The 144,179-nt window shown below is 35.8% G+C and overlaps 6 protein-coding genes, 1 long non-coding RNA gene, 3 other non-coding genes and 1 pseudogene across 26 annotated transcripts; 8 read left to right on the forward strand and 3 right to left on the reverse strand.

Annotated features, from left to right (window-relative positions):
- Positions 1-3,574: 3,574 nt before the first annotated feature.
- Positions 3,575-8,561, forward strand: LOC124841364 (YTH domain-containing protein ECT2-like). Of its 7 annotated transcripts, none has more exons than XM_088113630.1 (9): positions 3,575-3,741; positions 4,500-4,573; positions 4,645-4,753; positions 4,842-4,921; positions 5,580-6,152; positions 6,948-7,517; positions 7,607-7,819; positions 7,900-8,046; positions 8,288-8,561. In XM_088113630.1, the coding sequence occupies exons 1-9, from the start codon at positions 3,708-3,710 to the stop codon at positions 8,315-8,317; spliced, it is 1,830 nt and encodes a 609-aa protein (XP_087969756.1). In that variant the 5' UTR covers positions 3,575-3,707; the 3' UTR covers positions 8,318-8,561. The 7 variants fall into 7 exon arrangements, with proteins under 7 accessions (XP_087969756.1, XP_087969752.1, XP_087969754.1 ...); XM_088113626.1 differs by having other exon boundaries at positions 3,576-3,741; positions 8,239-8,561; XM_088113628.1 differs by having other exon boundaries at positions 3,576-3,741; positions 4,854-4,921; positions 8,239-8,561.
- Positions 8,562-20,607: 12,046 nt separating this feature from the next.
- Positions 20,608-21,251, reverse strand: LOC148200633 (uncharacterized; annotated as a pseudogene).
- Positions 21,252-51,749: 30,498 nt separating this feature from the next.
- Positions 51,750-53,378, forward strand: LOC148200634 (uncharacterized). The gene is made up of 2 exons (XR_015785555.1): positions 51,750-52,455; positions 53,096-53,378. It is a non-coding gene; the product is annotated as an uncharacterized LOC148200634 (long non-coding RNA).
- Positions 51,955-52,061, forward strand: LOC124847697 (small nucleolar RNA Z107/R87). Its single transcript, XR_007029642.1, has one exon. It is a non-coding gene; the product is annotated as a small nucleolar RNA Z107/R87 (small nucleolar RNA).
- LOC124847696 (small nucleolar RNA R30/Z108) lies at positions 52,161-52,263 on the forward strand. The gene has a single exon (XR_007029641.1). It is a non-coding gene; the product is annotated as a small nucleolar RNA R30/Z108 (small nucleolar RNA).
- Positions 52,637-52,762, forward strand: LOC124847698 (small nucleolar RNA U19). Its single transcript, XR_007029643.1, has one exon. It is a non-coding gene; the product is annotated as a small nucleolar RNA U19 (small nucleolar RNA).
- Positions 53,379-79,334: 25,956 nt separating the features above from the next.
- LOC148200635 (uncharacterized) lies at positions 79,335-84,723 on the reverse strand. The gene is made up of 6 exons (XM_088113011.1): positions 84,714-84,723; positions 84,529-84,571; positions 83,122-83,188; positions 82,978-83,028; positions 82,571-82,667; positions 79,335-79,926 (listed from the first exon to the last, which is right to left on the reverse strand). Exons 1-6 carry the CDS (start codon positions 84,721-84,723, stop codon positions 79,508-79,510), a joined length of 687 nt encoding a protein of 228 aa, XP_087969137.1. The 3' UTR covers positions 79,335-79,507.
- A 5,952-nt stretch (positions 84,724-90,675) lies between these two features.
- On the forward strand, positions 90,676-100,016 carry LOC124848756 (T-complex protein 1 subunit theta-like). Its single transcript, XM_047326531.2, has 13 exons — positions 90,676-90,975; positions 91,326-91,588; positions 91,684-91,830; positions 91,917-92,078; positions 94,483-94,560; positions 95,383-95,516; positions 95,637-95,709; positions 95,787-95,864; positions 96,072-96,194; positions 96,595-96,689; positions 97,684-97,890; positions 98,152-98,209; positions 99,670-100,016. Exons 1-13 carry the CDS (start codon positions 90,828-90,830, stop codon positions 99,736-99,738), a joined length of 1,635 nt encoding a protein of 544 aa, XP_047182487.2. The 5' UTR covers positions 90,676-90,827; the 3' UTR covers positions 99,739-100,016.
- Positions 100,017-102,692: 2,676 nt separating this feature from the next.
- On the forward strand, positions 102,693-120,305 carry LOC124848754 (Pentatricopeptide repeat (PPR) superfamily protein). Of its 10 annotated transcripts, none has more exons than XM_088114563.1 (9): positions 102,693-102,997; positions 103,079-106,261; positions 106,473-106,574; positions 106,730-107,141; positions 116,904-117,106; positions 117,304-117,361; positions 117,828-118,377; positions 118,503-118,588; positions 119,812-120,305. In XM_088114563.1, exons 1-2 carry the CDS (start codon positions 102,878-102,880, stop codon positions 106,151-106,153), a joined length of 3,195 nt encoding a protein of 1,064 aa, XP_087970689.1. In that variant the 5' UTR covers positions 102,693-102,877; the 3' UTR covers positions 106,154-106,261; positions 106,473-106,574; positions 106,730-107,141; positions 116,904-117,106; positions 117,304-117,361; positions 117,828-118,377; positions 118,503-118,588; positions 119,812-120,305. The 10 variants fall into 10 exon arrangements, with proteins under 10 accessions (XP_087970689.1, XP_087970690.1, XP_087970686.1 ...); XM_088114564.1 differs by having other exon boundaries at positions 119,825-120,305; XM_088114560.1 differs by having other exon boundaries at positions 117,828-118,588.
- A 10,210-nt stretch (positions 120,306-130,515) lies between these two features.
- On the forward strand, positions 130,516-133,326 carry NDF5 (NDH-dependent cyclic electron flow 5). The gene is made up of 3 exons (XM_047302743.2): positions 130,516-131,116; positions 131,955-132,380; positions 132,947-133,326. The coding sequence occupies exons 1-3, from the start codon at positions 130,595-130,597 to the stop codon at positions 133,145-133,147; spliced, it is 1,149 nt and encodes a 382-aa protein (XP_047158699.1). The 5' UTR covers positions 130,516-130,594; the 3' UTR covers positions 133,148-133,326.
- Positions 133,327-133,759: 433 nt separating this feature from the next.
- LOC124829273 (protein SINE1-like) lies at positions 133,760-137,386 on the reverse strand. 2 transcript variants are annotated; one of them, XM_047302744.2, is made up of 3 exons: positions 137,231-137,386; positions 135,364-136,702; positions 133,760-134,522 (listed from the first exon to the last, which is right to left on the reverse strand). In XM_047302744.2, exons 2-3 carry the CDS (start codon positions 136,693-136,695, stop codon positions 134,034-134,036), a joined length of 1,821 nt encoding a protein of 606 aa, XP_047158700.2. In that variant the 5' UTR covers positions 136,696-136,702; positions 137,231-137,386; the 3' UTR covers positions 133,760-134,033. The 2 variants fall into 2 exon arrangements, with proteins under 2 accessions (XP_047158700.2, XP_087968641.1); XM_088112515.1 differs by lacking the exon at positions 137,231-137,386 and adding an exon at positions 137,111-137,131.
- Positions 137,387-144,179: the final 6,793 nt, after the last annotated feature.

The following is a 144,179-nucleotide window of genomic DNA, read 5'->3' on the forward strand; positions in this document are numbered from 1 at the left end:
AGCGAAGAGTGACTTAGTTTTTAAAGAATTGGGGTTTAAGCAATAGTGGTTTGTTTTTGAAAGAATTCTTGTCTAAGTTAATTAGGAGTGACTATGGTTTGAGAGAATACTTATGATTTTTATCTAGGAGTGGCTAAGTGTCAAAGAATAATTTATAGGGTTAGCCAAAAGTGATTATTATTGGTACTGTTGGAGTTAAGCTAAATTTGATGAATCTAACTATACCTTGAAGCTTAAAGATTTATATGTGTTTATAGAACATTTTGTGTTGATTTGGATTGAATATAAGTTCCTCGTTTGATCTTTCAATAATTATTACAAAGCTATTTCAAATTGTTTTAAAATTTAGGTGATAGGAAGTTTTAAATTGATTAAAAGATGTTAATATATTAAGTAAGTCGTTCATTTGAGTATGGAATGACTACAGAAACTAATTTAAATGATTATATATATTTTGTAATTAAGTAAGACTACTTATAACATGAGTAGTTTTGTGAGATTGTTTTTAATTTGTTAAAGCAGTCCTTAATAGATTAATTTTTCCTATGCTTCATAAGATTTTAAGCTACTCTATTTTATTTTAATATGTTAAAATAAATTTTAATCCATTAATTTCATGAATAAGTGAAATTAACATAATAAAGCACAATTTTAATTCATTTAAAATAATTAGATTTAAACCTCAGATGATCTTCGTATTTGTATGAGAATCTCAAATGGGTCCTCGTATTTGCAACTGTCTCAATTGGGTCCTAATATTTGAAAAATTGAGCCAATTTTGCCTTGCGTTAAGTGTTGACAAGCAGCGTTAAAATTTGTTCATCTAAAAAAAATTCCACGTCAACAAATTTTAACGCTGCTTGTCAACACTTAACGGACAAGGCAAAATTGGCTCAATTTTTCAAATATTAGGACCCAATTGAGACAGTTGCAAATACGAGGACCCACTTGAGATTTCCATACAAATATGAGGACCATCCGAGTGTTTAAACCAAATAATTACTTAAAATATAAATAACTTTCTCATTCTTACTATTATTGACATGATTTTTGAACTTACATTCTAAAATTGTTTTTACTATTAAGAGAGAGTTATTACCAAGTTGATAAGAGCTTTCTTTGAATGCTTTCAAGATCATTCTCTCTATGTAAGAGAAAAACATACATTTGAATTTGAATTTTCATCTAATGTTTGTTGTGTTTCAATTAAATTCATTCCTTTGTATTATCTTAGTTTTGTGTTGTTATATCTCGTTAGGGTTTCAAGTCATAAATAGTCTTTTTTTTACCTCACTTATTTTGCTCAAGCTTCCCTTCCTTTGATCGCACTAGAACTCATGCAACATCATAGTCTCTAAGCATGCAACTCTTCCCTAAACCATATTTTGAAATAGGGTAAAGAGAAAGTTACTCTAAAACAACTTTTAAGCAAGATGAACAATTCTTTTATAAACAAGTTTCTTAAATTTAAACACAAGGTATAAAAAAATGTGTTAAAGATACATTTTATCTAAAATGAAACTAAAATAATTAACCATTTCAATTTATAAGTTTTTTACTTAAATTAAAATATTCATACTTCATCTCATTTAAATCACTTTCACTCTTAAACTACATTAAAAATGTGTTTTGTAAAATTAAGTACTAACGGTTAATAGTTGATAAGTTAACTCGACAAATTTTTAATTTATAAATTTTGATACATTATATTAAAAATGTTTGGTGGAATTAACTTATTAAAAACTATAAATTCACATAAAACATTAATCAAATATATTTTTATTTATTCTTTTTCTCAATTTTAACTCGTCTTACATAATGTGTTTTGTTTTCTAATTCTCATTATGTGTATTTGTTTTAGATGATATTGTCTAACGAAACATTACTTGTCCAATGGGTATGAAATATTAAAATAACATGTTTGTCCTAATGATTATGTTTTGTACATAAATGAGTTTGCTTCACTAAAATTGTGTCCACCTGCTAAGGCGATGTGGTGTTTGCCTATAATACCTAGGTTGAAACGATTGTTTTCAATTAAAGAAGATCCAAAGAACCTTAAATGACACGTTGACGGAAGAAAGTGCGATAATCTTCTTCGACACCTAGCTGATTCCTGTTAAGATGTTGACAATTGTACTGAATCATATCAAGTAATATAAAATTGTAAGACTAGGTATCATATCCTAGAGAACTACACTAATTTATTTATTCTTACCCAAAAAATTCATACCCAAAAAATTCATACCCAAAAATTAATCAAATTTATTTTTATTTATTCTTTTTCTCAATTTTAACTCGTCTTATGTTTTCCAATTCTCATTATGTGTATTTGTTTTAGATGATATTATCTAACGAAACATTACTTGTTTGAATTTTGAGAAATTTTTAACGTGAACTACTTAAAAACTTTTAAACATAACTAAACACATTAATAGCCGTTGTAAAACTAAGATGTATAAATAAATATTAAAAAATTAAATATATTTTTAATCATGTAAAAATTGAAATTTCTCAATATTAAAATTTTTATACATTTTTATTCTCAAATTAAAAAAATATAATAAAAAACTTAAAAATAATAAAAAATATATTAAAACATGATAAATATTTATATAAAGATTATGTAAGTTACACATTACTTGAAATAACTTAATAAGTTAACAACTCTTAAATTAAATTACTTGAAATAACTTAATAAATGAATAACTCTTAAATTAAATTACTTTAAGTACCGCACTTAATATTTTTAATTAATTAAATGATGTTATAAACGAGTCAAATAAACTGACAAGAGAATAAGATGAATATTTAAAATCTTGTTATCAGTTAAAATGTTTTGTTGATGAATATTAATTGAAAACTTTATCGTTTTAAAATAATACTTTACACAGATAAAAATGCGTTTTTAGTTTTCTATGAAAAACACGGTCAACTTGAGTCACATCCCTTCCAAGAAATTTGTCTGTTCTTAATTTCTTTAATTTGAAATACAACATTCTTCATCTATTATAGAGACATTATTAGCATGATGAATTTTCTTCCTTTCATATGTCCATTTAGAAATCACTCTGAAAATAAAACGAAATGAATGTTAACGTTAAAAATTTTAAATTCTTAAAAAGTAAAATCAAATATTGTACATTTTAAACATATATTTGTGAAAAATAATAAGACTTATTTTGAAATATTAAGTGTAGGTAATTGTTTCTGAAGATTTTACATCTGATCTAATAATTATTTTTTTTATTTTTGGTTCTGTTAATTTTATTTTATATTGGATCTATATCTGTATCTTACTTATATTAAGAAAACATATCATGATGAAAAAAATAATAAGAAAAATCCAGATAAGAAAGAAAAATATAAAAATATCTCAACAAAATGTCTAAATATGATTTAAAAAAATAAAAACAAAATGTATGAATATTTCAATATTAAAAAAAAGTTTTAACCATAAAGAAATTGGTAAGCGAGAGGTTTCTGGAATTATTGAAGCGGGGTGGAATTAGAATTTTGAAAAGTCACGCAACCAAAAACTAGCAGGTTTATAAATACCCTAGTTAGCTGCTTTGCTTATTGTGAAACTAAAAACCCAAACCAAAAACGGTGCCTGCGGCGACCCCTTCTCCAAGCTTCTCTTTTCGTTATACATATATATTCATATCTTCTTCTTTCTCGTAATAATCTTCACCTTCAATTGGATCATGGAAACCCTCACTCCTTCCTCTGACACCAAAAGTATACTCTTTCACTCTCTCTTTCTGTTCTCGCAAAACTCTTTCTGATTCAATTGCGTTGTTTTTGTGCATGCCTCCTGTCTCTCGTTATTGTTTGTTGCTTTTGAAGTGTTCGTTGTCTGTGTTTGTGTTTGGGACTAGAGTGTGTTTGTGATGTAGAATTATTCCTATCTTTCTCTCTGGTGTGTGGTGGATTGGCTCAAAAGTAGGTCTTGCATGTGTGGAATTACGGAAGTAAAAATTATTTTGTTGTTGTTGTCCAATATTTGTGAAATTTGACTGTAATACCCTTGGTAGTGGTGAATAGTTTGAATTTAATGTTCAGATTAATAGAAATATCATTTATGGGAAATTATTTGAAGGGTTTAAGAGTGCTTTTACTTGTTGTACTGCTCAAATTTTCATTGTTTTTTTTTGAAGAAAAAGAAATATTTTATCCTTTTAAATTTGGTTACTGGAATTGCTTTTTTTGTGTTTGTGTAAAGGTTGTTTGGATGACAAGTGGATCTCATAGAAGCTAGTAATGGTTTGAAAGGCTTTTTTTTCATTTTATGAAAACATGTATACGCTGTTGTAATTTAAACAAATAAATACGGAGGTTCATTTGACATCTAGTTAACCTTTCCGTAAGACGATTTATAGATACCGGTGATGAGCTGATGAAATTTATCCCTTTTTGTTTTTAATTTTAAGTTTATTTTTGTTTGTTGGAGAAACTTTTCTTTTTAATCATGAGTTTTCTTTACCATTTTAATGCAGAAGCTGCAGATTTACTGCAGAATTTATCCTTGGACTCTGAGCCCAAGACCACTGTAGTTCCGGAGCCTGCAAAGGTGTGTATTTTTACTATAGAATCTATACATTAGAAACTTTGGATTTGTGGTGTGATAACAGATTCTTATAGTCTGCTTCTATACAGAGTGGGCACGCCCTAGCTAAGGTGTCCAAGCCATTTAACCTGAATGCAAGCTTCACTCCAAATGGACATCCATCGACTGCTTACTATTATGGAGGTAAGGTAAGCTGTTATAACTTCAGAGAATGACGTGGAAATTGTTGATCGAATAACTTGTCCTTCTAGAAAATTGATGGTGACTATAGGATTCTCTGCAGGTTATGATGGGCAAGGTGATTGGAACTCTTACTCCAGATATATGAACCTTAACGGAGGGATGACGCAAGTAAGTACCACCTATAATGTTTACTACTGCACTTTTGCGAAGCTGTCATAATTTTAACAGGGAATTCTGACTAAGTTCCATTTTGTGCTGGCTAATTTCTGCTATACGGTATAGTTAACTTCAACACCAAACTATGAAATGTGGATGCTTTCTACTTTCTAAAATCATGCATGATATCATCAAGATGATATTAAATTATTTTGCGTAAACATTTTTGTTCAAATTTTAAATAGTTATTTGTAATTTTCTAGTCAATATTCAATCCTAAAATAGTTAGGTAATTTAGCTTTAGTTTTGATCACTTCGATGAGCTTAAAGTCATTTGGGGTAACTATAAGTACCTCCCCTGAGGTTGGTACTTCAATATTGACAAATCAAATTTTAAGGGCATAATGTAAGTAGTGTGGTTGAACTTTCCCTAACAAGGAGGGTGCAAGTGTCATAATTCTTATCCTCTAGGGAAGGTAGCCATAATCATTTCTGTCTTTTGCTAATTTTCTTAGATGTGTGGTTTCTTATCTTTCTTCTTCCACTTATTGTTGTAAGTATATGATTTTCTTCTTAATATTTTAAATAAAAAAAATATAGATTTACTCAATTGTTAAACGTGAGACAGTTTAACAGTGTTCTCTTTTGTGTGTAATGAATTAATTAACAGGGTGTTTGGGGGGATGGCTCTTCTTATTTGTACCATCAAGGTTATGGTTATACACCATATGGAGCACCCATGCAACATGATGATAAGTTCTATGGGCTGCAACAGTACCATTACCCTTCCTACTACCAGTCTCCAACTTCTGCTGATGGGTCTTTTGCTGCTAACAAAATCAATGCTCAACCAGGGAAAATATCAACTGCAATCAGTGATGAACATACCCTTTCATCTGGTGTTATTAATAATGAAAGCAGTGTTGGTGTAGTCAACGAAGATTCTACACATAACAATGGGTTGAAGGATTTTTTGTCAAGTTCCAAGCCCTCATTGTTGAATTCAAATGATTCTACTTATCAAAGGGCTGGTTTTCCTGTATATGCTCCTTTGCCAGGACATCAGGATCCAAGAGTAGTTCTTCATGGGACTCAACCCGCATTACCTGCAGAGGCCTTAATATTTTCTGATAAAAAATCCTATGATGGGGCAAAAATTGGATTATCTTCTCCAGCTGTGCCTGCCAAGAAAACATCCTCTCAACGGAATTCAGCTATTCCTCAGCCACTTCCACAGTCCATGGTATGGTTGATCTGTCAACCCATCCTGTTTATGTGCTTCAGACAGGATTTAAGTATTTAAATGCATTTGTTTTGCCCTCTACAACTTTAGCTTGCATTTGTTTTCAATACTTCCTTGAAAATTTTTCCAGGAGAATATGTTTTCCTCAACCAACTTTCTATTCATATTATGGCAGGCAAGCCCAATGTTCTGGTCTCTGTTAGTTCAAGGAGTTAGTTAGTTAGAATACAGAATTTGCAGGTAATCCATAGGAGACGGGGTAGAAGATTAAGACTGATCTGTTCAGTCAGAGATCGGTTTTGCGGGTGAAAATGTCAAACTCTTGAAATCCTTAGAAGAGCAACTAGTGTTCATTCCATCTCTCCCTATTCCTGTTCTGGATTCATCACTGGTCTGTGGCCATGGGTGATTTCATGAAGGAATTCCTGTCTATTTTGTCATTCTTTATAGAATATCAAAACCAGTATCTATCATATTATTTGGGTTTGTTTGGGTTTATTATAGAATATCAAAACCAGTATCTATCATATGATTGATTATTTGGGTTTGTCGTATGTCATTCTGAATTATTAGAATCGGTATTTATCATATTTCTGTCATATATGATTATGGGTATAACAATTCTTGTGGTTATGCATGTTCTGATAATTTCTGCTTAATTATCCTGCCACATCGTCATGATTCTTTGTATACAACTTGTCATATGGTTGATAGCTTGATTTTGGTTTGAGCACAATACTATTATTTCCAATAGTAAAATGGACTCAACTTTCTTAAACTGATTCTTCGGTGCAGAACTATGGTTCCTTACATTCATCTGGACTAGAACCTTTCTATGGATTCATTAATGGGATATACCCAAGCAACACAATGTACAACCAATATGGAAACACATATAGACCTAATTCTCATATTGGACCTTCTCCGTATGGATTTAGAATGGGGTCCGTTGATAACAAGCTTAAAGTTGCAAATGGCCGTGTGAATGATCATTTTAAAAGAAATATGGATGGTTTTGGTGAGCTAAGTAAGGGACCAAGATCTGGCAATGGTTCGGATGATAAAAGTATGAAAGGTCCTGGACCTGTCACACCATTAACAGAGGGACAGAATCTTCGAATTAAAAGTGATAATAAAAAATTGCTTCTCATTCCTAATAAGAAACAGTACGACGGGGAAGATTTTTCTGAGAACTATTCTGATGCAAAATTCTTTGTCATCAAATCTTATAGTGAGGACGATATTCATAAAAGCATAAAATATAATGTTTGGTCAAGCACCCTTAATGGCAATAAAAAGCTGGATGCCGCATATCATGAAGCCAAAGAAAAGCCTGGTGACTGTCCTGTATTTTTGCTATTTTCGGTGAGTTGCTGACTTTATATGGCAATTAGTTTAATTAATTCTATGTTTTATGGATTTTATTAAACCTCGTGCTGTTTCTTGGTGGGCAGGTCAACACTAGTGGACAATTTGTTGGTTTAGCAGAGATGGTGAGCCCAGTTGATTTTGGTAGAACGGTGGAGTATTGGCAGCAGGATAGGTGGACTGGTTGCTTTTCTGTGAAGTGGCATATCATAAAGGATATCCCGAACAGTGTGTTGAGGCAGATTACTCTAGAAAATAATGAAAACAAACCTGTTACCAATAGTAGAGACACTCAGGAGGTATTCACTCTGTAACTTGTTTCATCCCCTTGAATCTCTTCCCCTTTCAACTCGCTGTACTCATCTATATCCTTATGCAGGTTAAGTTTCAGAAGGGTATTCAAGTTCTCAAAATCTTCAAGGAGCAGTCGAGCAAGACGTGCATTCTGGATGATTTTGGCTTTTATGAGACTCGTGAAAAAATGATTCAGGAAAGAAAATCTAAGGAACAACAGCTTCCAAAACAGGTGAAGCGAACCTTCAAATCACATATTAAGAACAAGTTTTGGCATTTGAAATGTTCCTGCAAATTTTTTCCCATATGATTTTTTTATTATTACTATGCACTTAATAAATGTTGGATCCTAAGCTACATTCAGGTTCATGCCTTTTTAGGTTGCCTCTTATGCTCTGATTTCAAATCCTTTGTGCTATTGTAGGTTAGCAAGTCTCATGATGAAGCCTTGACTAATGAATCAGCTACTACAGGTGAAGCAGGACAAAAGGAGAATCTGGTAGAAGAGAATGGATCAACAGCACAAACAATTGAAGACTGTTCAAACAAGTGTTAAACCTGTGACAGTGGTAGATTTGTAGAGTGGTTAAAAATGTAGTTTCGAGTTCCCCCACCCATCTTTCAAATCTTTTTTCCTGCACTCCTTTTTATATTATGGAGCGAGTTTTTGTCTTTTCGTTTTGCTAGTTATACCTGCTTATTTTGTTTGACCTTGGTATTTTAGTGAATGTAGTCTTCTTGCATGCCTCTCTTTGAAGAAAAATTATAAGTGACTTTGAAAATAATGAGGTTAATTAATTTCGATACAATATAGTTTTTAATAAATTCATCAAATTAAAATTTATCACTTATATAATAATTCATTTCTTTATAGAACGAAAAGAAGTTATACTATTATGTGTATGCCTTTACATTTCCTCCCTTTCCCGGCACTTTCGATATTTCTTAACATGTGTACATTGTCAAAATTCGCACTTATAGTTATAGTTTGTCCATTATAGCCGAACACGTTCAAAGACCTATTCATTTCTTCCATCTGTGTTTTTCGGTGGATAGAAAGTTGGTTTTTCTTGGGTCTAGAGATTTATGTTCTTTTAAAAGGAATACACTTAATTTACACCGATAAGTTTAAAAATTTGTTAAATATACAGAACAATAATCTTTTACTAATGGTAGTATTTCGTACTTGCTACAAATGGTAATTCTTTGAAATTTCTGTTGCTCTTTTCAACTAAACAGGTTACTTGATAATTACTTTAACAAATGTTGATATAATAGACTCAATTTTTCGTTCTACAAATGTTTTTATCAAAATATGTTTTCACAACTTTGTTTGATAAGCGAAAAGTTTGGGTAAACACTGTTAACATTGAATTTAAGCATTTGTATTCCTATTAAGCATTTTAATGTTTGTTCTGTAAGTTTTGTTTTTTTTTCTTCTTTCAAGAAGATCTTGCTTTTAGGTCTCAACACAAAGATTTAACGTGTAAAACATACACGAGACAAAATTAAATAATATTTGTCTTATACTTTGCAGTATTTGTTCGTGAACAATTTAATATTAAATTATAAAGATAAAATTAATCTTAAACCAAATTGATTTCTAACAAATTAGTTTTTGTAAAAATTAGATAAATAAAATAATAAAAATAATAAAAATAATAAAAAATTTAAAATAAACAAAAGAAAAGAAATAAATTTTTAAATAGATTTAAAAAGATAAAAACAATAATAAAGAAAATAGATTTTTTTAAAAATAAAATTTATTATTGTTCAGTTAATTATTATCTTACATTTTCAAATTAATAAATTCTTATTAACTTAGATTTTTAAATTAATCAACCTAAATTCTCAATTAAATATATTTTATAATTTCTTTAAACTTTTATATCAAGTAAAAAGTTAATTAACTAAAATACATTATTGGTTAAATCATGTTAAAGTTCTCACCTTTAATCAAAGTACATTATCAATTATTAGCAAAAATCTATTCAATCACATGAAAATTTCTAACTTTAATCAAAGTGAATTCTCAATTAAAATTAAAAACATTGGACTCATATGATTGATATATTATGTAGATTTAACACCATGCTAACTTTGCAATGTAAAAATAATTACTTTTACTTGATTATGAAGCAAAAGACAAAAAAATAAATCACAAATATCAAAAGAACAAACAAATATATTCATCTAACCTTAGAATTTAGTTAAGGAATTACAACATAGTCAACCTTAGAGGCTTAACACTCCATGAAATGTAGAAATAACATAAAAATAGAAGAAGAGGGGTGGAAAACATGAAAGCAGAGAAGATGAAATTAGGCACCCCAAAGGGTTTCTCAACTCCCTTGATGTATTTTCCTAAGTCTCTTTATATAGAAATTGGATTGAGCTTTGTTTTAGGCTTTTTTGTTATTAGAATATTCTTTCGAATAATATACTCTCCTCAATTATCTTCTAGATAATCCAATATATCCAAGATATATTTATTGTTGTGGAGACCCAAAAATATTTGAGAAGATTTTTTCTAGATTCAAAAAGATTTAGCAATATTTACTGATATAGTTAAATAAGGTAATGTTAAGACAAGATCGTTATACTGTCTAGTAATTCATGTTTTAAAATTTAACATTCAATACTTAACGAAATATTGTTTATTGAGTGAAGTGTATAAAGATTGCCCTTGCCAAGAATAACGTTGAACAAAATATGTGTTGAATAAAACAAGCATTTATAACATTTTATAAAAATAATGTTTTCCAATATACATATATATATATATATATGTATATATATTTATATAAGATAATATTAAGACAAGATAGTTAAACGATCTAGTAATTCATATTTCAAAATTTAACATATAATACTTAACAAAATATTGTTTATTGAGTGAAGCGTATAAAGATTGTACTTGCTAAGAATAATGTTAAACAACATATGTGTTGAATGAAATAAACATTCAAAACGTTATGTGAAAATAAATTTTCACACACACACATGTATATACACACACACATGTATATATATACACACACATGCATATATACACACACATGCATATATACACACACATGCATATATACACACACATGCATATATACACACACATGTATATACACACACATTTATATATATATATATATATATATATATATATATATATATATATATATATCGTTTAACAAACAATATTTAATGAACAACATCTGATATATGGAAACGTCTAGTAAATGCTTAACTTAAAACTGAAGCTTAAGACTTTATATTCAAACAGTGTTAAATAGAAAAGCGTCTAAAGAAATGAATCATTTAGAATATCAGTTAAACGCATCAAATGAGATCAGAACATCTGATATCACAAGTGCGTCTATCGTATACATAAAAAACATTAAACGTTATAGAGCTCATAACATTGTGTATAATCGCAATATCATTTAGTAAAAAGGATAAATCATATGAATACAAGTTTGGCTAAACATAACTAAACGATGTTTTTATTTGACGAGCTGACATGTGCCAATATATTTTAGACATGCAATAACATTTATTGAATGTACGAAAAAGTGCTTCTTTGCTTGTATGTTTTGCTCTTTTTATCTGTGCAGATAATGACAACACAAAGACGTTAAGAGATAAGAAGACATTTTTGGAATCTTTCCTCAAAGCCTTAAGCTTTGAAGAACCATACAAGCTACTTTTGAAGAAAGCTCTAATAAAGCACAGTCACTCTACAATGTAGACCTGAGTCTGACTACCTACCTAAAAAGGCTATGAAGTCTACATGGAAGTCAACTCTATGTATAACTATTATCTATCAAAGAAGGCTATATATGGAGGACTCGCTAAAGAGAAGAAGAAGAGAGAACAATTCTTTGAATCCTTATGCTATTGCCTTTCATTCAAAGAGAAAGAACTTTTACATGTTTTCAGAAGTTTGGTGTATTATTCATATATCCTTTATATGAGAATTGTAGAAAAAATGATGACTTATATCTTAACCAAAAGAAGGGGGAGGGGGTGGTGAATTGGTTAGCCCTTTAAAAAATTGTTCTTTTCAAAAGCTTTTCATAATCTTTAAGTTTTCTTGAAATCAATTTGACAAGTATATGAACAACAATAAAAGAGAAGGAAAGAAAGATCAACACAAAGATTTATACTGGTTCGGCCAAGCCTATATCAAGTCTTCCCTCAACAACCTTAGTTGATGGGACCATTATAATGATAAAGCTATACAAGCAAGCATACAGAGAACTCCCTGTTAACACTCGACAAGTGTACCGAATCGTATCAAGTAATAATAAAATGGTAAGACCAAGTATCGTTTCCCAAAGGACTCACGACCTAGACAATTATGTGATTTGTGGATTAAATTAGACTTGTAAACGAAAACATTGTGTTTGAATTGCGGAAAATAAACATGAATGCAAGTTTTTCATCAATTGGATTGAAAGAAGCAAAATAGATTGATGTAAACTATGGAATGATAATGTTGTTGGGGTTTCCGATTTATCCTATCCACTCTCATGTATTCAAGAATTCATCTTTCTTCATTAATGTTGATGCCACTTTCTAATTTACCTTAAACCTGATGTCTCCATGAAGAAAGCCTACTCCTAATCACTAGTTTACAATGTCTTGTCTCCCTAGCAATTATTCATGCATTACATTCGCACAGAAGCTTAAAGGCAACCGATCATCCTATTCCTATGTCTAGGTAATATTGCTTCTGGGAGAATTTCCCCAGTTCTAGATTTACCTATATGTGTCCATATAGATAACATCAATGATCAGGCAATTGAATGAGTTAAACAAAGGATGCATAGAGTAAAGAGGGAAAACCCTAACAATTAATGAAGCAAAGCATATAAAATATAGAACCAATTCAATACATGAGAGTTTCAAAGGATTACATCGGTTCCCAACAACAATGGAGGTTTAGTTCACCATACACATGGTGAAACTAGATGAAAACAATGAAAGAATGAAAGATAGAACCCTAGAATTTGAAGAAAGGAGATTCTGCATCCAAAATCCGCCTCCAAGGGGTGAAGAAAGTGTGATTTCGCCTCTTTCTGTCCAAAGATACCAACTCTAGGTCGACTAAACCCTTATATAGTTTATTAAAAATTACAAAAAATAGGCCCAAGCCCAATTAAATGGCGCTCAACGACACTTTTGGCACTCAATGGTAAGTGCGGTTCTTCAGAATGACGCTCAGCTGCATTTCTGGCCCTCAACAGTGACTACGGTGCTTCAAAACGCTGCTCAGTGGTAAAAGTTGCGCTGACCGGTGAATGCGACTCTTCTTTTGTGCACTTTCATTTCCTTTCCTGAGTCCAGCTCATTACTACTTCAACTTCTTTCATCTAATTCATCTTAATTCTTGCCAAAACAAGGAAAACCAAGCATAAAACCTATCCAACTCTCTTATTTCCAAAACTTAAGCAAAAATATGATTCCAAGCTAGTTTCTAAGTCATAAAGGTTGTTTTCAATATCAAAATTAAGTATAAAAATAACGGTTTTTCAACCGTTATCACAACCCAAACTTAGAACTTTTCTTGTCCTCAAGCAAACAAGATGTAACTCAGTCTTCCACCAATCCATACAATGGTTCACCACATTCAAAAACTCTTTCTTTCATGACAACAAATCAGTTCATCACAAAGAATTCAGTCAAGATGCACACATGCTTTAATTCAATCAAACTCATTGTAGATTTCACATAGTCACATAGTATCCAACAAATGCTATTCTCATGAATGATCAATTAACTAAGCATAGATGTAATCATGTGCTCATGGAATTATTCCTCACTAGATAAAGTGTCTTACTCAATCACACAAGTGTATATAGAGGTCACTCATTCACTCTACTATCACAATGTCACATGAATCAACTTTGCCTTTCATTTAATCACAATTAAACACACTCACAAGCAAGCATCATCACAAGGACTTTTCTGTGGCTTATAATGTGGCTGGGCTAAGAAGAAAATTGGTTTTTCTGGATCACAAAATCCTTGAGTTAAGAGAGTTACTCATATAAACACAACCGTTCTTACTTATTTCCAACTTTTCTTTTTCTTTCTTTTCTTTCCTTTTTATTTTGCTTTTCACGTGCTTAGCTCAATGCTTGTTGTTTTCTCTTTTTAGACTTCCCAACAACCCTAAACTTGAACCTTTATCAATACCACAAGATATTCTCAACTCAACTCAAGGTAAAGATTTTCAAAAAGGGTTTTCACATCATATTTAAGGCTAAAGGTTCAAAGGATAGAACAATTTGTACTCTCTTTTATTGGGCTAAAATCATGCATTTGGCTAATAAAAGGTTATCAACAAATGGCCTTGATCATATGACATGTTAACCCTCGACAAGTGTAACCAATCGTATCAAGTAATAATAAATGGTAAGACCAAGTATTGTTTCCCAAAGGACTCACGGCCTAAGCAGGTATGTGATTTGTTGATTAAATTAGACTTATGAAAAAAGTTTTGTAGATTTAAATGCAAATACTAAAAAGTAAATATGAATGCATGTATTGATCAATTGAACCAAAGAAGCAAAACGTGATTGAAATATATGGAATGATAATGTTGTTGGGGGGTTTCAATTCATCCTATCCACTCTCATGCATTCAAGAATTCATCTTCTTCATTAATGTTAATGTCACTTTCTAATTTACCTTAAACTCAATGTCTTGGTGAAGAAAACCTACTCCTAATCACTAGTTTACAATGTCTTGTCTCCCTAGCAATTATTCATGCATTACATTCGCATAGAAGCTTAAAGACAACCAATCCTCTTATCCCTATGTCTAGGCAATATTACTATTGGGAGAATTTCTTCATGTCTAGATTTATCTATATTTGTCCATACAAATAAAATCAATGATCATGAAATTGAATGAGTTAAACATAACATGCATAGAGTATAGAAGAAAAACCCTAACAATTAATGAAAGAAAGCATATGGATTAAAGAACCAATTCAATACATGAGAATTTCAAAGGATTAAATTGATTCCCCAACAATAATGAACGTTTAGTTCACCATAATCATGGTGAAACTAGATGAAAAATAATGAAAGAATGAAAGATAGAACCCTAGAATTTGAAGAGTGGAGCTTGAGCATCTAAAATCCTCCTCTAAGTCGTGAAGAAAGTGTGATTTTGCTTCGTTCTGCCAAAAGATACTACCCTTAGGTCGACTAAAACCTTATATAGACTCTTAAAGATTACAGAAAAATGGCCCAAGGCCCATTAAAATACCGCTCAACGGTAAGTGTGGTTCTTCTATTTGACGCTCAACTACAGTTTTTCCCTTCAACAGTGACTACGGGACTTCAGAGTGCCGCTCAGCGGTAATTTCCGCTGAGCGGTACTTGCGACTCTTCTTTTATGCACTTTTTCTGACTCCAACTTATGGCTACTTCACTTCTTCCATTCAATTCATATTAAAACCTGCAAAAACAAGAGAAACCAAGCATAAAACTCATCCAACTCTTTTATTTCCAAAACATAAGCAAAAGCATGATTACAAGCTAGTTTCTAAGTCATAAAGGTTGTCTTTAAGGTCAAAATTAAGTATAAAAATAATGGTTTTTCAACCGTTATCACAACCCCAAACTTAGAACTTTGCTTGTCCTCAAGCAAACAAGATGTAACTCAATCTTCCATCAATCCATACAACGGTTCACCACATTCAAAACTCCTTTTTTCAATATAAGTAATTACTCAAATCAGCTCAACACAAAGAATTCAGTCAAGATGCACACATGCTTTAGTGTTCACATAATCACATAGTATCCAACAAATGCTATTCTCATGAATGATCAATCAACTAAGCATAGATGTAATTATGTGCTCATGGAATTTTTCCTCACCTGAAAAAGTGTATAAGAGGTCACTCATTCACTCTACTATCACAATGTCACATGAATTAACTTTGCCTTTCATTTAACCATAATCAAACACAATCACAAGTAAGTATCATCACAAGGACTTTTCTATGGCTTATAATGTGGCTATGCTAACAAGAAAATTGGTTTTTCTAGATCACAAAATCCTTGAGTTAAGTGAATCATCTAAACACAACCATTCTTCCTTCTTCCCAACTTTCCTTTGCATTGAGCGTTTCTCTTTTTCTTTCTTTTCTTTCCTTTTTCTTTCGCTTTTCACAAGCTTACCTCTTAGCTCAATGCTTGTTATTTTCCCTTTCTAGACTTCACAACAACCCCAAACTTGAACCTTTATCAATACCACAAAATATTCTCAACTCAACTCAAGGTAAAGATTTTCACAAAGGGTTTTCGAATCATGTTCAAAGCTAAAGGTTCAAAGGATAGAACACATAGTGCTCTCTTTTAGTGGGCTAAAATCATGCATTTTGGCTAAAAAGGGTTAACAACAAATGGCCTTGATCATATGACACATACAAGCAAGTGATTCAATAATAGAAAACCTGGGCAAAGTCATTCATGCTTTCAATGTAATAACATTCAATCAAAAACTCTGGATCTCAAAAACCTCACATATAGGTTCATTTAACCATTCCACACACACATCCTGCTTAACATCATAATCACAATCACAACATCATGCATTCGTTCACAAAGCTTGTGAACCACCACCTGTATATAAGCATATAGTGCATAATCTCAACATCAATCAATATCCAAGCATCATCAAGCAATACTAATCATCATGCATAAGTCACAAGCAAACCATCATAACAGATAAAGTTTCAAAGTGAGTACATCAAACCCTAATCTAAAAACAGAAACAAATAAGTTCAAGAAATTAGAACACTAGGTTGCCTCCCAGTAAGAGCTTGTTTAACGTCACGAGCCTGACCCAAAATCCTTCAACACCCTTTAGTAAGTGCAAATCTTTCTTACCAACACCCATCAGTAGGTGTAAGAAAACCTAGTATCCTTCAGTAGATACTCAACCACCTAGCATCCATTAGTAGATGTTATACCGCAAAATCTCAATCATAAATCAATGTCCACAGTTTATAAAATTACATAACCAAAATCAAAATTAATGTTCTGAAATCACTAGGGTGCCTCCCAGTAAGAGCTCTTTTAACGTCATTAGCTTGACCCAATAAGCTCACGTTCCATCTTCATTGTTGGTGTTCCTTTTTCTTTCATCACAACAACTCATCAACTGCTTCCCGTCCACCTTTTTGACTCTCCTTGAATATGGAGCTTCAATTTCTCTCACTCCATTCTCTTTATAGTCTTTCACAACCCACAACTTGTTCTTAAATCTTACAGGTGTACCAAGTTTGAGTTGTTCCTCCATCAAGTCATTATGAACCTTCCTTCCTTTGCCATCTTTTTCTTCTTCCCTAACCTGTGACAAGAAACAATTTTTACCTTTGAAGACCGGCTTTGCAACTTTTAAACTAGTCAAGGGTACATCTTTACATGTAGCTTTATGACTAGCCTCCTTCTCTTGAATATTCTGCTCCCCTTTGAAGACATTAAAGATCACCTTCTCTCCTCCGTCTTGAAGCACTATCATCCGTTCATCCACATTGATGATGACCTTTTCCGTTTTTATAAACGGTCTTCCAAGAATGATTGGGACCTTCTCATCCTCCTTCATCTCCATTACCACAAAGTCCACCAAGAATTTTAATATGTCAATGCACACCACAACATCTTCCACCACAACATCTTCCACCACACCATAGGGCTTCTTTAAAGATGCATCTGCCATTAGCAAAGTCACCTTTGTTGGCTTGACTTCAAGATCACCAATTCTTTCAAGCATAGATAAAGGCATCAAATTAATACTTGACCCTAAATCATTTAAGGCTTTCCTTATTTTCTCCTTCCCTATGACGCAAGGAATAGTAAAACTTCCTGGATCCTTCACTTTTGGAGGAAGTGACTTCTTCTCAATAACACTGCAATCTCCCTTTTCATCTAGAAATTTCTTCTTTATGGAGACTTGCTTCATGTGCTTTGCATAAGCTGGAATTTTTTGCAATGCTTCATTCACAGGAATTGAAATCTCCAATTGCCTGAAGATATCTTTAAAGCACCCATATTGTTTCTCTTTTTCAATCTTTTCACTCTCCTTAGGGTAAGGAAGAATTTTATCACTTTTCTCTATCTTTTTCTCTCCCCTCTTCTTGTCTTTCTCTTTTCTCTCATCCTCACCTATTATCTCTTCTTTTCTCTCAACTCTCTCTTTTCTCTCTTTTTTTTCTTCTTTTATTACTATCTCAACTCTCTTTTTTTCTTCATCCACCCTCTCATCATCTGCACTTACAATAACTTTGCACTCTTCCTTAAGGTTAACCTTAGTATTAGCCCCAAAATTCTTCTCAGGCTTCTCCTTTAAGTCCTTAGCCATTTGGCCAATCTGGATCTCCATATTTCTAATTGCAGCTTCAATACTGTTATGGTTGGAGATGGTCACATGAATAAATTGTTGAAGAGTTTCTTCAAGCTTTGTTGATTTCTCATTTAATACAGATATCTGTTGCGAAATTGATGGTTGTTGTTGTGCTCTATTGATTTGTCCTGCTTGTCCAGCTTGTTCATTCTGACCTTGACCCATGCTTGGGTGTGATTTCCACTCTTGGTTGTAGTTCCCTTGACGGTATGAGAAGAGAAAGAAAAAGAAAGGCCAAGGGTGGGAACATCATCTCATACTCACACTAGTGAAATTAAGTGTTTCAAGTGTCTTGGTAGAGGTCACATTGCATCACAATGCCTCACCAAAAAGACCATGATCTTAAGGGGTATTGATTTATATAGTAGCCAAGATGAGGAAAGTGATAGTGAGAGTGAGATAAGTGGTGCAAAGAAAGAAGAAGAAAGCCCAAGTGAGGATGCCCATCCTTGTGAGGGAGAACTTCTTATGATAAAAAGGGTTCTCCACAATCAACCTAGTTCACAAGAGCAAACATAAAAAGATAACATCTTCCACACTAGATGTAAAATCTTAGACAAAACATGTTCCCTTGTTGTGGATGGTGGCTCATGTTCAAATTGTTGTAGCACTAGGTTGATTAACAATCTTGGATTAGCTACTTTTCCTCATCCTTAATCTTATAAACTTCAATGGAACAATGAGGACAAGGAATTAGAAGTTAATCAACAAGTGATGGTCAAGCTATCCATAGGGAATTATGAAGATAGTGTGCTATGTGATATAGTACCTATGGATGCTTGTCACATTTTATTAGGAAGGCCTTGGCTTTTTGATAGAGAATCTCTACATAATGGCCACACCAATGAAATAACCATCACTGACAATAAAAAGAAGTTTGTACTTCATCCTCTCATACCTTCTCAAATGGAAGAGGATCAAGCACAAATGACAAAGAAAATAAAAAAAGAAAGAGAAAAAGAAGAAGTAAAAAGAAAATAAAAGACACATTTTGTTCTAAGTGTCAAAGCGTGGTGCACAACTCTCAAGAATGCCCCAACAAGAAAATTATGATGTTAAGGGCCAAAAGCTTGAGTAAAAGTGTAAAGGTCTCCTTGCCATCTTCCTCTAAAAGCATGGCAAGAAAAGACCCAAAGCATCATTGTGTGGGAAATAAAATTTTCAAGAAAAAGGCTCCTACTTTCCAAGACCTTAATCATTCACTTGATTTAAGTTGTATCCTTATTGGGAGCTACATCCTTCACATACTCTCTATTATAAAACTTGTTCTAACTTGTGTTATAAAATGGGTATTTGACCCTGGTGGAAAACTAAGGAAGAATTGAAGATTATGAAGAAAAGGAAGTTGCCTTTAGCCCATGTTGAAGATTTGAGGGCAAATCCTTTTCAAGAGGGAAGGGATTATGGCATACCCCTTGCCATAACCTAGGACATTAATGAAGTGTTGGAGACATCTATGGAATATGAGCCTAGACTCTTTTTCTTGGGCCATCTTAAGTCATCATGAAGATTTAGTAGAGTAAGAATAATTTTGGGCCTTGTATTTTGGGCCAAGTAGTTTAGATTTTATTTGGGCTTTGTATTATGAGCCAAGTAGTCTAGATTTTATTTGGGCTTGGTATTATGGGCCTAGTAGTGTAGCATTTCAATTGGGCCTTGTATTTTGGGCCAAGTAGAATAGGATTTTGACCAAACAAGTCAACAAAGGGTCAAGGCCCAAAGTTGACTATGCTTGGACCTCCAAAATGGGTGTGTTGACCAAGGGGTCAACATTTTGTCTAAGCTTGGAGAACAAGGGAGAAGAATTTCGTTTAGACATGTGAAAACTTCCCATTGGAGAGTTTTCCTCCTAGTTAGTAGCCATGTGTCACTCTAGGAATGGAGAGTTTTTCCATAGGTAGTGGGCACATTTCACTCTCTCATTTGAGAGGATTTTTGCCACTTGTCTCCCTCCTATTGGAGATGATTTCTCCTTGCTCTCCAAGACAACCAAGGTGGATCTTTTAGGTTAAAGTTTCAGCCCATTTTGAGACACCTTAGCCTATAAATAGAGGTGCTCTCCATCATGTAATCACCTTTGATTTAGAGTAAAGTTATGCTGCCATTTTTGTGTCATACTATTCTTTTAAGGTCACCCTAGGCTAGAGCAACCCAAGTGGCCTCCTCTAGCCACCTTCCTCCAAGAGTTGTCCCAACCTCTCTTAGAGAACCCTTAAACACATCTTCCCTTACCATACAACTCACTAAAACCACGAGCTATCAACACCTTTCACCACCACCAAATTCCACAATCTTCATCCAAGAACTTATGGCTTGATTGCTTCTAGATTTGGCTTGTCCTACCTAGAGCATTTGCCATCACTTCTCCTTCCTATGATACTTCTTTGGATGAGGAAGGGGTTTTTCATATGATTCTTTCTTTTTTCCTCTCGTCCTCTTTTTCTTTTCTCTCACTTTCTTTATATTCACACACATTTTCTTTTCTCTCACTTTCTTTTTTCCTTCTCTTTTTCCACTCACTTTCTTAATCTTCACACAAAGTTTCTTTCTCTCTTCTCTCTCAACCACTTCTCTTTCTTTTTCTACATCTTTATCTTTCTCACTCAACTCTTCTTTTTCTTTTCTCTCTATCTCTTTCTCATATAAAGTCTTGTCGCTTCCAGTGATAATGGCTTGACATTTCTCCCTAGAGTTAACTTCAGTTTCAACCCAAAAATCTTTCAATCTCTCAATTAAGTGACCAATCTGCATCTCCACCCTTTTACATGATGCTTCAATACTTTTCTGAGTGGAGATGGACTCTTGCATAAATTGTTGAAAGACGTCATCCATCTTTGCCATTCTTTCTGATAGAGAACTTTGTTGCTGCCATTGTTGTTGTGGTTCGTTCTCAAATTGCCCGAAAGCTTGCCAAAATTGACTTTGATCCATGCTTGAGTGAGATTCCCTCCAATGGTTGAGATTACCTTGGTAGAATTGAGTGCCCATATAGTTAAATTCTTGTCCGAATTGCATCCTGCAAGCATTAGGCACAAAACCCTAGAAAAGATTTCTTAGCACAAAAAGAAAAGAAAGATAAAAAGATGAAAAGATAAGAAGATAAAATAAAAAGATAAACTAAAAAGATTAAAAAGATAAAAATCAAGTCAAAGCTAATCAATAATCACAGAAATAGAACAATTAAACCATGAGTCCCCGACATAGGCGCCAAAAACTTGTTAACACTCGACAAGTGTACCAAATCGTTTCCCAAAGGACTCACGACCTAGACAGTTATGTGATTTATGGATTAAATTAGTCTTGTAAACGAAATCATTATTTTTGAATTGCGAAAAATAAACATGAATGCAAGTTTTTGAACAATTGGATTGAAAGAAGCAAAATAGATTGATGTAAACTATGGTATAATGATGTTGTTGGGGTTTTCGATTTATCCTATCCACTCTCATGTTTTCAAGAATTCATCTTTCTTCATTAATGTTAATGTCAGTTTCTAATTTACCTTAAACCCGATGTCTGGGTGAAGAAAGCCTACTCCTAATAACTAGTTTAAAATGTCTTGTCTTCCTACCAATTATTCTTGCATTACATTCGAACAAAAGCTTAAAGGCAACCGATCCTCCTATTCCTATGTTTAGGTAATATTGCTTCCGGGAGAATGATAACAGTTGAAAAATTGTTATTTTCATGCTTAAAATTGACACAAAAAGCAACCTTTACACTTAGAAACTAGCTTGAAATCATGCTTTTATCCATATTTTCAGAAATAAGAGAGCTGGACAGGTTTATGCTTGATTTCAGTGTTTTTGTGCAGGTTTTAAGGTGAATTTAGTGAAAGAAGTGAAGAAGGAGAGAGATGGAATCAGAAAAGACATCAAAAAGTGCAAAAGGAGAAGCCGAAGTCACCGCTCAGCGGCAGTTTACCGCTGAGCGGCACTCAGGAAGTCATGGGAGGTCCGCTGAGGGGCAAAATGGCCGCTGAGGGGAAGAAACGACTCACGCACTTACCGCTGAGCGGTACTTTACCGCTGAGCGGTACTTTACCGCTGAGCGGCACTTTTATGGGCTTGGACCTAATTTTCTGTAATTTACGAATAATATATAAGCTTTAGGGTTTCCTAGGGTTAGGTATCCTTGGCAGAAACGAAGCAAACACTCTCTCTTCCACCCCTTTGAAGGAGGATCTTGGATGCTCAGGCTTCCTCTTCACCTTTTTAGGGTTTTATCTTTCATTCTTTCATTGTTATTCATCTAGGTTCACCATGAATATGGTGAACTAAACTTTGTATGTTTGTTGGGGAATCAATGTAATCTTGTGAAGCTCTCATATATGGAATTTGTTTTTACATCTTTTATTTAAGACCTATGCTTTCTTTCATCATTAGTTAGGGTTTTTCCTCTTTGCTTAAAGATTGCGTTGTTTAACTCATTCGATGCATGATTATTGGTTTTGTCGATACGGGCACGTACGGGGAAGTCTAGATCCGGGGAATCTATCCCAATATTATATTGGTTGTCGTTAAGCTCCTGCACTTGATGAACTAATTATTAGGAATGCTAGGAATTGTATGAACTCGTAATTAGGGAGAAGCCTTCTTGAAAGGTACTTTAGAGAGTGACATTAACAATGATGATTTGAATGTTGAATTCCTAAAATATATGAGAGTGGATAAGATGAAATTGACCCCCAACAACATATTCATACATATATTTCATTGAAAGTGTTTATCTTTTGATTTTGCCATTGATCAAAACCTCATGCATACATGTTTATTTTCGTCTTTTGCATATAAAAATCCAAATATTTCGTCCTTAAGTCTTAGCTAATCAACAAACCACACAACTAAACTAGGCCGTGAGTCCTTTGGGAAGAACGATACTTGGTCTTACCAAGTTTATTACTTGAACGATTCGGTCATACTTGCCGATTGTAAAACAAGTTTGTGACATCATATTTTGGTGATCATAAATTTGTCCATCAGAGAATTTCCCCAGTTCTAGATTTACCTGTATGTGTCCATATAGATAACATCAATGATCATGCAATTGAATGAGTTAAACAAAGGATGCATAGAGTAAAGAGGAAAAACCCTAACAATTAACGAAGCAAAGCATATAAAATATAGAACCAATTCAATACATGAGAGTTTCAAAGGATTACATCGGTTCCCCAACAACAATGGAGGTTTAGTTCACCATAGACATGGTGAAACTAGATGAAAAACAATGAAAGAATGAAAGATAGAACCCTAGAATTTGAAGAAAGGAGCTTCTGCATCCAAAATCCGCCTCCAAGGGGTGAAGAAAGTGTGATTTTGCCTCTTTCTGTCCAAAGATACCAACCCTAGGTCGACTAAACCCTTATATAGTTTATTAAATATTACAAAAAATAGGCCTAAACCCAATTAAAGGGCGCTCAACGACACTGTTGGCTCTCAGCGGTAAGTGTGGTTCTTCAGAATGACGCTCAACTGCATTTTTGGCCCTTAACGGTGACTGTGGTGCTTCAGAATGCCGCTCAACGGTAAAAGTTGCGCTAAGCGGTGAATGCGGCTCTTCTTTTGTGCACTTTTACTTCCTTTCCTAAGTCCAGCTCCTTGCTACTTCAACTTCTTTCATCTAATTCATCTTAATTCCTGCCAAAACAAGGAAAACCAAGCATAAAACCCATCCAACTCTCTTATTTCCAAAACTTATGCAAAAACATGATTCCAAGCTAGTTTCTAAGTCATAAAGGTTGTTTTTAATATCAAAATTAAGTATAAAAATAACGGTTTTTCAACTGTTATCACTCCCCTCTCAAAGTACTCTCCTTTCCCAACTCAATATCACTTATAACATAAGATGTGAACACCTTACAATCGCACAACCCAGAAAGCAATCCCAACTTTATGTATACTGATAACGGTTGATTTCACCGTTATTTGGGATTAAATTTTGATAACAAATGAACCCTTTTTGACTTTAAAACTTGCTTGTTCTCTTGATTTTGATTTATTTTGGTGAATAATAGACTTGAGGTTGTACTTGAAGATTTTATCACTTAATTCCCTTGATTTTGTAGGAAATTGGGATGAATTTGAAGAGGAGTTGAATTGTTAAGAAGTTGGAAGTCAGATAGGACAGAAAGAGCACCAAAACAGAAAGCTGCAAGAGCTTGTGTTGGTGGATTGGCAAGTGTACCAAATCGCACAAGTAATATAAAATGGTAAGACCAAGTATCGTTTACCAAGAGACTCACGACACTAAACAGTTATGTGATTACTCAACTAATTAAGACTCTAAAGAACACATTTTGGGGTTTTTGAATGCAAATGCAATAAAATAAACATGAATGCAATTTGATCAATTGAGGCTAAACACATGAATGAATGGATGAAGTTGATAATATGAGATGAATATGTTGTTGGGGTTTAGATTTCACCTAATTTACTCTCATGTATATAAGAATTCTTCTTTATGCATTAATGTTAACGTCACTCACTAAATCACTTAAGCCCGATCCCTCGACGAATAAGCCTGTCCTTAATCACCAATTCATGCAATTCTTAGCATTCCTAGAGATTAAATGTGAAGATCAAGAGCTTTAAGGTGACCAAGACTCATACCCTCATCCTTGAGAAATATTACTCTTAGGAGAATTCAACAAGAAATTGAATTGTAAGGAACCTCTCGGCACTCATGCAATTCATACGTCATGCTAAGAATGGGTTAAGCAAAGCATGTAATAAGCACAGATGAATTAATCTAACAATTAATGAAAAAACATATGTTATTGAGAATCAATTCAAATACATGAGAGTTCACAAGGTTACATCATCCCCCAACAACAAATAGATTTTACAATGGAACGAAAGAATGAAAGAGATAGAAAAACCCTAGAAAGAAAAGAGGAGAGTTGTCACATCCCCAAATCTACCCTCAAGGAAAAGAAGAGCTGCCACATCCCCAAAAAATACCCCCAAAGGGCGAAAAGTGTGTTTCTGTGCTCGAGCCATCAAAAGATACAAAACCTAGAGCGCCGATATCCTTTAAATAGAGTCGAAAAAGAGTATAAATAGGGCCCAGTCCAAAAGAGTCGAAACAGAGCAAAAACTGGGCCTAATCCACGACGCACGACGCTCGGGCGCCCCTAGAAGGGCGCCCGGGCATGCTGCGACACTTTCTGGCGCTCAAGCCCTCTCTAAGGGGCGCCCAAGCCTCGCAGACTGCATTCTGGTTGACTTTTACGCACTTTGGTTGACTTTTCTGCATTCTGGTTGACTTTTCTGCATTCCAACTCTTTGGTACTTTAACTCTTCCTTTAAATCATTCCAATAGCCTACAAAAGCAAGGGAATTTAGTGATAAAATCATCCAGTATAACCTCAACTATCTTATTCACAAAACTAAAGCAAAAACATGAGTTAAAGCAAGTTTCTAAGTCAAAAAGGTTGCATTTAGTATCAAAATTACATCACAAATAACGGTATTTTCAACCGTTATCACAACCCCCAACTTAAAACTTTGCTTATCCTCAAGAAAAACAAAATGTAACTTAGCTTTCAAACAAGTACTACAATGAGTCAAAATATTTCAAAACTTTTCTTCCAGGACAAGTAATTACTTTAATCAACTCATCATAAAAATGTCAGTCAAGATGTACAGATGCCTCATTTCAATCAAGCTCACTGCGGTGCTTGTGACACCCGGGCACTAACGAGGGCGGGGAGTGATCATCGATGCAAGAGGCACGAAGTGCAAGGGGCACAAACAAGGAGCGGCTCCTGGCAGGCTTCCATGGAAGGGACACATGGATGAATCGAACATACACCGGAATGAGAGGGATCTAGAGACTGTATAGGTATGAGACTATACAGTTGAAGGATAAAGCACATTGGCCTTATGAATGATCAATCAACCAAGGAGAGATGTAATCATAAATTCAAAGGACTGCTCCTCACCAAGGTAAGTGTTTCACTCAAGCACTCAAACTCACAAGTGTATAGTGAGGTGTTTCAATCTGGTTAGTGATGGACAAATTTGTAAGCACCAAAATATGATGTCACAAACTTGTTTCACAATCGGCAAGTATGACCGAATCGTTTCAAGTAATAAACTTGGTAAGACCAAGTATCGTTCTCCCAAAGGACTCATGGCCTAGTTTAGTTATATGATTTGTTGATTAGCTAAGACTTAAGAACACAATAATTGAAGTTTAATATGCAAAGACGAAAATTAAATATGTATGCATGAATTGATCAATGACAAAGACAAAAGATAAACACTTTCAATGAAATATATGAATGAATATGTTGTTGGGGGTCAATTTCATCTCATCCACTCTCATATATTTTAGGAATTCAACATTCAAATCATCATTGTTAATGCCACTCTCTAATGTACCATTCTAGATGGCTTCTCCCTAATCAAATAGTTCATACAATTCCTAGCATTCCTAATGATTAGTTCATGAGTGCAGGAGCTTAAAGGCAACCAATATAATATTGTCAGTATAATATTGGGAGAAATTCCCCGGATCTAGATTTCCCCGTACGTGTCCGTATCAACAAAACCAATAATCATGCATTAGAATGAGTTAAACAATGCAAGCATTGAGCAAAGAGGAAAAACCCTAACTAATGATGAAAGAAAGCATATGTCTTAATTCAAAGATGTACTCAACAAATCCATATATGAGAGCTTCAAGAGATTACTTTGATTCCCCAACAAACATACAAGGTTTAGTTCACCATATTCATGGTGAACCTAGATGAATTACAATGAAAGTATGAAAGAATAAACCCAATAAAGGTGAAGAGGTAGCCTGAGCATCCAAGATCCTCCTTCAAAGGGGTGAAAGAGAGAGTGTTTGCCTCGTTTCTGCCAAAGATACCTAACTATAGGACGTGCAAGCCCTTATATACTAATCTAGAGTTACAAAAGATTACAAAAGTCCAAGCCCAAAAAGTGCCGCTCAGCGGTATTTACCGCTCAGCGGTGATTGCGCGTCTTCTTTCTTCCCCTCAGCGGCCATTTTGCCCCTCAGCGGTTCCAACGTCACCTCTTGAGTGCCGCTCAGCGGTAGTTTGCCGCTGAGCGGTGCCTTCGACTTCTCCTTTTTGCACTCTTTCTTGTCTTTTCTAATGTCCTCTCTCTTATTCTTCACTTCTTTCACCAAATTCTCCTCAAAACCTGCACAAAAACACTTAAATCAAGCATAAACCTGTCCAGCTCTCTTATTTCTGAAAATATAAACAAAAGGCATGATTTCAAGCTAGTTTCTAAGTCTAAAGGTTGCTTTTAGTATCAACTTTAAGCATGAAAATAACAGTTTTTCAACTGTTATCAGTTAGCAAAATCCTTAAGTTAAGAGAGACATTTATGATTTCATCATTCAAGCACAAATTTAATTTCTTTTTCCCAGCTTTCCCTTGCATTGAGCTTTTCTTTTCTTTTCTTTTCATTTTTCTTTTTCTTTTGCTTTTGCTTTTCATGTACTCACTGTTTAGCTCAATGCTTTTTCTTTTTTTTTCCTTTCTCAATCTTTCCAGCAACCCCAAACTTGAACCTTTATCAATACCTCACAAATGTTCTCAACTTAACTCAAGGTAAAGATTTTCAAAAATTGCATAAGGTTCAAGGTTCAAAGGTTAGAACAAATTGTTCTCTTTTCAATGGGCAAAAATTTATGTGAAGGCTACAAGAATAAGGGACAACAACAAAAGATGGCCTTGATCATATGAAACCTACAAGCAAGTAGTTCAATCATAGAAAATTTGGGCAAAATCATTCATGCTTCCAAAGTAATAACAATTATTCACAAAAAACTCTGAAGCCCAAATCTCACATAGGTAAACTCTCAAGTCCTAGAATTCAGAAAAACACCCTACTCAGAATCTCAATCAAGTTTTACCTCAAGCACCTGTTTCATACACTGTGAGCCATCACCTGTATATCAGCACATCATGCATCATCTCAAGATCAATCAATACACTAGAATATCACAAAGCAATACTCATCACAAAACAAGCACAGTTGAACCAAAGTAGTGTAGTTCATTTAAGCAAAGTACAATAATAAAACAGTTGACTAAAAGGAAAGGTTTAGAAAGTTGGGTTGCCTCCCAGTAAGCGCTTCTTTAACGTCACTAGCTTGACACCATCTTCATCATCATAGCATCCATCAGTAGATGCTGTCAGTAACATCCACCAGTAGTTGTCCAATCACATAGCATCCATCGGTAGATGCTAATATTTCTTATCTTCATTGGTATCCATCAGCAGACACCAATCTTTCTCATCTTCATCGGCATCCATCAGTAGATGCCTAATAACCTAACATCCATCAGTAGATGTCTAGTCACCGTCCTCTTCCATAACATCATCCATCAGTAGATGATGTCATTCATCATCCTCATCATAGCAACATCCATCAGTAGAGGTTGTAGAAGCGTCCATCAGTAGATGTTATCATTACTACCATCAAAAGCAACATTTAACCTAAAAAAAACTCAAACACACAAAGAAGAAAATCAAATCAAAACCACACAATTAAATCAACTAAAAAGAAAAGTTCGGAAAAATGGGCTATCATTCATTGTAGCAACATCCATTAGTTGATACTGTTATCTGAATCCTCTTAGCATCCTGATGGACAAATTTATGAACACCAAATTATGATGTCACAAACTTGTTTTCAATCGGCAAGTATGACCGAATCGTTCAAGTAATAAACTTGGTAAGACCAAGTATCGTTCTTCCCAAAGGACTCACGACCTAGTTTAGTTGTGTTGGTTACTGATTAGTTAAGACTTAAAAGACGAAATATTTGGAGTTTAATATGCAAGACAGAAAATAAACATGTATGCATGAAGTTTTGATCAATGGCAAAAATCAAAAGATAAACACTTTCAATGAAATTTATGTATGAATATGTTGTTGGGGGTCAATTTCATCTTATCCACTCTCATATATTTTTAGGAATTCAACAGTCAAATCATCATTGTTAATGCCACTCTCTAATGTACCTTTCCAGAAGGCTTCTCCCTAATCACGAGTTCATACAATTCCTAGCATTCCTAATGATCAGTTCATAAGTGCAGGAGCTTAATGACAACCAATATAAAATTGGGAGAAATTCCCCGGATCTAGACTTCCCCGTACGTGCCCGTATCGACAAAACCAATAATCATGCATCGAATGAGTTAAACAATGCAAGCATTAAGCAAAGAGGAAAAACCCTAACTAATAATGAAAGAAAGCATAAGTCTTAATAAAAAGATGTAAAAACAGATTCCATATATGAGAGTTTCACAAGATTACATTGATTCCCCAACAAACATACAGAGTTTAGTTCACCATATTCATGGTGAACCTAGATGAATTACAATGAAAGAATGAAAGAATAAACCCTGAAAAGGTGAAGAGGAAGCCTCAGCATCCAAGATCCTCCTTCAAAGGGGTGGAAGAGAGAGTGTTTGCTTCGTTCCAGCCAAAGATGCCTAACCCTAGGAAACCCTAAAGCTTATATATCATTCGTAAATTACAAAAAGTCAAGTCCAAGCCCATTAAAGTGCCGCTCAGCGGTAAAATACCGCTCAGCGGTGAGTGCGTGACTTGTTTTCTCCCCTCAGCGGCCATTTTGCCCCTCAGCGGACCTCACGTGACTTCCAGAGTGCCGCTCAGCGGTAAACTACCGCTCAGCGGTGAGTGCGTGACTTGTTTTCTCCCCTCAGCGGCCATTTTGCCCCTCAGCGGACCTCCCGCAAGCTCCTGAGTGCCGCTCAGCGGTAAACTGCCGCTGAGCGGTGACTTCGGCTTCTCCTTTTGCACTTTTTATTGTCTTTTCTGATTTCATCTCTCTCCTTCTTCACTTCTTTCACCAAATTCACCTTAAAACCTGCACAAAAACACTGAAATCAAGCATAAACCTGTCCAGCTCTCTTATTTCTAAAAACATGAAGAAAAGCATGATTTCAAGCTAGTTTCTAAGTGTAAAGGTTGCTTTTAGTGTCAATTTTAATCATGAAAATAACAGTTTTTCAACTGTTATCACAACCCCAAACTTAGAACTTTGCTTGTCCTCAAGCAAACAAGATGTAACTCTATCTTCAACCAATTCATATGATGGTTCACTCATTCAAAAGTCCTCTTTTTCAAGATAAGTAACAACTTCACTCAAACTTATGACCAAGAGTTTAATCAAGATGTGCACATGTTTTAGTGTTCACAAAGTCATTTAAATTCCAACAAATGTTATTCTCATGAATGATCAATCAATTAAGCATGGATGTTCATGTGTTCATGTAATATTTCCTCACTAAGTCAAGTGTTTCACTCACACTCAAGTGTATAAGAGATGATCACTCATTCACTCTACTATCACAATGTAACATGAATCAAATTTGCCTTTCATTTTACCACAATCAAAAACATTCACAAGCATGCATCATCACAAGGACTTTTCTATGGCTTATAATGTGGCTGGGCTAACAAGAAAATTGGTTTTTCTGGATCACAAAATCCTTGAGTTAATAGAATCATAACAACACAATCATCTTATTCATTCCCAACTTTCTTTTTGCCTTTGCATTGAGCTTTACTTCTTTTTCTTTTCTTTTCTTTTTCTTTGCATATTCTTACTTCTTAGCTCTTAGCTCAATGCTTTTCATGTTTTCCCAACAACCCCAAACTTGAACATTTAACAATACCACACAAGATCTTCTACTTAACTCAAGGTAAAAATTTTCAATCAAGGGTTTTCAGTGTATTTTCAAGGCTAAGGGTTCAAAGGATAGAACACACAGTGTTCTCTTTTAGTGGGCTAACTTTTACAAATTTGGCCAATAAAAAGGTTTCCAACAAACGGCCTTGATCATATGATGCAAAACAAGCAATTGATTCAATCATAGAAAACCTGGGCAAAATCATTCATGCTTTCAAAGTAATAGCATTCAACAATAACAACTCTGGAGCTCAAAATCTCACATATAAGCTCATTCACATTTGACATACACATCCTGCTTAATTTCACAATCACAATCATGATATCCTGCATTTGTTCACAAAGCTTGTGAATCACCTGTATAAGCATTTTAATGTGCACATCATCTCAACATCAATCAATCATAAGCATCATTCAGAATTACTTATCACAAAATCACAGTTAATAGCAAACCATCATAACAAACCAGGTTTCAAATAAAGTACATCAAACCCTAATCTAAAAACAGAAACAAATAAGTTCAGAAAACTTAAACCACAAAACATAAGCACATGATAGCATTCATCAGTAAATGCTATCTCAGCTCCTCATCAATCTGAGCTATCCTCTGTATCTTCCTCTTCCTCCTCATCTTCATCATCTTCAAATGCATCATCCTCATCAGCTTCATCTTCTTCCATATCTCTAGCTGAAGCTTCAGCTGCTTCAGCTGCTTCAGCTCCTCCTCCATGCACTGGTTCCTCTGGCCAAGCTACCACATTATGGAATTCATCCATAGTCCACCTGTGGGCTGGAGGTGTATCATACATCCCCACAATCATCTCAGCAGTGGCCACCTGCCCTCTGTGAATGGACTGCAACTGAGCCCCTATAAGAGACATATACATGTCCCTCATCTGGAATGGCTCTGCTTCATGTGTCTCAGCAGATGTCTGGCTCTGTGCTGGCCCTCTCTCTCTACGAGCACGGCGTGGTGGAACTGGCTGAGCTGCATCATCACCTCCACAGTACTGTCTATAGTAGGCCTCATCAATAGCTTTTCTTGGCCTCTCAAAAGGTGGAGCAGAAGTGTCCACCCCAGCTATCTTGCAAAGGTGCGTGATCAAAGAAGGATGTCCTAGTGGTGCTTTGTTGTTTGAAGTATTGGCGCACACACTAATCTCATCAGCTATCACCTGCCCAATATTAACATTCAAGTTTCTGATAGCACAGTAGATGAAGAATGCCCTGCTGAGAGTAATATCTGACACATGTGAACATGGCTGAATGTTGGCATGAGAAAACGCCATCCAATACTTTGCAAGAGGAGTCAAATCTGTCCTCCTAATGTTAACCACTGAGCCAGATCGATTCCTTTGGAAGTGTCCTCCAGGTATACACAGTACTCTCTCCACATCCTCATAATCAGCACCTTCCTCCATGCAAAGAGCAAACTGGCACTGCTCACCAGCCCATACAGTGTCCAGAAAATTATTAATTGAATCAGGATCATACCTGATAGCATGGCCTCTGACATAGCCCAAATAATTCTCAGCTGGATAATCACCAATCTTCTTTGCATTGGTGTAAAATTCCTTAACCACAGCTATGTTGGCAGGTGCAGGATAAGTGGCTAGCTTTCCCCAATCATTCCCTAAAACTTGCTCTCCAAATTGAGGAGCAAGGTTAGGTATCATTCCAACCTTTCTCTCCATCAGCAGTCTCCTGTCCTGAACCACTTTAAAGTGCTTCTCATGTTTCCTAGAGAGGAACCTGCTAGATTGGGGTTGCTCTTGTTCCTTTTCCTTTCTCTTGCTTGCCATGGTTTTCAATCTTTTTCCTGATGAGGATGCCATTCCTACATTCAAAACACAAATAGAAAACCACAGAACATGATGTTAATCATTAGTAAAACAAAGAACACAACTCCTTTCGAAGCTAAACCACCGCTGAGGGCCAGAATTTCCCCTCAGCGCCACCAGTACCACATTCCAGATCACAAAAAACCAGAAAAACCAAATCTGGCAAAGTGCCGCTTAGCGGCAGTTTACCCCTCAGCGGTAACTCTGCAGATTTTTGAAAAACCTGTTTTAAAGCTTTCCTAACTCCACCCAAATGCAATTTTCAGTTTTCCAGTTCATAATCATGCAGTTTAATCGGTTCAAACATCAAATATATCATCAAATCATGCCAAGAAATCAAAACCCCTAAATCTTCATGCTTTGACCATCATATTCAAAATCAAAACCCTAGAATGAACAAAATGCATTTTACTTACTTGGGTGGAGATACTAGATGCAATGAGAATGCTTCCAAGCTAGAATGCTCTCTTCCAACCCCAAACTTTGATGGCACACTAGTGAAAAAGTAAGTGGAAGAGAAATTTTCTTAAGAGGGAAGAGTGAAAAGATGTGGAAAACCTTGGAGAAGGTATGTGGGAGTGTTTGTGCAAAGAAAAGTCTGAAAGTGTGAAAGAATGCGCAACTTAGGGTTTAAAAATACCCTAATGGGCTCGGGTCCCGCTAAGGGGAACTAAAACCCTATTCTGCGAGAGTACCGCTCAGCGGTAAAGTACCGCTCAGCGGCACTTTCGTGATGTTTTCTTCTCCTTCTTTTCTTAACCTACGTGCCTCCTAGACATGCCCCTCACTGGCTCCCTGCAATTTAATGTTCAAAATGCTTATGCAAACCCTAACTAAAACAAACAAACAGAAATATTCAATCAACTGGGTTGCCTCCCAGGTAGCGCTTGTTTAACGTCACGAGCCTGACCCAAAATCCACCAACACCCATCAGTAGGTGTTACAGCCATTGTATCCTTCAGTAGATACTTAACCACCTAGCATCCTTCAGTAGATGCTATATCCAACAAAATAAATACAAAAATAATGTTCACAAATTAAAAATTACAAAACCAAATCAAAAGTTTTTAAATTCACTGGGTTGCCTCCCAACAAGCGCTCTTTTAATGTCATTAGCTTGACCCAATAAAGTTCAAGTTCCATCTTCTTTGTAGTTGATGTTGTCATTCCACCAACTCCTCAGCTGTTTCCTTTGAACTGTTTTGGTTCTTCTAGAATATGGAGACTCTATCTCTATCATCTCCTTCTCTTTAAAGCCCTTCACAACCCACAACTTGTTCTTGATTCTAACAGGTGTGCCAAGTTGAAGTCTTCTTTTCTTCCAGTCTCTAGGAATTTCTTCTCCTCTTCCAATCTCTTCTTCCTTGGGTACCTGAAACAACAAACAATGGTTACCTGAAACCTCAAGATTTTCATCTTTATGGCTAGTCATGGGTGCATCTCGAAATGCAGCTTTATAACTAGCTTCTTCCTCCTTTGCTTGCATCTCATCTTTGAAGACATCTACCACCACTCTCTCCTCTCTATCCTGGAGCACCACTATCCCTTCATTTACATCTATGATAGCTCTGGCCGTTTTCATAAACGGTCTTCCAAGTATGATAGGTATCTTCTCGGTCTCCATCTTCATCACCACAAAGTCTGCCAAGAACTGAAGTTTGCCAACACAAACTATAATGTCCTCTACAATCCCACATGGCTCCTTTGAAGATCCATCGGCCATTACTATTTTAATCTTTGCAGGTTTCATTTTAACATTGCCGATTTGCTCCAGTAAAGAATAAGGTATCAAGTTAACACTTGAACCTAAATCAAGAAGAGCTTTCTTTACCTTTTTCTTCCCTATAGTACAAGGGATAGAAAAACTGCCTGGATCTGATGCTTTAGGAGGGAATGACTCTTTTTTAACAGTTATACACTCTTTTACCTCCTCATCTCTACGTCTCTTCTTTGTAGAGATTTCTTCATCAGATTTTGTGTAAACTGCAATTTTCTGTAAAATCTGTTCCCAAGGTGCTTTATTATCCACCATTCTGAATAATTCTGTGAAGTCCATTTGTTTCTCTTGATTTATTGGAAAAGGAAAATTGTTTTTGCTCTCTATTTCTCTTCTTTCTTCTGTTTCTCCTTCTTCTAACTCAATTATCTCTTCATTCGCACTCTTTACCACTTTGCACTCTTCTCTAGGGTTAACCTCAGTATTAGCCCCAAAATTTCTATTTGGCCTTTCTTCCAATTGCTTGGTAATCTGACCCATTTGAATCTCCAAATTCTTTATAGCAGCTTCAGTGCTCTTTTGAGAAGATTCGGTTTTCTGTATGAATTGCTGAAGAGTTTCTTCCAAACTTGTTGATTTTTCATTAAGCATAGATAACTGTTGCCAAAAGGTTGGTTGCTGCTGCTGCTTATTATATTGATTTGCTTGCCCATTTTGTCCTTGACCAATGCTTGGATGTGGTTTCCACCCTTGATTGTAATTCCCTTGACGGTATGGAAATTGATTAGCCATGAAATTAACATCCTCCAAGGCTTCCACTGGAAAAGCACATTGACCATTGATATGATCACCTCCACATAATTCGCACAACTGGGTTTGTACCTGTGCAGCAGTTTTCAACTCTTTAGGTAATTGTGCAAGAGTTTTAGTCAGAGTCTCCAGCTGTTGAGTTAGAATTTTATTTTGAGCTAGCAAGGCATCATGTGTCTGTAATTGGAGAACCCCTTTTTGTTGCATAGGAGCTCCTCTTTCACTGTTGAGCTCATTACCACTAGTAGCCATGTTGTCAATGATTTCTATAGCTTCCTCTGGAGTTTTCCATTTAATATTGCCTCCTGTTGAGGCATCAAGCATCATCTTGGTTTGTGAACCAAGCCCTCCAAGGAAAGTTAAGACTACTTCCTGTTCTTCAAAGCCATGCGTGGGTGTTTTTCTTAGCAGACTTTTGTATCTATCCCATGCATGCCCCAGTGATTCTTCCATGCCCTGCTTAAATGAAGATATCTCTTGCTTGCCTTTTGTCACCTTTGATTGTGGAAAGTACTTGTTCAAAAACTTTGTTACCACTGCTTCCCACTCTGTGAAACTTCCTTCTGGAAAAGAGTTCAACCAAAGCTTAGCATTGCCTCCCAATGAGAAAGGAAACAAACTAAGTTTGATTGCTTCGTCTGGCACTGATAACAGTTGAAAAACTGTTATTTTTATGATTAAAATTGACACTAAAAGCAACCTTCACACTTAGAAACTAGCTTGAAATCATGTTTTTCTTTATATTTTTGGAAATAAGAGAGCTGGACAGGTTTATGCTTGATTTCAGTGTTTTTGTGCAGGTTTTAAGGTGAATTTGGTGAAAGAAGTGAAGAAGGAGAGAGATGAAATCAGAAAAGACAACAAAAAGTGCAAAAAGGAGAAGCTGAAGTCACCGCTCAGCGGCAGTTTACCGCTGAGCGGCACTCAGGAGCTTGCGGGAGGTCCGCTGAGGGGCAAAATGGCCGCTGAGGGGAGAAAACAAGTCACGCACTCACCGCTGAGCGGTAGTTTACCGCTGAGCGGCACTCTGGAAGTCACGTGAGGTCCGCTGAGGGGCAAAATGGCCGCTGAGGGGAGAAAACAAGTCACGCATTCACCGCTGAGCGGTATGTTACCGCTGAGCGGCACTTTAATGGGCTTCTTGGATTTGACTTTTTGTAATTTATGAATGATATATAAGCTTTAGGGTTTCCTAGGGTTAGGTATCTTTGGCTGGAACGAAGAAAACACTCTCTCTTCCACCCCTTTGAAGGAGGATCTTGGATGCTGAGGCTTCCTCTTCACCTTTTTAGGGTTTATTCTTTCATTCTTTCATTGTAATTCATCTAGGTTCACCATGAATATGGTGAACTAAATTCTGTATGTTTGTTGGGGAATCAATGTAGTCTTGTGAAACTCTCATATATGGAATCTGTTTTTACATCTTTTAATTAAGACTTATGCTTTCTTTCATCATTAGTTAGGGTTTTTCCTCTTTGCTTAATGCTTGCATTGTTTAACTCATTCGATGCATGATTATTGGTTTTGTCGATACGGGCACGTACGGGGAAGTCTAGATCCGGGGAATTTCTCCCAATTTTATATTGGTTGTCGTTAAGCTCCTGTACTTATGAACTGATCATTAGGAATGCTAGGAATTGTATGAACTCGTGATTAGGGAGAAGCCTTCTGGAAAGGTACATTAGAGAGTGGCATTAACAATGATGATTTGACTGTTGAATTCCTAAAAATATATGAGAGTGGATAAGATGAAATTGACCCCCAACAACATATTCATATCTATATTTCATTGAAAGTGTTTATCTTTTGCTTTTTGCCATTGATCAAAATACATGCATACATGTTTATTTTCTGTCTTGCATTTTAAACTCCGAATATTCCGTTTGTAAGTCTTAGTTAATCAAGAAACCACATAACTAAACTAGGTCGTGAATCCTTTGGGAAGAACGATACTTGGTCTTACCAAGTTTTATTACTTGAACGATTCGGTCATACTTGCCGATTGAAAAACAAGTTTGTGACATCATATTTTGGTGTTCATAAATTTGTCCATCAGGCACCCCATTGATTTTCACTGTGTTGCAAATTTCATTAAATGTAGTAAGGTGCTCATATGGGCTTTCATGAGATAACCCATTAAATTGATTACTCTTCACCAGTTGGATCAGTGCTGGTTTGACCTCCATATTGGCTGCATTGACTCTAGGTCTAGCTATGCTGTTAAAGTGTTGAGGTCCAGCTATATTGGTGTAATCAGCAAGAGTTCTTCTGATATTATTATTCTCCATATTTTCTGTGCTATTGTCAGAACCTTGTGGTGATGGTTGCAACAGAGTTTCCGGAGGAGGGAAAAGTTCTCTAGATGTTCTGATTCTTCTCCTCCGTCTACTGTTTTCTAATCCTTCAAGCAGAGGTTCTGTTGTTTTCTTGCTCCTAGTTCGAATTGCCTCCTGCATACACAAGAACACAAAACCCTAGAAAAGATTTGGTTAGCACAAAAAGATATAAAAGAAGATATAAGATTCAGAAAATAAAGACAGAAAACAGAAAAACAGAAAACAGAAAAATAAAATAAAATAAAATAAATTCGAAATTTAAAAATAAAATAAAAAAAATAAGTCAAAAATAATCAATAATCACACAAATTAACCAGTTAAACCACGAGTCCCCGGCAACGGCGCCAAAAACTTGATGGACAAATTTATGAACACCAAATTATGATGTCACAAACTTGTTTTCAATCGGCAAGTATGACCGAATCGTTCAAGTAATAAACTTGGTAAGACCAAGTATCGTTCTTCCCAAAGGACTCACGGCCTAGTTTAGTTGTGTTGGTTACTGATTAGTTAAGACTTAAAAGACGAAATATTTGGAGTTTAATATGCAAGACAGAAAATAAACATGTATGCATGAAGTTTTGATCAATGGAAAAAATCAAAAGATAAACACTTTCAATGAAATTTATGTATGAATATGTTGTTGGGGGTCAATTTCATCTTATCCACTCTCATATATTTTTAGGAATTCAACAGTCAAATCATCATTGTTAATGCCACTCTCTAATGTACCTTTCCAGAAGGCTTCTCCCTAATCACGAGTTCATACAATTCCTAGCATTCCTAATGATCAGTTCATAAGTGCAGGAGCTTAACGACAACCAATATAAAATTGGGAGAAATTCCCCGGATCTAGACTTCCCTGTACGTGCCCGTATCGACAAAACCAATAATCATGCATCGAATGAGTTAAACAATGCAAGCATTAAGCAAAGAGGAAAAACCCTAACTAATAATGAAAGAAAGCATAAGTCTTAATAAAAAGATGTAAAAACAGATTCCATATATGAGAGTTTCACAAGATTACATTGATTCCCCAACAAACATACAGAGTTTAGTTCACCATATTCATGGTGAACCTAGATGAATTACAATGAAAGAATGAAAGAATAAACCCTGAAAAGGTGAAGAGGAACCCTCAGCATCCAAGATCCTCCTTCAAAGGGGTGGAAGAGAGAGTGTTTGCTTCGTTCCAGCCAAAGATGCCTAACCCTAGGAAACCCTAAAGCTTATATATCATTCGTAAATTACAAAAAGTCAAGTCCAAGCCCATTAAAGTGCCGCTCAGCGGTAAAATACCGCTCAGCGGTGAGTGCGTGACTTGTTTTCTCCCCTCAGCGGCCATTTTGCCCCTCAGCGGACCTCCCGCAAGCTCCTGAGTGCCGCTCAGCGGTAAACTGCCGCTGAGCGGTGACTTCGGCTTCTCCTTTTGCACTTTTTATTGTCTTTTCTGATTTCATCTCTCTCCTTCTTCACTTCTTTCACCAAATTCACCTTAAAACCTGCACAAAAACACTGAAATCAAGCATAAACCTGTCCAGCTCTCTTATTTCTAAAAACATGAAGAAAAGCATGATTTCAAGTTAGTTTCTAAGTGTAAAGGTTGCTTTTAGTGTCAATTTTAATCATGAAAATAACAGTTTTTCAACTGTTATCACATCCCTCAGTAGATGTTGTTCAGCATCCATCAGCAGATGTTGTCATTACTGCAAAACAAAATCAAATCCACACCACACAACTAAATAAAATAAAATAAAAAAATCAGAAACTGGGTTGCCTCCCAATAAGCGCTTGTTTAACGTCACGAGCCTGACACCATTAAACTCAATCTCAATCTTTGATTTTGGTGTTCCTTTTGCTTTCATCACACCAACTTATCTGCAACATCTTCCAGTTCACCATCTTTGATATCTTTAACCACTTCATGCATAGAGTCTTAGTGAACATAGCACTTGAAGGCTAGCGCTCAACGTCCTTAATGGGGTGCCTAGGCGCGCCCTGCGACCTTCTTCCTCCTTCTTCTCTTGATGATCTTGTGCTCCTAGTATAGATTTTCAGATTTTATCCTGCAGACACTAAAGAACACTGCACTAGAGCACCCAATTAGCATAAAATAAATAAAAAAAATAAAAATACAAAAAAGATAAAGAGATAAAAAGATAAAAAGATAAAAAGAAAGAAAGTAAAAAAACAAAAAGATAAAAAGAAAGAAAGTAAAAAAACAAAAAGATAAAAAGATAAAAAGATAAAAGGATAAAAGGATAAAAGGATAAAAGGATAAAAGGATAAAAGGATAAAAGGATAAAAGGATAAAAGGATAAAAGGATAAAAGGATAAAAGGATAAAAGGATAAAAGGATAAAAGGATAAAAGGATAAAAAGATAAAAGGATAAAAAGATAAAAAGATAAAAAGATAAAAAGATAAAAAAATAAAAAGATAAAAAGATAGAAAAAATAAAAAGATAAAAAGATAAAAAGATGAAAAGAAAAAAAAATAAAAAGATGAAAAAATTAAAAAGATAAAAAGATGAAAAGATGAAAAGATAAAAAAAATTAACAAAATAAAAAGATAAAGGATAAAAAGATAAAGAGATAAAAAGATAAAATGATAAAAAGATAAAAAATAAAAATATAAAAAGATAAAAAGATAAAAAGATAAAAAGATAAAAAGATAAAAAGATAAAAAGATAAAAAGATAAAAAGATAAAAAGATAAAAAGATAAAAAGATAAAATTAAAATGCAACTATTGAACTAAAGAAATGAATTGCTGATTGAAAACATAACAACGCATATCATTCACGGACATAACACTTAAAAATAAATGCATGAACAGTAAAGTTAAAAATGAAATGAGCCAACTGCTCCAAATGAAATCATCAATCACCGCTTCTAATAAGAAAATAAAATGTGCTTCTGGAATAAACTTCAATCAAAAGAAAGTGGTGTCTATTCTAAAGAAAATGACAAATTCTTCTCAGTTCCAGCATATAAAAATAAAATGAAAACCCTCTAGAACTCTACATTACAGCGTCACCGTACACATATTCTCCTATCTAATCACCTTGCTACTATCCTCTACCGTGACACCGCTTCTACTCAATCACCATGCTTCCCTAAAGAAAGAAAATCTACATCCTTTGCTACTAAAAAACAACCGAGAGTCTCTGCCTCAGCCGTAGCCTCCTGGCCGAGACGCCACTCTCCCTTCGCCCTCTTTCTTTCAACTCCCCAGGTTTTTAAACCCTCATGTGCCCACTGGATGCAGTAATTTGGATCTCCCATGTGTCCACGTGAAGGCTGGACCGTGGAGGAGTGATGACAAATTTATGAACACCGAAAAACGGCGCCACAAACTTGTTTAACAATCGGTAAGTGTGACCGAATCGTATCAAGTAATAAAACAAGGTAAGACCAAGTACCGTTTTCCCAAAGGACTCACGGCCTAGTTTAGCTATATGATTTGTTGATTATTTAAGACTTAAGAACAAATTGATTGTAGGTTTAAATGCAAAAGACAGTAATTAAATATGTATGCATGAATGTTGATCAATGGAAAAGAGGAAAACAAACACTTTAATGAATTAAATGGATGAGTATGTTGTTGGGGTTATCAATTTCATCTTGTTCACTCTCATATACTTTAGGAATTCATCATTCTTTTCATCAATTGCTAATGCCACTCTCTCAATCACCTTGCAAGAAGGCATATCCTTAATTACGAGTTCATACAATTCCTAGCATTCCTAGTAATTAGTTCTGAAGTGCAGGAACTTAAAAGCAACCAATATGCTATTGGGAGAATTTCCCCGGATCTAGATTTCCCCGTACGTTCCCGTATCGACAAAATCAATAATCATGGCAATGAATGAGTTAAACAAAGCAAGCAATAAGCAAAGAGGAAAAACCCTAACTAAAGATGAAAGAAAGCATATATCTTAATATAAGACGTTAAAACACAAATTCCATATATGAGAGTTTCACAAGACTACATTGATTCCCCAACAACAATACAAGGTTTAGTTCACCATATTCATGGTGAAACTAGATGAACAATAATGAAAGAATGAAAGATAGAACCCTAGAAAGAGGAGGAGGTAGCCTGAGCATCCAAGATCTTCCTTCAAGGGGTGGAAAAGTGAGTGTTTGCTTCGTCTCAGCCAAAGATACAAGCTCTAGGACGTCCTAAAGCTTATATACTAATCTAAAATTACATAAAATTACGCCCAAGCCCAAAATAATACCGCTCAGCGGTAAGTGCGTGAGTTGTTTTTCTCCCCTCAACGGCCTTTTCACCCCTCAGCGGAGCCAACGTGATTTCCTGAGTGCCGCTCAGCGGTAAACTGCCGTTGAGCGGCAGTTGCGACTTCTCCTTTTGCACTTTTTTATGTCTTTTCTTATTCCATCTCTATCCTTCTTCACTTCTTTCACCAAATTCACCTTAAAACCTGCATAAAACACTGAAATCAAGCATAAACCTGTCCAAGTCTCTTATTTCTAAAAGTATAACCAAAAGCATGATTTCAAGCTAGTTTCTAAGTGTTAAAGGTTGCTTTTAGTATCAATTTTAAGCATGAAAATAACAATTTTTCAACTGTTATCAAGGAGTGCAGCATGGAGAGCGTGAAGTTCAGCCCATTCTTTGTGTGTTGTTGCCGCTGGCTTCTGGACGCTGGATGCTCCATGTGCACACCCGTTTCTTCTTTCTTTTTCCTTCCTGCACCCCCCTCCTTTGCTGCTTTGCTGGACGCTCCCAATATTCAATTCGTCCACCTCTTTTCTGCTCCCTGTTGGATGTGTGCTGCTGTTGTCCGTGCACCAATTCATTTTGCTGGCAGCTGGACCGTGTTGCTGCTGTTGCGTGCCAAGTTTGGGCTGCTTTTGCCATAAAGAAAACTGTGAGTTTTGATCAAGTGGTGGCCACCCTCTTTCCATTAATATGCTTGCGGGCCGTGTTGGATGCGTTCTCTTTGGACACATTGCATTAGTGAAACACCTCCTCAACGTGGCTCTCGCGTGTGGAAGGTGTAAGCTGGAAAAATAAACAATTAAGAATGTGTTCCACCGCTCCCTAAAAGCCAAAACTGAATTGCTTTTCTCCAAATTGGAAACCACGTTCCAACCAAGAAAGGGTGTGGTGGCTCCCACTTTTATTCCAACTTAGATGCTTCCAAAATAAATTTTTTCGTGGGCACTAGGCCGTGAGCTTTTGGTAGAATGAAAAATATCACTTTTGATGGACCCCATGCCGTGACATCTTCTCCCTAGCGTGTGGACATGGCTGTGTGCTTTCTAAAGAGTCGTTGTTGCTCCAAGAAAAGATGATATATATGCCACCCGTAATGTGCTTCCTAAAAGCCAACAAAACATGCCCTTGCTGGATGCTCCGTAAAACTTGTCATGGGTCGTCCGTGTGTTTCTTTCTTTTCAAGCCAAACTGCTGACCGTCACCCGATGCTCTTCATTGTCCGCGTGTTTTATTTAAGTGAAAGATGATGCCCCTTTTTCGGCTAAACACCTCCAAATATCAGGGTCATTGATGCTCTTGGACGCTGGACGGTGATGCTTCTTCATGCACCTCCAAACTGTTGGGCCTGTTGTGTGCTGGACGTAGCAAATCCCCTTCGAAACTTGCTTGCACGGGTCATGATAAAATGAAGAACGGAAGCTGCTTTACTGTAGGACTTTACGTGCTGACGCGTGGTGGACTTCCTCAAAAGCTTTGGACTACGGAATGTGTACTGGACATGTGTGCTTGCTAGAAAAATGAAGATGTGGGTCGCGTGTGCTGCTAGAAAATGCTGGACCTAATGAACCTGCCCCCTGCTTTTGCCTCGCTTCTAGAATCAGGCCGTGACACTCCTAATCTCCGTGTGCACCTCCCTCCAAAGCCAAGCTGCTGGATGTTGCTGGATGTGTGCTACTCTTGAAGGCTGTTGGATGCTCTTTACTCCAAGAGCTCCTTCACGTGGACCAGGCCGTGGAATGTTGTGTGCAACCCCAAGCTTGTTGGACCAGCTCTTCTATTTTTTCAAGCACATAAATTACCGCATGCACCTCCAAAAAGTAAATCCACACCTCTCTTTCTTTTTAGTTTAAACAAAATTGATGTCACATTTTCTTTTGATCTCCAAAATGTCCCAAATATTATCCAACAATTTTCCTACAATTAATAATGAAAATAATTAGCTCAAATAATTCAAATTAATTAAAATAAGAATTTTTGGTCAAATTAAGCACAATTAGCAAAAACGGAAAAATACCGGACATTTAAGCACAATTCCCTGATTAATTCTAGCACACTAAACTAAGTGAAGTCAAGAAAATATTGACTCATCAAAATAGACCACACTTAGTCTTTTGCACTCCTGGGCAAAATCAAGACGCAAATCAAGGAATAGTTGAAAGGACATCAGGGAAGTGACACAAACTCAGCACACAAAAAACAAAGACTAACGAGGACAGAAATAGAATTACATAGTTCTCAAGGCATCTGGACAAAGAGAAGAAGTAGATAATATCCAACACAGAATCAAGGAAACCAGATACTCACGAAATCATCCAAGCATTTCAAAGCATGGCAGATTAATCAATCAGTTCAAGAGGTGAATCAAAAGCAACAGAACCTCACAGATGCACTATCAGTGTTTCTCTCAAGTGTCTAAGGTAAAGAATTTCAACTCAATGCGCTCAAGAAAGCAAACAACAACAGACTTGGCAAGCCTCTAATATCATCACTCAAAACATATGCATGTTTAAATCAAAAGGTCTTTTATGGATGTAATGGGGCCAAGGACAAGGGAGGATAAATATGGATGAGAAGTTATAAACCAAAAGATATAGAGGAGCAATGGGGAACAAGTGTAAACACAATAAAATCATACCCAAACCTCTAATTCAATCCTCTTCTTGACTCCATTATTCACAAATTTTTTTATTTTTCTCATTTTTCTCACTTTTTTTTCTCATCCTGTCTCTTTTCTTTTCTCTCTTTAGAACACAACTGTCAGAGACAAAATATAAATCATATTTCCAAAAACAAAACAAGAAGAGGAACCAACCAACCAATTCATCAGAAACCCCCAAGAAGACCACACTTGTTCCCAAAACACTTCCAAAGCTCCAAAATTCCCTATGGTTAAGGTAATCATGGTTTTTCACTTAGGGCTAGTGTATGAGCTTCAAAACAAAGAAATGTGGAATGTATACGCTCAAAATGGGTTATCAAAGGATTATAACAAGGTAAGCTTATTTGGCTAGAGAGGCTCAAGAACAAAATTGCCTTTATCACTTCTAAACATGCATATCAATCAAGAATCATCAAAAAGAGTCAAGCCAAGGCATATGCACAAGCAATCAAGAGACATATCACACACAAGAAAGAATATAAAGTGGCTCAAATCTCACACAGGGTAATTGTGTCACAATCAATTCAACTCTCGAAAATCATAATCATCTTCCAAGCAGAGAAAAGCAAGGATTTCAAACAAATAAGTATCAATCAAGTGAAGGAAATGATAAGTCTACAACCCAAACAAAGTCCAGAAATCAAGAGAAACATGCAAACTGTACACAAAACAAAACAAACACTACCTAGAAAAGCAAAAATTTAACACGAAAAACAAAAACTAACAAAGAAAAATCAGAATCTCCCCCAATAGACCACACTTAAACTACATAGTGTCCTCAATGTGTCATAAGCATAAGATCAGAAATCAGAACAATCAACATATCATGGACAAGTGCAATAAAAGTAGGAAAAGGAGGAGAAGAGAAAAGGAAAACTCCCCTGGTCATGGTGGCAGTTGCCAATTTTGGACTTGTAGGGAGATGTCTTCCACCATTGGATCCAGCAAGGAAGTTTTGAGGAAGAATTTCTTCATTCTCCAGATTTGATCTAGCAGGGAAATGTCTTCCATAGCTGGATCTAAGAAACAAGGATTGTTGATGAACGGGTTCAGTCGGTGCCTATTGATCTTCAAGTTGTTTTGTAGGCTCGCACCTTTGTCTTCAATTGTGGGTGTTTGTTGATCAAATTCATGTGTACCTCCTGCAACATGGTTAGTGCAATGTGGCTCCAAAGAAATGACATGCAGAGGTATAACACCCAATCCCAGTGTAACAGGTTGAACTTCAGATACATCCTCAGAACATGAATCAATTTCAATATTACAAGCAATATCAATAGCAGACTCAGATTCATGTTCAGTGCATGGAGAATAAACATTGGGATGTGATATCAAAAAGTGGTTCTCATCATGCATAGAGGGAAAATTAAGAACATGCTCATCAACATTATAATCATCAGTAACATACCCATCAAAAATATAATCATGAACAACATAACCATGAACATAATCATCGATGACATAATCATTCTGAGGTATGCTTACCTCCACTTCCTTGAAGTTTGGTAAAGTGGTGGAAGATGAAGGTGGTCTACCTGGTTCAGAATTACTGCTTATTTCTGCCTGCTCCTCAAAATCTTCATCAGTTTCCTCATATGCAAGAGTAGGGACATAGGGCGATAGGAAAGTAGGTGGCGTAGTAGTAAACTCATGACTCTGGTCCTCATCTCCTATGTCGATGGCACTGACATCTTGAAACTGTTCCTGATTAAGTTGTGTGGTCATCTGCCCTATCTGGTCATTCAAGCTCTGAATGGTCGCTCTGGTCTCTTGCTGAAACTGAATGTTCTGCATGGTCATCTGCCTCAGTAACTCCTTCAATGTAGGCTCGGAAGTAGAAGGCTGAGGAGCTATTTGGGCAGGAGCATCATAATGCTGACTCTGGTATCGCTGGACTGGTGGTTCTTGATAATGATGTTGTTGTCGGGTATCCTGTCATCCCAAGTTAGTGTCATTCCTTCCAAGATTATTGTTGTAACCATACCGAGCAGGGAAGAATTCATCCAAGAACAATCGCTTAAGATCTTCCCAAGAAGTGATACACCCTGAAGGAAGACAATAAAGCCAATCCCTTGCTGCTCCTTGTAATGATTGCGGAAATGCCTTTAATAACATGTGATCAACCGGTACATGTGGAGGGTTCATTGAAGAGCAGATGATGTGAAATTCCTCCAAATGTCTATGTGGGCATTCACCTGTAAAACCATGAAACTTAGGCAGCAAATTTATCAGTCCAGAGGTGAGAACCCAATGAACATCATCCTCAGTAGGTGGAACCGGTTCCCAAAGAGAACTCTCAAAAGTCGAAGGATGAGCCATATTGTTCTCAGCATAAAAATTAGTAGAATATGAATTAAAATCAGAGTAACATGCATTTGAAGATGATGAAGCTGATGATGATGATGCATTTGAAGATGATGAAGATGAAGAGGAAGAAGAAGATACAGAGGACAGCTCAGACTGATGAGGAGTTGAGATAGCATTTACTGATAAATGCTATCATATGATTATGCTTTTGTGGTTTAAGTTTTCTGAACTTATTTGTTTTTGTTTTTAGATTAGGGTTTGATGTACTCTATTTGAAACGTGGTTTCTTGTGATGGTTTGCTATTAACTGTGATTGTGTGATAAGTAATACTGAATGATGCTTATGATTAATTGATGTTGAGATGATGTGCACATTAAAATGCTTATACAGGTGATTCACAAGCTTTGTGAACAAATGCATGATATTATGATTGTGATTGTGAAATTAAGCAGGATGTGTATGTCAAATGTGAATGAGCTTATATGTGAGGTTTTGAGCTCCAGAGTTGTTATTGTTGAATGCTATTACTTTGAAAGCATAAATGATTTTGCCCAGGTTTTCTATGATTGAATCAATTGCTTGTTTTGCATCATATGATCAAGGCCGTTTGTTGGAAACCTTTTTATTGGCCAAATTTGTAAAAATTAGCCCACTAAAAGAGAACACTTTGTGTTCAATCCTTTTGAACCCTTAGCCTTGAACATACACTGAAACCTTTGATTGAAAATCTTTACCTTGAGTTAAGTAGAAGATCTTGTGTGGTATTGTTAAATGTTCAAGTTTGGGGTTGTTGGGAAAACATGAAAAGCATTGAGCTAAGAGCTAAAAAGTAAGAATATGCAAAGAAAAAGAAAAGAAAAGAAAAAGAAGCAAAGCTCAATGCAAAGGCAAAAGAAAGTTGGGAATGAATAAGATGATTGTGTTGTTATGATTCTCTTAACTCAAGGATTTTGTGATCCAGAAAAACCAATTTTCTTGTTAGCCCAGCCACATTATAAGCCATTGAAAAGTCCTTGTGATGATGCATGCTTGTGAATGTTTTTGATTGTGGTAAAATGAAAGGCAAAGTTGATTCAGGTGACATTGTGATAGTAGAGTGAATGAGTGATTACCTTTTATACACTTGTGTGTTGAGTGAAATAATTTACCTAGTGAGGAAATATTCCATTAGCACATGAACATCCATGCTTAATTGATTGGTCATTCATGAAAAAGAGCATTTGTTGGGTATTAACTGATTTTGTGAAACACTAAAACATGTGCACATCTTGATTGAAATCTTGATCATAAGTTTGATTGATGTTTTTACTTATCTTGAAAAGAAGATTTTTGAATGAAGTGAACCATCATATGAATTGGTTTAAAGATGGAGTTACATCTTGTTTGCTTGAGGACAAGCAAAGTTCTAAGTTTGGGGTTGTGATAACAGTTGAAAAACTGTTATTTTCATGCTTAAAATTGATACTAAAAGCAACCTTTATACTTAGAAACTAGCTTGAAATCATGCTTTTCTTCATATTTTTAGAAACAAGAGAGCTGGACAGGTTTATGCTTGATTTCAGTGTTTTTGTGCAGGTTTTAAGGTGAATTTGGTGAAAGAAGTGAAGAAGGAGAGAGATGAAATCAGAAAAGACATCAAAAAGTGCAAAAGGAGAAGCCGAAGTCACCGCTCAGCGGCAGTTTACCGCTGAGCGGCACTCAGGCACTCACGGGAGATCCGCTGAGGGGCAAAATGGCCGCTGAGGGGAGAAAACAAGACACGCACTTACCGCTGAGCGGTAATTTACCGCTGAGCGGCACTTTAATGGGCTTGGACCTAAGTTTTTGTAATTTACGAATGGTATTTAAGCTTTAGGGTTTCCTAGGGTTAGGTATCTTTGGCTGGAACGAAGCAAACACTCTCTCTTCCACCCCTTTGAAGGAGGATCTTGGATGCTGAGGCTTCCTCTTCACCTTTTTAGGGTTTATTCTTTCATTCTTTCATTGTAATTCATCTAGTTTCACCATGAATATGGTGAACTAAACTCTGTATGTTTGTTGGGGAATCAATGTAATCTTGTGAAACTCTCATATATGGAATCTGTTTTTACATCTTTTAATTAAGACTTATGCTTTCTTTTCATCATTAGTTAGGGTTTTTCCTCTTTGCTTAATGCTTGCATTGTTTAACTCATTCGATGCATGATTATTGGTTTTGTCGATACGGGCACGTACGGGGAAGTCTAGATCCGGGGAATTTCTCCCAATATGATATTGGTTGTCGTTAAGCTCCTGCACTTATGAACTGATCATTAGGAATGCTAGGAATTGTATGAACTCGTGATTAGGGAGAAGCCTTCTAGAAAGGTACTTTAGAGAGTGGCATTAACAATGATGATTTGAATGTTAAATTCCTAAAATATATGAGAGTGGATAAGATGAAATTGACCCCCAACAACATATTCATACATAAATTTCATTGAAAGTGTTTATCTTTTGCTTTTTGCCATTGATCAAAAACTTCATGCATACATGTTTATTTTCTGTCTTGCATATTAAACTCCAAATATTTCGTCTTTTAAGTCTTAACTAATCAGTAACCCACACAACTAAACTAGGCCGTGAGTCCTTTGGGAAGAATGATACTTGGTCTTGCCAAGTTTATTACTTGAACGATTCGGTCATACTTACCGATTGAAAAACAAGTTTGTGACATCATAATTTGGTGTTCATAAATTTGTCCATCAGCTAACTAGGCCGTGAGTCCTTTGGGAAAACGATACTTGGTCTTACCTAGTTTTATTACTTGATACGATTCGGTCACACTTGCCGATTGTTAAACAAGTTTGTGGCGCCGTTTTTTCGGTGTTCATAAATTTGTCATCAGTGCTCCCTTTCCATAATAAGAAAATTAAATCTATTGGACATCACCGTCCATCAATGCACTGTTTGCTTCCAAAGAAAAAATGAAAATGTGCTTCCCCTGCCCGTGTGCTTTTCTCCCCCTTTTCCTAGGTGGCGGTTGCCTTCCTAATATTCAATTCCCCTTTGCTGGATGCTCCAAGTATAAGTTGCCCATAGGCCTCGCTGGACAGCGCACCCATAATTGAATTCAGCCAATTGCTTTTTGAAGCTCCTCTCACGTGGACGTGGCTTCCTTTTAAAAACTAAAGACCCATGTGCACCTCTCCAACGTTGAAAATGAACGTGTGCAGGCCATGGTAGCTGTGTGCTTCCAATGATGAAGCACCCTTTATTCTCCAAGCTAGGTCGTGCATCACTTTTCCATTTCTAATTGAAGTCAACATTTTTTTCTCTTAACCGTGAGTCCATTTCTTCCAAAATAAATCAACCAGTTGAATGGTACACCTTTTTCATGTGCACCCCCAAAAATAAAGTTCACACCTCCTCTTTCATTTTAGCTTAAAATATAATTGATGTGGCATTTCTCTTTAAGTCCCAAAATATTATCCAATTATTTTCCTACAATTAATATTGCAAATAATTAGCCTCAGATAATTCAAATTAATTAAAATAAGAATTTCTGATCAAATTAAGCACAATTAGCAAAAACGGAAAAATACCGGACATTTAAGCACAATTTCCTGATTAATTCTAACACAATAAACTAAGTGAAGTCAAGAAAATATTGACTCATCACCTGTAATCAATGCACATTCGTTATCCAGTAACAGTCCTAGTAGGAATAAGCTCATTCTTCTCATTACTATCATCCTACCTTTCTTTGGCACTACCAATATTGGACTCACTCATTCACTATTAGAAATGGGATATATGATGCCAGCTTCCAGAAGCTTTAATACTTCTTTTCTAACAACTTCCTTCATCACATGATTTAACCTTCTCTATGGTTGAGCCATTGGTCTATAATCATCCTCCATAAAAATTTTGTGCATGCAGTAAGTTGGGCTTATACCTTTGAGATTTGAGATTGACCACCCAATAACTTCTTTGTTGGCTTTCAATATTGCTATGAGCTTCTTTTCTTCTTCAGGAAGCAAAGAATTATTAATGATGACTGGTTTTGTTCTATCTTCTTCTAAGAAAACATATTTCAAATGTGATGGCAACATTTTTAACTCCAGCTTCTTTTCTTCAATTTATTCTTTGGTATCGATTTTCTCAAAATTGGCCCCTCCACCGGAATTTCCTTTAACGTCTCCAAATCCGTTAAACACTCATGAATTAATTTCTCTTCCTTTTCATTCAAATCATCACATGCATCAAAAGAAGCATTAATCCACCTTTTCCAACGAGCCTCAAAACAACGATAGAACCCTAGCCTACCACATGTTTTTTTTTTCGCTTATACTAGGGAGTACCTCTTTATTCTCGTCTTACTCTAGTGACCTCCTTTTCACGAACTTTTTTTGCATGATCCAATGTGAATATGAAGAACCTATGTGTTTAACTTGAAAAATAAATAATCTAAATCATATTAATTCGAAAAATCAAATAATAGAATATGTCAGATTGTTCTACAGTGATTAGATTGGGTCTCAATCCAACCTAATTAATACTAAGCCTTTAAATGAAATATAATAAAATCTAAAAAATAAGAAACAAAATTAAAATAAATAAAAATAATAATCTTTTCATCATTAAGTAATTCATTTATTTTTAATTTATTTTTTTATTTTTATTATGATTGATGTGACATTCTATATTTAATAAATATCTTTATAACAACATAGATTTACTCCAACCTTACTTGAAAATAACAAAAATAAACCGAATTATAATTAATATTAGTATTTAAAAAATAAAAATAATGTTTAATATTTTATTAAATAAAATCTAGTTAAGAAATAATTCATACAATTTGTTTATAATTTTATAGCCATTATTTCTCAGTTATTTTTTATTCACGTTACTAAAGTTATATTTTTAATTTCCGAAGGCTTCCTTTTGTTCGTTAAAAATGCGGCGTAGTTCCTGGGAAACCCTAAAAATTGCTATAAATTGAGGGTCTTGCGAGAAACCCTTGGCGCCGTTGTTGAGGGCTCTTGTATCGTTTCAATCTTTGTGCTTTGTACAGTAGTTTGTTTCATTTTCAGTGTTTGAGTTTTGTTTGGTTTTAACGCTTTCATAAAAGAGTTCACGGTGATGACCACATAAAATTCAAGCTCAACAGACCGGAATGCACGGCTTTCTCTTTTGGAGATTGCTTTGCGTGTCGACTATCCCGCTGAACTGAGTGATCTCTTTCATTCTTTATCAAATCACGTTTCTCTTTTCAATTACGTTTTAATTTCAAATTATTATTATTTTTTCTGTTACTATTGATGTATATTGGGGAAAAAGTTTTCACGATGAGGATAGCAAAGCTCCCTCTTCCAAAATTTCAATTTGAGGAAGAACGCTGGCTGAATCGAACCATAAACCTTATGGCCACCACTGAGTGATCACTTTCCTCTATTATTCAGTTTGTTTTTTCTTGTATGCTTTGTTGAATTCATTATTTGTTCGCATCTAGTTCAATCTCGTTCTGAACAGTGTGCGAGACAGTGGATGTGCGAGACAGTGGATGTGCAACCGCCGTGGAAAAGGCCAATGTGGCAGGGATGCATGGGGTGGGACCGATGGATAATCCGAAGGTGTGTTACATATTTTTAACTTTTGTATATAAAAGTTCAAGTATCTTTGTTAGTATCTGAATACCTTAAATTTTAAGCGAAGAAACCCTAAATTCTAGACCAAAATTTACATTCTCTGTTCGCCAAATCAATTCCTGAACGCCCCTCTTTTGAGTAGCCCTATGTGAACACTTCAATTCTTTAGCGGCTTAGTTAGGAGGTGCACATTAATCGGATCCAAATTCGTTTTTGGATCCATTCGGAGAAAGGCCTTTTGAAGGGACTCTGCGTTTCTTATCGATTGTTCCTCAAGCAGCCATTCACATTCTATCAATCAATCAACTGTTTTAAATCTGCCTCCAGAATAACGGAACGGCGAACAACCGTCGTTTGGCTCAGACAGAGGCGCACATCAAATATATGAAATGTTGAAACCTTTCGATTATTTGAATAGGTATGAGGGTGCGGAACTCGATTTCACATTTCCTACCCAGATATATTTCGATATTCACATTTTCTTAATTTGTTTTTATTATCGATGGTTAATTTGCTAGAGTGATTTTTTTTATGGTAATTGTTGATTATTTCATTCACTAATTTGGCACTGTTCAGTGAAACCTTACAACTTCTGTATTGAGTATATGATAATAATAATTCATAGATAGATGCAAGCTTTGTACATAAAGCCTCCACCAGAAAGCTGAAGGATGGTGAAATGTTAGGTCTTTCGGTTCGCACGGAGGCTAAGAGAAAGGGTTCGACCCACGGGATCTTTTGAAGGAAATGAACAATTTATTTTTATTATTTTCATTTCTCATCATAGATTCCACAATTTATTTTTATTATTTTCATTTCTCATCATAGTTTTCTTATTTTTTATTATATTTTTTTTTCTTGTCCTTCTATTCATTTTCCAATCCAAATTTGTGGCAACTATCTCGTTATCTTTTGTCAACTCGTTTATCCATTCTCCAATCCAAATACAATGCAATTATCTCGTTATTTTTTATTAATTCGTTTTTAAAAACAAACATTTATTATTTTCTTTTCTTACATGAAAGTTAAAATAACTAATAGTAAAATCATTTATTATATATCTCTTTCTTTAAGAAACTATTAAGATTTAGTATTTGATAGGAAGTTCCCTTCATTTTGATTTAATTTTATTTAATATAACGTTCTAAAAACAAATGTTACATAGAAACATCTTTTGAGATGTGTTATGAATTTAATATAACGGGCCACTTTTGAGAAAGGTTCATGTTGTGGGTGGATTAACTGGGTTAATTTTCTAGAAGCCCAGAAAATGAACCATTCACTGACGTAATACTGTTTGTGGGTTTAGTTCCTAGGACATCTTATAGGGCATTTCATTTATAGGAATAACGTGCGATAATATTTTAAAAACATATTGCTGTCATAATGAAAATAGTGTAATAATTATTTCATCATATTCTAATATAATGTTATAATTATTTAAAACAATTATTAAATTGTATTTATTAGACTGTTAGGAGTATATGAATAATAAATATATAATAAATATTGCATGTAGAGCTATGGTGAAAGAAAACTACAAAGGATAGAACAATGCTAAAAAAATTATAAAATGTTTGTTTTGGTTTTATAAAACAAGTGTATATTGTCTTTTCCCAGTTTTGCGCTACTAATGATAAAGGAAATGAAAAAGGAATTTAAAAATGAGGGAAAGGTTTTGATTACAAAATTGTAAAATTATAAAGGTCAACGAATTTTAATGTAGTTATATGAGTTCATTCTTTTAATGAAACTATTCTCTTAATGAAACTATCGAAGTTCATTCTCAGTTAAATATTATCCACTAAAGCTCAACCACATTTTCGGACGAAATTGTTTTTGTAATCTATATTTTTCAGTGGATAATTTCTTCCATTTATCTTTCAATGGATACTAATTTTATTTTTCTTATGCTTTGCGAAAGGAAATTTATTTTCTTTTGTAAGGAATACACTTTTTTTTATGATAGTTATCCTTAAGATTCTGACTTTTCTCATACTTATTATTTTATAGTAAACATATAATATTATTACAGTAATATAAGGGATCAAATGAAATATACACATTTCTAATTTTTAATTTCAAAGTAAAGTATAATCAGACATTCTTCTTTATTTTTTTTTTCTTCTTTCTTTACTTGTAGCAAAAGATTATGATATCTTATGGAAGTTTCCACTGCTCTTTATAGAGTCATTATTAATGTACACAAGTTTAATTTGTTAACACTTATGTCTAAAATTGGCACATAAGACTTGTTTCTTTCACCATATAACTTATATTTCTTTATAAGATAATCTTCAATGAAATATATCATGTTATTAACAAGGTTAGCTTGTTAATATATATGTTCAAAACTGGCACATAGATGGTTATTAAGAGTATTAGGATAATTTCTAACAATAGGATTTCTAACATCAACTAAAACACATGTAAGTGGATAAATAGACACCATTAATAAACTTAAGAGTTGGGAGAGAAACTAAATTTTAATACTATTTTTCTCTTAACTCTAATACATCATACTACCATATTTATAAGGGATATTAGTTTAACAAAGGAAAAACAGAAAAGCTTATTAAAAAAATACATTACATTTTAACACTCCTCCTCAAGCTAGAACAATTGGACCATATAAATTGAGTTCTAGGCTTGTTTAGAGATTTGGTCAAAATGTCTTCAAGTTGTTAATTAGAGTTGACAAATTTAGTAACAAGTTCCTTGGACAACAACTTCTCTCTAATAAAATGATAATAAATTTCTATGTGTTTTGTTCTTTCATGAAAAACTAATGTTGATAGGGAGAGTTATATCTAGTAAAACTCATCTCATATATATGTTTTTGATGCAAAAGAAATGTTTTATGATTTCTTGCACAACAAATGACAAAACATATTGCACATTGTATTATTAAAACATATTTCACATTGTATTTCTGGTAGAAATAATTGATTAGACAATGTATATAATCTGTTATATTTCTCCAGATTTTAGTATATGCTTAACAAGAACAAAATAACTGTGTTATAATCAATTACAGTAGTTGTATAATTGATTAAAACACGTTGCTATGCCAACATGTGTTTGATGAGTGCATTGATATGTTTGGAATGAAAAATGATTTTGAAATTTGCTTGAGTATGGAATTTAACCGATTACATAAGTTTCATAATCGGTTAAACTGTTTATCTTGTGAAAATCATTTTCATTTAAAGCCATAACTGTTTATAACAGTCATATTTGTTTGTTGTTAGCTTGTATGATTTATCTAATCGATTGCATGCGTTGTAATTAATCTGTTAAATCTAAAAAACAAATGTAAAACTGCTAAAGGAGAAGAAAAATCTTAACAAATTACAATATTTGTGTAATCTATTAAACTACGTCAATAAACTACGTCAATAAACTACGTTAAGATTTGAAAATCCTATAACTAAAGTTGTTGAAGGAAGACTGGATGTAGGCTTCGTCAAACTACGTTAAGATTTGCGTAATCTTTCTCTCTCTCTTTCTCTTTAATTGTTGATTGATATACTTGCTTTATTGATTTCAAGAAAACTTAGATTTGGAAAGCTTTTTGGAAGAATAATTTTTTAAAGGGCCAACCAATTCACCCCTTATCTTGGTTGAGATATTGACATCACTTTTCTATCAACTAGATTTGAGGCAATATAAAGGGTTGCTTGGTTGTCACAGTACAATTTCAACGACTCATTTACACAAAATTTCAATTCTTCAAGAAATTGTCTTATCCATACAAGTTCGCATGTAGTTAAAACCATATATCAATATTCAACTTCAGCACTAGATCGAGCAACAACACTTTGTTTCTTCGTTTTCCAAGATACATGGTTCCCTCCAAGTAAAACACAGTATCCTATAGTAGATCTTCGATCAATTGGACAATCAACCCAATCTACATCACAATATCCTTCGATTTGAGTGTTTCCCTTGTTCTCATACAACAATCCTCTTCTTGGGTTTCCTTTTACGTATATGAGAATGTGAATCATTGCATTGTGAATCATTGCATTGTGAATCATTGCATTCGAATTGTCAACATGTGGATTTTGCATAAATTGACTCACAACTCCAACTGGATAAGAAAGATTCGATCTTATTATGGTAAAATAGATGTGTTTTCCAATCAACTCTCTATATCTCTCTGGGTTTGAGAAATGTTCACCTTGATCTCTCATTAACTTTTGATTTTAGACCATAAGACTATCAATGGGCTTGCAATTTTTCACGCTTGTCTGTTTCCTTTAAAATATCAAGAACATATTTCCTTTATGAAATTATGACACCTTTATTTTACTGTGCCATTTCAATACCAAGAAAATATTTTAGACGACTCAGATCTTTAGTCTGAAAGTGGTTGAATAAATGATACTTTAATTGAGTAATCTTAGTGATGTCATTCCCTGTAATAACAATATCATCAACATACAACATGAGTGAGATAAACACTTTTGTCAAGAGAAAAATGACCATAAAACACTGAATGATCTGCTTCTCATCATTTCAGTCCAAAATTTTGCACAACCCAACTAAATTTACCAAACCAAGATCGAGGTGATTGCTTCAAGCCATAGAGAGAACGACGTAATTTATAAACTAACCCAGACCCCCCTCCCTTGATCAACAACCCAGGAGGTTGCTCCATGTATATCTCCTCTTCTAGATCACCATTAGTAAATGCATTCTTAATGATCAACCATGGCTTGTTGCCATCTAGGATGATCAAGTGCCTCATGAATATTATTAGGAACCTTAAGGGAGGATAAGGAGGAAACAAAAGAGAATTAAGAAGGAGACAAACAATGATAACTCAAAAAATTATAAATAGGATATGGATTAGGAGTAGAGCAAATACCTTTCCGAAGACTTCTTGGAAGTCAATCCCAAGAACTAGAACAATCACAAAGGGAAAACCTATTCAGAACAAGATGCAAAATCTTTGAAAACACTTGTTCATTGATTGTGGATAGTGGTTCCTCTTGCAATTGTTATAGTTCTAGAGTGGTGAACAAATTGGCCTTACCTACTATTTCTCATCCCAAGCCTTATAAGCTTCAGTGGATAATAGAGGATGCAGAAATAGTAGTGAACACACAGGTAACCATACCAATATCCATTGGCAACTATGAAGAAAATGTTTTATGTGATGTTGTTCCAATCGATGCTGGGCATGTATTACTTGGTAGGCCATGGCTATATGATCATAAAACTCCACTCATGATGGTTATACCAACAAAATAACTTTCCTCCATAAAGGAAATAAAATCACATTGATTCCTCTAACACCTGAACAAGTGAAAGAGGATGAGATAAAAATCAAAGAAAAAATTGAAAAAGAAAGAAAACAAGAAAATAGGTTGGACAAGCAACCTTCTCAAGAAAAGAAGAAAGAGACAAAGGTATGCATGTTGTTGTTAACTTCTTCATTAACATGTAAATACCTTGACTCTTCTTCTCAAAAACATCACTTTGTTTCTTCATTTTCTCATGGGGAATGTTCAAAACAAAGTGAAACCAAAACTATATTAAAGGCCAAGACTTCTTCTAATAAAATTTGTCAAAAGACCTTCATTTTCTCTTCTTATCTTGGCATACATCCTTTTAATCATACTAATTATTGCTATTTTTTGTAGATATATTTTTGACCCGGGTGGAAAATAAAAACCACAATTGTGCTTCAGTCTTTCTTCCCGATTTGAGGACAAATCGTTTTTAAAGAGGGAGGGAATGATGACAACCCCTTTAGGGACTTCCCATCCAAAGAAATATCAACTTAAGATTAAGAAAGGGAAGTTCAATAAACAAAAGGATCTTTTCTTTTTAAGTCTTAGAATGTTCTCTTTAACTAAATACATTTACCTTGTTTTGTAGGTCACTAATAAAGGTAGAAAACCTTGCCAAGCAAAGGAGAGAAAAGAAAGCAAAGAAGAAATGTCATTTCCGTAGTCAACAAGCTGCTAGCACGTGGCCATTATCTTTGCATCAACCATTTCACATTTTAAACATTTCCCACGTGAAACACATCAAAATTGTGCATCTTCTTCCTTTGAAGCACATTTCCCACGTGAAACATATCTAGCTGGTAGCTTCATGCACGTTTGAATGTAAACTGGTAACTTCCTTTGCACATTTCAGAGGCTTCTCTTACTCTATAAAAAAGAGCTTCTCATTCTTGTAAATCAACTTGAATGCCTTAGTAAAATGCTGCTGAGATTTATCCAGCCATTCCTAGCTTCGAGTTCAATCGCTTGTGCCTCTTTAACACGTTTTCCTCCAGCTTCCTTCCCTCTTGGAAGGCTTTCTGAGCTTGTGAGGCTTCAACATACACCAAACATTCACTGAACCATTACACAAACACCTGGTGTGCACCTCCGCATTCACTCGTCCAATCAATCCGCTGTGTCATTCTGGTTCGTGTGGCTGCTCTAACATGGAGCATGGAGCTGCTTCCATCATTTGGTAGTCAGAGCCAGCATGTCCATGCTTGTATTCAAGAGATAAGCCTCTTCATTTTGCAAGTTTTCGTTTTTGTCTTGTGTTGTTCTGCTGTTCATCACTTTTTTTTCTTTGCTTCAGTTTGTGTTTGTAATTGTTGTTCATGTGTTTTCAGTATTCCTTAGTGTTTTTTCTTCATCATTTTAATCAGTGCAATTCAATTCTTTGAGTTCAATTCCAACTTTAATTTTAATTTCTAGTTTGTCCATGTCATGTGCAATATTTGTTGCAGTTTTACCTCTGTAATCTGTGTTTGGTCCTGTTCTGCTTTCATTTTTTTGTTTTAATTAAGTCCAGTGCATTTGCTAGCTATATAATGATCATCTAAAGCAATGAGATCAATTCTAGCTTTGATCATACGAGCTAAATGCAGTGCCAAACTTTGTTTCCAGTTTGCAAAATCTACATCAAATGCATTTCTGGTTTGATCATGTGCACACTGTTTCTGTCCAGATTTATTGATTCTAAAGCTTGAGACAAGTGTATTTGATGATTTTATACATGTTTCAAGTGTTGGCAATCTGTATTAACCATTGAATTCCAAAAAGTATAGTTGAGTTGATTCAAAAATCTGGTTTCGAAAAAAAAAATGTCACTATTTCATCAAAGTGTATGCACCGTGCTTACTGTTTTGTTTGTTCTTAGGCTTTAAAATTCTGCTAACTCTTATTATGTAGCTACATCTAGTGTTTTGGATATCTTTGAGTCATTATGTGTGTGCTGTCCAGCCTTGTTTCCAAAAATTTCTTAAATTTGGTGCAGAATTGGTGCTTTTGTGCTGCATTTTTTTACTACAGCTAGGGTGATTTGATGAATCTGGTTGTTTCAATGCATTCTTACCTTTTGTGCAAGTGTATTTTGCCATTTTAAAGTTATGTGCACAGTTCAAATGGTCATTTTTAAGCCTATATGCAGAATCACCTTTTAAACCATCAAAATTATGATTTAAATGGAAGTGAACCAGTCATTTTGCATTATGATCTGTTTCTGAGTTGTGTAACAGTTTGCACATATGTAAAATCATTATCCAAACTTGTTTGATCGCTCAATACATTTGTTGCATCACTTCCTACAAATTTAAGGTTTAAAACCACCAATTTAGAAGCCTTTTCTTGTGCAATTTTGGTGGAATATTTCTGCATTTTTGGCAACTGCTACTGTCATTTGATGAATATGAATGTTTCAGTGCTTTCTTCACATTTGAGCAAGTTTATTTTACCATTCCAAACTTGTGTGCACTGTTCATTTGGTCAGTTTTGAGCCTATGTGCAAAATCACCATCCAAAACATCAAATTTGCTTAAATTTGGAAGTGGATGATAACAATTGAAAAACTATTATTTTTATACTTAAAATTGATATAAAAAACAACCTTTATGACTAGAAACTAACTTGGAATCATGCATTTGCTTATGTTTTTAGAAATAAGAGAGTTAGACAGGTTTTATGCTTGATTTCCTTGTTTTTGCAGGTTTTTTAGATAAATTTCATGAAAGAAGAGAAGTAGGACAGAGATGGAATCAGAAAAGGACACAAAAAGTGCACAAGAAGAGAAGAACCAAGTGCCGCTCAGCGGTGTTCTTCAAGACTCAATGACGCCGCTGAGGGGCAGAAGTGCAGTGAGGAGTGGAATAGAGGACACGCACTCACCGCTGAGCGGTATTTTACTGCTGAGCAATGGGCTCGGGTTCCGCTTAGGGGCAGCCTAAGCCCAGTCTGCGACACTACCGCTCAGCGGTAGTTTGCCGCTCAGCGGTAGTTTGCCGCTCAGCGGCACTTTCGGGAAGTGCTCTTCTCCTTCCTAGCTTAACCTAGGTGCCTCCTACCCATGCCTCTCACTTACTCCCTGCAATAACATGTTCAGATTACTCATGCAAAATCCTATTATGCTACTACAGCAGAACAAACAAAAATATAATCAATCAACTGGGTTGCCTCCCAGGTAGCGCTTGTTTAACGTCACGAGCCTGACCCAAAATCCACCAACACCCATCAGTAGGTGCAAAACCTTCTTACCAACACCCATCAGTAGATGTAACAAACCTAGTATCCTTCAGTGGATACTTAACCACCTAGCATCCTTCAGTAGATGCTATATCCCAACAAAATATTTACAGAAATAATGTCCAAAAGTTCAAAATTACATCACCAAACCAAAAATTAAAAGTTCTTAAATCACTGGGTTGCCTCCCAGCAAGCGCTCTTTTAACGTCATTAGCTTGACCCAATAAAGTTCAAGTTCCTTTTTCCTGGTTGATGTCCATATTCGACCAACTCCTCAACTGCTTCCGGTGTACTATTTTGACTCTTCTAGAATATGGAGACACTATCTCTATCATCTCCTTTTCTTTATAGCCTTTCACAACCCACAATTTGTTTTTGACTCTCACAGGTGTACCTAGTTGGAGTCGTTCTTTCATCCAGTCATTAGGAACTGTCCTTCCTCTTCCAATCTTTTCTTTTTTCCGGTACATGAAACAATAAACAATGTTTACCTTTAACCTTGGGCTTTTCATCTTGAGAGCTAGTCATGAGTACATCTTAAAATGCAGCTTTATGACTAGCTTCTTCCCCCTGCATCTGCCTCTCATCTTTGAAGACATCTACAACAACTCTCTCTTCTCTATCTTGGAGCACCACTATACCTTCGTTCACATCAATGATAGCTTTGGCCGTTTTCATAAACGGTCTTCCAAGAATAATGGGTATCTTTTCAGTCTCCATCTTCATCACCACAAAGTCTACCAAGAACTGGAGTTTGCCCACACAAACTATAATATCTTCTGCAATTCCACAGGGTTCCTTTGAAGATCCATCTGCCATTACTAAGTTAACCTTTACAGGCTTCACATCAACATCACCAATCTGCTCCAGTAAAGAATAAGGTATCAAGTTAACACTTGATCCTAAATCGAGTAAGGCTTTGTTTATCCTTTTCTTCCCTATTGTGCATGGAATGGAGAAACCTCCTGGATCTTTTGCCTTTAGCGGGAATGACTCCTTTTTAACAGCTTTATACCTCTTTGTATCATCATCTCTACGTCCTTTCCTTGTAGAGACTTCTTCTTCATGTTTAGTATAAACTGCAATTTGTTGTAGTATCTGATTCCAAGGTACGTCATTGTCCACCATCTTGAATAATTCTATAAAATCAAATTGCTTCTCTTGATTTATTGGAAAAGGAAAATTACTTTCTATCTCTCTTCTCTCTCCTTTCTCTTTTCTCTCTTTTTCTTTTTCTCTCTCTTCTTTTTCTTTCTTTTCTCTCTTTTCTTTTAACTCAACTCTCTCATCATTTGTACTCTCCACCACTTTGCATTCTTCCCTAGGGTTAACCTCAGTATTAGCCCCAAAATTTTTCCAACTGCTTGGTAATCTGACCCATTTGAGTCTCTCAATTCTTAATAGAAGCCTCAGTGCTCTTTTGAGTAGACTCAGTTTTCTGTATGAACTGATTAAGAGTTTCTTCCATCCTTATTGACCTTTCATTAAGTATAGAAATTTGTTGCCATAAGGTTGGTTGTTGTTGTTGCTTATTGAATTGCCCAGTTTGTCCAGCTTGCCCAGTTTGTCCGTGACCAATGCTTGGGTGTTGTAAGATCCTTGAAAATATTTGTATGTTAAAATGTAAGATCCATGAAAAAAAAAATATTTATAATAGTAAATTTTAACATTTTATTAGTAATAATAATTTTAATGGATAGAAAAATGTAAATTTTTGGATATAAAGTTATAGTAATTTTGGAGGGAGAGCTTCAAATTTTTGATAACTTATTTAGGATTTTTTTTAGAAATGTGAATAGTGAATAGTGAATAGTAAATAGTAAATAGTGAATAGTGAATAGTGAATAGTTAAAAAAAAAATATTAAAATAAATTATGGAAGAGAACACTCCACGTAGAATTAATCATTCAGAGATAAGAATGGTGAATAAAAAATAATTTTTGAATAGTAAAAATGAATAGTAAAAGTGAATAGTAAAAATGAATAGTAAAAATGAATAGTAAAATTTTTGGCTATAAATAGCCAAGGGGGGGAGGCTGAAGATTTACACCAAAATTCTAGAGAAATTGTGAGAGAAGAGAGTTAGAGGAAATTCTAGTTAAAGAGGGGAAATTCTGGAAGTTTCCGGAGAACGGTTTGAGAAGAGGAAACTAAGTCTGGAATAGAGGTAAGGGAAGCTAACTTTGAGTATTTCTTTTTGTATTATCTTGAGTCTTGAATATGCTATATTTTTCTTTTGTCTGATTTTAAATCTTAAATATGGAGTATTTTGTTTCTGTATGATTTTGAATTTTAAATGAGAATATGTTTTTTTTGTGTGTTAATATCCAAGTGTGATAATTGTAAAATGTGATATTGATTATGTTATGTCAATTGTATGTTATTAGTGGTTTATATTTTTATTTTGGAAGGATTAGAAATTGTCTAACCGGCTCTGCCAGATTCAATTTCTTGTTTCCCCAAACATTTTATTGTTTTCCTTATTTATTTTTATTGTATTTTGGAAGGATTAGAAATTGTCTAACCGGCTCTGCCAGATTCAATTTCTTGATTCCCCAAATTTTTTTTTATTTCCTTCCGTATTTATTTTATTACATTTTTGGAAGGATTAGAAGTTGTCTAACCGGCTCTGCCAGATTCAACTTCTTGTTTCCCCAAACTATTTATTTCTTTACTTATTTATTTTATTGCATTTTTGGAAGGATTAGAAGTTGTCTAACCGGCTCTGCCAGATTCAACTTCTTATTTCCCCAGACATGTATTGTTCTTGTTATTTAATTATATTGTATTGATGGATGGATTAGAAGTTGTCTAACCGGCTCTGCCAGATTCAACTTCTTGTTTCCCCATGAATTTTTATATTAAGATTATTTTTATGATTGTCAAATATTGTATTCTTCTATGACCATTTATAGTAATGTTTTATTATTGTTAATTGTTTATAATTATCTTGTATGAATTCTATTATGGATGTTTATTGTGATGATTTTATTGAATGAGTTTGTTGGCTGAAATTAATCTTGTTGGAAGGTTTGGAATAAGGGTTCTATAATAGCTTGTATATGGGTATTAAATATATATACAGTGTTTGAGGTTGTTGTGAGAGGAAGTAAAATTAGGCATTTTAAGATTTAGAGCATAAGAAAACAAGGTAGATAAATTAAATAAATAAATTGTTAATTATTGAAGGCCTCCCTTTGTTGGTAGGATAGAGGAACCTTAAAAACCTGAGTTGGCACATCCCTGATCATAGAGCAGCCCTGGCCTGGTCCAGTCAGTTGTGACTAGTCATATGTGCTGGCGTCGAAGGTGAGTTTGATGCGTTCAGACATCTGGGTCCTCTCCGGTGACCAATTGGGGTAAAGAAAAATCTCTACTAGGATGAAAATAAAATAAAACAAGTTGATTGTAGATGCATAATATTATCATGGTAAAAATTTCATATATATTTTATTTATCATTACATTGAGCCCAGACTTTAATATGTAGTTCCTAAGATATGTTGATGTATTTTGGTTGATCCATGATCTTTGTTTGGTGAAAATATGTTGAGTTATACTCGTTATGGGCAAAATGAGTTTATAATATGAAGCATGATATCTGTCAATGTGTTTAATTTATCGATACCAAAACGGGTTATTATGAATTCATGATTAAAGAATGAACATGATTGAGTTAGGTGGATAAGAGGGTATGAATTGTTGGTTTTTATGAAATGTTGGAGTGGATATGAGAAATCATTACTTATGAAATGATGTTTACTACCGGGAGTAGTATGTTCGAGTTATACCATGAGAGTTTGGTATGAGCAAAGTAACACCTGAGATTTATGGAAGCAGGCAGAGAGGGGTCTGACCATAAGGCTTCAGAAAGTAAGACATAGTATGTAAGTGAGGCTTAAGGAAGCAGGCAGAGAGCGGTCTGACCATAAGGCTTCATGAGTAAGCATGGTACACTTGTAAGATTTATGGAAATGAGAAAGATGATTTTGATAATGATGAATTAATGACATCGGAATAATGATATTTTATCAATTGCAGAAATACCTGATTTTAATATTTTTGTTACAAGTTTAATGATTTTATGATATGGTTGGCTTACCCTTATTTGTTTGTACTATGATCATATAACTCATGTTATATGTGATTAGATAATGTTGCAGATGCGGTTGAAAAAGCTTAGAGATGAGAGAGATGCGGGGAAGAACTTTCAGGGATTTTTGTAAAAAGAATAAATTTGTATTGGGAAGATTATGTTGTGTAAAATTTATAAGTTGAAATTTCAATGGTGAAGACTATATTGTTTAAAGTTTGTAAGTTTGGTATTGTACTTTGGAGTAATTGAAATAAAGTTTGATTGTTTATATGAGATATCAAATTAATTTAGTCTCTACTATCAGTAATACCCTTTAAAATATTCGGGTGTTACATTATGGTATCAGAGCAATGGTTTTCGAAAGTATTTTGGGACTATGGGGAGTGAAATTATTATTCTTAGTAAAACTATTAATGGTTATGATGAAAATGACTATTTGGAGGAAATTGATATCATATGCTAAATTGTATTGTTATCTTTTTGAAGAAATCATTTAAACTCGACAAAGATGCAGCAACAACAAGTTGATCAAGTACCTCAAAATCATTCTAGCTTGAATGACTTCTTAAGGCATGATCCAACTAAATTTAATGGGGAGGCTACTCCTGATGAGGCTGACTCTTGGCTAAGGCAGAACGAGAAGATTTTTCGGGTAATAACTTGCTCAGAAGAACAAAAATTAACTTATGCATCATTTCTTTTGGTGGGTGAGGCTGAATATTGGTGGGAAAGTATGCAACAGTTGATGACGGTTCGTGGTGAGACTGTGAATTGGGAGAACTTTAAGATAAGGTTCTTGGAAAAATATTTTCCAAACAGTGCAAAATTTGCAAGGGAGGCGGAGTTTCTGACCTTACAACAAAGAAGGTTATCAGTACAAGAGTACGTAGTAAAATTTAATTATCTCTCGAGGTTTTATACTCAGAATATCACAGAAGAATGGAGATGTCGAAAATTCGAGGGAGGACTAAGGCATGAACTGAAGAAGGTACTTATGCCATTGGAAATACAAGAGTTTCCAGCATTGGTAGAGAAAGCCAGAATGATAGAATTGTTGGAGTTTGATCCAAGTAGAGTTTCCAGACTTGCAAAGGGAGAATCTTCAATGAAATTCAACAAGAAACCTTATGAAAAACCACAATTATCATATCGAGGAACAGTGAAGTGTTTTGAGTGTGGAGGGGCACATTTCAGATGTGACTGCCCTAAACTTACTGGGGAAAGAGTTGAAGGGAAGAGATGTTTCATCTGCAATGATCCAGGACACTTTGCTAATGTCTGTTCAAAGAAAAAGAAGGTGGGAGAACCACAACAACAAGATTCTGCTGAAGTAAAGCCCCGGGCAACAGGAAGAGTATTCGCAATGTCTGCAGAAGAGGCTACTAAGCCAGGTACATTAATCTTACACACCTGTATGCTGTTAGGAGAATGCGTATATGTTTTGTTTGACTCTGGAGCCACACACTCCTTTATATCTCTAGCATGTTTAGAAAGACTCGGATTACCGATGCTTGATCTAGGGTGTGAATTAGTAGTTTCTACACCAGCATCGGGACCAGTTACGACCAGTTCAGTCTGTGTCGGATGCCCGATCCAAATTGCAGGACGCAAGTTCAAAGTGAACTTGATCTGCTTACCCCTTCAAAATCTAGACATTGTTTTAGGAATGGATTGGTTGACTGCCAATCACGTTCTTATTGATTGTGGGAAACAAAAGATAGAGTTTCTAAATTTGAACAATTTAGAACTAAGCTCAACTCGAGTCGCTGCGAAGGATATCAAAGATGGAGCTACCTGCTATGTGGTGTTAGCTCAGGAGAAAAGAGAGAATACTGAAGAACAAATCATCGGAATACCTGTGGTAGAAGAATATGTTGATGTTTTTCCAGAAGAAGTGCCAGGTTTACCACCTAGTCGAGAGATCGATTTCACAATAGATCTAGTGCCCGGAGCTGGCCCGGTTTCTATGGCTCCATACAGAATGGCTCCTGCCGAACTAGCAGAGTTGAAAAAGCAAATCGAAGATCTGTTGGAGAAGAAGTTTATCCGTCCAAGTGTGTCTCCATGGGGAGCTCCTGTATTGCTGGTGAAGAAGAAGGATGGAAGTTCAAGGTTGTGCGTGGATTATCGACAGTTGAACAAGGTTACAATAAAGAACAAATATCCTTTGCCAAGAATCGATGATCTATTAGATCAGTTGAGAGGAGCAGAGGTGTTTTCAAAAATTGATCTCAGATCTGGTTACCATCAGATTCTTGTCAAGACGGAAGATGTACAAAAGACGGCTTTCAGATCTCGCTATGGACACTTTGAGTACGTGGTAATGCCGTTTGGTGTGACGAATGCCCCAGCGATTTTTATGGACTACATGAACAGAATATTTCGGTCATGTTTAGATAAGTTCGTGGTAGTATTTATCGACGATATTCTTATCTATTCAGAGAATAAGGAAAAGCATGCAGAACACTTGAGGGTGGCGTTGGAAATTTTAAGAAAACATCAACTGTATGGGAAACTATCAAAGTGTGAGTTCTGGATAGAGAAAGTACAATTTTTGGGTCATGTGATTTCTACTCAAGGAATCTCAGTGGATCCAGCAAAAGTGGAAGCTGTGCTAAAGTGGGAGCGGCCGAAAACTGTAACTGAAGTACGAAGTTTTGTAGGATTAGCCGGTTATTACCGACGTTTTGTCGAAGGGTTTTCCAAGATTGTAGGTCCTCTAACTCAGTTAACTCGTAAAGATCAACCATTTCTGTGGACTGACAAGTGCGAAGCCAGTTTTGAAAATATGAAGCAACGACTAACATCAGCACCAATATTAATCATTCCAGACTCTAGCAAATCTTTTGAGGTGTACTGCGATGCGTCATATCAAGGATTGGGGTGCGTTCTAATGCAAGGAAGGAGACCTGTAGCTTATGCATCTAGGCAGTTAAAAGCGCATGAGAAAAACTACCCAACGCATGACATCGAACTTGCAGCAGTAGTATTTGCATTAAAGACATGGAGACACTACCTCTATGGGGCAAGTTTCCAAGTTTTTAGTGACCATAAGAGTCTAAAGTATTTGTTCGATCAAAAGGAATTGAACATGCGATAAAGAAGATGGATGGAATATATGAAGGACTATGACTTCGAGCTTTTATATCACCCAGGAAAAGCCAATGTGGTGGCAGATGCATTGAGTAGGAGACAAGCTCAGATAACAACGATGATGGTGAAGGAATTAGAACTGTTAGAAAAGTTACGTGATATGAACTTGGGGTTGCAGTTAAACCCAGATCACATATGGTGTAGTCATTTAGTAATCACTAGTGACTTCTTAGAACAAGTGAAGGTTGAGCAGTCGATGGATCAAGAGTTGCAGCAAAAGATCAGGTTGTTGGACACCGATCAAGCTAAGGAGTTCGTTCTAAGTAAAGATGGCATACTTCGATTTAAAAACAGAGTGTGTATCCCTGCAAAGAGTGAATTAAAACATTTAATTTTAGACGAAGGCCATAAAAGTCGTCTTAGCATACATCCAGGTATGACTAAGATGTATAAGGACCTGAAAGAGTCATTTTGGTGGAATGGAATGAAGAGGGATGTGGCCGAGTTTGTAGCAGCCTGCTTGGTGTGTCAAAAAGCAAAAGTGGAGCATCAAAAACCGGGAGGGATGTTACGACAGTTAGACATTCCTCAATGGAAGTGGGACAGTATCTCGATGGACTTTGTAACACATTTACCAAAATCATCAAAAGGTCACGATTCTATCTGGGTTATCGTTGATAGACTAACCAAGAGCGCTCACTTTTTGCCTATTAATCAACGTATGTCACTAGAAAAGCTGACGGAGTTATACATCGGGGAAGTAGTGAGGTTGCATGGCATACCTACAAGCATTGTGTCAGACAGAGATCCAAGGTTTACTTCAAGGTTTTGGCAGACGCTACAGAAGGCTCTGGGAACACAGTTGAAGATGAGTTCGGCTTATCACCCTCAGACTGATGGTCAAACAGAAAGGACTATTCAATCTTTGGAGGATTTGCTGAGAACTTGTGTATTAGATCATCTTGGAAGTTGGAATGAGATACTACCATTAGTAGAATTTACTTACAACAACAGTTATCATTCCAGTATTGGTATGCCACCATATGAAGCTTTATATGGAAGAAGATGTAGAACACCGTTGTGTTGGTTTCAAGATGGGGAAGCACTGACAGTGGGACCCGAGCTATTACAACAAACCACAGAAAAAATAAAATTAGTCCAAGATCGGATGAAAGCAACTCAAAGTAGACAAAAGTCATATGCCGACAAAAGAAGAAGACCGTTAGAATTTGAAGAAGGAGATCATGTATTCTTACGAGTAACGCCAACTACAGGAGTCGGGAGAGCTATCAAGATGAGGAAACTGACACCAAAATTTCTCGGACCGTATCAAATTCTCAAAAAGATTGGGCCAGTGGCTTATGAGATAGCACTACCACCTCGATTGACATATTTGCATAACGTTTTTCATGTATCCCAACTGCGGAAGTATATTCCAGATCCAAAGCATGTGTTAGAAGTTGATGAAATTCAGGTCAAGGAAAATTTAACAATGGAAGTTGGCCCAGTGCGTATACTAGATGTTCAAATGAAAAAGTTAAGAGGGAAGGATATTCGCACGGTAAAGGTACTTTGGAATGAAGACACACAGGAAATGACTTGGGAATTGGAAGAATTTATGATAAAGGAATATCCATATCTCTTTTGTAAGTAATTTTTTTTTGTTAAATAGTCTTTGTTTAAATAAATAATTTTCGAGGGCGAAAATAATTGTTGTTGGGGAGATTGTAAGATCCTTGAAAATATTTGTATGTTAAAATGTAAGATCCATGAAAAAAAAAATATTTATAATAGTAAATTTTAACATTTTATTAGTAATAATAATTTTAATGGATAGAAAAATGTAAATTTTTGGATATAAAGTTATAGTAATTTTGGAGGGAGAGCTTCAAATTTTTGATAACTTATTTAGGATTTTTTTTAGAAATGTGAATAGTGAATAGTGAATAGTAAATAGTAAATAGTGAATAGTGAATAGTGAATAGTTAAAAAAAAAATATTAAAATAAATTATGGAAGAGAACACTCCACGTAGAATTAATCATTCAGAGATAAGAATGGTGAATAAAAAATAATTTTTGAATAGTAAAAATGAATAGTAAAAGTGAATAGTAAAAATGAATAGTAAAAATGAATAGTAAAATTTTTGGCTATAAATAGCCAAGGGGGGGAGGCTGAAGATTTACACCAAAATTCTAGAGAAATTGTGAGAGAAGAGAGTTAGAGGAAATTCTAGTTAAAGAGGGGAAATTCTGGAAGTTTCCGGAGAACGGTTTGAGAAGAGGAAACTAAGTCTGGAATAGAGGTAAGGGAAGCTAACTTTGAGTATTTCTTTTTGTATTATCTTGAGTCTTGAATATGCTATATTTTTCTTTTGTCTGATTTTAAATCTTAAATATGGAGTATTTTGTTTCTGTATGATTTTGAATTTTAAATGAGAATATGTTTTTTTTGTGTGTTAATATCCAAGTGTGATAATTGTAAAATGTGATATTGATTATGTTATGTCAATTGTATGTTATTAGTGGTTTATATTTTTATTTTGGAAGGATTAGAAATTGTCTAACCGGCTCTGCCAGATTCAATTTCTTGTTTCCCCAAACATTTTATTGTTTTCCTTATTTATTTTTATTGTATTTTGGAAGGATTAGAAATTGTCTAACCGGCTCTGCCAGATTCAATTTCTTGATTCCCCAAATTTTTTTTTATTTCCTTCCGTATTTATTTTATTACATTTTTGGAAGGATTAGAAGTTGTCTAACCGGCTCTGCCAGATTCAACTTCTTGTTTCCCCAAACTATTTATTTCTTTACTTATTTATTTTATTGCATTTTTGGAAGGATTAGAAGTTGTCTAACCGGCTCTGCCAGATTCAACTTCTTATTTCCCCAGACATGTATTGTTCTTGTTATTTAATTATATTGTATTGATGGATGGATTAGAAGTTGTCTAACCGGCTCTGCCAGATTCAACTTCTTGTTTCCCCATGAATTTTTATATTAAGATTATTTTTATGATTGTCAAATATTGTATTCTTCTATGACCATTTATAGTAATGTTTTATTATTGTTAATTGTTTATAATTATCTTGTATGAATTCTATTATGGATGTTTATTGTGATGATTTTATTGAATGAGTTTGTTGGCTGAAATTAATCTTGTTGGAAGGTTTGGAATAAGGGTTCTATAATAGCTTGTATATGGGTATTAAATATATATACAGTGTTTGAGGTTGTTGTGAGAGGAAGTAAAATTAGGCATTTTAAGATTTAGAGCATAAGAAAACAAGGTAGATAAATTAAATAAATAAATTGTTAATTATTGAAGGCCTCCCTTTGTTGGTAGGATAGAGGAACCTTAAAAACCTGAGTTGGCACATCCCTGATCATAGAGCAGCCCTGGCCTGGTCCAGTCAGTTGTGACTAGTCATATGTGCTGGCGTCGAAGGTGAGTTTGATGCGTTCAGACATCTGGGTCCTCTCCGGTGACCAATTGGGGTAAAGAAAAATCTCTACTAGGATGAAAATAAAATAAAACAAGTTGATTGTAGATGCATAATATTATCATGGTAAAAATTTCATATATATTTTATTTATCATTACATTGAGCCCAGACTTTAATATGTAGTTCCTAAGATATGTTGATGTATTTTGGTTGATCCATGATCTTTGTTTGGTGAAAATATGTTGAGTTATACTCGTTATGGGCAAAATGAGTTTATAATATGAAGCATGATATCTGTCAATGTGTTTAATTTATCGATACCAAAACGGGTTATTATGAATTCATGATTAAAGAATGAACATGATTGAGTTAGGTGGATAAGAGGGTATGAATTGTTGGTTTTTATGAAATGTTGGAGTGGATATGAGAAATCATTACTTATGAAATGATGTTTACTACCGGGAGTAGTATGTTCGAGTTATACCATGAGAGTTTGGTATGAGCAAAGTAACACCTGAGATTTATGGAAGCAGGCAGAGAGGGGTCTGACCATAAGGCTTCAGAAAGTAAGACATAGTATGTAAGTGAGGCTTAAGGAAGCAGGCAGAGAGCGGTCTGACCATAAGGCTTCATGAGTAAGCATGGTACACTTGTAAGATTTATGGAAATGAGAAAGATGATTTTGATAATGATGAATTAATGACATCGGAATAATGATATTTTATCAATTGCAGAAATACCTGATTTTAATATTTTTGTTACAAGTTTAATGATTTTATGATATGGTTGGCTTACCCTTATTTGTTTGTACTATGATCATATAACTCATGTTATATGTGATTAGATAATGTTGCAGATGCGGTTGAAAAAGCTTAGAGATGAGAGAGATGCGGGGAAGAACTTTCAGGGATTTTTGTAAAAAGAATAAATTTGTATTGGGAAGATTATGTTGTGTAAAATTTATAAGTTGAAATTTCAATGGTGAAGACTATATTGTTTAAAGTTTGTAAGTTTGGTATTGTACTTTGGAGTAATTGAAATAAAGTTTGATTGTTTATATGAGATATCAAATTAATTTAGTCTCTACTATCAGTAATACCCTTTAAAATATTCGGGTGTTACAGGTGTGGTTTCCACCCTTGATTAAAATTCCCCTGACGGTATTGATTGGCCATGAAGTTTACATCCTCTAATGCTTCTACTGGAAAAGCGCATTGACCATTGATATGGTCACCTCCACATAATTCACACAACTGTGATTGAACCTGTGCAACAGTCTTTAACTCTTTTGGTAGTTGTGCAAGTGTTTTCGTAAGAGTCTCCAGTTGTTGAGTTAGTATCTTATTTTGTGCTAGCAAGGCATCATGGGTTTGTAACTGTAGAACTCCTTTTTGTTGTATAGGAGCTCCTCTTTCACTGTTGAATTCATTGTCACTAGTAGCCATATTGTCAATGATTTCTGTAAGACCCTCGTAAACTCAAAATTTTACCAAGTTGTAGTGAAAAATAGAATGCTGTCAAAATTGACATGGTTTACTATTTTATGTATAACTTTTTATAAAATCAATATTTTGAGTTGATTCTTTTTCCATTGGAAAGTAGACTCAAAGAGCTTCGATTCGAGTACTCATACGCCTAATTCCGACTTCGGGAAGGGGTTCAACCGAACTGTCAAAGTTGTGACAGATGTGCTGTCTGGATGGATGGCGCCCGACGCCGTTTTCTGTGTGGCGCCCGGCGCGAGAGTTGTCTGTTTTCGCGTTTTGGATCAAAAACACGTGGGACTTACGTGGAAAGTTGGGGAATATGCTCCAGACCCATAATGTTGGTCCCTTGGGTCCGAGAGGAGCATGGGCAGATCTCTTTTGCATTGTTTAAGTGGTTCTTTGTGGATCAAGGGGACCATGATGTCTCTTGGGCAGATCTACAAGTGTGGGAAGGGAGGAAATGGGTTCTGGACTTGTGTGAGTGAAGTCCTTGCTGCAGAATCCGTGAGAGAGTTTTCTAGAGGTCTTTGGGGCAAGGTGCTGCCCAGATTCGTAGTGAAGGATTCAAGGTGTTCCAAGGAGGTCTTCAAGAGGTAAGGGGAGCTAACTTTAATTTGGAAAAATGCATATGTATTGTTTGATGAAAGTCCTGCGAAATGTGATGAGTTTTAATGGATTGAACGATGGGAGTTATAATGAGAATTTGTTCTAATGTGTTTGTATATATAGATATGAAGTTTTTGATGAATTGGTTCTTGAAATGGGATGAAGAACATGGTGGTTTTCCCTTAGCTTTTTCCAAATCCGAAAATCATACTTCTTGAACAAATGATTAGTTTGAATGGGATGGATGTGAATGTTTGTTGTGAGATCTTGGATTAGAAATGTCCTATTCTTAGACGATGGTTGTTGAGTATGTTTTGATGGTAAAAAGATGAATCAAATGAGTTTTTGCTATAACTTGGATATATGAAATTTGTATAAATTGGATGAAATGTGTTAAGCATATGGAGATGATGTTAGATTGATCCTTGATCTTTGGTTTTCTGTTTGAATCTATGGATTTGTTATTATCAATATGATAAGGTGAGATAATCAAATGATGGATTGAGAATTCTGAATATGAAAGAAGCTTGAAGGTAAAGTTGCAAGGGGAGTTAAATTTAATCTATGAATTCTGCATAAGTTGTATGATGACATAATTGTGCAAGGTGATGAATATATGTGAATTAGATGATGGAAACTCGTTCTAGCATGTTGGTATATGCGTAAATGAAGTTTTTGATAGATTTGGGTGTGAATTGGGGTGGTAAACAAGGAATTTTTAACTCACTTTTCATGGAATACGAAAATTGTGTGTTTTGCTTAGTTAATGAATTTTTGGTTGGATGAATTGATGGAAGTATGAGATGACTATTGGAAGACAACAAAAATGTTGGATCTGTGATGAACGTAAGTTTATTGATCTTTGAGGATTGATTATCATGAATATGAGAAGAGTCATGGTTGAGAGTGAAAGGAAATCAAGTGTCTTATGGTCAATTTGGGCTATTTTAGAGGAAGTGAGGTAGGGATTTTGAGTAAATGAGGGCTGCAGTGTTCCTGGACTGTTTGGGCAGTCTAGACAAGTCCATTGTGACTTGTTAGAAACATAAAAGTGGTCTAAAACATGTTCCAAGTAGTAAAATCAAATTTGGGTCCCTAAGTTGTTGAAGTTAGTGTTTTGGAGCTGGAAGTGAACTTTAATCACTTAAGAATGGTGGTAGAGATGCTTAGAATCATTTGGATAAGTTTAATTAAGTCTAAAACGAGAATTAAGAGTTTAAGAAGTTGAGAAAAGTGGTTAAAGATGATCAAGGGAAGTTCTGCTACTATTCTGCAGAATTCTGCAGAATTCTGCAGAATGCGAAAACTGACCGTTCGTCCTCGTCGGATTTGGACGATCGGTCATGCCATGTGCTTTGTGCGTTTGGTCAAATGTTGGTTTGGTTAACGTTCGTTCTTGCTAGTAGCGTTCGGTCATAAATCATGCTTTGGTTTAGGCATTTAGCGTTCGTCCTTGTCTGGAGAGCGTTCGTTTTAGGGGATGATATTAATAGCGATCGGTCTTCATAGGGTGTGATTGTTGAGCGCTCGTTCAAACGGGGTTGAATTCAATATGGTGTTCGGTTTTGAGCGTTCGGCAGAGTCTATGATCTCACAGTGTTCGTCCGTGAAGAGCTAGCATTAACAGCGTTCGTCCCAATAGTGCTCGACTAAGAGTAACAACGCTCGTCCCAATAGTGCTCGACTAGGAGTAACAGCGTTCGTCCAAACAGTGTCCGTCCAATGGTTTATGACGTTCGTCCAAATAATTAACTCGCACCTGCACTTTGCAGAATGTGTTTTCGATAGTTTTGGGGGTTCTGGATGTCCGTTTTGGACGTTCTCTAAGTCGTTTTGGAGGTTCTTGACCCTTCCGGAACTGTTGGTGATGGTTTCAAAGCTGTTTGAGTTACCTAAATATGAGTATTAAGAGGATATAAAGAAAATGTGTTATGTGTACCTTGTCTTGAGTTGTTTGATATATCTATTTGATATGAGAATGTTGGGTGATCTGTTTGGTTGGTTAAGTACTGTTGAAATCATAGTTGTATATGATTAAATTATGAGTTTCATGTTAAATGAAGAACTTGAATTGTTTACCATTTGGTATTGTGATGATGATATGATATGTGCGTTATGGTATGGTTGGATTGGTATTGTGAGGATTATTGGATATGTGTATTTTTGGCTGCTTGGTGTCATTAAATGAGTGGTGGATAGTAAGCGTTGTGGTTGCTGGCCCGGGGAAGCTCTATAGAGTGATGGGAAGTAACCCTATACACGGGTGACGTGTATAACCGCCCGGGGAATCTCTTACATTTATGTAAGAGTGATGGGGGTGACGTGGGGTACTAGTCCGGTGAAGCTCATTACAAATTTGATTGGCGTTGTGCTTGCGGGCCCGGGGAATCTCTTTAGGTGAGTGATGGGGGGGTATACTTGCACTTGTCCGGGGAAGCTCTTGTTCAGAGTGATGGAGGGTGACATTGTGTACTTGCCCGGGGAATCTCCCTATAGAGTGATGGGAAGCAGCACTACACATTAAGGTAATGTGTAACGGCCCGGGGAAGCTCTGAAAAGAGTGATGGGAGTGACGCTAGTACATATTGGTGTATGTATTTTGATTCGTCTGTAATATTGGTGGATGTAGTCTGATTTATTTTGTAATGCATATTGGTGTATGCATTTTAAATTGATATTTTGATACATATTGGTATATGCATACGGTTGGAGCATAATTCGTACTTGGGTATATAGTTTGATCTGGTTAAGGTGTGGATGATAGCATGTTATTATGAGTATGTTTATGATGTATAAGAATTGTATTTTTGTTAGCTCACCCTTGCTTGTTTGTGCATGTGAATGCGATGATCGTATAATGTGTGATGTTATACGGGAGCAGATGTTATTACAGATGTGATGGCTGATGCTTCTGAACATGCATAAAGGATGAAAGAGAGATGGGATAGAGGACTTGGGAATGTATTTTAATATTTTATTCGATCCTGACTATTTGAACAATTTTATTTTCGGAATAATCGGTTTGTAATAAATAACGTACTATTTATCCGTTGAGGTTGAATATTAAAAATTTGAATTTTTACTTACGTGTTTTACGGAAAAAAAAAAAAAAAAAAAAAAATTAGTCGGCGTAACACCAAATATCGGGGTGTTACAATTTCTATAGCTTCCTCTGGAGTTTTCCATTTGATATTTCCTCCTGTTGAGGCGTCAAGCATCATCTTGGTTTGTGAACCAAGACCTCCAAGGAAGGTTAGGACTACTTGCACATCATCAAAGCCATGCGTGGGTGTCTTCCTTAATAAACTTTTATACCTGTCCCATGCATGCCCCAGTGATTCCTTCATGCCTTGCCTGGATGATGAAATCTCTTGCTTCCCTTTATTTACTTTTGATTGTGGAAAGTATTTGTTTAGGAACTTGGTCACCACTGCTTCTCACTCTGTAAAGCTTTCTTCTGGAAAAGAATTTAACCAAAGCTTAGTGTTGCCTCCTAATGAGAACGGAAACAAGCTAAGTTTGATTGCTTCGTCCGGCACCCCATTTATTTTCACCGTGTTGCAAATCTCATTAAAAGTTGTGAGGTGCTCATATGGGCTTTCGTGAGACAACCCATTGAATTGATTACTCTTCACCAGTTGAATTAATGCTGGCTTAACCTCCATGTTGACTGCATTGACCCTTGGTCTTGCTATGTTGTTAAAGTGTTGAGGTCCAGCTATATTTGTGTAATCTGCAAGAGTTCTTCTGGTATTATTATTCTCCATATTTTCAGTGCTATGTTCAGAACCTTGTGGTGATGGTTGTAACAGAGTTTTCGGAGGAGCAAAAAGTTCTCTAGATGTACGGATTCTTCTCCTCCGTCTACTCTCGTCTAAACCTTCAAGAAGAGGTTCTGCAATTTTCTTGCTCCTAGTTCAGATTGTTTCCTGCATACTGATGACAAATTTATGAACACCGAAAAACGGCGCCACAAACTTGTTTAACAATCGGCAAGTGTGACCGAATCGTATCAAGTAATAAAACAAGGTAAGACCAAGTATCGTTTTCCCAAAGGACTCACGGCCTAGTTTAGCTATGTGATTTGTTGATTATTTAAGACTTAAGAACAAATTGATTATAGGTTTTAACGCAAAAGACAATATCAAAACATGTATGCATGAATTTGATCAATGATAAAGAACAAAACAAACACTTCAATGAATTATATGAATGAGTATGTTGTTGGGGTTATCAATTTCATCTTATCCACTCTCATATATTTTCAATAATTCATCATTCTTATCATCAATGCTAATGCCACTCTCTAAATTACCTTGCAAGAAGGCCTATCCCTAATTACGAGTTCATACAATTCCTAGCATTCCTGGTAATTAGTTCTTAAAGTTCAGGAGCTTAAAGGCAACCAATATGCTATTGGGAGAAATTCCCCGGATCTAGACTTCCCCGTACGTTCCCGTATCGACAAAATCAATAATCATGGCAATGAATGAGTTAAACAAAGCAAGCAATAAGCAAAGAGGAAAAACCCTAGCTAAAGATGAAAGAAAGCATATATCTTAATATAAGACATTAAATCACAAATTCCATATATGAGAGTTTCACAAGACTACATTGATTCCCCAACAACAATACAAGGTTTAGTTCACCATATTCATGGTGAAACTAGATGAACAATAATGAAAGAATGAAAGATAGAACCCTAGAAAGAGGAGGAGGTAGCCTGAGCGTCCAAGATCTTCCTTCAAGGGGTGGAAAAGAGAGTGTTTGCTTCGTCTCTGCCAAAGATACAAACCCTAAGATATCTTGGTCTTTAAATAGGACATAAAAATAATAGAAAACAGGTCCAGGTCCAAACAGATCATAAAATCGCAAAAAACTGGCCCAAAACTCGTCTGGTTGACTTTTTCCGTATTCTGGTTGATTGGTTGACTTTTCTGGTTTCTGGTTGACTTTTCAGCATTTCAATCATTCGCTACTTCAATTCTTCTTTCAAATCATTCAATTAGCCTACAAAATCAAGGGAATCTTGCACAAAACCATTAAATTCACTTTTAACTCTCTTATTCACAAAACTAAAGCAAAAATATCACTACAAGAAAAAAGTGTATTACATACAGCAAAAATCCGTATATAAGACCCAAAATCCGTATATATTTTGTGTTTATATACGGATTATATACGGACAAAAATCCGTATATAATACCATCGTAGCTAAGTTTACATACGGATTTATCCGTATATAACTTATATACGGAAATTATATACGGATTTTTCCGTATATAAGTTATATACGGAAATATCCGTATATAAATTATATACGGAAATTATATACGGATTTATCCGTACATAAATTATATACGGAAAAATCCGTATATAATTTCCGTATATAAGTTATATACGGATATTTCCGTATATAACTTATATACGGATAAATCCGTATATAACTTATATACGGAAATTATATGCGGATTTTTTCGTATATAATGGTTTAACGAGAGCTAAATAAATTCTCTGTATATAGCAGTTCTCCATGCACAATATACAAGCAGACCTGGACATTGTAGTGAACATTCAGCATTGTTACAAGCAAACCTGGACATTATACATTGCACATTGACATATAAATTTAATAAGGTTTTCAGATACACTTATTAATCCACAAAGAAAACATTGTATATGAATACATAAATATTGTATAATGTAAATATAACTGCAACATTTGGAGTTCATAAACAGATTGTAGTTGTGGTTCTAAATAAGTTCAACAGTAATGGAAATAAGTTCTATAAAATTCCTAATAATGCATGTAATCATCATTTCCATCTTCTGGTTGTTCATGTGGTGGTTGCTGGTGTGGTGGTTGCTGTTCTGGAGGTTGCTGTTCTGGTTGGACTATATTGGGTATGTCATTTTGAACTTGAGGATTTTGAAGGTTTAAAAATTGTTGTGCAGCCGCGGCTGCTGAAGGCGGAAGGAACGGCAGGAGGACGCCAATAAAGCCTTCAAACTTTTGAAGCTGCTGACCATATTGTTGTAACTGCGATTTCAGGTTAAGAATTTCTTCTGAATTTTGAGGTTGAGCAGTAGAAGATGCCTGTGTCTGTTGGATGTAACTATCAACACAGTCATCTTGAGAAGTGACATTTCCAATGCCGTATATGCGTCCCTTGTATTTTCCACCAGATTTTTTAGTGAAATATTCCTTCCATTCCTCTGCATAGAAGTCATATACAATTAATTAATCACCAATAGATTCAGTGTGCTTAGCTGTTAAGTTACGTATAACACAAGACCATGTGACATATAGGCCTTTTGCTAGAGTTTGTCTTTGATTTTTTTAAGAAAATAAAAACCAAATTTTGTATAAGTTAAAAATAAAAATTGAAAAAGCTGGTGAAAACTTCATCATAAGTAATGTTCAATGAACAGAACACTTTAACAAACCAGGAAAGAAAGTGACAGAGGAAAAAACAAAGTGAGAGAGGAAAAAAAAAGCAGACATCATGGCATAACATATTATAATATAGAAATAGAAAAAACACAAAACTAAGGATAGATATTGTCATAAATGAATTATAAATCTAACTCAATCTATAAAACCCACTTCTAAAACTACTTAAATATTCTAAATTGGTCTTATAGATAAGAGATCCAACATATATATATCCTTAGCAGTGAGAAGGTAGCCATAATAATGAGTAGTAAACATTGAAGTATTTACGTTTTTGCTTGGGAAAAGTACGCACACAATCACAATCACAATCACAGATAGCAGAATACAAATGATGTGGTCGTGGTCTTGCATGGAAACGATTCCCAAGGAGAATCGAATCAGCCCACTTCCCTTCCTCTTTATTCTTCTTTACAGTTTGCCTCTACTTCCCTTTACCCTTCCCCAAGAGAATGGAGGCCAGATCTTCTTTCTAGGTAAGTAATATATGTTAAGTGGAATAAAGAAAAACACATGGCCCCGCTAGCTTGGAAAAAAGAAGCCTTTCATTTTGGAGAAAGAAGCAACACGTAAGGAAAGCAAATTGTCAAGGAATGCAAAGACCCACTGAATGAGACACATAACACATCAACAGAGGAAATTAATATAATTGAATTTTCCAGAACTTCCATTTCCAAATATTCTGGGCAACAGGAATGTTTATATGGTTGAATTCTAATACATCCAAATAAAGAACATTAAACTAAATTATTCCATTTGTTTAAATTGGGCAGAACTTTTCCCTTCCACGCATCTCAATTTCTTATCAAAATCACAATCCATGCCATCGGTTCCAAGACAAACTTCAAATTCAAAGAGACAAATTTTAAAAAACCAATAACTCTCAGGAAAAACTGCAAACAAAAGATTTCATATTGGAGAGACAAGAACTCACTTGTAACTCCACAGTGATAGCAAGGCCCTTGCTTGCCCATGTCTCAAACTTTTCCTCAAGTAAAGGGGAAAATATGTAGAAAAACTCAGAACACACAGAAAATATGTACAAAGGCAGCAGAAGCCAATACACCCAAAAGAGTTTATGTTTTACTGTCCTTAAAAAAACTCACATAAACATCACAGAACACACAGAATTACAGAAATTGATATCTGGGTGTTGTAGCTAGAAATCTGTACAAGAGAAAAAACCAGTAAAGCTATCTCAGAAATCACAGAGAAAAGAAGAAGGGAAGGTGCAATGGAGAGAGACAGAAAGAGAGAGGAAGGTCTGAGTATGTGACTTCTTGTTGTATTGTACATAATTTGAATAATCTGTTGACGGCCAATCTTCCTACTTTGCAATTAACGGCATGCTTAACAAATTGGAAAGGTGTTTTGGATAATATCAAAAGCAAAAAAGCACATAATGTAGGAGTACTTTAGCAATTAGAGGGGTACATTTAGTAGTTATCTTCAAGATTTTAACTCACCTTCTTTTAGTTTTACACCAAACAAAACCCAAGCAAATAAGAAAAGGTGTGCTACATTCACAAGTCACATAATAATGAAAATCATTATAAAACAATTAAATAAATGTTAGGATTAGAGAGCCAAAATATAATTTAGATTTTTTTTTTCAAACACAATTTATATATTTTAATAGGCTGAATGGGTGGGATCGACTCATTTTTGTTGTCTTAACAGCTGCAAAAATCATTACGTTGTGGAAGCAGAAAACAACCTGAAAATTCTTCAATTAAAGATGTTTGTTACATGTCTATGTTTCATTCCTGAGAATAGTGAGGATGGGAATAAGTATTCTCACTATTGGTAAAAGTTAGGGAAATATATTCTGGGATATCTTTATTACCAGCAAAACCCACCATCATGAAAATGATCTGGTATCTTTTATATTGCCCTAGATATGAAAGTCATTGTCCACAATAACTACTTATTCCCACTGAATTCTTCTAGTTTTCCTTTTATTTTTCAATTTTTAACAAAACTAATTTTAACTTTTATCTTACATGTTAATGGGAACGTCATTCTTGGGTATAATATTACAGAGGATACGATTCCTAAGAGTACAAAATCATATCAGGAAACAAAACTAGCCCCAGATTTTCAGAACTATTAATATAGTTCTATATTAAATGACCCCAATCAGATACAGATTGCCAAAAGAAGAATAGCAACTATCCAATAGAACCCCAGAACAAAACAGAATATGAGCTCTATATTTTACAATTATCATTATAGGCTGGGCATATGACGCTGAAATAGACTATACAAAAGAAATATTGCAACAAATTAGGGAGCATAAGATGAGAATTGTCAATGCAAAAATAAAAGATGAAAGACCACACTTTGAGTTGGAAATTGAAAAGAAATTTGCAGATGAGTGACTGAATAGCTGCATAATGAACTTACTGTTTGACCTCTTTATATGCCTGCATAATTTACTGCCACAACTGCACTGGAACACCTTGATAGGATGATCATGATCATCAAAGTCAATGCCATAATCCTGCAGTAACACAATAGGCTTTACAGTGAAAATTTGATTCCAGGATTAATATTAAATGGTTTTGCATTAAGTGAACTCCAGAAAATGAGAAGACAAGTCAGTACAAGTTACAACCATTCTCAATGGACTTTCAACTACCCAATTAATTTAATAGCCATAAACAACTACCAAATAATTTCTGCAATGAATAAATCAAATTATCTTGACTTTGATAGTCATTGCCACCATCATGCTTCCTAGTTAAAAAGGGAAATTAATATGCATTACAAAGAATTGAAGATGTTTATATTACACTAACAAGCTTGCTCACCCATGTTAACTCCTCAAGTGCTGCTATTGTTCTGGAAGTAAAAAAAGCAAACTGCACATTTTAACACAAAATCATCAGTAAGAAAAATATTCAATAGTCCACCAAGGAAAAAAGAAGCTACTAAAAGATTTAATAACTTCTCACATGGTAGTAATAATGACCAGGATCCTCAACTTCAACTGGGATCTCAACCAAGTTTGCATCAAAACATCTGGAAAAAAGAAGTATAATTACTATAAACTTTTCACAAATCACAATCAAATTGATACAAGAAAAAAAAAACTATAAAACCAACTCAAATTTAGAAACAAAAATATAAATCAAATGAATAATTAAACCAAAATTTTAAAATTATAATCGCACTATTTTTTAAAAATCATTTCATAGTAAAACATATTTTAGCAAAAAATTTACTATCTCGTTTTAGTAAAAAAAAATTATATATATATATATATATATATATATATATATATAAAGTTGCTCTATTTCCTGCTAAAAGCATTTTATTTGTTCTTTTTCTGCCAATATTGAAGGCACCCTTTCTGTCTCCCATGTTCCTTAAAACAAAAACTCAAATTCTATCTTTTTGCATGGTTTCAGTGACTCATCATATAAAGTATCTTAGTTCATTTGATTTTGTCTGCATGATCTCTTTAGCTCAAACTGCCTTCTCTTCTCCTATGTACCTTAACATAAACAGTACTATTATGTCTCCTATAGTGTCTTGACTCAAGCTTGGCAGCAGTTTTTAACACAAACTGGCATTTTCTATCTCGAGAATCAAGACATGTCAAAATTTAAAATTTGGACATTACCCCATTAATTGTGCATGATTTTGCCAATATATTATTTGAGAGTTCTGTGTAAGTTTATCTGGCTTCATGGATCAATTATTTCAGATCACTTACAGCGTTCCATATGCCTTAGTTTCCACACATATTCAGTCATTGGGGCTTGGCCAAGGTGAGCAGGGTTGATAGCTTATTCTTTCTTGTGAGTATATTATTGTATTTTATGGCTACTTATATTAACTGTTAGTATTTCCAGGATTGTCAATGGGGGTCCTAAATCTTGCAATAGTGTTCCCACAAGTATTACTTTTCGAATTATCCCCTATTTCTTGTTTCTTTTGTTGGATGGGGTGAGGTGGGAGGTTGAGATTTCTAACAAAAAAAAAATCAAACCGAGACAATCAACAAAGAGAAATTAAGAAATGTGGTTGAATTATTATAGAGTATTATTATAAAAGTCAGTGAACCTCTATTGCAGAACACATGGTTATAAAGACAGAGGAGCACTACATTACATTACGTTATTCATTTGAACAAACTACAGCTGTCAGTTGTTTACTTTGTGTTTAGCCTTTGGATGTAAAACATGATTGTGCATTGAATTTCCATCACTGAGTGATCGCATTAAATAATCAGAGTGGCACAAGGGATTGCTTGCTAAGTGAGTCGAGTTTGAATCCATAATAGAGCAGTAGTAGCAGAAGCAAGAATCACATTTATAAAAGCTAATTTCCATTACAAGAGAGGAAATTAAAAACACCTTTTTGTGGTTCCTTCGGCCTTCGCAGCACCAAGTTCTACGTCTCAACTTATACCGCAACACAGCAGCCTCAATCGATGCCTCGTCAAAATCCAACTACGTCTTCCCAGACGAACCAAAAATGGGGCAATGAAAATCAAATCAACACAGATTAGGTTTCAATTTTAAAGATTTCTAACCATTACAGATTACCATAAACATGAACGAAAAGAAGAATCACTTACCAGATTTAGGGCTCCAGAGAAGAATGATTTACAGCTGCAAAGAAGAGACGATCCAGAGGGGACGTGACTGAAGGTTTCAGACGAAGGCTCGACACGAGAGCTGACTGAAGGTTGGAGAGGAGAGGTGAATGAATGGTTGATGAAAGATTGATGAAGAGGAGAGTTCGAGAGAGAGAACAAGAGTTCTAGAGTTCGAGAATAGAGTTAGGGTTCGAGAAAGAGGGGAAAACGCTTCTTCAGAGTGTGATATGCAGCTCAGCATCCAATTATTCAGAAAAAAAAAATTTTAAAAAAAATAATTTCCCACATCCGTATATAATATCCGCAGTTAATAACTTCGTTCTAACTACATACGGATACTACGGATTATATACGGATATATCCCTGGATAATTTTCCCGCCACCACACGCAAACTTTATATACGGAATTTATATACGGATTTTTCCGTATATAAATATCCGTATATAATATCCGTATATAAAGCTTTTTCTGGTATCCGTACATAAATTCCGTACATAATACCTCATTTATATACGGATATGAATCCGTATATAATTATCCGTAGGTAATTTCATTATTTCTTGTAGTGTATGAGTTCAAGCTAGTTTCTAAGTCTTAAAGGTTGCTTTTGGTATCAATTTTAAGCATAAAAATAACGGTTTTTCAACCGTTATCACATACACAAGAAAACAAAACCCTAGAAAAATTGGTTAGCACAAAAAGATATAAAAGAAGATATAAGATTAGAGATAAGAAGATAAAATAAAAACAGAAATTAAAATAAAATAAAATAAAAACAGAAAATAAAATAAAATAAAAACAAAAACAGAAATTCAAAATTCAAAATTCAAAATTCAAGTTAAAGATAATCAATAATCACACAAATGAACTAGTTAAACTACGAGTCCCCGGCAACGGCGCCAAAAACTTGATGACAAATTTATGAACACCGAAAAACGGTGCCACAAACTTGTTTAACAATCGGCAAGTGTGACCGAATCGTATCAAGTAATAAAACAAGGTAAGACCAAGTATCGTTTTTCCAAAGGACTCACAACCTAGTTTAGCTATGTGATTTGTTGATTATTTAAGACTTAAGAACAAATTGATTGTAGGTTTCAATGCAAAAGACAATAATTAAATATGTATACATGAATTTGATCAATGGAGAAAAACAGAATACAAACACTTCAATGAATTAGATGGATGAGTATGTTGTTGGGGTTATCAATTTCATCTTATCCACTCTCATATACTTTTAGGAATTCATCATTCTTATCATCAATGCTAATGCTACTCTCTAAATCACCTTGCAAGAAGGTCTATCCTTAATTACGAGTTCATATAATTCCTAACATTCCTAGTAATTAGTTCTTAAAGTGCAGGAGCTTAAAGGCAACCAATATGCTATTGGGAGAAATTCCCCGGATCTAGACTTCCCCGTACGTTCCCGTATCGACAAAATCAATAATCATGACAATGAATGAGTTAAACAAAGCAAGCAATAAGCAAAGAGGAAAAACCCTAGCTAAAGATGAAAGAAAGCATATATCTTAATATAAGACTTTAAAACACAAATTCCATATATGAGAGTTTCACAAGACTACATTGATTCCCCAACAACAATACAAGGTTTAGTTCACCATATTCATGGTGAAACTAGATGAACAATAATGAAAGAATGAAAGATAGAACCCTAGAAAGAGGAGGAGGTAGCCTGAGCATCCAAGATCTTCCTTCAAGGGGTGGAAAAGAGAGTGTTTGCTTCGTCTCTGCCAAAGATACAAACCCTAGGACATCCTAAAGCTTATATACTATTCTAAAATTACAGAAAATTAGGCCCAAGCCCAAAACTAGTGCCGCTCAGCAGTAAACTACCGCTCAGCGGTAAGTGCGTGAGTTGTTTTCTCCCCTCAGGGGCCTTTTCACCCCTCAGCGGAGCCAACGTGACTGCCTAAGTGCCGCTCAGCGGTAAACTGCCGCTGAGCGGCAGATGCGGCTTCTCCTTTTACACTTTTTGATGTCTTTTCTGATTCCATCTCTATCCTTCTTCAGTTCTTTCACCAAATTCACTTTAAAACCTGCATAAAAACACTGAAATCAAGCATAAACCTGTCCAGCTCTCTTATTTCTAAAAATATGACCAAAAGCATGATTTCAAGCTAGTTTCTAAGTGTTAAAGGTTGCTTTTAGTATCAATTTTAAGCATGAAAATAACAGTTTTTCAACTGTTATCAGCGGTGCCAACGGGTACTGAAAAGTGCCGGTCAGCGGTAATTGGCGCTGAGCGGTACTTGCTGATTCTCTTCTTTTGCACTTTTCGTGTCCTTTTCTGTCTCCATCTCTTTCCCTTTTCACTTCTTTCATCAATTTCATCTTCAAACCTAAAAAAACAAGGAAATCAAGCATAAAACCTGTCCAACTATGTTATTTCTAATAATTCAACAAAATCATGAGTTCAAGCTAATTTCTAAGTCATAAAGGTTGTAATTGAAGTCAATTTTAAGTATAAAAATAACAGTTTTTCAACTGTTATCACCTAGACATAGGGATAGGAGGATTGGTTGCCTTTAAGCTTTTGTGCGAATGTAATGCATGAATAATTGCTAGGGAGACAAGACATTGTAAACTAGTGATTAGGAGTAGGCTTTCTTCACCGAGACATTGGGTTTAAGGTAATTTAGAAAGTTGCATTAACATTAATGAAGAAAGATGAATTCTTGAATACATGAGAGTGGATAGGATGAATTGAAAACCCCAACAACATCATCATTCCATAATTTACATCAATCACTTTTGCTTCTTTTGATCCAATTGATCAATACATGCATTCATATTCAATTTTCAGTATTTGCATTTAATCCTATAAGAATTCGTTCACAAGTCTAATTTAATCAACAAAGCACATAACTGTTTAGGTTGTTAGTCCTTTGGGGAACGATATTTGGTCTTACCATTTTATTATTACTTGATACGATTCGGTTACACTTGCCGAGGGTTAACATGTAGTCCTAAATATTGTAATTTGTGTTCAATTTAGTCATTTTTGCAAACATCGTTTAAATCGTTAACGGCCAAATGTCCAACTGTGCAATCAGTGAATGACATGACATTTAATGGCTGACGTGGACACTTTAAGGCATAGTGATGTGGATTTTTTTTTGTTTTTTGGAAGTGATTTTCGGATATTAGGGTTTTTATCCAATTAAAGTCCTTATCGGTGGCTGCGTCAACATCCTCAGCGCCGACTCTCTCTTATTCCTTCACAAGCAGCAAAACTCTTTCGTTTTCCTTCAAGTTTAAGATCGCCATCCATCACAACGCCATGGTCGGAGACACCTTCTCTATGCTATGTTAGGTATGACTCTTGGGGTTCTTTGGTGGTTAGTAAGTAAAGTCCAATAAGATGTTAAACTGTGTTTTTTTTATTTTTCAAATGAGGGGATGCGGCAAGACCATGTTTATGGTGCTGGAGTTGGTTCTTTTTTAGAAGAAAGATTGAGCAAAGCAATGGAAATGTTGGACGAGTACAAACGACTTGCAAAGATATGGAGCAACATGAAAGGGCTTAAAATACCCAAGAAGGGCGAAATGAGACTAGGATTGTAACACAATCTACACCCAGTAAAAATCAAAGTGATCACAGAACCAAAAATTATTAGCCACCTTTTACTTCTACACGCAAATATCAACTTGTTAGTATGCCATCTAGGCTCAACATTCAACAAGCACCTTTTTGCTTCTATGGCGAGTATATTTTGCATTCTTTCTAACCAGAAAAATTTTAACTAAAGAATCTATATATAAATAGAAGTTTCCTGGTTTTCATTTAGGCCAAAGAAAGTTGTAATCTTCCTAAAACCTGTTTGCCTAAAATAAGCATCTTCTATTGGTTCTAATTACTAATTATAATAATCTTACCATGAAATAAAAGAGTGAGTGAGTACGTCAATACATAATTTGTAAATTATAAACGTCACTAAAATTCAAGATAAATAAAAAATGAACTGAATGAAAAAAGAAATACACAGTAAAAAAAGGAGATAACAAAGAACAAATGAGTATCTGAACGAAATGATGAATACAATGTGTAGTGATAACTAGTCTTTAGGATTGCAAAGAAATTTTATTGCGAACTGGAAATTTTCTTGTAGCTGTAACATATTGCTCCTCTCTCAATTTATTGAAAAAGGTGAAGTTAATTCTGGCAATTGGTTTTGGATTTGCATTTCATGGGTGAAATGTGATAATCATATTAGCCTGAACCAGACATTAACTAGCAGAAATAACATGGAAAAACATATATTCAAATACACATCAGTAAATGAGACTAGCAAGCTTGATTAGGTTCACCATAGTTATCCGATCATTCACGGACAACAACTCTACCCTTCATGCACAAATTATTCTCCCAAATCCCTATTATCCATCATCGTTCCAGCAAACAGAAACCAAAATAGGTTCACCTCTTCCGATCCTTCCATTCTTTGTCTACACCGACAACCCATATCCACCCATCACCATCATCTTCAACAAAACTCCATCCCTTACTGCAACAATTAAAACCCTAACCAAAAGTTCAAACCAATTTTGGTGGCAGGTGTAGCGGTTGAGCTTCGGCGAAGCTCGGAAAGATACATCAACACCTTTCTATGGCTTGTGATGAAATAAAAAAGCAGAGAAACAGAGGGAGACGAGGAGTGAATGCCAACAACGAGGAGAGGCAGTCATCGAAGGGCAGCGACACTTTCGGTGCCAGCAACGTCTCCGATGACACTCTTGGCCAATTCAATAAAAACCCTAATATCAGAAAATCACTTCCAAAAAACAAAAATCCATGTCACTATGTCTTAAAGTGTCCACGTCGACAATTAAATGACATGTCATTCACTGATTGCACAGTTGGACATTTGGTCGTTAACGATTTAAACGACGTTTGCAAAAAGGACTAAATTGAACACAAATTACGATCTTTAGGACTACAATGAACATAAAAAAATTATGACCATTTCGAACAAAACTAACAAAAATAGGACCAATAATAATATTAAACCTAAATATTATAAGTTTTTCATACCTTGAAGATTTTTACTACAATTCACCTATTACACACCCTAACACTTAAAATTGTTTTATTTATGCAAAAGAAACATTCGATCAATGATAAAAGTATAACACTATGATCACTTCACATCAACATTGAGCATTTATAGATTACAAAAGAATGTCACATGAAAGAGAAAATAAGTTTTTTCAAAGGAATCATAGTAAAAAATGAATTTATGATAGTAATTTGTGAAATACTTTACAAAGATTAATTCTACTATTCTTTTTATTTTTAAAAAGGATAAAAATAGAGTTAGAATTTTTAAACAAAAAGCAAATAAGTGTTTTTAAAAAAAAATTCCAAAAGAGATTCCTTATTTTAAAATTAAATTCTTAATCCTAATTTTGAAAAAAGAAATAGCAATTATGGTTTCGTAACTAGATTATTCAAATGTGACATAACATGATTACATTTAAAGGTGACCGTAGTGTTTTTAACATGAACGTCCACACTATTTTTCTTTTATTTAGTTAAAGTGTGCCAAAATATTTTAAATTTCAAAGTCTTATTTTTAACTGTTGGCTTAAAAATCATCAATTTTGAAAATTATATGACTAAAATATTTTTATTTTAAAATAAGAAGACAATTGAAAGTAGTAAAAAAGAACAAATTACATTTTAGTCTCAAAAAATTAAAATAATAGAAAATAGAGACAGAAGTAATCATCACTATTTAAAAAAGAAATATTTTTGTTGTTAAAATTTGATATTAATTTTTCTTTGGAGAAAGTCATGCAATATTTTTTGAATTGTATTTTTGCAAGTGTTTATTATGCATTTAATATTTTTTCTTTGATTTTCTCTGCTCCACTCTCTGCTTTTCACCTCAAAGCTTGTTGGGCGTTATTAAGGTTTAGTGAGACAGTCCGAGGCGGTGACACAGTTTTGCTACAGAGATTTCAAAGTTGAAGAGAGAAGTTACCATTTCTAGGGTTTTAGGGTTAGGGTATTCTCAAATTGCAAGAACATGGGTTTTAACATTCAACCCTATGGGATTCAATCCATGCTCAAGGAAGGCCACAAACACCTTTCTGGTCTAGATGAGGCGGTTCTCAAGAACATCGACGCCTGCAAACAACTATCCACTATAACTCGAACTTCCCTTGGTCCCAATGGTAACGATCGCGCTTACCCTTTTTCGTTTTTACGTTTTTTAATTGACCCCGAGTGGGTGTTGCACCTTCAGATTCCAAAAGTTTGGATTTTTATAATGTGGGTATGTGTACGTTTTCATGGTTGCGGATCTAGCGTTTAGACGGGATGCCTTGCTAAGAGTAAATGTAACGAGGTGGCTTGAGAAAGAGAAGTTTCTGTTTTTCGTTTACTATAGAGATTTTCATTTTGGATTCTGGGAAAGTTTTTTGTTTGTTCGTGTATGAACTTGTTGCTGGTTGTTGTTAACAGAAGGAAGGGTTTGACTGAATAGATTTATATTGTTTGTAATATTTTGTTTGATCTGCTTCAGGTATGAATAAGATGGTTATAAATCATTTGGACAAGCTTTTTGTCACGAATGACGCTGCGACAATTGTGAACGAACTTGAAGTTCAGCATCCTGCTGCCAAGATTTTGGTTTTGGCCGGGAAGGCTCAACAAGAGGAGATTGGGGATGGAGCTAACTTAACTATTTCCTTTGCTGGGGAGCTCCTGCAGGGTGCTGAGGAACTTATCAGGATGGGTTTGCATCCGAGCGAGATAATCAGTGGATACACTAAAGCAATCAACAAGGTTTTTTGGTTTTGATGGGAGCTATAGTGATTCTTCTTTAAATATTGTATTGATGTTGCTGCTTTCTCTCGCTCTAATTCCTTGTCATGTTTCAGACTGTTCAAATATTGGATGATCTGGTTGAGGAAGGTTCGGAGACTATGGATGTTCGTGATAAGGAGCAAATTGTTTCTCGAATGAAAGCAGCGGTTGCTAGCAAGCAGTTTGGTCTAGAAAATACCATATGCTCACTTGTTGCTGATGTGAGTGCATCCGAATCCATTTTACTATGATAAATTGCTTTGGTAGGATAATATTGTTTACAGTCTGACCTTCGTTTGGAAAATAGGCATGCATCCAAGTATGTCCGAAAAACCCAGCAAACTTTAATGTGGACAACATTCGCGTCGCAAAGCTCTTGGGAGGGGGCTTGCATAACAGCACAGTAGTTCGAGGAATGGTGTTGAAGAGTGATGCTGTTGGGACTGTAAAGCAAGCAGAGAAGGCAAAGGTGAGCTTTCTCTGTGTTGAATTTTTTTGGTTTTATCGGTGAGTCTCCTATAAATTCATTTGTTGTGAATTAGATCCTTCAAAACTATCTTATCATTGCCATTTTTCCATACTTTATGCTAGATGATTTCAAGCCAAGCCTTCAGGTTTGCTTGTGCATGTGCTCTTCATTGGTTCCTTAGTTTGATATTTTGATTAGTTGGAAGCCTATACTTTTTAGCTTGACCTGAGTGATATGTGAGGACTTCATTTTAGCTTTAGTCTATTTTTATCATCTTCAACATATTCTCTCACATAATTATGCATGACTGCAAGAAAAAAAAGGTGAAATTAGTACCTTAATTGTCTGACTCGATTTTTTGTTTTGGTTTTGTTCTCCAACTTTTTTTGTTTTATTTTTGTCCTCGCTTTAAAATTTAAAATGTTTAACAAGTTAATTCTGTTAGGTCCAGGCAACATTCTAACACCCCTAATTAATAGCTCTGTTAATGAGGTTAAGTTGTCTTCTAATTTAGCTTAACATGGTTTCATGTTGATCTCCCTCTTTAGAATGTTCAACAATTTGTCCATTCTACAACAAAACAATTTGAAACAGGGGTGTGCTACACTCGAGGGTTAAACCATAAAACCCATTGAAATATTGGTATTTCATTGAACCACAAAAACTAATTTCTCGCATATAGTAGATATAAACAACCCATTCCAACACTGCTATGAACTACACAATCAAGCCCTCTGCAGCAATTCAAAACACAATCTCCATTAGAAAATCTTTTCATAGAAGTTATAGATTTGCACAGTGATACGGTTATGTGTGACTGTCGTATTTTGGTGGAATTCAATAATCAAATGAAACAATATTTTTAATCACTCTTGTACTAAAGTGTAATGATCTAATCTATCTTTGAAAGAGGCCATTGTTGACATCTTGAAACAAAGTCTAATTACGATGTCTCCACATGGTTTTCCTTCCTTTCCACTTTTTTATTTTACTCATCTTTGTTGTTTTCATTTGCTGTTTCTACTTTTCTTTTTATAATTTTCACTACAAGAGGGCATTATTGAATTTGATTTGAACTTGATAGCAGAAAACAGATACTGCATTTGAAATTGTATGTGCTAAGTAGCAAATTGCACGAGTTTTTTTCCTTCTATGGTAAGAAACAAGGACCAAATTAACCCAACTACCTTTCATTCTAACAAAATATTTTTGTCTTAGATGCATTTATGTTACTATAGAGGTCTACCTGAAGCCTCCTTCATCCATATCTGCTATGAATGAATCCATACTTCTCCAAACCTCATCTCTACTTGACTTACTTCAATGTTTAGAAGGCCACTGTTCATCACACCCCAACTTCATGTTTATATCAGTTTTGAATCTCCTCTACTAATGATACTCCATTCCAATATCTCCAAACAAAAGGTTCTCCGTTCCACTACAAGGCATACTCTTGCCTGAGATTAGCCTGATTTTTATGAACATCAAGTCTGTATGCCATAAGATTAGTGGCAAGAAGGATGAGTCATTGACAGTGTTGACAAAGTTATTAGTGGAATTGGATTTGGATGCATTTGTTAATGAAAAGGACTAAGTGTTTGGGTGTTTAAATGTTAGAGGGCCAAGAGAAAACAAATAGGGTGAGAGGACTTGAGCATTATTAACATGTTAAAAATAATTAAAAAAGGAAACAACAATAGAAACCATCATAGTAAGCCAAGTTGAGAAGATGGAAGAACTGCTATAACTTAAGGTTAAATTATTGAGTTATTACTGCATTTATAAAAGTCTTAGAATTAGATTTATATTTTTTATATTTTGCATTGTTTAAAATTTGTGTGTGGAGTTTTCAATGCTATTTTAGCTTCCAATGGTTTGTGACTTTGTCCAAACGTTTTGGCAGGTCTTTAATGTGAATTTATGAAAGCACTTTCTGTAGTAGTGTTCTAGGGCATATTGAACAAACTCCTATGACTACATAGTATATAGTCATATCCCTTTTGGGATCATGTCAGGCTTTAAAATTTAAATTGTATATGGGTTTGTAATTTTGAAAGGCTACACATACTACCTTTTCTAAAAAGGGATTTAATAAAAGTACGGAGTGGCTCATTTTGAGATTATTTAACTGAGTATTACCTACTAATATGATTGGTGTTGTGTCAGGCCTGTTGCAATTATATGCTTCAACATTGAAGCTCTACTAATTTCAATGAAGTTATTTGTTCTCTCACTTTTTGTTGAGATGCATATTTTCCTGTCATGTAGCAAGATCTTTTTCTGTAATCTTCTACATTGAGTATATTTGATATACACAAGATATCAATCCTTTTCTCCCAATGAAAATATATTGGCTAATTTTCAAACTGTCTTGTGCTGAGTTCTTTTATCTGTATTGTTTAAGGTTGCTGTGTTTGCCGGTGGTGTTGATACATCAGCAACTGAGACTAAAGGAACTGTCCTCATACATTCAGCGGAGCAGGTATGTCAAAGTGACCTAGAGTTTGAATTTGATCACTGTCTTCTATTTACTGTTTTATGTAGATATCTTCTTTTAATTCTTTGCATATAATGTGTCTAATGTTATAAGCTGGAGATCTAACTGTCCAAAATGAGAAGGTTGGAAGTGGATATTGGTTTATAGCTAAATCTTAATGCAGTAATGACAATCGTAAACTTGTGTTATTGTTTTTTTTAACCAAGTATAATTTTTCTCCGCTGATAATTTGGAAGGCTCTAACAAGGTATTATTTTGGGCCATGTCATTATTGTCTTGTAGATTTTGTTTGGTCACATTGCTGCTGAGTTTTCTATGTTCATTTATCATGATTTTTTGGGTTTGGCTATGCTTTATTGGTTTTACATATTCTTCTAATTGTTATAACTTAAAACATATAAAATCCTAAAAGGTCTGTTGTACTTGGTCAATTGCCTGATTCAAATTGTTATAACTTAATGCATACTAGCATTGAGTTTCTCAAATTGTGCCTTTATTTGTGCCTTCATCCATTTTTCTCATGCTGATATGTTTTGAAGTGATTTGTGGCTAGATTTTTTTATTGGAAACAATTTCATGTTTAAATTTAAATCTGTAAGACAATTTGGCAGTAACTTTTAGGATAATCTGTTTTTTTGATTCTCAACTTCTTCTGTAATAGGAAATGGTTTTATTTATTATACCTGAGGCTGTACCGCTAAAGGATCCTTGGGATTTTATAGACCCTGATTTTTCTAATGTTTTGTTTTCCTATATTATTTGATGTTTTGCTAAATGGATTTTCTCTCTTCTTTTTTATTTATATAGCTGGAAAATTATTCAAAAACTGAAGAGGCTAAAATAGAGGAGCTCATCAAGGCAGTAGCAGATTCTGGTGCCAAAGTGATTGTCAGTGGAGGAGCAGTTGGAGAGATGGCTTTGCATTTCTGTGAGCGTTACAAGTGTGTGAAGTCTTTTATCCCTTTTGGATTGTTTTAGTTGTTTCTCGCTATTGAATTAATATGAACATTATAAGTATTCAAGTCTAGATTGTTTTCTAACTTAAATATTATTGCATATAGGCTTATGGTTCTGAAAATCAGCTCTAAGTTTGAACTACGACGATTTTGCAGAACAACTGGTTCTGTTGCTATGGTTTGTGTTTTTGCTTGTTTGGTAATGTAAATATGTGTTATACTTTCTGTCTAATCAATTTTATTTTCCTGTTATAGTTGAAACTCAGCCAACCAAATCCAGATGATCTTGGATATGTGGATTCGGTTTCAGTTCAGGAAATTGGTGGTGTCAGGGTATGTTCAAACCTGAACGAGCTCTGCTGTCTTCTTTGTTCCACGTTTCTTGTTTATATTAGTTTATGAGAAAATATGCTATGCACTGACAATGGAAAATACTCTGGTTTATTTCAACTATGGTGTGCACTTAATTGATTGGCTTGATTCTTTTGTTCTTCCCATGTCTAAGTATGACAGGCAACTTCCTCTTATATTGATATGTAGGTGACTATTGTCAAAAATGAAGAGGGTGGAAATTCTGTGGCCACTGTTGTTCTACGAGGAAGCACTGATAGTATACTAGATGATCTTGAAAGAGCAGTGGATGATGGAGTGAACACTTACAAGGTAATTCTAATGTTCTGAAATTTTGCATGATCTTGAAGAAGTAATTTTATGTTATTTCCCTATGATGGAAATCCCATATCAAGTGGATATAGGACCAAATTATAGCATACAAGTGGGTGCAAATGTCACCTTATAAGCTAATTTTTTGAGGTTGAGTTGGACTTAAATTACACTTTTTAAGACCTTCTATCAATCTTGTAAACTGAGGTCTGCATGCCTGCAAATCTCAGGATTAATATTGCTTATTACATCTTATTGGAGGCATTTCTTTTAAAAACAATTTAATGCTTGAGCTAATTGAAATATGGATTAATTGTTTGGAGGCACTTTTTCAAAAACAGTTGAATGCTTTAGCTTATTGGAATATGGATTAATCCTTTTCCACGCAATTATGTATCAGGCTATGTGCAGGGATAGCCGAATTGTACCTGGCGCTGCAGCCACAGAAATTGAGTTAGCTAAACGGGTGAAAGATTTTTCCTTCGGGGAGACAGGGTACTTTTTATTTTCTTTTTCACTTTCAAACAATGATTATAATTCTTGGGGATACATTTATGTGGGTTGTCACACACATCCTTCTTCCATTCATACTAATTACCTGATGAATTTGTTTGTGTGATTTTGGCTTTTGGTAGTGCTATTAATTATCTCGTATAGGGCTATAAATATCCTATTATTATTTTCTAAAGATTTTATATCATTTGCTGAATTCTTTGTATCTTTTAAGGCACCAAGAGATGCACGAGTGGGTAAAAGAACTGTAAACTATTATTATTTTTCTAATTTTTGTTTTAAATAAATGTAAGGTTTTATTATGTTAAGTTCCATCTGCAACTGGTTATAAAGAATTTGAGACATCCGTGACAAATTGTTTACTAAACTGTCTACATCTAGATACCACACGCTTTAACATACATTCATTGTTATTTATTTGCATTTCATTGGCTACTAGCCCTTTGGGATCATTCACCACTAATGTGTTATCTTCTTGGATATATCTTGATCTATTTCAATATTGCGGCTCTTTTTTTTATCCCTTGTATGATACAATTTTTTCAATATCTTTTCTAACTGGAGGTATTAGGAAATATTGAGGTTAACATAAATTAAATATGTTCTAAAATCTATCTTGAGTCCAAATGTTTTTAATACTGCAATTACTGTGTATTATTTGGAAATAGTTACAATGTCTGGGTATAGTTGCTATGTCTTTATGCTTCAGGAGTATTGTTTAACATTTGTGAAGGGGTTAACTTGTTTGAATAGGTGAACTCATCTTTTGTATTTGCCTATCTGGCACTATGTGTAGATCATTGTATATTTTTGTAATTTACCGATAGAAGAATCCATATATGTGAATGAATAAGCTAAAAGATAGTTAATCTCTCTAAGACATGTTTTTTTCTCCTTTCTCAAGTATTTTGTTCATTGCTTATTTGGTATTTGACATTTTAATGGAATTGACTAAACATTCGCAATGGCTCTGCAGGTTGGATCAGTATGCCATAGCAAAATTTGCAGAAAGTTTTGAAATGATTCCTAGAACTTTGGCTGAGAATGCTGGGTTAAATGCAATGGAGATCATATCTTCGCTATATGCAGAACATGCATCTGGAAATGCCAAAGTTGGCATTGATTTGGAAGGTGGCTGTAAGGATGTTTCAACCTTGAGCATTTGGGATCTCCATGTGACTAAGTAAGCTATATTCTAACACAGCATGTTTTATATGGTGGCAACCCCAAAATTTGAGCGAATAATGAACTGTCTCTTCACTATTGTTTTGTAGATTCCCTTGATAAGCTTTGTCTAATAAAAAATTGTAGACATTAAGAGCTCTATCGTTGATGGAGTTTATGCATTCTTTCAACTTCTAAGATTGAAACAATTATATGAAATCAGAAATTATCTTCATATCACCTGAAAGACCAGTTTCATCATATTGTTTTTTCTGTTCAGGCTCTTTGCTCTTAAATATGCTGTAGATGCTGCATGCACTGTACTACGAGTGGACCAGGTAATCAACTAATGATAATGTCTTTGCCGTTCATTTCCAGATTCCCCTGTCATATGTACCTCAGAAGCATATTTTAATTACGGAATCAAGCTTTGAAACACAGGTTTTATGGTTAATAAATATAACTAGTGGTAATAGTATGCAGCTTTTGTATACTAGCAACTAAAATGAAGAATAGGGTACCATGATGCCTTATTCTGACCTGGGATCTAATAATGAAGATTGAAACAATGTTGGTTTGGTACTTACATAATTGCACAAGGTTTCACATAGGGATAGTTAGTTATAATAGTTCAGCAGTTGGAGTTGTATGATTAGAGAATTGACTTGAACAATTGCAATCTTCATCCATTTCATCCTCTAGCATGACCCTCTTGTACTGATATAATCGGCACATTTCCTCAATTCTTTGTGATTGATCTTGTACTGCTGTCATGGTGATTGTGCTTTTCACATTAATTTAGAAGTTCCCGTCTCATCCATCCTCTCTCTGACCTATATTTCCAGAATCAAACTATCTGATTCTTACCCAGCTCATAATCTTCCAGATCAATCATGACCGTTGCAATCTCCATTTTCATTTAACTAGCAGTGTCTCCTTTAAGACAGGAATGTTTAGTATTGTTTCATCAGTTATTAGGCCCACTGCATGCAACACTTCACTGTCACATTCATGGTTTTTCCTTGGTACCCTATTTCCTTAACCAGAGTGAAAGTGAGGTACTGTATACGAAGATTGATTGTCATTTTTTCCAAATTATAGTGGATGCAAACTTCATTTTACTAGGTTGAATTAGACTTTTACTTTCTAAGATGTTGATTTAAACTTGGGGAGAAGTTTGATTCTTTTTACTTTGATTCATCTTATTTTCTTAGTATGTGTTTGTGGAAAACTTTATCCAGACTCAACATAATATTATTAATTTTCAGTGCAAAAGCTGATTTATACATCAGGAGCACCCGATACTTTACTTTGCTATTTACTGTTGTCCTTAGGGTATGGTATCATTTCAACAAAATAGAGTGCTACTAGTTACTTTCATTTATTCAAAGGATTGATTTTTAATTCCACAGTTAAGTTTTAACAACAGTACTAAGGATTTTAGGCTTGCAGTGTCTTGTGTTTAAGTAGTATAAAGAATGTAATATAATGACAACTTGTGGTTTACAAAGTGAAACAATTAAGGAATAAATGGCAATGATGATGAGCCTATAAGGCCTATGCCATGAAGAATATTGATACATGCATATACAGCTTATGTGAAGTTCGATGTAATATTTTCGTCTATTTTTTCTTGAAAAGAAGTTAGAATTTTGAAATGTAGATATGAGAAGTGATATGATTAACAAGATAGAGAGAAATTAGAGGTTTCAAATAGGTGTTCTTAATATGGATGTTTCCATATATCATTGTTTAACTCAGTGTAAAGTTGGGGAGTTATGATTTTTTTTTTCTTCAGATTATCATGGCAAAACCAGCTGGTGGTCCAAGGAGAGGAGAGCAACCTGCAGGCGCAGATGAAGATTAAGTCTAAAAAAATGCAAATCGATTATTATCTTCCTCATGTTTGTATCTCAACATGATGGCTCGAATTTGACTTAGGCAATGTTTTATTTTATTTAGACTTTACTAGTGGTGTTCTTCACAAAATTTTGAATTTTGTTTTTGCCATGAAATACAAAGAGGTGTGTTCTGTAAATTTACGTATTTGTAGCCCTGTTGTGTGAGTGGAGATATTAATGTACTGATCATTATCGCCCTGGCCTTTGTTTGAGATCTCATATATGGAAGGTTTTTCGGGTATCAGTTCTCTAGCATCAAAGCTGTTACTCTTGAAATTTATCCATTATTGAGATAGAAAACTTATTGGGTTTTTCATAGTGAAACCTGCTATAATTGCCTAAAATTGAAAGCAAACAGCGCCTAAATTTATGTTCTTTCTCTAAGGTTGTTGTGGCTTTCTGTGTGTAACTACTGCCATCTCATGGTGGTACGTTATTTCTTCATTGTGAGATTATTAGCAAAATTATGACTAGCTGTCGTGGTATTTTTTAAGATTAGAATATTCTCGTCACTTAAGAAATATAAAAGAATAGATGGTGAATTTGAAAGTGAAATTTCCTGTCAGGATCTTGTATTTATAAAAAATTTGGGTATATTAGATATAATTATAAGAGAGACGGTAAGAGAATATGAAAAGATATATTTAAGAATTAGGTTTACTAAAACTTTTACGATAGATTTTATTTAAACTATTTATTCTAACACTTCCAACATGTCGAAGCATTCAAATTTTATGTGCTTAGTTTGGAAACAAACTCACTGTAAAACAAATGGTAATTAATTTTAGGGTTAAATATGTTTTTAGTCCCTAAACTATTGGTCGTTTCTGGTTTTCGTCCCTCTTTTAAAATAAGGTACAATTTGGTCCTCATTCTTTTCGAAATGTTTGTTTTAGTCCTTGAAAACTAACACCCATTAAAAATTTGGTCCTCATTTAGTCAACAAAATGAGGACTAAAACCAAAGTTTCGAAGACTAAAACGAACGTTTCGAAAAGAATGAGAACCAAATTGTACCTTAATTTGAAAGAGGGACGAAAACTAGAAACGACTAATAGTGTAGGGACTAAAAACATATTTAACCCTTAATTTTAAATGTGTTTGGTTATTTCATGAAAATATTTTCGTTCACTTAATTTTACAAAAATTGAATTCTTAGAGGAATTATTTAAAATTATTTATTCTAACCCTTTTTGTTAAGCTAAAACATACAATTTGTACTGGAGTAAATAAGTTCAATATAGGTTCTCTTAAAGATTTTAGTTATACATCTACATGTAAGTCATTTGATCTGACAAACCCCATGCAGATTTGTTTGGACAACAACTTTTCTCAAACAAATGAGATTCAATTTCAACGTTTTTAATCTTCTAATGAAATACTGGATGTTGAGAGCAATTTGTTTATTATAATATGTTTTTATGAATTATTTCACAAAAATCTAATTCTTGAAAAAACTATTTTATTATATAATTCAAAGGTGAGAGATGCTATTTATTTATAATTAGCTTCAACGAATGATTGAACAAGAACATTTTAGTTAGTTTCATAATATCCAAATTTTTGAGTGTTTTCTTTAATTTTATATAGTAATACTTGTATAAGAAGTTGTTTGTAGAGCGAGTACTTTGTGAATAGCAATAGGTCAACTAGAATTCTCATTACCATAAGTCTTAGTGTGAAATAATGATGGTGAAGGACTTGATCAAGATGACTTCTTATGTGGTATTGAACTAGTTGTTTGAGTTACGGGGTGATGACCTAATAAAACTGGGTTGATGAAAGGAAGTTGTATTATTGAGAGAGGACAAAACCATGTTTGGAATTGGATATACAAAAGGCTAAGAGCTAAAATAAAGGCATATTATGCAAGGCTTGTTAGGCAAAGTTAACATATTGTGTGGAGAAAGAGAATAAAGGAGTTTCGGAAAAAAAAATTGAAACCTATACTGTAATATTTTTAAATATCAAGAGAATATCCTTTTTGCAGACAAGAATATTCTAAGAGGATACATTTGATAACTCAGACTGAAAGTTTGTCCAATCATGGAGAAACATCATGCACAAAACACACAACCAAAGGTTCGAGGAATAATGGAAAAATTATGTTCATTTGGAAACACAATGGAATATAAAACTTTATTATTCAAAGAAAAAAAAGTATTTTATTAACAAAATAATAAGCAGTAAGAATGACAAATTGATATCAATCAATAAGGTTCGAGTAGTTTTAACTTGTCTATTAGTTAGATAGACTCGTGTAACATGCTATGTGAATTAGGATAGGTAGTATGATATAAAATACCGTGCTATATCATTTTGTTGGAATGCATTAGAATAGGTAGACTAATGTAAAGTACAATATAAATTTAAAAAAAGTAGAAAACCCTTATGAGCTCTGATGAAGACGATATATCCCTAGTCAAGATGATTAAAACCGTATGATCGTGTTAAAATTGAAACTTCTGTAGTAGTAGATAGATAGATGATGTCACCGATAACGGTAAACAATGCGGCGAACAATGGTAGATGGTGTTGCTGTGGACATCGGTAGACATAGTGGCAGATGCAACAATTTTTTTTTCTTAAAAAGTGACTCTAGATGGCATACTGTATATATTGAAAATTATATACGAGATTAATATGCTTTGTGTTGAGTATAAAGATAAAGATAATATATAAAAGAATTAATTAATCAATTAAAAATTTAAAATTTAAAATATACATGTATATGATTAGAAAAGAAAAAACAAGATTATATGCAAAAAGAAAATAAAAATGTGAATGATATTTTTTTTTTGATATTATTAATTAATGACAACCTACTTACACAGTTGTTTGATTATATGCAAGATGGAAAAGAACATCTATAACATATTTATAATATTGTTATCAATATTAACAAAGGGAAAACCAATTTTGTGTTTGGAGAACCATATATACCAGTGAAGTGAAGGTTGTAGTTAGCCTTATTGCCCTTCGCTCAAGCGAGCTGTTGTTAAAGAGTTGATGCAGAGGAGTGACCTTGTTTCGCCTATGGGTAGAACCATATATATACAGTTTTGTTCATACTCATCCCATTAATGTTAAATCAACTCTACCCTCTATGTTTATTTCTCCCCTCTCTCTGCGTTCCTTCTTTTTCCTATGCCCCAAGTCTTCTTTTCTACGCAAATGCAAATTCTCACATCAAAATTTTCCCAAACCCTTTTACAAAGATTACAAGGTGATACTAAATCCGAAGCTACTTGGTTATCCTCATCGTTCTTGTGCTGAAAAGTTTGTTTTTTCTGTCTTCTCTGTGCAGTTATGGTGTCAAAATGTGAGTTTTGTTGCTTTCAGCAACGCTGCATTAAGCTATAATCACAGCAGCGACGACGGGGATACAAATGGAATTGATTTCTTGCACCTCATGGAAGAATGTGGGGTTCGTGCGAATTGCCAGACCTATTTGTGGCTTTTAGACGGGTGTTTGAGTTCTGGTTCGTTAACTGATGGTTGGAAGCTTCATGCTAAGATTCTGAAGATGGGTTTTTGCGCAGAAGTGGTTTTGTGTGAACATATTATGGACTTGTACATTGCCCTTGGTGATTTGGATGGCACAATCAAGACGTTTGAAGAAATGCCTGTTAGACCCTTGTCTTGTTGGAATAAGGTTCTGCATAGCTTTGTTGCTGGGAAGATGACGGGTCGTGTTCTTTGTTTGTTTAGGCAAATGGTTAGGGAAAATGTGAAGCCTGATGAGAGAACTTATGCTGGGGTTTTGAGGGCTTGTGGAGGTGGCGATGTTCCTTTCTATTATGTGGAACAGATACATGCAAGGACTATATCCCATGGTTATGAAAATAGTTTGTTGGTATCTAATCCTCTGATGGATTTATATTTCAAAAATGGGTTTTTGAATTCGGCTAAGAAGGTTTTTGACAGTTTACAGAAGAGGGACAGTGTTTCTTGGGTAGCTATGATATCTGGTTTATCGCAAAGTGGGTGTGAAGAAGAGGCGATTCTTCAATTTTGTCAGATGCACAAACTGGGAGTCTATCCTACCCCTTACGTATTTTCAAGTGTTCTGAGCGCCTGTAATAAAATAAAGCTATTTAAGCTTGGAGAGCAGCTCCATGGCCTTGTTCTCAAGCAGGGATTCTCTTCTGAAACGTATGTTTGCAATGCCCTTGTGACATTGTATTCACGTTTGGGGAACTTCATATCTGCTGAGCAGGTTTTTAATGCAATGTCGCAGAGGGATGAAGTTTCATATAATTCACTCATTTCAGGTTTGGCTCAACAAGGATATAGTGACAGAGCTTTAGGTTTGTTTAAGAAAATGCGTCTTGATTGCCTAAAGCCTGACTATGTTACAATTGCAAGTCTTTTGAGTGCCTGTTCATCCGTCGGGTATCTTCTGGTAGGAAAGCAATTTCACTCGTACGCTATAAAGGCTGGGATGTCTTCAGATATTATCTTGGAAGGCTCACTGCTTGATCTTTATGTAAAATGCTCGGAAGTAAAAACTGCCCACGAATATTTCCTTTCAACTGAAACTGAAAACGTGGTGTTGTGGAATGTGATGCTCGTGGCTTATGGCCAGATAGACAATCTAAATGAATCATTTAAAATATTTACACATATGCAGATGGAAGGTATTGTACCAAATGAATTCACCTATCCAAGTATTTTGAGAACTTGTACTTCTTTGAAGGCTCTTGATTTAGGAGAACAAATTCATACTCAAGTCCTGAAAACTGGCTTTCAGTTTAATGTGTATGTCTCTAGTGTGCTTATTGATATGTATGCTAAACTTGGAAATTTGTATACAGCGCTGAAAATTCTTAGAAGAATAAAAGAAAAAGATGTTGTTTCCTGGACAGCCATGATTGCTGGGTACGCACAGCATGGAAAGTTTGTTGAGGCTCTTAACCTCTTTAAAGAAATGCAAGATGAAGGGATACAATCTGATAATATAGGATTTGCAAGTGCAATTAGTGCGTGTGCAGGTATCCTTGCACTTAATCAGGGACAGCAAATTCATGCTCAAGCATGTGTCTGTGGTTATTCAGATGATATTTCAGTTGGTAATGCACTTGTTGGTCTTTATGCTAGGTGTGGGAAAGTACGACAAGCATACTTTACTTTTGATAAAATATTTGCTAAAGATAATATATCATGGAACTCGTTGATATCTGGTTTTGCACAAAGTGGACATTGTGAGGATGCATTGAGTGTATTTTCTCAAATGAATAAAGCTGCACTAGAAATGAATTCATTCACATTTGGCTCTGCAGTTAGTGCTGCTGCGAATGTTGCTAACATTAAACTAGGGAAGCAGATTCATGCCTTGATTTTAAAAACTGGCTATGATTCAGAAACAGAAGTTTCTAATGTTTTGATCACTATATATGCAAAATGCGGTACCATTGAAGATGCTAAGAGACAGTTTTTTGAAATGCCTGAGAAAAATGAGGTTTCTTGGAATGCTATGCTTACTGGTTATTCTCAACATGGTCATGGATTTGAAGCATTAAGCCTTTTTGAGGATATGAAGCAGCTTGGTGTATTGCCAAATCATGTCACCTTCGTGGGAGTCTTATCAGCATGTAGCCATGTTGGTTTGGTTGATGAAGGAATTAGCTATTTTCAATCAATGAGTGAAGTTCATGGTTTGGTGCCAAAACCTGAACATTATGCATGTGTTGTAGATCTTCTTGGGAGGTCAGGTCTTTTAAGCCGTGCAAGGAGATTTGTCGAGGAGATGCCAATTCAACCTGATGCAATGGTGTGGAGGACCCTTCTAAGTGCATGTATTCTTCATAAGAATATTGATATTGGAGAGTTTGCGGCAAGTCATCTTCTGGAACTGGAACCTGAAGATTCAGCAACCTATGTTTTACTTTCAAATATGTATGCAGTGACTGGGAAATGGGGTTGTAGGGACCGGACACGGCAAATGATGAAAGATAGAGGTGTGAAAAAAGAACCTGGTCGTAGCTGGATAGAGGTTAATAATTCAATTCATGCATTTTTTGCTGGTGACCAAAAGCACCCTCATGTTGATGAAATATATGAATATCTCAGCTATTTGAATGAAAAGGCAGCTGAAAAGGGCTACATTCCACGGACCAATAGTCTTTTGAATGATGTAGAACGACGTAAGAAGGGCCCAACACAAATTATTCACAGTGAGAAACTGGCAATTGCTTTTGGTTTGCTTAGTTTGTCTAGCTCTAGTCCAATCCACGTTTTCAAAAACCTTCGTGTTTGTGGTGATTGCCATAATTGGATTAAGTATGTCTCTAAGATTTCAGATCGAGTGATTGTGGTGAGAGATTCCTATCGCTTTCATCATTTTAAGGATGGTATTTGTTCGTGTAAAGACTACTGGTAAGATGGCAGAAGATTCACTAAATTGAAAGAATCCACTTAGACTTGCACGAGGGAACATAATTTATGACAAGTGCTGCAGATTATTTTTCAGTGGTCACCTATGTCATTGGTAAGAACTCTAACATGAAATAATTGGATAGATTTTAGAATAAGAAAGTGACTTCATACTTTTAGAATATGTTCTTCAATTTCTACACCTTTGATTCATCTGAATCAGGTTATTGAGTACCTTGGTAGACTATCTTATATTGAATCAACACTATCGTAGTTATCTTTTTTCTGTATGTAATGGAACCATGTTTTTGTATCCTCCTTTTCAGGTGAACAATATTATCTGCAATGAGCTTTCACTCACAATGCTTGAGCTTTCTCTTCCATGAAAATTAATATTCAAAATGGAGGATCATATGACAAGATTGGAGGTATTGCAATTAATTCTTCTAGGACAAGTTAAATGAATAATCAGCATTTGATTTCTGTGAAAACAATTAACTGAATATTTCATTTTCACATAGAAGTGAAAGTGACCTTCATGCATAGTGGGTAACCATTTAATTTTAGATTGGTATCCATCCAGAAGGGGAAGCTAGTGGAAAAACTTGGTTAGATTTTAGAAATGAAGTCCATTGGGGTTATGTGCCTCATTGAGCCTCAGTCTGAAGTCCATTGACCATTTTTTTGCCTGTTTACCAACAATCAACATAAAACGGCATAATCTTGCCCTTGTTTTCATGAAGATCAATTCTGTATGCCAGAAGATTAGCAGCAAGAAGACGGAGTTATTAATGGAGTTGGATTTCGATGGAGTTGTTGATGAAAAGAACTACTAAGTGGTTTGGTTTTTAAATGTTAGAGGACCAAAATGATAAAAATAAAGGGAAAGGACTACAACATTATTGTTGTGTAAGAAATTATAAAAAAGGAAACAACAAGAAAAAGCCAACCTAGAAAGCCAAGTTGAGAAGATGGAACAACTGCTATAACTTCAGGTTAAATTATTTAGTTCTTGCTGCTTTTATAACAATCTTATAACTAGATTCATATTTTGATATACTGCATTTTCTGAAATTTGTGTTGAGTTTTCAGTGCAATTTTTTTTTTGCAATGGCTTGTGACTTTGTCCGAAATTATTCATAGTTATGTAACGTGAATTTGTTAGAGGCTGGAAGGTTTATGTGAGAAGGAAGAAGAGAGAGTAGAGGAGTAGAATTCCTAACTGCATAAGCAGTTAGGAAAAGGCGGGGAATATGGGTATAAAAAGAAATAAGCATTGTATTGTTTTTATTCAGAGAATTACATACTTTGTATAGGCTGGTATTAGACCTGGTGGAGGGAGGTTAGGCTTTCGATAGCCACGTGTTTTACACATGTCAATACAGTAAATAATATACCCATTCTTTGATTCATCTTTTCAGCGGAGAGTTTATAACAGTGACTGAGAGAGTCTATTAGGATTTTTCACTGAGATTCCTAACAAATGGTCCGACCTGCCAGATTCGGGTGGCAAGTGATCGGAGTTATGGAGGGAAAAAATGAAGGATGCCTTAAAGTGGTGGAGAACCAACTCGAAGCTTTGGGGATTATAGTAGATGGGTTGAAGGCCGAAATGGCAGTGATGAGACAAGACTCATCGGCCATTTGCCAAGACCTTCAAGAAGTCATGCGCATGTTAGGAGGTCGCAATCACGAAAACGAGGGGGCATCGGACGGGAGCTAATCGTTTGTGAATGGTGATCGGAGAGGGAGGCGAGAGGAGGAGAATGGAGGACGAGAGACGGAACGATCAGAGGGACAATTTAATTGGCGAAAGAGAGTAGAACTTCCCGTATTCGAAGGGGTGGATCCACTGAACTGGATCGACAGAGCGGAACGTTTTTTCGAACTACAGGGAGTGACGGAGGAAGAGAAAGTTCGAATTGCATACGAGGGGAGTGACGGACGAACAACTTCTGGGCTATTTCCTGGTCGGATTATAGGACAATGTAAGAGATCGAGTACGCCCACACGATCCGCAGGAACTTCTAGCGGCAATGCGAATCGCAAGAGATGTGGAGTTCATACCGGGAGGAGCGAAGACCGGGGGTGGTAGTGCCAGTCGACCACAGATATCGGGGGCGAACTGCGGGGACGATAGTTCGAGTTGACCCGATATGTAACCAAGGAGGGTGGACGACGAGTACAGAGAGTGTGGGATCTGGGGGAAGAGAAGGTAACTCAGGGAATGGTGCGGGAAGAGGTGCGAGTGCAGTGGGGAACGAAACCATATGCAGAGGGGTGCGAAACCTACCCTATCATGAGTATCTCAAGAGACATGAAAAAGGCCGTTGTTTCAGATGTGGCGGCCAATTCAGCCCTGGACATCGTTGTCCGGAACGGAGTTTTCGAGTGATGATTTTAGGGGAAGATGAGGAGGAAGACCCTGGAGAAACCAAGGAGGAGTTGGAGAACGAGTGTTGGGTTCCTAAATTGGGAACCCACTTTCAAGACTCCCTTCTTCCCCAAGAAACACAGAAAGAAAGAAAGAAAAGTCTGAATGTTATTCACAAGTATAGTATCTGTACAATCAAACGCAGAGGCATAACCCTCTTCCTCAGGTATAAACCCGTAAGCAACTAAGCAATCAAAAATCCCCCAATCCCTTCTACTCAGCCTCTATTTATACAATCCTACAATCTCACCACAACTGTCCTAACTGTTAGTTTGTTACAGTTTGTTATATTCATTTCCTCTTATTTCTCCTCTCACAAACTACCCATCCTTTCTTATTCTTATCCCTATCAATACCCTCCCCTTGATCATCAACCTTGTCCCCAAGGTTGAAATCGGGGTACTGTTCTCGGATGGTTATTTCATCTTCCTAGGTGGCCCCTTCCGGTCCTCCTTGTTGCCACTCCACTAGCAGTTGCAGCACGCTTCCTCCTTCTGTCCGCTGCCTCCTTCCCAAAACATTCACGGGCCAAAACGAAGGCCCTTCTGCCTGCAGATCAGGCGGTAGGTCCTTCTCCACCTGGTGCTCTCCTACTGCCTTCTTCACCTATGAAACATGAAATACCGGATGGATTCGAGCTGTCTCTGGCAACTGCAATTTACAAGCTGTCTCCCCCACCTTCTGAATCACCCGAAAAGGTCCAAAATACCTTGCTGACAGCTTTGGGTGGAGTCGGGTTGGCATTGAGGTTTGTCTATGGGGTCGTATCTTCAAATACACCCAGTCCCCACATTCACATTCGCGACCCGTCTCTTTTTATTAGCTTGTTGCACCATAAGATCCTGTGCGCGTTCCAAATGGAACCTCAACTGTTTCAGAGCTTCGTCTCTGGTTTGAAGTTCTTGATTCACGACCTCTACCAAAGATTCACCAGGAATGAATCTGTGCAAAGAAGGAGGCGCTCTCCCGTAGACAACCTCAAAGGGTGTGCACCTTATTGCTCCTTGGTAACTCGTGTTATACCAAAACTCCGCCCATGATAGCACTGTCATCCAACCTTGAGGCTGCTCTGAACAGAAACACCTGAGATAACCTTCCAGAATACGGTTCACCACCTCCGTCTGCCCGTCCGTTTCTGGGTGATATGCGGTGCTCATTTTCAGCTGTGTCCCCTGGCTTTTGAACAATTCATTCCAGAACATGCTCAAGAATAATGGGTCTCTGTCGGTCACGATGGACTTTGGGATCCCATGCAATCTTACTACTTCTCTCATGAAAATCTCAGCCACCGCCCTTGCCGAATAAGGGTGTTTGAGCGGTATGAAATGGGCATACTTGCTCAAACAGTCCACCACCACCAATATAGCATCGTACCCCTGGGACCTAGGCAGCCGTACCACGAAGTCCATGCTAAGTTCTTCCTAAACTACATTTGGAATTGGCAAGGGCTGTAGTAATCCTTGCGGTGATGACGCTAAATACTTGTGTTGTTGACACACAAGACATTTAGCCACAAACTCTGTAATATCCTTCTTCATCCCGATCCAGAATAAGGACTGGGCTATCCTCCGGTATGTCCTGTAGACTCCCGAGTGGCCCCCCGTTTGAGTTTGGTGAAATTCTGCCATTAGCCTAGGTAACCACGAAGACTTTGCAGACAATACTAACCTCCCTTTGTAATGCAACCTTCCGTGTTCCATCATGTACGCCGGGTGAGAATTTGGATCCCCCTTAATCTCTTCAATCACCTTTCGTAGCCTCTCATCCTCCTCCACTTCCCTCGTGACTTCTTCAAAGTCTTGCCAGTAAGTTCTGGCTATCACTGTCAGTTCCTTGTTTTCTTCTTTTTCACCCTCTGCTATTCGAGACAAAGCATTAGCAGCTCGGTTGGTCGTCCCAGTCTTATACATAATTTCAAAATCATATCCCAATAGTTTAGCTATCCAGTTTTGTTGATTCTGCATCGTGATCCTTTGCTCCAATAGATACCTGAGGCTTTTCTGGTCCGTGTGCACTATGAATTTCTGCCCTAGTAGGTAAGGACGCCAATGCTGGATAGCTAACACGAGAGCCATCAATTCCTTCTCATAAATGGATTTGCTGAGAGTTCCTTCAGATAAAGCCTTACTGAAAAAAGCGATTGGTATTTTTTCCTGCATCAGTACAACACCCACTCCTTTACCCGACGCGTCACACTCAATGTGAAAAGGTTGCTGAAAGTCGGGTAAGGACAACACCGGGGCTGTCGTGACGGCTGTCTTCAGTGTTTGCCATGCCTCTTCCGCCCTTTCGTTCCAAGCAAAGCCCCCTTTCTTCAACAGTTCCGTTAGAGGTCTGGCGATTTTGCCATAATCCCTAATAAACCTCCGATAATACCCCGACAGACCCAAAAATCCCCTTAAACTCTTTACCGATTTTGGCCGTTCCCAATCCACCACCGCCTTGATCTTTTCATCGTCCATCTCCACGCCTCTATGCGAGATGATATGTCCCAAGTATTTGATGTGGGTTTGCCCAAACTCACACTTCCTTCGATTGGCCACCCACTGGTCCCGACTCAGCGTTTCCAGGACCTTTCCGACATGCTCCAAGTGTTCATCCCAGGTTCGACTGTAAACGAGGATGTCGTCGAAGAAGACGAGCACGAACTTCCGCAAATAGGGCTTGAAGAGGTGATTCATAGTGCTCTGAAACGTCGCCGACGCATTGGTGAGTCCGAAAGGCATCACCACGAATTCGTAATGCCCCTGATGCGTGCGGAACGCCATCTTCTCTATATCCTTCTCAGCCATGCGGATTTGGTGATACCCGGCCTTCAAATCCACCTTCGAAAAATAGGTAGCCCCTCCTAACTCGTCCAACAACTCCTCTATTACCGGTATGGGGAATTTATCCGGCACCGTCGCTCGATTTAGGGCTCGGTAATCGATGCAGAAGCACCAACTTCCATCTTTCTTCTTGACTAAAATTACTGGACTTGAGTACGGACTATGGCTTGGTCGGATCACCCCCGTTCCGGAGCATCTCCGTCACTTGCTGCTCGATTTCATCTTTCAACATGTGTGGGTATCGGTACGGACGGACATTGATCTGACCGATGCCCTCTTTAAGGGTGATCTGGTGCACCGTCTCTCTGCTAGGTGGCAACCCCACTAACTCCGCGAACACCACGTCATGAAATTTTAGTAACTTCTCTATCTGATGTTTTTGTCTTTCAGTAAGCCCCGAACAATTTGGGCTGCTCGCCTGGGTCTTACACGAGCCCAATTCCCAAACCAATAACCACACTGCCACCTCATCTATTTTCTGTAAAGCTCTGGGGCCCACCACTCTTCGTTCTAAAGTGGGATCCCCTTTCACTGTTATCTTCCTATCTCCCTATCAGTACTTCATCGTCGATTCTTTCCAGTCCACCATCACTTTCCCAAGCTTTTGTAACCATTCCACCTCGAGAATGACGTCGACTCCGCCCAACTCAAAAATATAGAAGCGTTCAACCACTTCTGCTTCCCCCATCTCCAATGCCACCTGTTCACAGCACCCGTTAATTCGTTCCCTCTGTCCGTTTCCCAAGCTTACCATATACGGTGGGGTTTCCACCACTGTCATCTCTAATTCCTTCACCACCCGTCGACTTATAAAATTGTGGCTAGCGCCACTGTCAATTAAAACCAATACCTCACGTTGACCCATTCTTCCTCGTAGCTTCATCGTTCGGGGCGTCGTGAGGCCACAGAAAGGGCCGATAACTCCATCTTGGTGATGTTCAGTTCATCCTCCCCTTCATTTTCAGATTCCTCCTCCTCTTCAGCCAAAATCATCGTCCTTATCCCCCTCTCTGTACAACGATGACTGGGGCTAAAAGGTCCGCCGCACCTGAAACATTTCCCCTCTTCCCTCCGTTTGATGTACTTAGAGTAGGGAAGATTGTGGACACTCCTTTCATTTCCGCTGCCGCTGTCTCTCCTGTGATTTCCCCCGTGGGTCGCACCTTTGTTTACGGAACCGACACTTTCAGCTGGTCCCGCTCGTCCCGCCGGTTTGCGATTCGTCTCCACCTTTATTACCGATCCCGATGTTTTTCCCCAAGGACTTGGATTCTTGGATATCCATCCCCTTCCCGTCTTCGCGCACAGTTTTTCCACATCTCTCGCCACCTGCATAGCGGTCATCAAATCCGGTGGATCATGAGGCCGGACATGATCGCTCACTTCTTCTCTTAAGCCGGACAGAAAATACCCCATGATCTGCTCCTCAGGTATCTGGGTCGTTTGCCCCACCAGAACTTCAAAATCACGCATGTATTCCTCCACCAGTCCCGTCTGTCGTGTGGTGGAGAGTCTCTCATACACCGTTCCTTTCGTTCCACCCCCGAATCGGATACCCAGCGCCCTCTTCAACCCCTCCCAAGAAAGGTTCTTGGTCTTCTCTCGCCAGAATCGGAACCAGCTTCCGGCGTAGCCATCCATGCTAATAAAGGCCAATTCCAACTTCTCCTCCTCCGCCACCTTCTGGACTTCGAAAAACTTCTCCGCTCGGCCGATCCATACCCACGGTTCGCCCCCCTCAAACACGGGTAATTCGACTCGCTTCCTCCACTGGCTCATCCCTCCTTGGTTACCTTCTCCCCATTTCCTCCTCCGCCATTCAGTTCACCGCCATTATCGTTCACCGATGACTGACTCTCCCCCTGTCGCTGGCCTTGGTTCATGGGTATACGTTCTCCCATCGCTTTCAAAATCGCTTGAACGTCCAGCGTATCGCCGCCGTATCAGCCTTTGTCTCAGGGATTGCCACTTCCACTGCCTCCAAGTGCCCTTCGACCACCACCATTCTTCCCTCCATCTCCACGCGCGAAAACTCTCCGATATCCGGCAGGTCGGACCAAATGTTGGGTTCCTAAATTGGGAACCCACTTTCAAGACTCCCTTCCTCCCCAAGAAACACAGAAAGAAAGAAAGAAAGAGAAGTTTGAATGTTATTCACAAGTATAGTATCTGTACAATCAAACGCAGAGGCATAACCCTCTTCCTCAGGTATAAACCCGTAAGCAACTAAGCAATCAAAAATCCCCCGATCCCTTCTACTCAGCCTCTATTTATACAATCCTACAATCTCACCACAACTGTCCTAACTGTTAGTTTGTTACAGTTTGTTATATTCATTTCCTCCTATTTCTCCTCTCATAAACTACCCATCCTTTCTTATTCTTATCCCTATCAACGAGCGATTAGAATTATCTTCGCTCTCTGTAGGAGGAATGACTCAACCGAGAACCATGAAACTTCAAGGGAGCTTGGGGGACAGGGTGGTGTTGATCATGGTTGACAATGGTGCCAGCCACAACATTATATCAAAGGCGTTGGTTGAGGAGCTCCAACTGGAGGTGAACAAAGGCCAGATGCATCCAGTTTGCTTGGGTGATGGACAGCGAAAACAGACACAAGGATGCTGCCAAGGGGTACGAATTAGGAGGTGTCGACGTGATTCTGGGAGTGGATTTGTTGGCAAAGTTGGGAGAAGTAGTGACCAATTGGGGCAAGCTAACCATGTCCTTTAAATAGGGAGGAAGGGAAGTAATAATTAGAGGAGATCCAACATTAGCATGGGAAGTGATAGCCCCTGCAGCCATGCTCAAGATAACTGGAGTTGAGACAGTGGCAGTAATGTGGGGATTAAGACAGTTGGATGTGGCTGGAAGAGGAGAAAAGGAACAGGAGTTGACGGTGAGGCAGCGAGAAGAGTTGGAAGAGAAGCTGTCAGAATTCCAGCAGGTGTTCCAAGAGCCTCACGGGTTACCTCCAAAACGTTGGATGGAGCATAAAATCATATTGAAGGAAGGGATAGGTCCCATTAACGTGCGGCCATACAGATACCCCCACCTGTTAAAGGGGGAAATCGAGAAGCTGGTTGAGGAAATGTTGAGAATGAGAATTATTTGGCCCAACACTGGCCCGTATTCTAGCCCAGTCATCCTCGTCAAGAAGAAAGATGGGAGTTGGCGTTTCTGCATAGACTATAGGCTCTCATTAGAGCCACTATACCGGACAAATTCCCAATACCGGCGATAGAGGAGTTACTTGATGAATTGTGGTACGCAAAATACTTCTCCAAGATAGACTCCAAAGCTGGGTATCATCAGATCCGAATGGGAGGGGAGGATATCCAAAAAACTGCTTTTAGGACACACCAGGGGCATTACAAATTTCTGGTAATGCCCTTTAGGCTTACCAATGCCCCTGCCACATTCCAAAGTGCAATGAATGGCTTGTTGAAATCGCACTTGAGGAAGTTTGTCCTAGTGTTTTTTGTGATATTTTAGTGTACAATAGCTCGTGGGAAGATCACTTAGAGCATGTGAGATGTGTATTAAGTCTGTTGCTGCAACATCAGTGGGTAGTTAACCACAAGAAAAGCGAATTTGGAAGGACTCATATCAGATACTTGGGCCACATTATATCGGAGAAAGGGGTAGAAATGGATGGGGAAAAAGTGGAAGCTATCATAGGGTGGGAGGAACCCAAAACTATTAAAGTCTTAAGAGGTTTTTTGGGTTTAACTGGATATTACAGGAGATTTGTAAGAAACTATGTTAAAATCGCTCGTCCCCTCACTGACTTGTTGAAGAAGGGAAACTTTGCATGGACCAACTTGGCTAGAGAAGCAATGGAGAAGTTAAAAGTAGCTATCATGACTGCCCTTGTGTTAGCATTGCCCGACTTTAGCATTGCCCGACTTCACCCAACCTTTTCATGTTGAGTGTGATGCCTCGGGGGTTGGAATGGGAATAGGCGACCTATAGCTTTCTTTAGCAAAGCTCTATCGAAAGGAACTTTAAGCAAATCCATATATGAGAAGGAACTCATGGCATTGGCGGCCCTACCTCATAGGCCAAAAATTCGTGGTGCATTCTGACCAAAGGAGTTTGAAGTACTTGTTGGAACAAAGAATAACCACCCAAAATCAACAAAATTGGATTGCCAAATTATTAGGCTACGATTTTGACATCATATACAAAGCTGGGGCTATGAACAAAGTGGCGGATGCCTTGTCAAGAAAAGGGCTGGAATCAATGGCAGAGAAGGAAGAGTTAGATGAAAATTTGGAGGAAAAGGAGTTGCAGATTATAGCTAGACCTTATTGGAGAGACTTCCAGGATATCTTGGAAGAAGTGGAAGAAGATGAAGAACTCAAGGAGATTGTGGCAGACATCACAGGGGATCCGGATAAGCATTCGGCTTTTACACTGGAAGGGGGAAGACTGCATCATAAAAGCAGACTGGTGCTGTCTGCTAAATCCAAATGGATCCCCAAGATACTGGCCGAGATGCATACCTCATCCATAGGTGGACATTCTAGGGTATACCGGACTTATAGGAGGGTGGCGCAATCCCTATACTGGAAGGGTATGAAGAAAGCAGTGACAGATTATGTGGCTCAATGTGTGGTGTGCCAGCAGCACAAGTATTTAACAGCACAACTTGTTATTTTGATTCTCAAGTGTTTCTAGATTCTGCAATGGTTTTATTATAATACCTTATCCTCTTGTGTTAATTTTATAATTGCATGAGGAGTTTATTTGTATAATTTGTGCTTATGGTTATGCCATTAATTATGTGGTTAAGGCTATAATTCTCCAATTATTATTTTATGAAGAATTTATTTCATTTGCTGAAGTCCATATAACTTGTAAGACACTTTTAAGCAATCTGTTAACATGTTAAGTTCCATCTGCTACTGGTTTTAAAGAATTTGAGACATCCAAGATAATTTGTTACTAAATTGTCTACATCTAGATACCGTATGCCTCAACATGCATTCATTATATTCATGACTAATGTATTGTTATTATATTCATATTATATTCCTGGATATATCTTCTTCTGTTTCAATATTGTGGTTCCAAAGTTAAGGTCAACATGTTCTAAAATTTATCTTGATCTCAAATATTTTTAACCTAGCACAAGCACCATATAGTTACTCTGTCTCTATGCTTTAGGATTTTCAATTATTTTTCTTCGATGCTTATTTGGTATTTGACATTTCAATGGAATGGACTTGTTGAAAGGAATAATGACAAAATAGGTTATGGAAGACGGAATGGTACCATGTTGAGAAGGAATGTAATGAACTTCGTGTTGTATACACAATGGATATGCTTATTTATAATGAAGCAAATATACAATAATAAGAAACAACAATATCTAATAACATGAAATATTATTTGAAAGATATTTCCTTAACAAATTAGATCATATCTCTCTATTCAATGTAATCAAATCACATCTCTAATAGGACAAAAATGTTTGCAATGGTTCTGCAGGTTGGAACAGTACTCTACAGCAAAATTTTCTGAAACTTTTGAAATGATTCCTAAAACTTTGGCTGAGAATGTTGTGCTAAATGCAATGGAGATCAAATATTCTCTGTATGCAGAATATGCATCTGGAAATGCCAAAGTTAGTTGATTTGAGGTATTTCTAAGGATGTTTCAGCCTTGGGCATTGGCGATCTCCATGCCACGAAGTAAACTACATTATATTTTGTATATTTATAATAAACCTTGTCCAATAAAATATTTGTAGACATTAATTAAAGGCTATTGTGATTGATGGAGCTTAAGCATTCTTTCAAGTTCTAAGATTTGAAACAATAACAGAATCAGATTTATGTTTATATCACCTGAAAGACTAGTTTCACCTTTTTGTCTTTTTTCTGATCAGGCTCTCTGCTCTTATATATGCTGCGGATGCTGCATTCACTGTACTACGAGTGGACCAGGTAATCAACTAATAACAATCATGTTGGTAGTCAATTCCAGATTCTACCATTATATACAATTTTTAAGTGGTTAATAAATCTATTTACTAAGTAATATACAACTAAAAATGTGGTCAAGCTGTATTAATGATGTGGACTTTTGGCTCTTTCTTTGGCTTAATTTTTTATTTTGGAGGAGAAACACTGGAAATGTAACAAGGTCTGAAAGAACGCTTACAAAGCAAACAGAGTAAAAGGCACCAATCAATAAAATGAATCAAGTATCTCTCACAAGTTTAAATCAATCTATGCACCTCAACATCTCATCTTTATACTCAACTTTCCCATAAATTGAGGTGCAGAGTGACATAGAGAGAAATTGGAGGTGTCAAATAGGTGTTTTTAAAATGATTGTTTCCATTTATCATTCTTTAACTTTCTAAGTGTAAATTTATGGTAGATGATTTTTTATTATATTTTTCTTCAGATTGGTATTGCTAAACGAGCTGGCGATTCAAGGAGAGGGGAGCCATGCACGGATGAAGATTAAGACTAAAATTGATTTTCTATAGGTTACTACATTTTGTAACCCCATGGTTTCTTCATGTAGCTTCATGGGTGTTGGAAAGGTCTAAATTGCCCATATTTTAGATTTTCGTGTTGTGTAGAAATGTGTCAGAACCAGTAAAATCCACGCACGTATCGTTAGTGGAATTCACGTGTCAAGAGGGAGGCTCGACACTCAGATGACGAAGAAATCAGTTAGTGGAAAGTAGGTGTCGACAGATGAGGGGACGTCCGTTTTGAAGTGTGAAGCAAAACTTGGAATTTCAGAAAATCTACCCCACTCTCTGCATGCACCCTCTTTTCAAAATTTCTGAAGAATCTCATTCTCTCCTCCTTCTCTCTACATCCTCTTCATCTTCTCTCTGAGAAAACACTCATTTTCTCTTCTCTGATCACTGTTCCGGCACCATAGAAACACTTCCGGCGTCAAGAGCTTCCAGATAAACCGTTCGGTTTGTGAAGCTGGGCTGGTAAGTCCTTCTCTTCGCTCTGTCGTTCGTTTTCCTAAACATGTAAACCCAGTTCTGGGTTCGTGTGTTAATCACCATTCTTAAAAAGAGTGGTTTTGATAGTGTCGGGTTGTCACTTGGTGTAGTTGGAATTGTCGAGCGTTGACGGTAGAAGAACCTGTAGTGGTGAAATTGTATTTCTGCGTCTGGGAACGTTCGGTCACGATCAGAAGTAAGGGAAGCTTATTTAATTTAATATGTATGTTGTTGTACTGTATGAACGTTCGTTAGTTGACTGAATGATTTTGATGCATGATGGTTGATATGATTGGATTGAATGAACGTACCTTTATTTAATGAGTGGAAATGAAATATGGCTGAGTTATGTTATAATGTATGAAATATATGAAACTTATATGATATGGATTGTATGAAGTATGAAAGTCGATTATAATATGAATGTATAAAGTTATGAAACTATATGTTTAGAAATGAGACAGATATAAATGAATTATGAATATGAAATTTCTCATATGAAAGTGTACGTTCGTTACTGAACGGTCTTCGATTGTTCGGTTCTTCTGGTAAACGTAGTTGAAATGGGATTCTTTCATTTTGAGAGAATCCTAGTTGAGGACGAGCGTCCTCATGTGGTAATACTATGCTTGAGCGTTCGGCCAAGCACAGTTGTATCTGGGTATCCTGTGATAAACTAAATTTTTATATATACATGTAATGGTATATTTTCGTTGTTCGTAAACACTACTTCGATAGTATCTTATTATATTTATCAAGCCTTTTATTATAAGTTTATTAGTGCTCGGTCTTACACCAAGTGCTCGTACTGAGTAGTGCTCGGTCTTACACCAAGCGCTTGTGCTCGTTTCTTATATAATCTATCTTGATGAAAAATAGCGTTCGTCTAACTTCAATAGAATTTTCTTATCTACCGTGCTCGGTCATTGACTGACATTCGGATTTCTTGATGTAAATTCAAATAAGCTAAATATTCTTAAGCGTTCGGTTTCTTCAGGTGAATCCTTCTAAGTATTCTTCTCTGAAAGTCTTGAAGTGTATACGGTCATTTGGTTCCGGCTTAGAGCTTTAGTATTTGGCCTAGTTGTTTCTGCGTTTGGTTAGAACTCTCAAGGGTCAGTTCATCTAATTGACTCACTTTGTAAGTAACGTCCGTTGTAGTCATTCTTGCGATATGCAGTTGACCTCGGTTTCTTTCGTAATCCGATAGTAACCCTCTCGATCTTATTCTATTCTGGAACTGGAGACCTCTCTGTCTCGTTCCAAGTGTTCGTCCTTGATAACAGTTGAAAAACTGTTATTTTCATGCTTAAAATTGACACAAAAAGCAACCTTTACACTTAGAAACTAGCTTGAAATCATGCTTTTATCCATATTTTCATAAATAAGAGAGCTGAACAGGTTTATGCTTGACTTCAGTGTTTTTGTGCAGGTTTTAAGGTGAATTTAGTGAAAGAAGTGAAGGAGAGTGATGGAATCAGAAAAGTCAACCAGAAACCAGAAAAGTCAACCAGTCAACCAGAAAAGTCAACCAGTCAACCAAAAAGTCAACCAGTCAACCATAATACGGAAAAAGTCAACCATACGAGTTTTAGGCCAGTTTTCTGCGATTTTATGATCTGTTTGGGCTTGGACCCGTTTTCTATTATTTTTATGTCCTATTTAAAGACCTAGATGTCTTAGGGTTTGGTATCTTTGGCAGAAACAAAGCAAACACTCTCTCTTCCACCCCTTTGAAGGAGGATCTTGGATGCTCAAGCTACCTCTTCACCTTTCTAGGGTTTTATCTTTCATTCTTTCATTATTGTTCATCTAGGTTCACCATGAATATGGTGAACTAAACCTTGTATGTTTGTTGGGGAATCAATGTAATCTTTTGAAGCTCTCATATGGAATTTGTGCTTGCATCTTAATCTAAGATTTATGCTTTCTTTCATCATTAGTTAGGGTTTTTCCTCTTTGCTTAATGCTTGCTTTGTTTAACTCATTCAATGCATGATTATTGATTTTGTCGATACGGGAACGTACGGGGAAGTCTAGATCCGGGGAATTACTCCCAATATTATATTGGTTGTCGTTAAGCTCCTGTGCTAAGAGAACTAATTATTAGGAATGCTAGGAATCGTATGAACTCGTAATTAGGGATAGGCCTTCTTGACAAGGTAATTTAGAGAGTGGCATTAACAATGATGATTTGAATGTTGAATTCCTAGAATATATGAGTGGATAAGATGAAATTGATCCCCAACAACATATTCATATATATATTTCATTGAAAGTGCTTGTCTTTTGCTTTTGCCATTGATCAAAATCTCATGCATACATGTTTATTTTCTGTTTTGCATATTAAACTTCAAATATTTCGTTGTTAAGTCTTAGCTAATCAACGAACCACACAACTAAACTAGGCCGTGAGTCCTTTGAGAGAACGATACTTGGTCTTACCGAGTTTATTACTTGAAACGATTCGGTCATACTTGCCGATTGTTCAACAAGTTTGTGACATCATATTTTGGTGATCATAAATTTGTCCATCAAGTTTTTGGCGCCGCTGCCGGGGACTCGTGGTTTAACTAGTTAATTTGTGTGATTATTGATTATCTTTGACTTAAATTTTGAATTTCTGTTTTTATTTTCGGTTTTTATTTGATTTGGTTTGATTTGATTTGATTTGATTTGATTTTATTTGATTTGATTTTATTTTATTTTATCTTATTTGATTTGATTTGATTTTATTTTATTTGATTTGATTTGATTTGATTTTATTTGATTTTATTTTATTTGATTAGATTAGATTTTATTTGATTTGATTAGATTAGATTTTATTTTATTTGATTTTATTTTATTTGATTAGATTAGATTTTATTTTATTTTATTTTATCTTATCCTCTGAATCTTTTATCTTCTGAATCTATATCTTTTCCTATATCTTTTTGTGCTAACAAATCTTTTCTAGGGTTTTGTTTTCTTGTGCATGCAGGAAGCAATTAGAACAAGGAGCAAGAAAACAACAGAACCTCTGCTTGAAGGTCTAGACGAGAGTAGACGGAGGAGAAGAATCCGAACATCTAGAGAACTTTTCCCTTCTCCAGAAACTCTCTTACAATCACCACCACAAGGTTCTGTTCATAGCACAGAAAATATGGAGAACAACAATGTTAGAAGAACTCTTGCTGACTACACCAATATAGCTGGACCTCAGCACTTTAACAGTATAGCTAGACCTAGAGTCAATGCAGCTAATATGGAGGTCAAACCAGCACTGATTCAACTGGTGAAAAGCAACCAATTTAATGGGTTATCTCATGAAAGCCCATATGAGCACCTCACTACCTTCAATGAGATTTGCAACACAGTCAAAATTAATGGGGTGCCAGACGAAGTTATCAAACTTAGCTTGTTTCCTTTCTCATTGGGAGGCAATGCTAACCTTTGGTTGAATTCTTTCCCAGAAGAAAGTTTCACAGAGTGGGAAGCAGTGGTCACAAAATTTTTAAACAAGTACTTCCCACAATCTAAGGTGACAAAAGGCAAGTAAGAGATTTCTTCATTTAAGCAGGGTATGGAAGAATCACTAGGGCATGCATGGGACAGATACAAAAGCTTGCTAAGAAAAACACCCACACATGGCTTTGAAGATCAGGAAGTAGTCTTAACTTTCCTTGGAGGGCTTGGTTCACAAACCAAGATGATGCTGGACGCCTCAGCAGGAGACAATATTAAATGGAAAACTCCAGAGGAAGCAACAGAGATTATAGAAAACATGGCTACTAGTGATAATGAGCTACACAATGAGAGAGGAGCTCCTATGCAAAAAGGAGTCCTCTAATTACAGACACATGATGCCCTGCTAGCTCAAAACAAAATTCTAACTCAAAAGCTGGAGACTCTGACTAAAACTCTTGCACAATTACCCAAAGAGTTGAAAACTGCTGCACAGGTACAAACCCAGTTGTGCGAATTGTGTGGAGGCGACCATATCAATGGTCAATGTGCCTTTCCAGTTGAAGCCGTAGAGGATGTAAACTACATGACCAATCAGTACCGTCAAGGGGAGTTACAATCAGGGGTGGAAACCACACCCAAGTATTGGTCAAGGGAAAAACTGGGCAAGCTGGTCAATATAATAAGCAGCAACAGCAACCCACCTTATGGCAACAGTTATCTATGCTTAATGAAAGATCCATGAGGATGGAGGAAACTCTCAACAATTTCATACAGAAAACTGAGTCTACCCAAAAGAGCACTGAAGTTGCTATCAAAAATTTGGAGACTCAGATGGGGCAGATCACCAAACAGGTGGAAGAAAGGCCAAATAGAAATTTTGGGGCTAATACTGAGGTTAACCCTAGAGAAGAGTGCAAGGTGGTAGAGAGTGTTGACGATGAGAAAGTTGAGTTAGATATAGAATGGAGAAGTGAAATAGAGAGCAAAAGCACTTTTCCTTTTCCAATCCATCAAGGGAAACAACTGGACTTCACAGAATTATTCAGAATGGTGGATAATGATGCACCTTGGGAACAGATTCTGCAACAAATTACGGTTTACACTAAATCTAATGAAGAAATCTCTACAAAGAAAAGACGTAGAGATGATGAAGCAAAGGAGTGTATAACTGTTAAAAAAGAGCCATTCCCTCCTAAAGCAACAGACCCAGGTAGTTTTTCTATCCCTTGCACCATAGGGAAGAAAAGGGTGAAGAAAGCTCTTCTTGATTTAGGTTCAAGTGTTAACTTGATACCTTACTCTTTACTGGAGCAAATCGGCAATGTTAATGTGAAACCTGTAAAGGTTAATCTAGTAATGGCCGATGGATCTTCAAAGGAGCCATGTGGGATTGCAGAGGACATTATAGTTTGTGTTGGCAAACTTCAGTTCTTGGCAGACTTTGTGGTGATGAAGATGGAGACAGAGAAGATACCTATCATACTTGGAAGACCGTTTATGAAAACGGCCAGAGCTATCATTGATGTAAATGAATGTATAGTAGTGCTCCAAGACAGAGAGGAGAGAGTGGTTGTAGACGTCTTAAAAAATGAGACGCAAGCACAGGAGGAGGAAGCTAGTTATAAAGCTGCATTTCAAGATGCACACATGACTAGCCATAAAGACGAAAATCCCAAGGTTGCAGGTAACCATTGTTTGTTGTTTCAGGTACACAAGGAAGAAAAGATTGGACGAGGAGGAGAAATTCCTGATGACTGGGAGAAAAGAAGACTCCAACTTGGCACACCTTTAAGAATCAAGAACAAGTTGTGGGTTGTGAAGGGCTTTAAAGAGAAGGAGATGATAGAGATAGAGTCTCCACATTCTAGAAGGACCAAAATAGTTCACAGGAAACAGCTGAGGAGTTGGTGGGATGACAACATCAACTATAAAGAAGGAACTTGAGCTTGACTGGGTCAAGCTAATGACGTTAAAAGAGCGCTTGCTGGGAGGCAACCCAGTGGATTTAAGAACTTTTTAATTTTTCTTTGATTTGTAAATTTTTAATCTGTTGAACATTACTTTGTCATTATTTTTGGAGATAGCATCTACTGAAGGATGCTAGTTTGACATAGCATTTACTAAAGGATGCTAAGTTGTAACACCTACTGATGGGTGTTGGTGAGAAAATTTAGCACCTACTGATGGGTGTTGGTAAGTTGTAACACCTACTGATGGGTGTTGGTGGATTTTGGGTCAGGCTCGTGACGTTAAATAAGCGCTACCTGGGGGCAACCCAGTTGATTGATTGTTTGTGTTATTTTAGTTAGGGTTTGCATAAGTATTTTAAACATTGAATTGCAGGGAACCAGTGAGGGGCATGTCTAGGAGGCACGTAGGTTAAGAAAAGAAGGAGAAGAGCACTTCACGAAAGTGCCGCTGAGCGGCAAATTACCGCTGAGCGGTACTATCGCAGAGTGGGCTTTGGTTACCCTTTAGCGGAACCCGAGCCCATTAGGGTATTTTTATACCCTAAGCTGCGCAAATGCTTTTATTTTCAGGCTCTTCTCTGCACACACACTCCTACATACCTTTTCAAAGGTTCTCTACAACTTTTCCCTCATCCCTCTTTAGAAAATCTCCCTTCCACTCACTTGCTCACTAGTTTTCCATCTAAGTTTGGGGTTGGGAGAGAGCATCATTGAAGGGGCTGATTTCTTCATTGTGGTTTACTAATGCTTTACAATGTATCTTTTGGATTTGTGAATTATGTTTGATGCAGGGATGGCCTCCTCATCGGGCAAAAAGAATCAAGACTATAAGATCCAAGAAGAGGAAGATACAGAGGACAGCTCAGATTGATGAGGAGCTGAGATAGCATTTACGGATGAATGCTATCATATGCTTATGCTTTTGTTGGTTTAAGTTTTCTAAACTTATTTATGTTTTTGTTTTAGATTAGGGTTTGATGTACTCTATTGGAAACATGGTTTGTTATGATGGTTTGCTATTAACTGTGATTGTGTGATAAGTAATGCTTGATGATGATTAGTGATTGATTGATGTTGAGATAGATGTACACATAAAATGCTTATACAGGTGATTCACAAGCTTTGTGAACAAATGCAGGATATCATGATTGTGATTGTGAAATTAAGCAGGATGTGTATGTCAAATGTGAATGAGCTTATATGTGAGGTTTTGAGCTCCAGAATTTTTGGTATGATTGAATGCTATTACTTTGAAAGCATGAATGACTTTGCCCAGGCCGTTTGTTGGAACCCTTTTTATTGGCCAAATTCATAAAGTTAGCCCACTAAAAGAGAACACTTTGTGTTCTATCCTTTGAACCCTTAGCCTTGAACATACACTGAAACCCTTGATTGAAAATCTTTACCTTGAGTTAAGTAGAAGATCTTGTGTGGTATTGTTAAATGTTCAAGTTTGGGGTTGTTGGGAAAACATGAAAAAGGAAAAGCATTGAGCTAAGAGCTAAAAAGTAAGAATATGCAAAGAAGAAGAAAAAAAAAGAAAAGAAAAGAAAAAGAAGCAAAGCTCAATGCAAATGCAAAAGAAAGTTACGAATGAATAAGAATAATTGTGTTGTTATGATTCTCTTAACTCAAGGATTTTGTGATCCAGAAAAACCAATTTTCTTGTTAGCCCAGCCACATTATAAGCCATTGAAAAGTCCTTGTGATGATGCATGCTTGTGAATGTTTTTGATTGTGGTAAAATGAAAGGCAAAGTTGATTCATGTAACATTGTGATAGTGGAGTGAATGAGTGAAACACTTTACCTCTTATACACTTGTGTGTTGAGTGAAACACTTTACCTAGTGAGGAAATATTCCATAAGCACATGAACATCCATGCTTAATTGATTGATCATTTATGAAAAATAGCATTTGTTGGAATTTAAATGACTTTGTGAACACTAAAGCATGTGCACATCTTGATTGAACTCTTGGTCATAAGTTTGAGTGAAGTTGTTACTTATCTTGAAAAAGAGGATTTTTGAATGAGTGAACCATCATATGAATTGGTTGAAGATTGAGCTACATCTTGTTTGCTTGAGGACAAGCAAAGTTCTAAGTTTGGGGTTGTGATAACAGTTGAAAAACTGTTATTTTCATGCTTAAAATTGACACAAAAAGCAACCTTTACACTTAGAAACTAGCTTGAAATCATGCTTTTATCCATATTTTCAAAAATAAGAGAGTTGGACAGGTTTATGCTTGATTTCAGTGTTTTTGTGCAGGTTTTAAGGTGAATTTAGTGAAAGAAGTGAAGAAAGAGAGAGATGGAATCAGAAAAGTCAACCAGAAACCAGAAAAGTCAACCAGTCAACTAGAAAAGTCAACCAGTCAACCAAAAAGTCAACCAGTCAACCAGAATACGGAAAAAGTCAACCATACGAGTTTTGGGCCAGTTTTCTGCGATTTTATGATCTGTTTGGGCTTGGACCCGTTTTCTATTATTTTTATGTCCTATTTAAAGACCTAGATGTCTTAGGGTTTGGTATCTTTGGCAGAAACAAACTCTTCCACCCCTTTGAAGGAGGATCTTGGATGCTCAAGCTACCTCTTCACCTTTCTAGGGTTTTATCTTTCATTCTTTCATTATTGTTCATCTAGGTTCACCATGAATATGGTGAACTAAACCTTGTATGTTTGTTGGGGAATCAATGTAATCTTTTGAAGCTCTCATATATGGAATTTGTGCTTGCATCTTAATCTAAGATTTATGCTTTCTTTCATCATTAGTTAGGGTTTTTCCTCTTTGCTTAATGCTTGCTTTGTTTAACTCATTCAATGCATGATTATTGATTTTGTCGATACGGGAACGTACGGGGAAGTCTAGATCCGGGGAATTACTCCCAATATTATATTGGTTGTCGTTAAGCTCCTGTGCTAAGAGAACTAATTATTAGGAATGCTAGGAATCGTATGAACTCGTAATTAGGGATAGGCCTTCTTGACAAGGTACTTTAGAGAGTGGCATTAACAATGATGATTTGAATGTTGAATTCCTAAAATATATGAGAGTGGATAAGATGAAATTGATCCCCAACAACATATTCATATATATATTTCATTGAAAGTGCTTGTCTTTTGCTTTTGCCATTGATCAAAATCTCATGCATACATGTTTATTTTCTGTTTTGCATATTAAACTTCAAATATTTCGTTCTTAAGTCTTAGCTAATCAACGAACCACACAACTAAACTAGGCCGTGAGTCCTTTGGCAGAAAGATACTTGGTCTTACCGAGTTTATTACTTGAAACGATTCGGTCATACTTGCCGATTGTTCAACAAGTTTGTGACATCATATTTTGGTGATCATAAATTTGTCCATCAGTCCTTGTTCTGAGTGAGGATTGAACGTTCGGTATCTGGTGTCTTTATAAATCTTTGAACAAAGAGGAAATTGAAATGATTGATAATAAAAGATGAAACTGAGATGATTGATAATGGAAGATGAGGAGAATATGATATGAATGAAATGTGTTGGAATTATGAACGAGTGTTCTGGGGTGGAACGACTTATGTTTGAATATTGAATTTGTAAAGTATGACTGTGGGAATGCTAAGCTGGCTGTTCATCCTGATGTTCCGTGGGTACTCGTCTTCACGTAGAGGAGGGTAGGCCAATGTGTGGGAACGACAGGAGGTCCTAGTCCTTAGGGGTACTTTGGACAGATAGGACTAACCTCGGGTGGCAACTGATGAGAGTATTACAGTTACTACATCACTCGGGTGCACGAACGCCTGTAGCTACACAGATTTCATACAGTCCGGACAGTCAGTCTAGTAATAGGCTTTGTATGATACGTACGTTGAAATTTATCTGGTGTTGGATTATTTGAAATGTATGTTTATGCATGAATTAAATTACATAAGCTTACCCTGTGTTTTCCTGTCGTGTCTGGTTTTGTACGTCCGTCCTTGTCATTGCAATGATCATCCGTGTGGATGTGAGCAGAAGGAGACGAGCTGTTGGAAGAGGCGCTGGAAGAAGAAAATTTGGAAGAAGTCAGTAGGACGTTCAGTCCATTGTCTAGATATAGTAAGGTGGTCGTTCGATCATCTTCCCTTTGTTTAAGTATGATCGTTCGGTATTTTCTTTTGTAAACTGTTCGGTCAGGGTTGCTTATCTTTAACGGCTTAAATTTGTAACTCTTTATGTAAGGCCGTTCGGCCATAACCGTACGCCCTTTTTAATTTTAAGACTGATCTGAATTATTATTAACTGTAATCATTCTATCATATAGTTTATCTGTATTTTTGGGATGTTACAAAATGTATTTTTGGAAATACATTCTAGATTACATAATTCAAAAATATATTATGAATTACATAGTAATATATTTTCAAACTTTTGAATAATGTAATTTTGGAATACTGATAAACCCTAGTCGTGTAGAGTTTTTAAAAAAAATTAAAAATGTAATATAGAGGTTAAATTAGGTGGAATCCTAACAACGCATTTTAAGAAGATTCATTTGTATAATATTTTTTCTTACACAGAATAGGATTAGGGGAATTTGGTTTAATGCAACAAAAAGTTGGAATTAAAGTAACAAAGTAACAGAAAATGTAAAGACGAGATTGTAAATGTAAAAATTAGACAACTGAAATTATAAAGACTAGATTATGTAAAGAGCATACAATTAAAAATATGAATTAAGCCCTAAAATTGAATTAAAGAAAACAATTAAGAACTAGGGTAAAAAAAGTAACAAACTATACTGAAAACAATAAACAATTGAATCAATAAACAAATGAATGTAAGAATAGACTTTCTAGAATATGATCTAAGTAATGAAATGGAATAAAATAAAACAATTAAGAATTAGAATAAAAAACAGGATAAAAACTACATTGAAAGTAGTAAAGTAATTAGAAAAATTGTAAAAGAAGGAAAAATCGTAAAAACTAGAAATAAATAAGAACAGAAACTAAAATAAAACAAAAATAGAACTGGAAAATGGAATTGTAATGGATATGCATTAAAACCTAAGAGAATCAATCTAGAAATTCAAAACGCCATACAGGAACCATCGTCAAGTCTCTTTCAATCTTGAATGCGATGAATCCATAATTTGAATTTAAAAGAATACAATTCTTAATCAAGAATTGAAAACTTTTAAAGATTCAAGATAGAAAACAACTTGTTAAACAACAATCAGTTAACATGTTTCCTTGTTTGATGTTGAATATTTCAAGAATTGAATTCCGTAGACTGTTATTTAAAACTCAATAGACGGTCTAAAAATATAAAACAAAAAACAATTTTACCATAATTAAGTGTCTAATCAATGAAATAAAAGCATGAATAAAATTCAATCAATGAAACATATTGCAATATGCAAAAGTTGAGAGTAAAACAACTGTGAATTGTAAATCAAGAATAGAGAATAAAAATTGAAAACCCATTTGAAAGCGAAATTGCAGAAGTGAGAAGTGAAAGAAGATGAACCAAAAAATATATTTGAAATATATGTTGGAATATATTTGAAATATATTTTTAATATACAATTAAAAACATATTATGTATAAAAATGTTTTAAATTATCATCTCTAAATTTTGAAATATATGTTGGAATATATTTACAAATTATACAATTAAATATAATTCTTTTAGTTCTGAGTTGCATATTTAAAATATAATTTTAATTATATAGCAAAATATTTTCAATTTATGGATGATTTTAATTTTTCTCACACCCGTGGAAATGTAGGAAGAATGTATGAAAGTGCTAAAAGAAATAACCGTTATATATGTAACATTCATTGTGTATCACACATGTTATAATACCAAAGGTTTTTGTAACTCTTACAATTTTTTCCACGATTGAGAAAGAAAATTTAAAAGCGCAAGTTAAGCCTAGTTACTTGCTCTTTAATTTAATTTCAAAAAAACGTCATTTTTCTCTTCAATTAAGTTATACAAAATAATTAATTAATTATTTCTCAAATTTTTTTTTTTATTGAAAATATCTATTTGGGTTGATAATGATTGGCCTTATTCCACATTTTCATTTATAATAAAAAATTAGTTACATAATTCTTTGTTTTTGTACAAAGTTCCTTTATCATTTGATATATTTAAATATTTTAAAGTTACAATTGTTTTAATGAGTACTTTTATATAAAACATTAATTATTAATTTAAAATTCAAAATTCAAAATTCATAATTCATGATAATTAATAATTTTAATTATCAAATAAATTGATAATTAACATGATAGTCTATAACTTTTAAAACTATGAGATGGATGAAAAATTTAATTATTGAATAAATCCAAAATTCAACAAAATATCATAACATGACATCACATCGTTATTTTATTGAATAAAAAGAAATCACACAAACAACAAAATTTTACTAGGACAAAAACTATGCCAAGAGAAATAATGTAACTATCTTAATAGTGTTTGATAAAAATAAATATTAAAATCATGTTTGATGAATATAAATATCACTCCTATCAACAGAGTTAGTTGAGATACTATGATGCTTAAAATGAGTTTAATTTATTTTTTCTTAAATATCACCCTTTGTAGTTTAAAATTGTAAAATGAAACAAACAAAAAAAAAGGCATAAGTGTTTAGAAAGGGACAAATACTACTAAAATATCTTGAAATATCTAAGAGACTACAACAAAGGCTATACAATTTATGACCTTATCTTCTTGTAAACCAAATTTTAGCTCTGCCAAGAAGAATAAGAAAATGTTGTGTTCTTGGTCGTCAATGCCAATAGCAGCATGACCATGATGGCTTTTAGTTCACTTTTTTGCTCCACTCGTTTCATTCCCACACCCTTTCTTAGTACTGCCACAAACCTTCTTTCTCCACAACACACTTATGCCAGTTTCATTCCCCAGAAGAAGCAGTGCAAGAGAGAGTTCCCTCTCCCTGCAGTGGCTTCAGTTCCTTACCAACCCATCAACTTTGAGTACCTGCAAGAGGAATTCAGTGGGCATGGAGTCACCTTTGAAGAAGCTTGTGGCAGTTGTGTTGTGAAGATGGAGCTGAGAAATGGAAGCACTGTGACCATGATGTTGCCAAGTGGATTGATCACCTCGTACAAGGCCCTCATGTGGCATGGGGGCAAGGTGGAATTGCTCCACACTTCTGTGTCAGAGGGAGAGAATGGTGATCCTTTAATTCAAGGTGGGGTGTCTTTAAACTTCAATTTTCAAACTGATCATGATGGTGAACTCTCTTGGTCTCCAACAAATTGGGTTCTGCATAAGATTCATGGCAAACCACGGGAATCCATTCAGGTCTGTTTTCTTATGAGTAACTCAGTAGAGTGTGTAAGAGATATATCTATATTCTGAATCAATTAAGATAATTCTAAATAGGATAAAATATGTTTTTAAGTCTTCAAAATTCATCTTACTCAAAATTTCATTTAATTTGTTCTCATAACTTAAAAATAAATTAATATTTTAACCTATTGCGTTAATTTTTTTTTAATGTGTTAAACGTATTTTAGAATGAATTTAAATTGTTTAAAGTGTTTTAACATGTTTCAACTTAAATGTTAGTCTAAAATATTATTTAACAAATAAAAAAAATTAAGTTATTATAATTTAAAAGAATTATATTTATTCAATTTTAAAATTTGGAAACCAAAATATATTAAAATTTGAAATATAGACAAATTTTAATTTTATGTTGAAATTTAGACTTTAAAAATATATTTAACCCTTGTAAATATGACTCGTAAAGTGATTATTATAAAAGTAAAATGATTCACCTTGTGTGTGAATTTATGATTGAGATGGTGTGATAATTCTTTACACTATTAGTGTATTTGATGAAATTTGTATTTTGTTCTATTCATTGTTTGTAACTTGATTCCATCATAGAAACTTCTCTTTGGATTATCACACGAGTTAAAGCTGGCTTGTTTTAGAAAAATTGGTTTTGGAGCTTGGTTAATGCCATGTGATCAAGTTTCCATGCGTTGCAAAATAGATACTTAAGTTAATTTTTCCTCATAATTCCAATTCATTTATCCTAAAAAAAATATGTATGTTAAGCGCCTTTCTGTTCTTACATTTTCTTTGTAATAATAACTATTTACTTAAGGCATCTTGCGGATATCTCATGCAGGTAGAATTAGCAACCAGAACACCAGATGACAAGATTGATTTAAAATACATAGTGACTTTGGGAAAAGACACCTTAAACTCACAGCTTAAAATCTCAAACAGAAGGTCTTTACCCCTTCAGATGACAGGGTCAATACTGAGTCATTTGACACTAAGCTCACCAGAAGCAACTTATGCAATAGGGTTAGAAGGATCAAGTTACTGTAGTACACCCTTGTTTGAATCTGAGTTTATGTTGAGTCCTAAAGATTCAAGCCAAGGAGAAGGCTCTGGAAAAGTATTTCCTCAATGGGGTACAAAAAGTCAGAACAATGGATTGAAAGGTAGCCAGGTATATAATGAAGAAATAGACAACTACAAGCAGTTAAGTGAGGAACTAAGTCTTCTATACACAGAAGCCCCGCGAAGTTTCACCTTGATTGACAGGGTACGTAATTATCATTCACAACATGTGGAATAAATAAACTCATGTGTATATAAACTCATGTTCATCTCTTATTTTATCCGATGTGGAATTTTGTTTGTACTCAACAATATATAAGTAAACTGCATTGTTGTTTCCTTTTAAGTAGAATTAAAAATGTTTTTTAGTCCCCGAACTGCTACCTAAAATTAGAATTCGTTTTTTCTTTTAAATTTTAATATATTTTAGTCTTCAAATTTTAAAAATGAATAGATATAATCTTTTTAACTTTAAGAGATTATTTTTTCAAGTTTGTTAAATGATATTTTAAGTTAACATTTAAACTAGAATGTGTTAAAATAGTATAAACAACTCAAAAGTCATCTAAAATGTATTTGACACATAAAAACAATTTAATATAGTTGATTAAAATGATTATATCTATTCATTTTTAATGTTTGGAGACTAAAATATATCAAAGTTTTAAACAGGAATCAATTTCAATTTTACATCCAAATTTAAAGACTAAAATCCTATTCAACCTTTTTAATTATTCATAGTAGCTCATCCAAAACAATTGGTTTCATCAGGGTAGAAGAAACTCAGTGTCGGTTGGAAGAAGCGGATTTGATGAAATGTATCTATTCAGTCCTGGCTCACGTGTTGAAATTTACAGTAAATATTCCTACATATGTGTAGGCCAAGCTTCCATCCTCAAACCAATAATTGTAAGTCCTCAAGATATATGGAAAGGTGAGCAGTTTATATATAATCCAAATCTTGATGCGTAACTTTGCTTTTGCTATGAATAGAAAGACACATAAGCATTATGTGTAAAATTTAGGTGTCCTTTTGAAATTTTATTTGCTGGCAGCGATGCAAATTGATGATTACAATAGACTGACAACGTGTAAACAGCAACACTAATATATTATTTTCCATATGCAAAATGCCCTGAAGTTTTGTACAATTTCTAATGATAAATTTGTTCTATATTCCTCATCTCTTCTAGAAGTTAATCAACTTAAAAATAATTCTAGAGATAAAATTAATCACCCAATATAAAGATAAAATTAAGATAATCCTATCGTATGTTTACAAAGCTTAGAACATGTGATAAAATATATATATTATATTGTCTTCTGGATACAAATTATGAAGGGTGTATGCCTTTATGCATGCTAATACATAATTTTTATTCATATCTGAAACGTGATGCAAATGTATTGGCATGACTAATTACTTTTGCGTCGTGTCTTTTAATATAACTTCTGTTTATCTTATTCAAAAAAGAAATTAACCACCGAATATGTCTAGAAGCTACCGTTCTCATGCAAACAGAAAAACCTCAACAAGTGCATAACTTCAGATATTAAACAAAAATGAAAAGAAATATATCCATGTCTAGTCTAATATACCATCATTTATATTAATTTTGGTTGAATCAAATTATCCATTCAATTCCAAATACAGCATGAGCTTTCAGTCCACCGGAAGGTAGAATTCAGCCAAAAGTTTGGGACTCTACGAGAAAAAATAAAAGTACATTAGGTATACCCATACTGATCTTCTATTTCTACACTGAGATTCCCAACATTTAGTTGGAATGAGGTAATACTTTCATATAAATTATATAATTCTCATAATTATCAGTTTGTAGACACTAGAATGAGCACATTATGTCGGGACAAGAAAATGGCATTCATCCTGACTGTTGATCCAGAGTAAAGGAGTTGCTATTGCAAGAAGAGCAAAAGAAATGCCATAAACTAATTTATGCTTAGTCTTTTGAAATGGCTTTCCCACGAGCACTGTTTCAGTACCATTTCCCCTATCAGGGCCAACCTCGGAAGGCCTCCTCTGCATATCAGAGTTAACAGGATTGTCATCAGTTGATGAGACTGACTCCGGTCCACCTTGAGACTGATCATCACAGTATAAGCCTCCATTCTCTTTAGCATCACACTTGACGTGATCTGCAATACCATTTTGATCATATTCTGAAAAAGATGCTGGACTCCACATAATATTGCCTGATGATAGACTCTTGATCCTTCTATTCGGTTTCTCAGAGCAATCTGAAATCTCATCATTTGGGTCTTGAAGAGAGTGAATGAGCTTTCTAGGAGTCATAAAAATTTTGAAGTTCTCCTGCGTGAGGGATTTCTGAGTACAGGAACGAGGACAATCTGTTAGCTCTTCGGAACAAAAAGAACTGTTATTGTAATGATAAACATACCAGCATAGGAAATCATTAAAGTTTCAATTAACAAATAAAATGTGATTTGTCTGTACTGCCATAAAATTGGCAGCTTTTATAGCCTGCTAAAAAATATGTTTACATAAAGTTTATACTGATATGGAAAGAAAAAACTTAAGCTAAGTAATGAAGCACTGATGTTTGTGCAAATACAATATTAAACGGGGCACGAAAGGCTAAAAAACATCAAGCTAAGTATATGTAAGGTATAAATTAAACTGAGTATAAGGAATAGTACATCACAATAAAACATATGTTCGTTCTTCTTCCTATGTCTAGCTTTTTTCTTCTTTTAACAATACCATTGATAAAAATTTTACTCCTTAACAATACCATTGATAAAATTATTTCAAGGAGTAATGACTAACAAAATATCTTCGTTGGGTCATACTTTCTTCATTATGATTATTTTAAAAAGAAATGTTAACAAATATTTGTAGAAAGCAATCTAATACTAGAAACATTTAACTAGTGGACAGATAATAGAAGAGTCTAACGTGGCAAAGTACAGTACAGACAGTAAAAGGGATTTGAGAATATAAAAGCTCCATAAACTATAAGAATTGGTTATGCAATATGACTTTCAACCATTTCAAGTTAACAAAGCAAGGGAAGGAAAGAAACATTTTGGAAATGGGTACATGTAAATGTTAAATTGTGAGTGAGGGCTGTGAGGCTATCCCTACATCATATTCAATTTTATTAACAGAATTTTAATAAAATCTGATTAATATCTGATAAACTTACTCGAGGACTTTTGCTAGCAGTTCTAGGCGCTCCACGCCAAGGACTTTTGTGCGTGAAAACAGTAAACTCTCCGGTTAAATCTCCCCCTCCATTAGAAAATTCATGATCCATAGTGTGCTCCAAAGAGGCATTTCCATGCCCTGACTTTGAGAACAAACCATCCTTGAGGGACACATCAACCTCTCCATTTTCAAGACTCCAAAGCTTCCTATTCACACTCCTTCGCTCGTAGAAGTCTTGAGAAGGCAAACTAGTTAAAATGGGAGACCCAACAGGGGATGCAAATCCATTGAAGAAGTCCAAGGTACTGGTACGTGACTCAGGGGAAATAGATGATGGAGAACAATCTCCACCGGAAAAACTTTCGCCCTCCATAAAGTCTTTCCTACTGAAATTTGAACCCGTCACAGAAGCAGGAATCTTCACACCTCTTGATTTTTTATCAGTCAAAATCACCTTGGCTGTTTGCAAAGCCTCAAATGCAGCTCCTTTGACATATGCCATTTTGTCTGATTGAGCCAGCTCCATCACCTCAATTATCTGTTCAACCTCCGAAAATATGCTCCTGCGATCTAGACATTTCATCAAAAAGTTCACCATTTGAATGGCTACAAACCGCTTCTGAGAATTTCCCTCCAAAGGCTCACCGCCAGCATTTAGTATTCGCAATCCAGATTGTATGAGCAATCTAGCATAGGCTTCAACAATCAAAGCATTACGCTTCGCCAGGGTCATAACAAGACCCATGTGTGAATTGGTTTGAGTAGACTTTCCCTCCAATGCCGCAGCAACATTTTGGCAAACCCTATTAACCATCTCATCTGAGGCAAAACGCCAATTATCTGAATCCACAAGAGCCTTCAAGCAAAGGGCTGCACCACATGCCAAACTCTCTAGAGAACTTGAGAGAGAGTCTGAAAGGGGCTTACAAAGAGTGTGAATTATTGGCCTCTTCTTCTCTTCTGGTGTTGTGGGGTCAATTCCATACCTGGCTATGGCTGGAACCACCTTTGAGCACGCCTGCTGAAGAGGAAAAGAGCCTGCACTTGAAGCTAAGGTCTGAATTATGGATTGCATAATGATGTCGATCATGGGAACAATCTTGACTCCATGAACCCGAGCAAGAACCTCGTACAGTGAAATTGTGAATTCTCCAGACAAAGAACCAGTTTCCTTGGTCTCGGAAACTTGAGCAAGAAAGATAGGAATTGTCTTCATGTCCAGATCTTTCACATACGACTTCAATGCTCTCATTGCAGATTTACGGCTATCTGCATCTTTGTCAAGATTTTGGATCTCTCTTTGGAGCATTGGACTCAAACTCCTTCCCATTATGGAGCTAAAACAAAGAAAACAACTCCATAAGAAACAAATAACAAGACTACAGACAATTACAAAACCACAATGAGCAAACACATAAAAATATACATCTCATTTTGGATATCCCTACAGCAGAAAACACACCCCACCTCAGTTCACTACGTCAACAATTTGAGTCAAAGTTCACGGATTTTCAAGAAAAAAAAAGAATAATGGATTAATCTTACAACTGGGACAGTCAAAATTCAAAGTGAATGATAAACTAAACAATGATTAATGTCTCACAGCACAAAAATGATTAATCTTGCAAACAAGACAATGAAACGACTTAGAAAAGGAATGAAAACCCCCCAGTGACTGCAAACTTAATTACTCTCTTTGTGATCTTGAATCTGATCAAACAGAAAAAAAAAAAGACAAACACAACCTTTATCTTTTAGGATACCAACAGTAAATAGGAGCAAAAGAAAGGCATATTCCAGCTTCCAAGTGTAAATCAAACAGCACTGAACCAAAAGAAAATTGCAATATTCAATTTAAAAAACACCTGTCGTATAACTGAGTGCAAGAGAGTGCACTTGACAGTGCAAGGGAGATAATGGTAACAGAGTGGTAGAAACGTTTCAGAACGAAAGGGCTTCTTCACTCAAATTCAAATTGAGCTTGTTTTTAGGTATTGTGTAATGATGACAACTGTTCCTTGCCTTTTATTTTTACATTTCTGGCTTATAACGTTCTTGGAAGGTGTGAATTATTCATTCATTTGAATAGTTACGTTTTCAAAAACATTTCAAAAATTCCACCGCCGTCCCTCCATTCCTGGTCCCACAACGAATTAAAACCCATTCCGGACAAAAATACCGTCCAACACTTTTTTATTTAATAAAATTATATTCACAGTTTCTTTAGGATTTTTTGGATTACACCTAGTATTTTTATTTGACTATCCCTACATTATATTTCTTCATTATTTAAATAATGTTACGTAAACATATGCTACCTTTTTAATTATTTAGTAATATTACTTCATGTAAAAAATTATTATAAATATGAAAAACTAGAAGTTTTACCTGTAATGTAATAAAAACACATGTCCAGCACTATCACTATTGTTGTGTTCACTTCAACATCATGCGGGTATTTGTGAGCAATGCGTTGATTGTTGTGTTCATTTAAGACGAAATGCGAGGAAGGATTGCTGCGATTTGTGGGATGTATAAATTTTGGCTTAAATGCTTACTTTGTCACCATGTTAAGGGATGAATTTCTGTTTAGTATCCGGTTTTAAAAATGAAGACATTGAGTCCCTGTGTTATGAAAAGTATATGAATAAAGTCCACAAAGAAAGAACAAGTTCAACAAATCATCAAAGAAAAAACTAAACAAGAGAGAAAAAAAGCTGGACAGCAGAAGAAAGAAGAGAAAAGTACGACCACATCAACATGGACTTAACGTCGTTGTTGTCAACTTAACAGACAAAAGCTTATTCATACACTTTTCATAACATAGGGACCTAATGTCTTCAGTTTTAAAACCGGATACTAAACAGAAATTCACCTCTTAACATGAGGACGAAATAAGCCATAAATTTTTGATCACTCGTGAGAATGGAAAGATTTGGAGAGATTTACGGTGCAATATTTGATTTACTCTTGAATTATTACAGAATTCATGCTCGAGTCCTGAAGCTAAATACATAACTTATTCTAACTATCTAATAATTGATTCCTTCGTTAATAATAAAAACACCATAGTAATCTGTGTGTTGAGTGCATTGAAGATGATCACGAAGAAGGAGCATTGTCTATGGTAGATGACGTTGATGGCCATATGAAGATGATGGTTGAAGATGAAGAGGAGTTTGAAGTTGAAGAAGATGAATAACAATGGCTGAAACAAAATTTGTTGGAGGTGTATTCGGTTCCTCCACCCGTATTCGGTTCTAAGGGTGTGAAGAATTTATATGGAATGGTGTATTCGGTTCCCAAAGTTCGTATTCGGTTCCTTCTGTGTTTGGGCTAGCGTTTCACACTGTATTCGGTTACAACGTTATTCGGTTCCCTTGGAGCATTTCTTTCCAAGCTTGGTGGTGGAGGTGCAGGCGCCATGTTCAACGAAGCTGCAAGCGCCATGTTCATCGGTAGACGCTGGATTATGTACACTTGGTTCAGTATGTTATACATGTGTATTCCTTGTTGGGTGCGATATTAATTGGGTTCCCATTCGTTCCCCTCCCTAGCATGGATTCGGTTAGAGAAGTGATGGAAGGGTCGCACCTCCCAACAAAAGTTGTGCATAAAAGAATGCAGTATAGACTAGGCAGTGACTCCTAGGTCGTCTCTCAAGGACCAAATTGTGGTTCGAGTCTTAGGTCAAACACGTAGTGAGGTGGGGGTTTGAAGGTGTTCTTGTGATTATAAATAAACGAAATTAAAACTGGAAATTAAATACAACCAAACATAATTGAAAACATTCAAAGGGAATGAAAACATTAAACTGAATAGTCCTAAAGCAAGCTGTGTGAACAAGTTAACATGCAAGAAATAAATGACAGAACACACAATGCTCTTAACTTGAAATGTTCAACACCATATAAAGAGACATTTTTAGAGCTAAAGGAAAACAAAAGAGAATCATGCAACCCGAGAGCTTCCAAAGAAAGAAAATAAAATTGTGCTTCCTTCCAAGAAAGTAAATCAGCACCACTCAAGCAAATAAAGTAAATGCATTCCCAAAGCAATTGAAGCACCGTGCATCCCCACTCACTATGAATCCCATCCATTCCTGTGACCGAGAGTAAAAAAATGGAAAATGTGTGTGTGAAAACTAAAGTGCAATATAGAAATAAGAAAGCTTTGACGTGAATAATAATAAAAAAAAAACAACGTTCAACATAAGCATCTATAACTTGGACATGAAATTACTAAAGCATAAATTCATTTTTCGTGAATTAAAAAGCAACGATGGAATTAAGAAAAAAATGAGCAGCTGATTGTATTCAAAATAAAGAAGACCAAATAATAAAGACACCATACAATCAACCAAAGTATCTATCTTTTTCTAAGCAAACTGAAATAGTAAAAATTGATTCCTGCTGACGCAACTCATTTAACCGTGGCCCTCCATCCTCTCGGTGGCTCTCTCACGCATTACTGCTTCATTCTCCATCCAACTGTCCATCTACTTGCTCCATGCTTATTTCAATCATCGTTTCATGCTTCCAGCCGTGCAGCCTCCTCGGTTCATTCCATCACCGCTTCACTTCTTCCATAATCAGTCACCGTGCTCCATTCTACACGCTGCTACTTCCCTTCTCTTCCAGCTCCATTCTTGAGAAAGTAAAGTGCCACTCCAGTCGGCTGGAGCTCATCCTCCCAGTGATGCCCTTCTTCAACCCATTCTGCTCCTCTTCAAAAACCGAGAGAGCCCAAAATACGAGTGTCCCCTTCCAGCTCGGTGCCTTTCTTTCTTCCAGCACCCCCTTTCATTCCCAAGCTGCTTCCGCGTGTGTTGATGTGTGCTTTGGGCCGTGACCGTGCTGGACACAAGGCTGCGTGCTGGAATGCTGGAATCCCGTGTGCAGGCTGCTGGAAAATGAATGTATTAGGCAGCTTCTCTGGACACCCCCCTTTGCTGGTTGTCACCCTTTTTCCAATAATGAAACACCCCTCTCTCATAAGCCCAAAAAATAAAATCACCGTAATACCCTTTGTGCACACTTCTTTTGTGGAAAGTCTTGAATCATGTGATGGCCCTCTAAATGTCCCAAATTATATTTCCAAAAATTTCCCTACAATTAATATGCAAATAATTAGCTCAAATAATTCAAATTAATTAAAATTTGAATTTCCGATCAAATTAAGCACAATTAAGAAAAATGGGAAAATACTGGACATTTAAGCACAATTCCCTTATTAAATTCGGTACAATAAGCTAAGTGAAATTGAGAAAATATTGACTCATCAAAATAGACCACACTTAGTCTTTTGCACTCCTGGGCAAAATCAAGACGCAGATCAGGGAACAGTTCAAAGGACATCCAGGGTATGACACAAACTTAGAACACAGAAAACAAAGACTCGCAAGGAAACAAACAGAATTTACACAGTCCTCACGAAATCTGGACAGAGAAAAGAAGTAGACAATTCCAACTCATAATCAGAGAAAGCAGATACTCATGAAATCATCCAAGCAATTCAAGACATGGCAAAATGATTATTCAGCTCAAGAGGTGAATCAAAAGTAACAAAACCTCACAGATGCACTATCAGTGTTTCTCTCAAGTGTTTAGGGTAAATCAATGTCACTCAATGCACTCAAGAAAGCAAGCAACAACAGACTTGGCAAGCCTCCAATATCAACACTCAAACACATGCATGTTCAAATCAAAAGGTCTTTTATGGGTGAAATGGGGCCAAGGACAAGGGAGGATAAATGTGGATGAGACGCTACAAACCAAAAGAAATAGAGGAGCAATGGGGAACAAGTGTAAACACAGTCAAATCACACCCAAAACCTCTAATTCAATCCTCTTCTTGACTCCATTATTCGCACCCTTTTTTTTTTCATTCATTTTTTTCATTTTTTTTTTCATCCTGTCTCTTTTCTTTTCTTTTCTCACTCTTTTCTTTTCTCTCTTTAGCACACAACTATAAGAGACAAGATATAAATCATAATTCTAAAAACAAAACAAGAAGAGGAACCAACTAGCCAATTTATCAGAATCCCCAGGGAGACCACACTTGTTCCCAAGACACTTCCAAAGCTCCAAAATTCCCTAAGGTTAAGGTAATCATAGTTTTTCACTTAGGGCTAGTGTATGAGCTTCAAAACAAAGAAATGGGGGAAAGTATAGGCTCAAAAAGGGTTTTCAAAGAATCAGAGCAAGGTAAGCTTATTTGGCTAGAGAGGGTCAAAAACAAAATTGCCTTTATCACTTCCAAACATGCATATTAATCAAGAATTATCAACAAGAGTCAAGCCAAGGCATATGTGCAAGCAATCAAGAGACATATCACACAAGAAAGAACATAAAGTGGCTCAAATCTCACACAGGGTAATGCTGTCACAATCAATTCAACTCTCAAAAATCATAATCATCTTCCAAAGCAGAGAAAAGCAAGGATTTCAAACAAATAAGTATCAATCAAGTGAAGGAAATGATAAGTCTACAACCCAAACAACGTCCAGAAATGAAGAGAAACATGTAAAATTGTGCACAAAACAAAAGAAAAACTACCTAGAAAAGAAAAAATTTAACCAAGAAAACAAAAACTAACGAAGAAAAATAAAAATCTCCCCCAATAGACCACACTTAAACTACACAGTGTCCTCAATGTGTCATAAGCATAAGATCAGAAATCAAAACAGTCAACAGATCATGGACAAGTGCAATAAAAGTAGGGAAAGGGGGAGAAGAGAGAAAGAAAACTCCCCTGATCATGGTGGCAGTTGCCAATTTTGGACTTGCAGGGAGATGTCTTCCACCACAGTATCCAGCCAGGAAGTTTTGAGGAAAAATTGCTTCATCATCCATATTTGATCAAGCAGGGAAATGTCTTCCACAGTTGGATCTAAGAAGAAGTGATTGTTGATGAGCGGGTTCAGCTGGTGCCTATTGATCTTGAAGCTTTTGTCAGTGTTAGCACCTTTATTTTCCACTGTGGGTGCATGTTGGTCAAATTCATGTGTACCTCCTGCAACATGGTTAGTGCAATGTGGCTCCAAAGAAATGGCATGCAGAGGTATAACACCCAATCCCAATTTATCAGACTGAACCTCAGATACATCCTCAGAACATGAATCAATTTCAAAATCACAAGCAATATCAACTACAGACTCAGATTCATGTTCAATGCATGGAGAATAAACATTCGGATGCGATAGCAAAAATTGGTTCTCATCATGCATAGAGGGAAAATTAAAATCAGACTCAACAACAATATAATCATCAGCATACCTCTCAACAACATAATCATCAATATAATCAAATTGAGGTATGCTCACCTCCTCTTCCTTGAAGATTGCTAAAGTGTGGGAAGATGAAGGTGGTCTACCTGGTTCAGGATTACTGCTTATTTCTGCCTGCTCCTCAAAATACTCATCACTCTTCTCAGGTGCAAGGGTATGGACATAGGATGATGGGAAAGTAGATGGCACAGTAGTAAGCTCATGACTCTTCTCCCAATCTTCTATGTTGATGCCACTATCATCATCATCTGGAATCTGAACAGTCTGAAATGGTAACTCTGAATCTTGAGACTGTTCCTCAGTGAGTTGAGTGGCCATCTGCCCTATCTGATCAGTCATACTCTGAATGGCAGCTCCTATTTCTTGCTGGAACTGCATGTTCTCTTGTTGGAACTGAAAGTTCTGCATGGTCATCTGCTCCAACAACTCCTTCAATGTAGGCTCGGAAGTAGAAGGCTGAGGAGCTATTTCGGCAGGAGCACTATACTGCTGACTCTCGTATTGCTGGACTGGTGGAGGCATAAAAGTACTCTGGAATGGTGGTTCTTGATATTGATGCTGTGGAGCATCATACCATCCCAAGGTAGGGTCATTCCATCCAAGACCGTTGCTGTAAGCATATTGCACAGGGGAAAATTTGCTCAGAAACTGATGCTTAAGATATCCCCAATCGGTAACGGATCTCAAAGGAAGAGAGTCTTTCCAATCCTTAGCTGCTCCTTGTAATGAATGCGGAAATGCGCTCAGGAAAATGTAATCAAGAGGGACATCTGGAGGTTTCATTGAAGAGCACATGATGTGGAGCTCCTCCAAATGTCTGTGTGGGCATTCTCCTGCAAAACCATGAAACTTAGGCAGCAAATGTATCAGTCCAGGGGTGAGATCGCAATGAAGATCATCCTCCTTAAGTGAAACCGGCCCACAAAGAGCACTCTCAGAAATTAAAGGATGAGTCATATTGTTCTCAACATAGAAATCAGCAGAATATGAATTACAATCAGAGTAACATGCAGAAGGAGAATCATAATCAGAGGCACTAGCAAAACAAGCAGTATTCGCGAAATCAGAATAGGTAGACATGGAAAAAGAAAAATACTACAAATTACGAAATAAATAAAACACAACACATTTATACATGCAAACACGCACACACAAAACAGAACATCACATCACATCACATCACAACACAAGACAAAACACAACACACACAAACACAACAAAAAGACCTAAGACCGAACCATTGGTCCCCGGCAACGGCGCCATTTTGATGGAAGGGTCGCACCTCCCAACAAAAGTTGTGCATAAAAGAATGCAGTATAGACTAGGCAGTGACTCCTAGGTCGTCTCTCAAGGACCAAATTGTGGTTCGAGTCTTAGGTCAAACACGTAGTGAGGTGGGGGTTTGAAGGTGTTCTTGTGATTATAAATAAACGAAATTAAAACTGGAAATTAAATACAACCAAACATAATTGAAAACATTCAAAGGGAATGAAAACATTAAACTGAATAGTCCTAAAGCAAGCTGT

Source organism: Vigna umbellata, chromosome 4 (genome assembly GCF_029865625.1).
Source record: "Vigna umbellata cultivar VRB3 chromosome 4, Vumbellata_1.0, whole genome shotgun sequence".
Classification (NCBI taxonomy): Eukaryota; Viridiplantae; Streptophyta; class Magnoliopsida; order Fabales; family Fabaceae; genus Vigna; species Vigna umbellata.

What these genes read in the sequence shown, in the direction of transcription:
- LOC124848754 (XM_088114560.1), top strand. Translation starts at nt 102,878, where the DNA reads ATGTTTATTTCTCCCCTCTCTCTGCGTTCCTTCTTTTTCCTATGCCCC. An exon ending in CCTTTTACAAAGATTACAAG is followed by an intron (nt 102,998 to 103,078) that starts GTGATACTAAAT and finishes TTCTCTGTGCAG; the next exon opens with TTATGGTGTCAAAATGTGAG.
- LOC124841364 (XM_088113626.1), top strand. Translation starts at nt 3,708, where the DNA reads ATGGAAACCCTCACTCCTTCCTCTGACACCAAAA. An exon ending in TAGTTCCGGAGCCTGCAAAG is followed by an intron (nt 4,574 to 4,644) that starts GTGTGTATTTTT and finishes AGATTCTTATAG; the next exon opens with TCTGCTTCTATACAGAGTGG. An exon ending in AGCCACTTCCACAGTCCATG is followed by an intron (nt 6,153 to 6,947) that starts GTATGGTTGATC and finishes TCTTCGGTGCAG; the next exon opens with AACTATGGTTCCTTACATTC.
- LOC124848756 (XM_047326531.2), top strand. Translation starts at nt 90,828, where the DNA reads ATGGGTTTTAACATTCAACCCTATGGGATTCAATCCATGCTCAAGGAA. An exon ending in ACACTAAAGCAATCAACAAG is followed by an intron (nt 91,589 to 91,683) that starts GTTTTTTGGTTT and finishes GTCATGTTTCAG; the next exon opens with ACTGTTCAAATATTGGATGA. An exon ending in CAACTGGTTCTGTTGCTATG is followed by an intron (nt 95,710 to 95,786) that starts GTTTGTGTTTTT and finishes TTCCTGTTATAG; the next exon opens with TTGAAACTCAGCCAACCAAA.
- NDF5 (XM_047302743.2), top strand. Translation starts at nt 130,595, where the DNA reads ATGACCATGATGGCTTTTAGTTCACTTTTTTGCTCCACTCGTTTCATT. An exon ending in AACCACGGGAATCCATTCAG is followed by an intron (nt 131,117 to 131,954) that starts GTCTGTTTTCTT and finishes TATCTCATGCAG; the next exon opens with GTAGAATTAGCAACCAGAAC. An exon ending in GTTTCACCTTGATTGACAGG is followed by an intron (nt 132,381 to 132,946) that starts GTACGTAATTAT and finishes TGGTTTCATCAG; the next exon opens with GGTAGAAGAAACTCAGTGTC.
- LOC124829273 (XM_047302744.2), bottom strand. Translation starts at nt 136,695, where the DNA reads ATGGGAAGGAGTTTGAGTCCAATGCTCCAAAGAGAGATCCAAAATCTT. An exon ending in CTGCTAGCAAAAGTCCTCGA is followed by an intron (nt 134,523 to 135,363) that starts GTAAGTTTATCA and finishes TCCTGTACTCAG; the next exon opens with AAATCCCTCACGCAGGAGAA.
- LOC148200635 (XM_088113011.1), bottom strand. An exon ending in GCCGAAGGAACCACAAAAAG is followed by an intron (nt 83,189 to 84,528) that starts GTGTTTTTAATT and finishes TCTTTTTTCCAG; the next exon opens with ATGTTTTGATGCAAACTTGG. An exon ending in CTGGTCATTATTACTACCAT is followed by an intron (nt 83,029 to 83,121) that starts GTGAGAAGTTAT and finishes TAAAATGTGCAG; the next exon opens with TTTGCTTTTTTTACTTCCAG.